This window comes from Colius striatus, chromosome 3 (genome assembly GCF_028858725.1).
Source record: "Colius striatus isolate bColStr4 chromosome 3, bColStr4.1.hap1, whole genome shotgun sequence".
NCBI classification, from domain to species: Eukaryota; Metazoa; Chordata; class Aves; order Coliiformes; family Coliidae; genus Colius; species Colius striatus.
The window spans coordinates 325,073-443,793 of NC_084761.1; the positions used below are offsets into that span (position 1 = coordinate 325,073).

The 118,721-nt window shown below is 47.2% G+C and overlaps 2 protein-coding genes across 6 annotated transcripts; both read left to right on the top strand.

Annotated features, from left to right (window-relative positions):
- The first annotated feature begins 1,023 nt into the window (after positions 1 to 1,023).
- CREBBP (CREB binding protein) lies at positions 1,024 to 93,010 on the top strand. Of its 5 annotated transcripts, XM_061993673.1 has the most exons (32): positions 1,024 to 1,890; positions 15,402 to 15,937; positions 16,064 to 16,114; positions 36,263 to 36,439; positions 46,152 to 46,401; positions 46,922 to 47,035; positions 53,934 to 54,176; positions 54,782 to 54,881; positions 55,327 to 55,473; positions 55,935 to 56,052; positions 58,531 to 58,723; positions 58,840 to 58,893; positions 60,127 to 60,251; positions 60,825 to 61,013; positions 62,212 to 62,631; positions 63,245 to 63,424; positions 63,654 to 63,840; positions 67,630 to 67,748; positions 67,875 to 68,114; positions 68,597 to 68,685; positions 73,952 to 74,032; positions 74,796 to 74,852; positions 76,085 to 76,162; positions 76,646 to 76,713; positions 80,402 to 80,552; positions 81,360 to 81,506; positions 81,899 to 82,012; positions 82,457 to 82,622; positions 83,893 to 84,060; positions 86,969 to 87,130; positions 87,383 to 87,664; positions 90,020 to 93,010. In XM_061993673.1, the coding sequence occupies exons 1-32, from the start codon at positions 1,806 to 1,808 to the stop codon at positions 92,192 to 92,194; spliced, it is 7,266 nt and encodes a 2,421-aa protein (XP_061849657.1). In that variant the 5' UTR covers positions 1,024 to 1,805; the 3' UTR covers positions 92,195 to 93,010. The 5 variants fall into 5 exon arrangements, with proteins under 5 accessions (XP_061849657.1, XP_061849654.1, XP_061849655.1 ...); XM_061993670.1 differs by having other exon boundaries at positions 15,402 to 16,114; XM_061993671.1 differs by having other exon boundaries at positions 15,402 to 16,114; positions 62,215 to 62,631.
- A 464-nt stretch (positions 93,011 to 93,474) lies between these two features.
- On the top strand, positions 93,475 to 116,576 carry TRAP1 (TNF receptor associated protein 1). Its single transcript, XM_061993675.1, has 18 exons — positions 93,475 to 94,694; positions 98,981 to 99,148; positions 100,404 to 100,486; positions 100,873 to 101,013; positions 105,519 to 105,590; positions 106,235 to 106,395; positions 107,319 to 107,428; positions 107,616 to 107,689; positions 110,207 to 110,362; positions 110,775 to 110,895; positions 111,020 to 111,089; positions 112,361 to 112,508; positions 113,005 to 113,190; positions 113,719 to 113,857; positions 114,352 to 114,437; positions 114,856 to 115,001; positions 115,380 to 115,452; positions 115,719 to 116,576. The coding sequence occupies exons 1-18, from the start codon at positions 94,628 to 94,630 to the stop codon at positions 115,818 to 115,820; spliced, it is 2,103 nt and encodes a 700-aa protein (XP_061849659.1). The 5' UTR covers positions 93,475 to 94,627; the 3' UTR covers positions 115,821 to 116,576.
- Positions 116,577 to 118,721: the final 2,145 nt, after the last annotated feature.

A 118,721-nucleotide genomic window follows, 5' to 3' on the forward strand; every position in this document is an offset into this window, starting at 1 on the left:
TTGTCCCACCGTGTAGGCTGGTGCAGCCTCACGTGAGGGTCAGTGGGCCTGCCAGAGCCATGCCCGTGGGCAGGAGGAGGCAGAGGACAAAGGCAGGCGAGGGCAAGCGCTGAGTGCAAGATAAGAGAACCCTGTGGCCACAGCGTTGCCACACAGCCCCTTGCTGAGCTCAACAGCTGCAGGAGCGGGAGGGCAGAGGACAGCATGGCCACCCTGGGCCGTGGCAGGAGAGTGAGGTCCTGCTGCTCCGCGGCTCTGAGAACCTGGGGCAACCGGAGGCACTGAGGGGACACCTTGGGAGGAGTTGCTGAGGGGAGACCTTGGCAGTGGAACTGAGACAGGAGGCTGTGAGGGGTCTGAGGGGAAACTTGGGGGCACTGAGGGGAGGGCAACGTGGGGAGCGACTGTGAGGGGAGATTGAGGGGAAGGCTGAGAGATGTCTGCGGTGGGATGGAGAGCTGGAGGCGTCGGGGGGTGACCGTCACCTGAGAGGAGGGTGACAGGGGGAGTGACTGTGAGGGGACTGAGAGCAGACTGTGAGGGGGCGGCTGCGGGGGAGCCCCGGCAGAAGCAAGGACGGGGCTGAGCAGAGCGACCCGGGGCGCTGAGGAAGGGACTGAGGCGGGACGCTGCGAGCGCTCCGAGCCGCCGCCGGGGCCCTGGAGGAGGGCGGGCGCCCAGGGGACCCCGTGGAGCCCCGCCGGGCCCGGCGCGCAGGACCTGTCCCCGCCCCGGCACTGCGCGGAGCAGCCGAGCACGACGCGGGCCCTTTCCGGCGCTGCTCGCGCCTTTCCGGCGCGGCGGGGCCGGGGCCGGGCCCGCGGCCGAGCCGGGGCGGGGGCGGGGGCGCGGGGCGGGCCGTGCGCGGTGACGCATGGCGCAGTGCCCGCCCCGGGCCCGCCCCCACGGGCTCTGGAAAAGAGAAGAGAAAAAAAAACTTTTTTTTTTAATTGAGGAATCAACAGCCGCCATCTTGTCGCGGAGCCGGAGCGCGGCGCGAGCGGAGCGGGGCCGGGCCGGGCCGGGCCGGGGCAGCGGGGCCGCCCGCCGGGACACGGGCAGCCGCGCGGAGCGCCGCCGACGGGCAGAGGGGCGAGAGGCGGAGGGGCAGAGCCCGCCGGAGCCGCAGCCGAGCGCCGCCGCCGGGACCGGGAGCCGCGGCCGCCGCCGCGCCGCGCTCATTGTTTTGGGGCGTTTTTTGGCTGTTTTCAGGGGTTTTTCCGTTTTTTGGTGGATTTTTCGAATTATCTTTTTTTTTTCCGCCTCCCTCCTCTTTCCCTTTCCCGCCCCCCCCCCCCCCGCCCCCCCCTACCCTACCTCGGCCGCGGTTCAGCCGCGGGCGGGGGCGGCGGGCGGGGGCCGCCGCGGGGCCGGGGCTGAACCCCCCGGCACGGAGGGGAGGGGACGGGGCGAGGTGGCGGGGAGCGTGTGCGGAGGAGGGGGGGGGCGCTATGCTCCCCGAGTGACTGCCTGAGCCGCCATCCGGGCACCTCCGCGGCGGCGGCGGCGGCCGGGCGGGGGGAAGAGGCCGGGAGGAGCGAGGCCGGCAGGGAGGGGGCGCTGGGCTCTTCCCCACCCCGCCCCGAACCCTCCTCCCCTGCGGCCTGCTGCGGCGGCGGCGGCCCGGCCCGGCGATGGGGGAGCGGGGGCCGCCGCCGGTCGGGCACTGAGCGGCGCTGTTGCTCGACGGTGGGTTCCCCTTCGGAGGAAGGGGGCAGAGAGAGAGCTTCGCCCCCCCTCGTGCTCCCCGCTTTCTAACGATTACCGGCTCGGCGGCCTCTCCTCGGACGGCCCAGCCGGCTACCATGGCGGAGAACTTACTCGACGGGCCGCCCAACCCTAAGCGAGCCAAGCTCAACTCGCCGGGCTTCTCCGCCAGCGATAGCACAGGTAAGGCCTGCGGGGCCGTGCGGTGCGGGGGCGGCCGGGCCTCAGCGGCGGTTCCACCCCTCCTCCGGCGGCCGCCGGGCCCGACCGCCCGCCGGAGGGGGGGTGGAGGGGGGGGAACCGCCCGCCCTGCCTCGGTTCCCGGCGGGGGTGGGAACCGGCTTGGCGAGGTGCCGGGAAAGAGGGGAAGAATTCTTCCCGGAGCGGTTGGGCCTCCTCTAGTCGAAGTTACCGGGCGGGACCCGTACGCCAAGTACCGTCCCGGCTATAAATAGCGGTTGAGAGAGACGCGTGAGGCCTTCTGAGTTGAATTTCCCTTTCGTCTGTCTTCCACCACCGTCTCGTTTTAATGGTGAAGGGATGGAGGGATCCGCCTCGGCTCGGATGCCGGGGTGCTCAGGTGAGCGGGCTGTGGGTAGGGAAGGAGGTAGCCCAGCCTTTGCAGAGACCCGACACACTGCTGCAAGGGGTGGTCGGGTTTTCTGTCTGGGCTCTATAAAACCCATCTGTCGCCCACAACTAAAACCTCTTCCACCGTGCCCTTAACGTGCAACACGCTACAGAATGAAAACTCCCTGATAGCCTGCCCAGATTTTGCACACTTCTGCCTCCCCAGCCGTGGCCCGGGTTTAAGGCACTTGACTTGAGAAAACGAGTAATTTGCAGGTAGTGATTGAAGTTGTGAGGTCGATTGCATGACGGCAGGCCGGCAGTCGCTGCCACTGGTCTCACCGGTGTTGCGTAGTGTCTTTGGTGTGCTTGGTTTTGTTTCCCATCTTAATGGGTTTGTCGAAAACAGAAGACACCAAAATTTCTTGTTTCTATGAGGCACGTGCCCGCTGTAAGTATGCACGAGTGTGCACAAGAGCATGTGTGTGTGCTCTAACATCTTTCAGTGTTCCCCGTCTCAGTCACTGCTTGAGACAGCGGGGTTTTTTTAGGAACACCGACTGTATTGGACTGGCGTTTCTGATTTCAGGCATTAATGGATCTCGTTGAAGGGACAGTGATAAGTTAATCGTGCTCTGCCTGCTATGCTTTGATAGGCTGAAAAAATTATTGCTATGGTTGAGCTGATAAATTCTGTGGGGTTTTTGGTTTGCTTAATCTGCGTTTGGTGGTAGCTTATAGATACTTCAGTCCTTTTGGGTTTTTTTCATGGAATCTTTTTCTTCTCAGCCTACAAACAAATGAAACATACCAAAACCAAACAATGTTGAGAGTAAGAATTGACAGAGGGTGTTATCTAGGTGAGGTCTGGCGATTGTACTGTGTTCATCTCTTTTTCTGGAAGCGTTGGAACATCGTAGGGAGGACTGATAACGTAAGTTGCTATGAAATGCACCACAGAAACTCGGGGAAAGTAGTTTGCTTTAATTCTTCAGTTCGACTAGATGTTTTAGGCTCTCCTGGTAGCCAGGAAAAGATGCTTGAAGCGGGGCCTTTCTTTTTCCTTTCTTTCTTGAAGTTCACTTGGTGTGTTCTGGAATGTTTCAGTCATAATTACAGCCTGTTCAGCCAGTTCTCATGCGTCTCAAGGAGCCCTGTGCAGCACTAGATATGTCAACTCCAGCATCTGCATGAAGTTTTGCATGACTGAGGAGGCCGTTGGTCGCCAGGGATGGCAAACCCCAGGTTGTGTTTTGAACGAGTAGGAGTGTGTGTCCGAGTAGGAGTGTGTGTCCGTAGCGTTCTGTCATCCCCCGCTGTTCTTCAGGCAGAAGTACCTCCCTGCTCGAGGGTGCACTTACTGCTTGTGCATTAGAAATGCTTTTTCTCACAAAAAGCAGCTTTCTAGGTCTGTTGCCAGCGGCTCACGCAGCTTGTTGAAAGATCACTGAATGTTTCTGTGCGTGGTAGCAGGCAACACGAATGCTTTGAGTAGCAGTTGCTCTTGAGTACCTGCTCCTGAATCTAAACCAGGCTTAAAAGAGAAAATTCTGTTGCAGCCTGGAAAGGCACCTTTGTGGCTGGTGGTGCTGGGGGACACGGGTTTGAGGCTTGCATCCTGAGCGAGCAATAAGTTGTGTATTGGCTGAAGTATGATCAGAGTCATAAACCCACTCTGTTTGGTGCTGCGACTTGCGTGATCGGGCTGTGCCTCGGGCGCAGCGTTAGGCCTGGTTGTGCAGCTCCGTCGCTGAGCAGTGAGGCTGTGAGCCTGCAGACGCCTGTAGCCGAGCGTAGCGGTGGCGAGGGGGCTGGTGGCAGGCCTGAACCTCCCTTCTGCAGAGAGCCACGGCTCGCCCTGTTTGTATTTCGCTCTGCGCTTTGATGCGGTGATGTTAAGCAACTCCTTTTGTCAGGGTAAATTTTAGGTGCCTTTAATCATTTCTGATAAAAATAGCTCCTTGGCTTACCAGAGCAAAGTTTGTTCAGTTAAAATTGGTCTGAAAATACTGCCTTTCCTGCGGAACTTCAACTGCGAACTCAAACGTCTGGTCTCAGAGGAGGGGGAAGAGAGGAAAGGATAACAGCAATGTGTGCTGTGACCATCGTTAGGTTTCAAGACAGTCCCGTTTTATAGTTACCCTGTTGTTGTTCTTGTCAGTAACGAAGGCCAGGACTCCTAGCTTGCTGTTGCTGTGCAGAATGGAACAAGCTGGCTCCTTTGGTAAAACATCTGTGGGAAAGGTTTTTTCCCGTGTAGCCAGGTAGGAGTAGTGCCTTTGTCTAATTACTGCTTTTAGATCCATGGTGTTTTTCATCCTCAACCATTTGTCTCCTCTACAACTGTTAGGAGGCATTTTTGTCTGCCGTGCTGCAGAATAAACAAGAGATTCGTTCGGAAAGTAGAATTACAGCAACTTTGGTTATGGCAGTGTTATTATAACAGCGAACATCGTGAGTACTTTGTGTGTTACTGGCATGGATCCTTCATCAGAATATACAGTGAACTGACAGCATTCTAGAGCTGGTCTTGGTCTGAACACTGCACACAGATTGTCAAGACTGAGCTGGAAGGGAGCAGCAGCGAGGCCAGTGCTCTCTGGTGCCCCTGTGCCACGGAGCTGCAGGGCCCTCGGTGGTGGGTTGCCTCTGGCTCCACGGGTTACGCTCCCTGTCACCTTCTGCTGTTGTGGAGCTGTGCTGTTTCCAGAAACAACAAATCCTAATTTGGGCCAAAGCAGGAGGTATCCTTAACTGAGTTATGAGTTAATGAATTCCTAAAGTAGGTGAAGTTGGAAAGAAAGTGAGATGAGCGGCTTCAGAAGTCCATTAGAGCTGCATTTTCACCTCGGGCTTCCTCGTGTGTGTTGTTTTTGTTTTGTTTTCCTCCACGAGTTCAGATCATAAACAGATGAAGAGTTATGGCCTCTGCAGAAGCTGCGGGCTGAGATCTCCGGTAATTCACGTTCTCTTTCGACCCAGTGTGTTGGCATCACAGTGCCTGTGTGTTAAAATCACGGACGACCTGGCCTTGTCGCACGTTCCTTTGCGCGTGCTGAGATAAGTAGATCTCTGGCTGACTCCCAACGAACCACAGAACTTCGCAGAAGGGACTTTGTGTCGATACGCAGCCTGACTTGATCTTACTCTTCTACCAAAAACCAGATAGGTGTGTTTCAGTGGATTTAGTTTTTAAAGAGGTGGGCTGCCTTTGACACAAAGTAGCTTAAGGAAAGACAAGGAGGCTTTGTGAGCACATCTTGCTGTGCTGAGGTGAGGCTTCAAATGGACTGACAAGCCAGGTTTGTGCCCATGAAGGTGTTTGTATGTATATTTTAGGCGACTTCATTCCTGCACAGTTGAAAAGTTTCATGGAACCCTCTTTTATTCTGTCTGCTCTCGTTTTCTATGATGTGCACAAAACTTTTGTGTCGTTCCTGTGCTGTGGCAGTAAGAATTGCTTTCATACGCGTGCTCTCTCCATCTCTCCCTGAAACAAGAGAAAGGGCAGTTCTATTAAGTGAACAGATTTGAATTTGTAAGCAAAAGATTGAGGGAAGAAATGCTTCTTCTGGAAAGATGCAGGTAAAGGAGTGTGCGTAGGTATTATTTCACGGGAATGTCCTTTTGTGGTGCTGGCACCATAGTTATCTGGCATGGGGAAAAATGCTGTGTGATATTCCATGGCTGTAAGGTTTCTTAAGACTTACTATAGATGTGTAATGATGGAGGTGGTGGATGGGAGATGATGATGACAAGCAGAAGTGTTTACTTTGAGGTAAGTTTCCTATAAGCTCTTTCTTTGTTATGCTGCATTGTAAGGGGCTGACCTGCATAACTTTATGCCTGCAGCTGTGATCTGGGACAGGAGAGTCATAAGATTAGAAGTTGGCTCATTTATTGAAAGTCAGGTTATTGTATTGTTGGGTTTTTTATAGATTTGTCCAAGGAGTTTGATGCTAACATCTGTGTGAGATGAAAAGCGGAGCAGATGATCTGCCAGCCTGGATTTTACGTGACAGTCTGCAGCCCTACAGTTGTGCCCATTCCTTTTTTGAAACCCATACTTTGAGTGATAATTGTGTGTGTACCAGGGAGTTTATCAAATAGATTCCTTCCCTCCTATGACTTAAAGTGAACACCGTAAACGCTGTCTTGTGCCGTGGCACAGAGCTGCTGTGGAAGCTTTGCCAACAGCAGGCAGAAAGAAAGGCTGTGCTGGAGTGGGAGGGTCAGTCTTTGTTGTACCCTCGAGATCTCTTGATAGCTTATGAAATGATTCCCAGTTTTCTATTGCAGATTATTCACTTTCTATTCTGGCTGAATGTTCATCGGAGTCATAGTCCAGCACCATTAATTATTTCCACAGCAGCATGCTGTGTTTTGTTGTTACATCTGCAACTTCACACTGAAAAAGTCCAACCTATTCTTGGTGTTTATTTTTATTAGAGAACATCCTCTCTGTTGGTACCTGCTAACAGAGAAGTACGTGAACAAAAACCTCACTCTGTTAGCAAAGTACTGCAGGTTAGTGTGAAATCAGGGTGAAGGGGGGAAGTTGAAAACCAGGATTTGAAAGATTCTGGGGTTTGTTCTTACACAATGAAAAAGCATGTGGGATAGCTTAGAAATCTGACACTTCCACCCTAATTTGGTTTACACTTTCAAGAATTCTGCTTTGTAAATCTTCCTTTTAACATATGTTATGTTTTCCATCTGTCTTCTCAGATGTCTTAAGATACAGAGAGAACCTAAATCTTTTATTCGGAGAACTCTCTAATAGAGATGCCTCAACAAATAGCACCAAGCATTGTGCAGGATCGTAGCGCGATTCAAAAGGAAGCTGAAACTTCTGTTACTGCTGGTAATTGGCAATCATAACTCAGAACCTAAATCTCTTCAGAAGCTTCACTTCATCTTGCCTTTCCTCTGGTGATGTTCACCACCATTGAGAAATGATGTTCTTTGCAACACTGGATCAACACAGTATCTTTGGTTCGCAGTTACATTGTATGTGTGTATAAATTTTTGTTTATACATATCTAAACCTGTAAAATAATCTCCCATGCCTCTGAGGGTCGTCTTCAATGCTGTGGGAGCTTCCCAAGACAGTGATATCAATGAGTTGCCCTTTCTAGGTGACGTGTCTCCCAGGCAGACATTGCTACGGAGGCAGACATCGGAGCAACTTTCTGTTGTGCAGTGAAAAGGAAAATGGAATGTTAGCTTCCAACCCCACACCATGTGTGTCACACCTGAGGAGCGTGAGCTTTTCTCTCGCTCTGCCCAGCTTCCCCACTGCTGGTGCTTTGGTGGTTGGTTTACTGATGATGACATAGCTTCTGTGTCATCTCCTGTGCAGTTTGATCTAATGGAGCAAAGAAATGTGGAAATTGCCAAGAGACTTGAATTCAGTAAGTACCGTATGTAAATCCATTTTGTAGTAGCTGTGAAGAATTTTCCTAAGGTTCATAAACTCCTTTAAGGAAAGTATTAATGAGAATGATTCAGAACAGCCTCGTCTCGCTCAAATTAATGCTTTAAAGTGAAATAGATTTGTTAGGGAATGAGATTTTCTTGTATTCAGTCAGTTAGGGTTGGAATGTTTTTTAGAGTGAGATATGTATAAAAACCAGGAGCTTCAAGCCTGTGTTTGCTGTTGCTTTCTGATGCACATTTGGTGTGTTCTGTGTTTTAGGTCCTTGCCCAGCTGAATCTTAGTGGCCATGCAAACTACCTGTCACTCATAATTCGGTGTCGGAAACAGGGAGGGGAAAGTGGCATGAAAGAGAACAGGAATACAGTTTTTACAGCTGTTACGCATCATAAAACAGACACCAAATTTGTCTGTTTCCTGGTAATCTTGCATAATACTTTTGTTTGTTTGTTTCACAATGTTACTTCAAGTCCCTATTAATCATTGGTATTTCAGTCTCCACAGAAACAGGCCTATCCTGTGCTGCTGTTACAGAAGGTGGGAGCATTGAGAGAAGGATTTGGGTAGCTGAGGGAGTGTTGGAATCAGCCTGGGCTAGAAAGTGATACTGAGTGAGGAGTTCTCACCACTGATACTGTCAGTTGTTGTGGAAAGGATGGAGGACTGAACAACTTGAAATCTGAAACACCTTGTGTTGACCTGTGAGTGTAATTAGAAGTCTGTGGCCAGAGAATGTCACGGTTAAAGCTTGTTTGTCAAGATAATTCACTTCTTTGTACATTATCTACTGATTTTGTTTTTCCCCAGCTGTGCTGTGAGGGTGGCACAGCCGTAAGGTGAAGCAGCAGACCTGTCAGTTGTGTGCGCTAGCTGAAGGCATTTGCACACAAACACCCTGTTTTGGTACAGACTGTGCATTTTATTCCTCGTGTGCCCACTGTTAATCAGTGGATTCTCAGATGATTCCTCTTTGAAGGACCATTCTGAACTTAAATATTTGTTTTATCAGCTGTTAAAATAGGGCAACAGATAGGATAAGAAGGAGATTCTGTTGATGTGCTTCAGGAACCCTGAAATATATAATTGTCAGGATTTCCCATGAATGAGAAGCTGGAGTTACTGCTCTGTAGGCAAATTTCTTAACACCTCCTCTTCCTTCTGTCCAGATTTCTGCTCTTACAACACAGAAAATTACTGAAGTGTTTTGGTCAGTAAGTGCAGTGTGACAATGGTCATGACCACATTGTTGATGCTGCCGGCTAGGATTTAAAGTTACTTGCAAGAGCAGACAGAGCAGTAGTGTCAAAATAGCAAAGACACCCTGAGAAACAGTGACAAGGAAGAAGGGTTATGGAGAGTCTCTGTGGGAGCAGAGGAAAACCAAGTCAGTCCCTCATGTGCCATCCAATGCTGGCTCTGGTCTGTTCTTGGAAGCACTGTTGTTGGGTGGGCTGCTTCTGCCACACGCACGCTTTGGGGGGTGTTTTGGTTTTGTCTCCCTCTGGCATCTGGGAAGAAATAAGAGATCATCTTCTTACCTAAATGTGATTTTTGTATTTGTTTCTGTATATTGACTTTAGTATCCACGGGATTTCATGTACCATTATGTTTTTATGGTGGAATGTTCAAGTAATCTGTGATTTAATTAATTTATTGTAATGTAAGTGTAGTAGAAGTAGATCTGGAAAAAGGGATCATTGCTGAAAGAATCTGAAGTTCTTAAGGACCTTCAACACAGATTTTGAGCACAGCAAAAGACACGCTGGGGGCAGTTTGGATACGTACATTCTGACACAGTGATACACAAGATGCAAGTGGAAAGAAAGACTAGGAACTAAACATGGTGTAATAAAGAATCTTGGTTTACACATCCTCTTTTCAAGGAGGTGAGAAAGGAGCTGGGGGCAGAACAGTTGGTCTTTCCTGTATTGGGGAGTTATCACACATGCTAGTGGTGTTGCAGGGGATGCTTCCCCATCCTGACTTGTGTGTCTGGTGTTTGGGCTGGTGTCTGGAGCACTTTTGAAACTGAATGAAGAATACAGGGACTACTGCAGCAGAGGTTAGAAAAGAACTGATTCTTTTTCATTAGTGTCTTGATTTGTTTGCTCTATATAATGAGCTTTGCTTTTGAAAAGTCACTTAGTTGCTGAAGTCTTACAAGAATGAATTGGGAGAGGTTTTAAGAGCTTGAAGCTACTTCAGCTTCAGAATTCTAAGCTGTTAAGGGTTTCTTCTGGTTATTAGGATGCACAAAAACAGACCTGATGTAATTGACTTTAGGAGCTGTGTTACTCCTTAGTTGCATGACTGTACCCCCAGTGGTATTTGTCTCACGGAGAATCTTGCTTTGCCAGAAGAGGAGCTGCAAAGGCAGTGTGGGAGGATGAATGCTTCCTCCTCAGTCCCCCACTCCCTAAACTCAGAGCCACAGGAAAGCAAGAGAAGCGTTACACACATTTTCAAGACGAGCTAAAAGGATGATACAGGCAGCTACAGACAGGTCAGTTTCCCTTCTGTCACCAGGAAGATCATGGAGGAGCTTGAGTGAACTTAGTGAAGGGCTACTGAGGTGGGGCAGTGCGGCTGGAGTACGTTTCTTTTGCGAAGAGGCTAGGGAGCTGGACTACAGACTTCTTGATGTCACTGCTAACCTTCATGACTGCGAGTCTGTGAGCAGGAGAGCACTGTGATAATTATTACAACCAGTTTCCTAGAGGCGAGTACCTGGAATGCTTAAAGGTGAGACTCACTGCCCAGTAGCCATCCGTTTGAATTTTGACCAGTCTGCTGACTTAGGAATGTGCAAACTAGACTGTATTTCTTTCTCATCCCAAATGCAAGTAGTTCAAAAGATCAGAGAGAAAGAAATTTAGTTAACTACCCAAATCTCTTGCTATGTGAGACATAACTTGTTAGGACTCATCCAGATTCCTCCTAGCAGATCTCTCATTTCCTCCTCACCTTCCTCCACCCAGCCATCAGGGTCTACTGGGCCCAGCCAGGTCCCTTATCACTGTCTTTCTCAACCTGGTTGTTAAACACCGTGTTCTGAGAAGGTGGTGCTGCTCTTCTGAGAGTCGAGGTCAGATGCATGTCAGTTTGCAAACTGTGTGACTCGTTAAGTTAAGATGCTAATGTAAAGTTTCCTCACTGGAAATGTTATTTTTGTGTGTGTGAATGCATTGTTTAGTTGCTCTAAAACATTAAATGCACCAATTGTGTGTTCTGAAACAATCAATTATAGAATCCTCAAACCTCGAAAGGAGGTTGGAATGGATGTGGTAATTGCTGACTGCACCAAACAGTATGGCTATTGAGTTGAGTTACCTGACATCGAATTTTAGGGACTGGCTGAAGCTCTGAACTGTTGAGGCTTTGTCTGCTGGGGTCTGGCATGGTTGAAAGAAGCCTTACAAAACAAAATTGGGCTCACTGAAATGTAACAACCATGTTGGCATGAAAGAAAGGCACGGTGAAAATACTACTTGTGTGCTGGGACTGCTGCAGTGTGACCTCAGTGTCTGCCCCATGGACAGGCAGCCGAAGTTTGTGACGGGAACACTCCCCGTTGCGTTTCAAGTGGAGATTACGCTGTACGAAAACGAAACTGAATTTGATAGCTCTCTTCCTGCTTCCTGTGGGATGTAGTTGAGACAGTAAATCATGTAGAGAAACATCTTAGAACGTTTGTCATCTCTCAAGGCTCAATTAAGGGTAGGGGGGGAAATGTTGACATTGAAACAAGTTAATTGATGGAATGTGTATATTAAGAAAGTCTCCTGATGACAGTTGCAAGTAGTCGTACAGACGAAAACGTTCTGCCTTGAGAACACAGCACAATTTTTTTCCTTCAGAGAAGACTTGGAAGGAAAGAGAACATCCTTTATTTTATTCTGGTTACTGAAAGTGTTGTCCAGGAAGGCAGAAAACTGTGACATGGAAGCTCATAAAACTGAAATAGAGAGAAATTGTGTCTCAAGTGTGATTATCTTCTGTGTGTGAAAATAGCTGCTCAAAGAATGCAGAATTCTCAGACTGGAAACGGAGCCCTTTGGAAAGAGTGGGGGTGGTGGTGTTGCCTAGTGCTTCTACATCCCTTTCAGAAGGCGTGTTATCTCTTGGCTTTGGTGCTCTTCTGTGAAGAGGATGTTTGGTTTTATGTAGCAGAGGTAAGGAAAGGTGTGAGGCTTAGGATCAGAAGTTCTGCGTTAGAGATGAGGCAGTACAAGGTGGGGTCACTGCGGCCCTAGTCAGCTTTCTGGCTTCTTGAGCACTGAAATTATGTGTAGGTGCCATAGGAATGGAGGGACTCCATCCTTCTCTAGAGTGAAGGCCACCTTTTCTGTTGTGTGGCAGGTTTAAGAGATGGAGCAGAAGCAAAGCTCAGTAGTTCGCATTGGACTGCTCAGTGTAGGTGTTTCTTGAGCATTGCTTCACATAACTGCATGTGAAGGCAAAGGCATCTCAGTTTAATTTAGACTCTTGGTAACTGCCATTGACTTTGAGAAGTAGTTGAAGCGTTGACAATGGGATCAATTACGTTCTTCTCATGAGGATGGAGAGGCTGAAGTTACTTTTCATTTTGCTACCAGCAGAAATGTGCTGCGTTCTTACAGCAGATTTTTATATATGTATAAATATATTTATTATTTTTATAACTGCCTAGGCAATCTCTTATCTTTATGGATTTGTTGCAGACATCCTCAAGTAGACTTTTGTTTTCTGTTATATTTTATAGCTGTTGTAAAATGTGCCTTGTGTTGGTGTTTTTAACGTACACGGCTGATTAAAATATGAAAACAGGAAGATTAATCATTGCCTGAACATTTGAATGCTCACTGAATCTTTACAAGGCCACTGTGCTAAGCTGTTTACTTGCTCTGTATTTTCCTGATGCAGAGCTGTAAACTTTCCATGCCTAACCTTAATGTATAGCTTTCTTAGAGGAGCTTAGGAGCGGTAGGTTGTTTTGGGGTTTCAGAGGCAGTATTCCCAAACACTTTCTTCCCTCTTTCTGTAAACTGCAAAACCGTTTCCAGTCCTTGGCTGGGGCAAGGCTGTTAAAGAGTCCAGCCAGGCAAACAACAAAAAATTGAGCACTTATGCTCCAGCATCCGACTTTGAAATACAACTGGGAAAAACTACTACTTCTTTTTTCAAGCCACAGCAACATCTCCCCCCTCCAGGTTTTGTCAGTTCTCTGCCCCTGGCCTTGCGTGCACACGCTCGCACGTTTTTGTTCATGGAACAGTAGCAATTTTGGTGCGGAAGCCTGGAAAAACACTGTGTCGTGGGGTTTACAAGAGTCGTCTGAACTTCGCAGCGAGCTGGGATGGCGAGAGCGGTTTAGCAAAGGCAAAGCTGCAGTGACGGATCCTGTGTCACCACCGTTTGTGATGTGCAGGCAGATGGCTTTGGTTGTGCTCCAGGCTGCAGCCGCCACTGCCGCCGTCTGTGGCAGAGGCCGCCGGCGCGTGAGCAGGGCCTGGAGACTCGCTGCTGGCCAGACACGGCTTGGCGCTGGAAAGGAGCCGTGCAGGCTGGAGGTGGATGGGAGGAAACAATGCAGTCTTGGGGGAAGAAAGTTAGAAGCAAAATATATGGGAGGAGGTGTAAATTGCAGCTCAGTGAGTGTCACAATGTTGTGTGGGGAAGAGAAGAGATGAAGCGGTTGTTGGAAGGAATGTAGTTGAAGGTACACCAGGAGTTTCTGTAAGAAGGCAAGCTGGAAAGGTGAACTAAAGAACTGAAGGGGAAGGCAGCAAGTAAGAGAGAAATGAAGAAAACTCTAATGAATCCAGCTAATGAAAATGTTAGTTTGTTACTTCCCTGCTTTGAAAGAGGATAAGAGTCTGTGTTGTGTTTGTCACAGCTGGTGTCGTAGAAGCCTGAAGGATTCTTCAGAGCTTATTGAGTAGAGAATGGTGGCACGATGTGGGCCCCTGAAGGACATGCTGCCTCAGAACAGGCAGAATGTAGCTTTTGTGTATGTGTTTACTGGGTCTGTTTCTGCAGTTGACGTTGCAACACATCTGGAAATTTTTATTCCTTTTTCTGCAGTGAGGTGGAATTGGGAGTTTGAACGTATCGTGTTTTAATGTGCTGAGACGCGTTGCTGACGCATCCTGGCTTTGTGATACAGCTTTTGTGGTGTTTGAGGGGTACTTGTTTCTTTGCAATGCAGGTAATGTGGTCCAGGCTGTCCATTACTGAATGATCTCAGGCTGCCTTTGTCACCTTGATTCTTGCACCAGCTTTTTGTGGTGGAAGTGTGAATGAAACGTTTGAACAATTATGCTTTTGGGCTGCTGTGCGTTAGAAAATAACCTGTGCTTCCTCTAAGCTGGAAAAAAATTGGTTTGTCTGTTGCTTACCGTGGCTTAGTAGGGTTTTTGAGCTCTGGCTTTAGAGGGGCAAAGGAAATTTTTCACACATTTCCGTGATGTTACAGTAGATGTTGGTCGGTTTACATCACATCTTTGGGCTGGTAAACTTTCCTGACGTGCTGCCTGTTCGAACAGCTCCTCTGGTGAATTGAGGCTAGTCTGCTTACATGATTATTAATGTTGCTGTATGCCCTTTTCTTTATGTCTTACAAATATATAACTGTAACTTTCACTGGGAAATACCTATAAACAGTCAAGTAACTTTCTGTTTTTAATTGCATACCAAAATAATGCTATATGGATGCTGCTTAGGATGTGCAATAAAACATGACAGTGAACCTGAGTGACTCCTTTTTAAAGAAAGAAAACAAACAAAACCCCACAACAAAATCCCTGCCACTTTTGATCAATTTGGATGTTCCAGCCAGGCAGAGCAGTTCCTTCAAGTGGCTTAATGAAGATCTGATTGATTTCTTTTGCTCATCTGGAGAGTGTGTGGATTACCTCTGTCAATATTGGTCATGATAAATGAGGGCTGGGCACTTAGAGAGCAATTTGGATTATTTGAGCTGTTCAGGGATCAAGAAGTGACTTGATTCAAGGCACATTATGAGGAGAACATGCCGAGTGCCTTTTGGGATCTTCTGAGGTAGTGGATTATGATACAAATCAATTAGAAACTGATATTAAACATGCTTAAATGTGGGATCAAACTACTGAAGAAGCAGTTGTTGTCTTCTTATCAAACTTTGAAGTCTGTCTGGAAGATGTTATTTGGCCATGAGCAACCATAAATTACCAGACTGAGGTAGGATTGTTGGGTTAAATACTGCAACTTGGGCTTGCATAGTAGGTCAGAGAAGGTGATGGAATTGCTCTTTGGGGAGAGGAAATGGGGAAAAAAACCCCCTAAATCTGCTGCTTTCTTTTAACCAAAACAAGAGATGTCTAGGAGTTAGGTTAGATCCTTGTAGTCATGTCAGCTTAGTTCCTTAAGCTGGGACCAATATTTTGTTGAAAGTCTTGCACAAAAATGACCCTGTGTGGTGACACGTGCCCAGGATGGACGAGCAACGGTGCTTTCTGAAAGGCCCCCGGGTTTGTGTCTTGCTGGCTACATTGAGTCTTAAGTGTAATGTTTTGCTATTTTGGATATATTCTCTATTTAATATAGAATTAAAATAATATTTACCTTCATGCATGCCATTGTTTAAGGCTAGTAAAAAGTAACATCGGTGAACATTTTAGTTACTTGTTTGTTATATTTTTCTCACCCGTGCTTCTGTTTTAACTTGCAGATTTTGGATCTTTGTTTGACTTGGAAAATGATCTTCCCGATGAGCTGATCCCCAATGGCGAGTTGGGCCTCTTAAACAGCAGTGGGAACCTTGTTCCAGATGCGGCTTCCAAACACAAACAGCTTTCTGAACTTCTAAGGGGAGGCAGCGGCTCTTCCTTAAACCCAGGAATTGGAAATGTGAACTCAAACAGCCCTGTCCAGCAAGGAGTTGGTAGTCAAGTTCAAGGGCAGCCGAACAGTGCTAATATTGGTAATCTGAGTGCTATGGGTAAGAGCCCTTTAAACCAGGGAGACTCTTCTGCTTCAGGCCTGGCAAAGCAAGCAGCCAGCACCTCTGGACCTACCACGCCTGCATCACAAACTCTGAACTCTCAAGCACAAAAACAAGTAGGGATGGTGACGAGCAGCCCTGCAACATCACAGACTGGACCTGGAATATGTATGAATACTAATTTCAGTCAGACGCACCAGAGCCTTCTCAACAGTAATTCTGGTCACAGTTTAATGAATCAGCCTCAGCAAGGACAAGGGCAGGTAATGAATGGATCTCTTGGGGCAGCTGGAAGAGGAAGGGGAGCAGGAATGCAATATTCTGCCCCTGCCATGCAGGGGAATGCAGGCAGTGTGCTGGCGGAGACTTTAACCCAAGTATCTCCACAGATGGCTGGGCACACCGGACTGAACACAGCACAGACAGGAGCAATGACTAAAGTATGTACATATCATTTCATATACTCTGTTCATTGTGCTTGTTCTTTCTCCATACAGGTGTTTAGAAAATGTGGTTGATTCTTTTCTGAATCAGAGCTAAATAATGCACTTTCTTGAGTCCGTAGTTACTTGTTTCATTTACCAGTGATACTGTGAGAGCGAGTTGATTGATGCAGTGTTTCTCATGTAACCGGAAATGAAAGCACTTGTTGAAAACACCTCCTTGAAGTTAAAGGTTGGGTAGTATCTTAGTAGGTTGAATTAGAAAAGAGTAACGGAATGCTGCAAAAAGAAAGCATGTGATTACTTCTGTGAGGCGTCTCAGTTCAGCTGTCAGACAACAGTGTCTTACAAAGCAACGTGGAAACTGTTAGAAAAATACTTGTGGGTTGAAGAGAATGTTGTAGCAATTGGTCTTCTTGTCAAGGACCACTGTTGACAGCTGTGCAATGAATATTTTTCACATCTATAGAGGAAGTGATCTGCAAACATCAAATTTCACACAGATTGCCAAGCTAATGCAAGCTCTCTGAAGGGAAAGGGCAGAGTATGGGCAAGAAGTCTAATTTGGTGGCCATTGCAGACCTGGGCAGGGAACATACACACCTGGAAGCACCTGCCTCTGTCTCAGGGCACAGCTCCTGACCCTTATTGATAGCATAATGGCTTTTTAGTTCTTCATTTTCCAGATGAGAGCTTAGAGAAGTGTTTTGATTGTTGCTCCTCCTGTCTTTCAGTTGGATAGCAGCGTGTCTTGTCTCTCATCTGTGTTGCTTTGTTGCAGTTCCTTCTCGGATCTCTGATGGCAAACCCAGCATGTTCTGATATGTGGAAAAATAATTTTTTATCTTTGGTGTTTTATCTATTCCTAAATCACTAGTTGTTGTTGTTGTAGTTTGTTAAGACATAAATGTTAATGCACGGATTTGTTAGGAATTGTGGAGAAACTTGCGTTGCCTGACATAAGAGTGTGTGTCGTGTTCTCTGAAGAAGTGCTGACATCATTGTAGCTAATCTTAGGGTTTTTAAGTTAAAAATAAAGATATGAAAAGCGTTTTCTCTGCAGTGAAGGGGGTCCCTTTGCTTAAGGAAGAGGTGCTTGTGATCTGAGTGAAGGTCATAGCATGTGGAAGTGACACACAGCTGATAGACAACGTGACAGCAGATAGAGCTGCCTGCAGCCTCCGAATCGGCTCAGTTTGTCATGTGGAGCAGATTGATCTGCACAGAAACACAATCAGTTTATCATTTATTTTTCTTTAAGATTAACAGGAAGAGTGACAAATTCTAATTACTCTGTTTATTTCTATGAACATATGTATATGTAAGTTCTTAGGAGTAGATCTTTCATAGCCACTATGCAGCAATGTGGTGAAACTGCTGATTTTCTGTGTGGACTAAGTCACGTAGAATTATACCAAAGCCAATGGCCTTGTATACTCCATCAGATGAAGACCTCAGACATGAATCTGGTGGGCAAGGTTCTATGATGATTTGGTTTATTTTGAATAAACTCACTCCTTGTAAGGAGCAAGCCAGCACTCAGACAAATTCCTTTTTCAAGGAATTCAATCTTAGCCTGATGTGAGCTGCAAATGGGATTCACCAGCTCAGGAAATTGACCTGGACTTTCTCAGTTAGAGTATGTTCAAGAAGTAAGTGAAAGTTAATTTGAAGACGTAATGCATTGGAAAAGAACAGCAGAAGTATCCCAGTTACATAAATCATTAGTTAGTCCTCACATGCAGTGCTGTGCTCAACGCTTTTACAAACTACTTGCGTTTACAAACTATTAGAGCAAAATTAGTGCTTTCAGAAGTCCTTACAGCCAAAGTTGTTTGGAGAAACTGAAGAAATAGCATCATTTAATGTCAGCAGAAGTGGTAAAATGGTGCTTCTGTGGAGGTGCTAGCACTTAACAGAAAATGGATTTTAAAACTTGGGCAACTTAGAAAAAAACAGTTTTGCAGGGCTCTGTCTGTTGGAGAAGATGGAGCTTCAAGAGCATTGTGGAGGTTTCAGGAAAGTTTTACTTTATATACATCTTAATTTTCTCTTAGTAGGAGAGCAAGTGAGCATAATGTTTTACACAAAAATTTGGTGTCCCCATTTTAGAACAAATTATTTGATCCTCGAATTTTCTTGTGAGAAGCAGAAGCATTCCTGAGTTTTACCATTTTCCTTAGTAGTCATCTGAGGACTGGCACCCTTACCAGTTTCTTCCCAGCCCCCAGTTTATTGTCCTAGTAGGATTATCAGCTGTGACACTGTGTTAGCGTTTTGGGTTTGATTTTATTTCTTACTGGTGCTTCAGCTGTGATGAAAGCTTTTAAGAAGCGAAGCACTTCAGTGAGTTTGTCTGTTCCTCTGAAACTGAAATTTCTGCTCAAGGAGAATGTGGGTTAGTTTGTGTTTTTTACCTCCTGCTCCCTGATGTTTACCACGTTGTGTATCCAGCTTAAAAGATTCTAAAGGCAGCAATAAAAGTGGTGAGGGAGCTGATCTGCCTCATAGTGAATGTTGCCTAACTTATCCAAAGGGCGTAAAATGTAGCTGCCATTGTGCTTGAAGAACTGTATGAAGGCTGAAAGCGAGTTGTGGTGACTGTAGCAATATAGCCTAAGGGAAAGAAAGAGTTGTGAAGCACAAAGGCAGAAAGACATCTAAAAGAACTTTTTAACGCAAGATTTTCTCATTATGTTTAAAATAAGTGATCTACATCACTGAGTTATCTCGGGGTGATTCAGAAGCCAGCTTTTCTCAATTCATTGTGTTGATGTAGCACTCGTGGCCATTTATGGTTTGAGACCAGTTTTGTTGGGCAAGACCTTGCTTCCATGATGGTTTGTTCTAATCAAGGAGAATGCATTGCTCTTTCTTTTTTCTTTCCTGTGGTGTATTTTTAAAAGTGTTCTTTCTAGTATGAGAATCACAGAATGGTGGGGTTTGGAAAAGACCTTTAGAGATCTAGTCCGACCACTCTGCAGAAGCAGGCCCACCCTTTCAGCTGCTCTCAGAAATAACGGGTACTCATTTGATCTGGAGCATCTTAAGCCAGTAGTGTTAGTTTTGAGTTGGACTTAACATTTGAAGGCAGCTCTTGAAAGAATGAAAAGCATGCCAGAAACAAGCGTGGTAACTCAGGCTGGTGGTGCAGGTGCTTGTGTAAGCTGAAGGTGGTGCATAGACCTTAGTCCTAACCAATTTAAAAGGGAAAGAAGAACTAATTGTCCCTGTCATAGGGCTATAAGGTGCTGACAGATATGTTTCCATTGGCAGGAAGAGATTAAAGCAAAATACTTCTGCCTACGGAGACATGAACAAAGGATGTCAGAGGTTTCATATGATCCTCTGGAAGAAGGAAGCTGTCAGTGCAAGTTAGACAATAGCTGTTAGAGTCATAGGCCTGTTTTATTGACAAGCCTAGAATAGTTTTGGGAATAAGGAGTAGTTCCTGAGAAGGTTTTGTGAATTAAAGGTATAGCAACTTACTATAGCAAGGATTTGTATTCTTCCTAGGCCGTGATCGTGCAGTTTGCATATTCAGGTTTGAGTGCCTACATTGTGATTTTTGACTTGTTGGGGATGATCCGAAAGCCTGTCTTCTGTGCTGTTGTATATATCTCTTTGTTCACTACCAGACTCCTTTCCTGTAACAGTTTTGCTTGAAACCGTGGAATTGTGGCCCTGTGTTCATGGACAACACTACAAGGATGGGTTTTCTTTGACTGGGCTGATGTTCTTCAAGAAATCTGCTTAAAAGAGCAGAACTCTTTGAACAATTATCCATTGGCGGGGGTGGAGGAACAGGTCATCTTGTCACAGTAATTTCCAGTAGTAGCAGGATTGTTCTTTTGTGTTCAAACTTTCTCGAAAAACTTTTACAATTAGAGATGTTTTTATAATACTGTTGGTTGTTGAACACATTAAGGAGTAGCAAAGCTAAGCAGGTGGCCTGGTGCTTCCATGGAAATGAGCACTTTGCTGCAAGCGTGCTCTGTGCCTGGTACTCTCCTGGTGCTGTGAGAAATCATCTTTTTCATATAAGGGAGGTGAAGCCTTCACATTCTTCTTTGTGGCTGGCAAGAGCTTGAGGTTGTGTTTAAGGCGACGTGTGACAGCCTCTTGCTGAGATGCATCTCCTTTGTCCCAAAACTGCTAGCAAAGCCTGTGGAAAATCAGAAGAAAATGTTGGGAAGTTCCCATTTGTTTTGTATGCTTTTCAGACTTCCTTTTTGCTCTCTGTTAAGAGTTTCGGACAGTGACTCACCTAAGAGGGATTTTCCCTTAAGAAGTAAAGTCCCACTGAGATGAGTAGGACTCTTGTCTCCTCTTTGACATGTTTCCATGCTGTAATGCTTTCTTTATGCCATTCTGTAGAAGAAATCACCTTTCCTTGGGACCTTCAGAGCCATAGCACTCCAATAAGAATGTGCAGGTGCCTAGCAGCAGAAACTTTGGAAACAGCCTTGGAGTTGTGTGTGGCTGCTAGAAGCCAGGGCTTTTAGGCTGCAGTCAAACTACAGCTTGCTCGGGATCCTTTCAAATTGTTTTTGTCTATAGAACTAGTAAACCCTACCTCAAGGTTAGTTTTCTTTCTGAAAAGTGCAGTTTGATTAAACGTGTTATTGATCTCTCTGAGCTCCAGAAAAGGATGTAATTGTTTCATCAGACCTTAGTCTGAATCTATAGGGAGATCAGGAGAAAATGGTAAAAATTCATGCCTAGTTTATGAGGATTACAACATTATTGGGATTTTATGAATTGCCTTTTCAAAATTGTAGGTTTTAAGTAACCTCATTCTACGGGAAAATGTTTGTATTGATAGAAACTAGCACTTGCCTGGCAGGGAAAACTGGTGATAGGAAAACTGGTCTGTCAGGCAGGTCTTGCTTCCCATATAGTATTTCAGGAGGTGATCTGGCAATAACGAGTTTAGATCCAGACTTCAGGTGCTGTCAGCAACTGATGAGTTTGCTTTACCTGCGTATATATGCATGTATTTAAGCCTCTGTAGAAGTTGATACCAGTAGTAGGATTGACATAAAAATCCTAGCAGTTCAAAATAATCACTGACAGATTTGTTAATGCTGGATTTTTCTTTCAGTTCAGCACAGTTCTTTTCCTCTTAACTGTATCAGCCTAATTTATTTGAATGGTGTGAGTTTCCAACTGTGTTGCAGTTAAAATAGCCACATGGCAATGCATACTGCAGTAGAAGTTTCAGATTAAAGAGGAGAAAAATCTTACCTTAGAAGAAATAAAGTCTTAAGTGAACTTCCGAAAACTCTAAAACCATTTTTGATGTTGACCAAGAGAATGACCAGTTCTCTCTTTTTTTTTTTCCCTTCTTTTTTTTTCTTTTAATATTGAGTAATAAAAGCAATGGATTCAGTTATTCTTTGTTTCTAGGCTGGTTGTATATATGATACACATGCTTTTGACAAGAACATTCAGAGTTTTGTGCCCTGTTGTTTCTTGATGGGTGGTGTTTTCGTGTTGGATATTAACCTTGAAGTAAATTTAATAAGATGACGAACTATGTTAAAGAACAAGGCTTCTGATAATGATTTGAGTTGTGTAGGGAGTTATGTTACTTGACTCCATGTTTTGAGGAGTCTGTAGTAAGGAAAACTTATGATGAAAAAAATAAAGCAAACTGTTTATTTAAAACAGATTACTCAGTTGACATCGCTGAGTACCAGATTTAGATGCAATTGCTGATTGTGAATTAAGTCAGATGAGGATGTCCTCCTTCCTTTGTAGTTCTTGTGTTTTAGCAAACTGCTGGTGCTGTTTCTTTCTCTGATGACTCAATCTGATTGAATCTGCCTGAGTTGCTTTAACATGACTTGCAATTAGTTTGGTTCTCATCCCCAGAGTTGTCCATCCCAGGCTGCCTGGCAAACAGAAGTAGCCGCTCCAAATCGTATTCCAAATGATGCCGTTTCTAGGTTTCAGGGCACTCTTAATAGTATTACAGATCTGACCATCATTGCTTGGTTCTCTGTTGAACAGCTACCAACAAAACCAGTGGTTTTTTACTGAGTAAAGGCACATGGGCTTTTGTAACAATACAAACAGAGAAATATATAGAAGCACTTAGCTCATAGTAAAATGGAAAGTGTCACACAGTTGTGGTTTGAAACGTGATGAGGCACAGTGGTACTCCACAGATGAGCTTGCTCTGGTGTATCAAAGAGTTTTGGTGACTTTAAAATCTCACCACAACTGTTAGTCCTGGCACCTGAAATTGAGTTCTTTCTCATTCCTAGTACATGAGTTAAATTTCATTTGCAGTTGTGCAGTGTTGTTGAAGATACCTGAAGCAATGGTTACTTGGCTCCTGTGTTCTGCATGTGCCTGAGCACAATTATCTGAGTTCAGTTTGGCACTAGTGCTGCAAAAAACTGAACAGTCAGCCTTCATGGGGTCAGACCACAAATTGGCTTCCCCTTGCTGTGCTTCCAAGTCAGGTGGTTAAAAAGCCTGTTTTTGTTAACTCATATTGGCTTATCATCCAGTGGACAAAAATGAAATGTTTATGGGATCATTTTGGAGTAGAATTGTGCCAGGATCTTCCAATGCAGTAGCACGACACAGACCTTGTTCGAGTGCTTCCAGTTCCTTATAGTTGGGACTGAAATGATTTCTTTCTAGTTTTTAGGCTTTCCCCCCATGTATACCTGCTGCTGTTTGTAGGGGGGTTTAAAATATACATGTGAAAACTGTTGAGAAAGAGGAAAACCTGCCATCTGAAATGCTGCTGTGCAGAAGTTACAAAGTGCCTGGTTACTTTGGTCAGAAGGAAATGTCTTTGTCATAGTAATTTTCTTAGTAGACTCAATCATGTACATGTGTACCATTTCACAGGAGCATTCCTGATGAAAAGACCTTTTAGCAGGTCTCAGAACTTCTCCTTACTTAAAAGAGTTTACTTAATATTTGTATGTGACAATGAGCTGTGATTGTATTGGGAATACTGTAATTGGAAGTAGGTACAGAAATGTGTCAAAGTAGCCAGTATCATGGTCTGAAAACTGAGTGCTCATGGTCAGTTTCATTAGAAAAAAGGCAATCCAGGGAACTTGGACAGTTACATGTAGTGTGATGCACTGTGTCACCCTACCTAGCAGTGGAGAAGCAGCAAGAGGAGTTGATTCTCCTGGGGCTTCCACAAGTGGAAAACACTCTGTTGAAGAACAAATGTGACCTTCTGCCACCAGACAGAAAGACCGTTCTGTTTCACAGTTGCGCTGTGGAATCCCAGAGTCCTCTCACTTAGCTAGAGGGTTGAATCATCAATACAAGAGGCTACATGGGGCATGCCTGAGCCTCCTTTACAGCAGGCAGCCTGATTTCCACTTTTATTTAAAGATTAACTTTTAAACTAGAAAAGATGTTTTGATACACAGTTTCCCCCTTACATCTGAAAAAGAAAAGAAGTCTTGGATTCCTTTTGGCACAATTGCTAGTTCACTTTGCAGGGCTGACTGAGGCATGGCTGAGTAGAATAGCATTGTCTGTTCTTGTGAATGTTCGGAGGAAGGCCCACTTGGGTTTTATTTGGAAGCCTTAAGTTCGTTTGTGTGTGGCCTAGAGTTTTGACTGCCTCAGCTTTGTCCATTGGCTTGGAATGGCACATGCTGCCTTTTCCCCATGCTTCTCCTCCTTGCCATCCCAGTAAAGACTGCTCTCAGTCACAGCCGTTTCTGAAGTAACAAGTAGTGTACTAAGCTTATTGTTTGTATGTGGAAATGTTAGTACTTACACATTCTGAAGATGCTCAAGCACCAAAGTGACAGTCATAGTCTCTGGTATGTGTATGTATGAATCTGCTTTAGCTTTGGCAGAGAAGAGGCATACTGTGCCATAAAAGGGATTCGGTGGTGCCTTCGGTTTAGAATGAATCATAATGAAAACACAGCACATTAAATATACGAACATCCTTGCCAAGAGGACCTGTCTATGAGAGAGCAGTGAATAAATAGGTCATTTAGCAGTATCTGAGAGATGCTGCTGTTGTGAAGCGGAAGGGTTTTATGTTTTCAGAGTGACTGCGGCACAATCTGCACCAACTGTACGGGCAGCTTTTTTGTGTTAAAGGGATTAAAAGAAACCTACCAAGCAAAAACAAATACCTTTTGAAACTCTTGGCAAATTGGCTAAATCGAAGAGCTACCTTTGCAATGGCAGGATCTTTGTATGCTGGAAATGAGAAAGTGTTGGAATACTGCAAGTTAAAGATGGGGTTTCACTCTTGGAACAAGCTGCATCTGCTTACTTCGTCTGATACTGGGCATCTTGGGTTCAAAACAGTTTCTGGGCAGTACTGTTTTCAGACTGCTTTCAGTGGGATATTAGTGGCCTAGTTGGGTCACACTGTTCAATTTTAAGCATATGTTTAAAGGTGACCGTCAGATCATTACCTCGTTTAGGACCCATTGAGAAGCCCCTTAATAGCTTCAAGTGATTTGTCAAATCTTCAAGGAGAATGTATTTCTACAGGAAGACTGGAGATTTCAAGGTAGCTCTTGAAGTCAGTGAGATGTTTCAAAATAAATATGTTTGTCTCTTATTTACAAATTATTTCAACAGTGTGAATTATTTATAGTTATGTTTCTCCTTAGTTAATGTCAGACTGTGATATTTATGCTGAGTGGTTTTTTTGAGTAAGCTGTGTTGCTTATTTCTTTTCTTTTAATGTAGCCTGTAGTAAAAATTTGTTTCTTGCTGATTTCATTTCTACACATGGAGTTCTGGATTGAAGTAGAACAATTCCTTCTTTTAGAATACAGTCTCTCCATTAGCATGTCCATTTTTCCTTTAGGAATCATAGCTGTCAAGGAGAATACCATGCAGAAAAGAACATCGTCTCTTTTCATTGTGTTTTTGAGGTACCTTTCCTGTTGCTGTTGCTCTGTAGAGCTGCTGTTGCCTTTTATCCCACCTCTGTAGAATATCATGTCTCACAGACTGCCTGACCATGTATGTTTGGCCACCTTCTGAGAGATAAATGGGAAAGAATCTCTTAAATAGTGCTACTGTTTTTCTTACTAGAGGAGTTTATTTTTTTTAACTCTGAATTTTTGAAGCATGACATGCTTTCCTTTTACTTGACTGTCTCCAGCCAAATACAGGAACTTCAGAACTGCTGAGGTGCCAGCAGACACATCTGTAAATTCTTTTGTGGCCTGTTGGGTGCATTTCGAAAGGTTAATATCCAAGATGCAGAAAAAAAGAGGAAAAAGCGTGGACTTTGTGTTGAGATTTGCTGTTTGGTTAGCAATGTGGTGTATCTTAATGACAATGAAGTATAGGACTTAGGAGAGGACAGAGATATTTGTGTCCTGTGTTAGAAGATTCTGGTTTGATGTGCCTGTAAATGTGTCTTAGGACACGCTGTTGCTGCTTCTGGAAGTAAGTCCTAAGCATTTTGGCCTGTCACTGTACTATCAGGTATCAGTAGAGGTGCATCTTAACTAAATGTTGTGTTTTCAGTATCCTCTTCTGAAGTGTTGTTGAATTACTGTTTGTGTCCAAACTAGATTTTCTTGATGAAATAAACCTTTGAAACATCTTTAGTTAATTGTGTGGTTCTGGTTAACTTTCTCTTCTTATATGGTAAAAATAAGTCTTGTTTATCTGAAGAAAGCCACATTTTCTGCCTGGCACTCATTAAAGCTCTTGAAGCAATTGGAGTACATTGATCAATTGTGGCTAATTATCCATTAGACTTTTGAAGTATTCATTTGCAGAGGTGACACTCCTTGCAAAGTAAGCCTTCTGAGCTTTAGCTTTGATTTGTAAGTACAAGAGCAATGCGCACTGTGGAAATTCCTTTGATTCTTTCTGTAGTATGTTTTGTTGTTTTAGCGCTCAGGCTCGTGCAGACTTTTGGAGATATTTTTCTTTAGGCATATATACAGTGCAAGCATGTGATTCTGGTTTTCTTCCTGGAAAATGGTAATTTCTAGTTAAATGTATTGATAGAGTTTGTCCCCCAGATAACCGGCCATTTGTACAGTGTTTTCCCATGAAATTCCATCTTTGGTGTTTAGGTGATTATGTGGAAACGTTTGCACGATTTTAAAGTGGTTTTGCTGCCTTGGAATATTAAATTTGTCTTTGACCTCTTGAAATTCTCTTCCAAGCATTTCACAATCTTATTACAAGCAGTAATAAAACACCTGCTTTCATCTTAATGGGATTTGAAAAGTTTTATTTCTACCTTTACCAAATCTCTCATCTTGTAATAAAGGATGAAATAAATTACAATTGTTCTGGGGCACTTGATTATTTTTCTTTGAGTTAGTTTACTGAAGAGCAAGACACTCTAAATGCTTCAGAAATCTGTTGCTGTAGACTTCCGTTACAGTGGTTAGCTTAAAGAGGTGGGAGACTGGAGACTTTCAGCACAAGATGGGCCTCCTCTGAAACACTGATAGCCAGATCGTGCTTTAATTCTCAGCACTAATTCTTGAAGTGTGACCTTTTTTAAGAGCTTGTTGTTACTCACTGACTTCAGAAAGGGAGTATTTTGAAATCAGTAGCTTTGTCAAGCTGCCAGATGCGCAGGTAAGTTTAGGTGTGGAGCTCTCACCTCAGCTGAGATAATCAACTTGCCTCTGGTTTTGCACTGAAACAGATTTTTTTTTGGTAACACCGCTGGCTTTCTGCCATTAAATGATTAATCTTTTCCTCCCTTCTCCATCTGTCCCTCTGGCATATACATTCCAAGCACCATGGTGACTTTCTTTTGGAACATGTTACTATAAGATGACATAGTAATTAGTAGAGACTTACTTTTTTTTGTCAGTAAACAGATACAAGATGATGCCAGCATAGTAAAGAAAGCTTGTCTTTCTCACCTCACAAGTGAGCGTGCATTCCAAATGGACTTGTCTTCTACACTTCACTGAGAGCCTTAATCAGTTAGGTGGACCTTGTATCATGTTAGAGATTTGTGTTTCATACCAGAGGGAGATAAGAGTCCCAAGTGCAAAGTCCTCAATGTGTGCCCATGTTCTTTCATAGTGAGTGTGTGAGCAAAGCGACTGATTGGAGCTGTGGCAGTCGCACCCCAGGGCCGAGGAGAGATTCACTCCAGGTGGTTGATGCCAGATCATGGTTCCTCTGGGATTTAGGTGTGTGAAACTCATCTGGGAATTGATGGTGAAGCATAGATCTCTGTCTGAGTTGTCACTCAGGAAAGCAGAAATAAGCCTCTTGAAACGGTTCCATCCTCTATTGCTTATTAACAGTATTAGAAGGGGTAATAGGAAGAAGCTGGAACGCAAAAAGTTGCATTTAAACATAAGGGAAAACTATTTAACTCTTGAGGTGAGGGAGCCCTGGCCCAGGCTGCCCAGGAAGGATGTGGAGGCTTCTTCTCTGGAGGTCTTCAAAAGCCACCTGGACACGTTCCTGTGTGACCTCATCTTACTGAGTTACTGTGTGACCTGATCTAGGTGGGACCTGCTTTGGCAGGGGGGCTGAACTAGATGATCTCTAAAGGTCCCTTCCAACCCCTACCATTCTATGATCCCTCTGCTGTAGTGATGTACAATACTATACTGTTGCAGTATACCAAATCATTCTGTTCCTGCAGAACCCAAAGGATCCCTCATGATCTGTGATCTGTGGGTCATAGTGGATAGTGAGAGTTTGCGTTTTGTGTTCTTACCCTATCAGTGATGTACAAGGGGATTTGGGATGAAGCATGTGAGATGCTGAGTAGCAACGGCTCTAGAAGGGTTGGATTATTTAAGCACAGTTGTCAAGCTAAGACTATTGATTATGGTAGAACCCTAAAGTTACATGCATTCAGAAAAGTGAATCGTAGTTTATAGGTAGCTTTTGAAGGGTGGAACTAGTTACTGTGTTTTGAGCACGTAGCATGTTATTTCACACTGTCCTGTTTCAGTGATACAACTGGAGGAAGTAGGGAGAGTGTCCTTCCTTGCAAATACAGGGGATTTAGAAGAAAGCAGTATTGAGTGACAAAGGGTTATTACTGAGCAATTCATACTGTTGAACACGAAAGCCCTCACATATGCAACTCCTCAACACTACTGTTAGTTTGTGAAGATCCAGCCTTTTTATGGAAACAGATCATACCTGAAATGCCTCTGCTCTCTCTCCTTCCCTTATGACATGCATGTCATGGGCTCTGAAATAAACTTTTCATCTGGGCCTTACAGTTAAATTTATTTTAGCTGTTACAGCACAGACTAAGTCCAGAATGACGTAAGGATATCAGGGCTCACTAAAAGGCTGTCTTTGTGTCTTCCTCCTGTGATTATTTTGTCAGATTCAGAACGTTTCAGTACAGCAAAAAAGCACTGACCTTCCTATTTTTCTATTGCCAGAACAATATGTGCCTGTGTATCCTCATGCTGCTACTATAGAAGCTGTAGTTCTTCACAGAACCCCTCCCCAAGGGTCTCCTAAACCATTTCCTATTGTGCTTTCAGCTCCCTCCCCTGTCCTCAAATAATCTTTCTGAGGTGCTGACAGGACAAAACTGGCAATAATGGTGGCTGATTCAGAACCCTGCATACACTGGCAGCTGCTGAACACAGTGGGTAATGGCAGAGGTCTTTGTGCCTTTTCTTCGTGGAGATGTTAATCTGAATGTCATAATGTGCCTGTCCATCTCTCTAGTCAGCAGTCTTGGGAACTTAATTATCTGTGAGACCTTTAACAAAAAAATGTGTCAAATTGACCAGTGATTTCCCAAGTGATTAGAGAAAAATTGATTTGAAGAAAGGGGAGGAGATGAGACACTGATTGTCACACGCTGTCACTTCAGCCTGGTTTCCTTAGGATACCTAGCTGGCAGCATAACCAGGTTTGTGAGCCTGCAGTCAGTATCAGTCTGAAGAGGCAGCTTAATTGCTGCTGGATTGAGTGAATTGATGAAATTTGTCTTGCAGTTGTGTCATTAGAAGAAGTTGCACTTAGCCATGCTCAGTCCTGTGGGGCAGAGGAGGGACGCAATAGCTTGATCCAGTTTTTGGCTTCTATTCTGCACGTGTGCTTTCCTGGACTTTGATACTTGTCTCTGGCTTTGGTTAATGAACTTGGCAGACTGGTCAAGGTATTTGGTCATTTTTGTTTCCTGAGATAGCTTTTTCTTCTCACCTTTCTGTGTTGTCTCTAGACAAGCAGAAGGGATCTTCCAATTCCCTTCCTATTATTAGGCTCCATTTTAAACAGAATGGAGCATATAAAAATGAGTGTAATGCAGTCAGACATGATACCTCTGATGATAGACCATGTGGCTTTTGTGAATTAATTCCTGCTGATGAGTAGAAGCACACAGTATTTAGATAAAAGACTAATATAATCTTAAGTATTTCATTGGTGTTTGGTCAGTTTCCTTTTTCCCCCATTGAAGCTGTAGAGCTTCAGCTCTTACCTGTTGGTAAGTCTTTGTTAAATAGAAAATAATTATATTACCACCTTTCTATTCCCAAAACCGGTGCTTTAGGATCACTTCAGTCCTTGTCTTAATAAGATAAGCAAATTAATAAGCTTAAATAGTAAGCTAAATAAATGAGGGTATTAGATTACAATTAGGCTGTCTGTTGTAGCCGTGCCTTTTAGTCTTTTGCATGGTTCTGGAGGCTTCTCTGAATCCTGTCATTTTCACATTCCATTTGTGAACTAATACAGCAAGATCATTGTCGTTACAACAGCATCCAAGACAAATGCATCAAGGTGTTGTTTTACACTTAGCAGTCTTCCCTTCCTACCCCTTGTCGTTGGTTGTTGGAGCAGTTTGTGGGTTCACAGCTCACAGAGTCCAGCCGAGCTTGTCCAGTTCACTTCCTATCTTTCTGTGACTCTTTTCTAGTTAAAAATCTAGTAGTTACTGAACAGAATATTAATGATAGCTATTTTTAGTTTATAGGATTGGATCATAATCAGATTACTTCATCCAGGCTTATTTTCCACTGAACCCGTGCTGCTTTGAGTTCTTTGATTCCTGTATCAACCTTTCAGCGTTTTTCCTTCTGACATCTGGTGGTACTGTTTTGGTTGGTTTGTTAAATATTTGGCCAGTATCACCTATGTCCATCTTTTTACAGAAGAATTGTCACTTCAAAACTTAAATCAACTTTTAACAAAGAGATAAGTTGGAGGTTTTTTCTGGACTAATATGTTTGGACCAACTCATACAAAAGGATACTCATAGCTTTACTTTTATGTAGGCAGTAGTGGTGCAAGACAGAAAACCAGGAGTGCTGTCAGAGGTAGATGCTGCTCCTTGGCATGTGCCTGCAACTGAGGGGACTTCCTGTCTTGCAGGAAAATTGATGGTGAGCTCAGTCTGTTTAGAAAGTTTAGAAACCATTGGAATGAAAGGTAGGTTGGAACAACAGAGGAGAGCAGAGTTTCCCAAAGGAAAATGGGTAGTAAGGAGCAGAACTGTGTACAGGTCTGTTGTTTATGACACCATTTTGGAAGGGAAGGCATTGTCAACGGGAAATCACGTGCGTGTAACAGTGAATGGGTTTTGCAGCATTTTGTATTGGTTGCATGTCTTGGGAGCCTCCCAGGAATATGTGGTAATGAAGTAGCTGTGCTTGAATGAGAGCACTGACTGTGGTGGTAAAGGTGAAGAGACAGTTAATCAAAATGTAGTAGGAGGAAGAGACAGGATTTATTTATGGTCTGGACACTTCATATCTAAAGAAGAGTAGTGCCCTGGTGCTGGGCTAGAGGAGGTAGTACTGTGGTGGGTCAGCAGTGATAGAGAGGGGAGGAAAAGGGTAAGCTTTAAAAAGAGAAGAAACGCCAGAGTGTCCAGTCTGGTTCAAAGGTGTCTTTTACATTAGATTGGTGAACTTCTCATTTCTTTCATATCAACTCAAAGTTGCACCATCAGATGAGGTATATACAAACTTGACCTCTAATATTTAGGAGGCTTGAGGAATTAAAGGAAACTGTGTTGGTCCTCTGCTCTGAAAATAACTCAAAAGCAAAACCAGGAGAAGCACCTCCCACACCTGCTGCTCCAAGTATTACAGCGTGAGATGTCTCGTGTAGCCCAAATCAGCTAAACAAAGCTTTTCTCTTTTTCAGCGTGGAAGTTTGTACATTTTTTGGCTGGTGAGAGCAGAGTGAAATACCCTCTTGCCTATCCATGCTCAGTAATAGATTGCAGTATCTTAGAGAGTTGCCATAGTGATGAAAAGGGAACAGAATCTGCTTGTCTTTCTGGGATAGCAGGACTATTAAATTAAACACATCTTTTCCATTAAAAGAGAGTGGTATTATCATATTTCTGAGAAGAGCTGGTTTAGAGTAGAAATAATGTGTTTAAGGTGGTGTCCTGCCTTAATCGTGTTACTTCCCAGGCAGTTCTAGGCTTGACTTATGCTTCTGTGCTGGGCTGGTTTAGAACACCCCTGCATCTCCCCCATTGCAATTGATGACGAGCTGTCTCAAAACCACCTTGCTTGGGAAAACAGTCTACTGTTTTTCCATTAGAAGTCATTGCAGTTGTGACCACAAAGAACCCGGCAAGATGCACGAGTTGCACAAAATCATGACACAAACACAAGGGTAAGATGTGAGTTTCCAGAGGATGAGGTGGGATGAGACGAGCCACCCTGGGATGTAGTGCAGAGAACGTGGCCGACAGCAAATGGTGGTTGCATCATGTAGAGAAAGAAGGTGAACTGATAGTTGAATGAACTGATAGAGAGTGGGGGAAGGCAACAGGGGAGGGAACATTCTTCAGCTTAGAACAAAATAGGGGTGAAGTGCAATATAACCCAGGTTTTCAGAGAGAAGCTTTCTGCTGTTGCAACAGAAATGCACTGTCTGCCATGCTGATGTGTTGAAGCTTGAGAAGCCCTGTGGTTCACTTCAATGCACATTCATTGCAGGTGGAAGAAGAAATAGCTGGCACTGGATTACTTTTTGCTTTCATTCCTTTCAGGAAAGTAACAAACTTGAAGCTCAGAGTCCTGCATGGGAAGGATGATTCTTATTCAGTTGCTAATTCCCATACTCTCGCTGGTTTATCTTCTTTGATGACTTGCAGTTACCTTGTGATCTTTCCCTGAACTACCTGATTTGGCATGAAGATTATATTTCTGTTTTAGAAATATGAAAACACAGATCTGAGTGTCTGCCTTCCCCCATTTGCCCCCTCATTTCACACAGGAGAAAAATCCCGGGGACAGAGACGGGAGCCACAGCGTTTCAGCCCTTTGGTTTGTTTGCTTCCGAGATACCGGTTTCAGTTTGCAAAATGAATCAGCAGTGTAAAATCTTTACTGCCAATAGACTCAGTCATCTGATTATATTTGCCAGTTAGTTTTTGAGATTTCAATTAGCAGTGGTTTAGATAAAGTTTTATGGAAAGTCACCTGATCTCAATAATGAGCCAGGAAATGCCAGTTCAGGCCTCACACACTCAGATCTGTTCCAGTGTTCGATATGCACGGGATCTACCTGATTTTTCCTGTTCTTCTACCACCTCCTCTTTGTTACCTTCCCACCAGTGAGGAGCTGACAGTGCTTCTGCTTTGCTGGAGACCCTGCCTGTCTATGTGTGCTGGAGGTGGTTGCTGCTAGATAAAACCACTGAGCTGTTCCTCGGGTTTGCAGTGACAGCTCCGAAACACCGGTTGATTATAACGCTGTTTGGCAGCAGGTTGTTCTGCCGCTAAAACTCCTCACTGATCCCAGCCTTGGTTGAAAACTGTTATAAATAGATAAGGGGTCATTAGAGCAGTTTTTGCACTGCATTGTGCACTTCTGCTCTCTGGAAGTCACAATCTTGTTAATAAATTTTAACTCTTCTGTGGCAAAAGTAAGTTTAGAAAACCCTGAAACTGTGAACATCGGTGAGCTTTGGTAAACTCACCTTGTGTGTGGTCCCTCCTGGATTTTGTCTTTGTATTTACTCCAGGGATTGGCACAAACGATAGACAGATCCTTCTGCCTTTTCAGATTTCTTAAAATTAATTTTTGTTTTTAGAAGATTGACTTCAAACAAAAGGAGGTCTTTGGCAGTTTGCTTTGGTGGCAGTAATTAACCTAACTGTAGGTTAAAGGGCATGTCTAATGCGTTACAGTGTTATCAAGCTATCTGCCTTTGGGGTTTTTCTTTAAGTTGTGAACTAGTGGAGCTCTTTAGCCCTAGTTTCCTTTCACTTATGGAAGCACAGCCTCAGACAGTGAAATACCATGTCGCAGAGAGCGGGTTTAAAACCAAGGTGGTTTCAAATGGAAGCTGCTCTGCTTGCAGCTTGGTTCCAAAGAACAGCAGGGCACTTAGTAAAATCTCAGTCGAGAGTATCTGTTATTTAATGACCACCTAGAAAAGAAAAAATTATCCTCATCATATTAAGCATTCAGTTTGCAGGACTTGAAAGGTTGCTTTGTTGGTGTGCTGAGTTGTGAGGTGTTTAATAACAAGATGTATTGAAAAGGAAGTACTAAAATACGGTAAGCCGAAGCATGTACCTGTTAGGATTGCAGTTACTCGGTGCTTCAGGGGTGCTGCAATGCTTTAGAGTTTTAATGATCTTAAAATAGAACTTTTCTGTTCTTTGTTTTTTAAGACTGAAATATTTAAAATATTTTTCCTAAAAATCTGTTTTGAAACTTTTTTCCTTTAAGTAAAAATAGTTATTCTTTCCTGGCAATGAAATGAGGTGAAGATTGCTTCTCTCTTCCTCTGGAGCACAAACTCAAATTTGGTGTAGAGCTTGCTTAGCATTTTCACTATCCAAGGAAAAATTGATCTTCTGCTTCTTGAAAATTCAGGAGTGTTTAAGATTCTGCCAGAGGCCTGTAACATCCCACTGTGTGAGCTCAGCTCTGCACGCCCATGTGAGGGCAAGTTCCTTGCGTGCACCAAGTCTCTCCGATCTCCCCGGTGGCATCTGCAGGCTGCCAGGTCTGAGGAGGACTTGGCTTGCACTGGCTCCTGTGTGTGGGTGGCCCAAGTAGGGCCACAGAAGCTCTGGAAATAGGTTCATGTGCAGCATTTCTCTCTACCAGTTCAGACTCACCACTGGCCTTTCACTGCTTTTACAGTAGTGGCCATGGCTGTAGGGGCCCATAGGAAGTTGTAGCATAGTAGTGGCTGCCAAAATAGTCAATATATTCTATTTTAGAAACTCCACCAAACCTGAAGCAAATTCAGAGAGGACTAGACAGGCCAGGTCCTTCTGCAGACAAAGGAAGTTTGTGGTTGGGGATTTAGATACAAGGAGAACCTGAATAACAGCCAGACAACTCCTGTTCCTATCGTTGACCTCTGAAAGGTTCAATTAGTTGGTCATACACTAGTCTCAGAATCCCACTTTCCGTTTCAGAAACGTTCTTCGCTGTTAATCTGATAGCCCATCATAGTATTAATGAGTAGCTGTAGATACCAGGTGATCGTTTCTCATACCTTGTCTGAAATAGGGGATTAAGATGAGGGGGTAAGTTTTTTAAATACTTTGCTATTAATTCTTCAGGGAAAAGCTGCCAAATCCACGCTGTAATAAACAATAGTTAAACCCTCTACTTTCCTTGAACATACAGCCCTACAAAACAAGCACAGAAATACAGGAAATAGGATCGTTGCTGTTTGTGCAGTGTGATAGTAGCCAGTTCTTTAAAAGCAGACTCTATTACTGAGCTTTTGATGCTGATAAGCAATTGGGGCTTTTCAGTCTTATATGTGATTTGAATTATTCAACTGTAATGCAGAACATGCATGACAGTCTTACATTGCCAAGTAACAGCTTAGAGTTTGGGGGGTTTTATATGTATATAGCAGGTCAGATTCTTCTGTGAAAATACAGTGTTTTGTACAGTGGAAAAAGGTCTGAATCTGGCAACAGTCACTCTGCAGGATGCGGGTTAAGGGAGTATTTCCTAATGTAAAGCTACTTGGAGTACAGCTGGGCCAGCTGTCTGAAACCCAAGTGGACAGAGTACACTGACAAAGGGGACAAGCAGTGTTTATTGGACTCTGCCCTGACATAATCTACTGCTCTGAACTAGTGCTTCATCAAGTGGTCATTCAGTCTGATTCCTGTAAGTACTGAAAAGCAACCACTGAGCAATTCCTTATTGTGAGGCTGTTATACTGACAAGCTGATGGGCAGACACAGGAACAGGCCTCCTGAATCCCTGCTGGTAAGGGAAGTGAAAAGACCAGCACCATGGAAAACCAGTGTGTTGTGTAAGGAAGGGCTGGAGAGGTCAAAAGGAGGAGGAAAATAGGATCTAATATTTCAAATAAAGACTCACTCAGGGATTGGATTTATATTTAAGACATTCTGACAGGTGATAAAGTCATCCAGAAATCCTCCCAGCATGGGGCAGAGTGGAGCACAAACATGATCCGTCAGCTTCTATTTGGAGAAGACGAGGAGGGTCCAAGTCTTAGGAGTCCTCTCTGAAAGAAGTAAATTTCTACTAAAACATCTTTTCAGGACCCTTTGTCCAGTGTAATAATAACTGACTTAAGTAATAGAGATTTCACCACTTCTCTTGGGAGGCTGCTGTTCAGGCAAAATGGCTCTTTGGATGGACAGTGTTCTCTTAACTCCTTCAGGGAGGTTGTATTTCCAGTTGCTATTCTTAAGGAGTTCGGAGGGTGTAATTTGTCAAGGATGTCAGCCTTCAGTAGACATCCTTTTGTTCAGATGTTTTTCCTCGAGTGCTAGGTACCAAATAGATACACAGACACATCTAGCAAATGCTTATTCTCCTCCCTTGCTATCTAGTCTGTGTACAGAGTCATGCTTCGTGCACAGAACACGCAGTGTTACAGGACTTGAGGTTTGCTTGGCTTTCAAACGTTTCTGCAGTGTTGGGAAAAGTAATTTCTGTCAGTGCAGGTTGGGAGGGATAATCTTGCTTTCTCCTTTGCACATGCTCAGCGATTTCCGTAAGTTGAGTGGCAAGACTTCAGACACACACAGCTGTGTACGTTTGTAAAGTGTCTTTTAAAACTTTACATCTGATTAAAGTTGTAAAATTGATGATTTAATCTTGAGCAACTTGAACTGGAGTTTGGTCTCTGTGAATGCAAAGATGGATATTTGACATATGCTTTCCCTTTTTTAATGTGTCTTGGGAATCAAGGAAATTATAGTAATTCCATTCATTCTTTTCCAGATGGGAATGACAGGTAACACTAGTCCCTTCGGGCAGCCTTTCAGTCAAACTGGAGGGCAGCAGATGGGAGCTACAGGAGTGAATCCCCAGTTACCAAACAAGCCGGGCATGGCGAATAGTTTGTCTCCCTTTCCTGCCGACATCAAGAGTACTCCCGTCACCAGTGTGCCAAATATGGTGAGTTATACCTGCCTGTTTCCCTTATTCACTGAATATGTCTTAATAGTGCATTCTAAACACTTGGGCGATGCAGCTTCAGCACACAGCTGGTCAGTTCAAGGTCCGGGCTGCCCCGCTCTGCAGTGTGCCTGGAAAGTTTGTCTGTGTTTTTATGCAGTAATTGAACTTCCTAAGCAATCACAGTGTCACAACAATTGTATTGCATCCTTTCATTTTATCTTGGTCCATTTAGTTCCAAACCAAATGAAAATGTCTTCTGTGTAGGAGCTGTTTGCAGGTTTAAATTCCTAAATCAATTAGAGCGTGCTGGATACATCATCAGCTTCCTGAAGCTAAATAGTACCTTTCACAGCCTTTGAATCTAATATGGTAAACACACCACATGCTTCTCAGCTTATATTGTGCATGACTTGCAGCTTGCAAGCTTATCATAATAGTTCTTATTAGGATACCTTGCTCAAGTTTGTAGTGTTCTGTTTACTAGAGTTTTCTTTATGGAGTGAAATTAAATATTCCCATTTGTCTCAGGATGTCTGCATATTAATCAAACTGCTTGTGTCGTTTCTATGGAGACGCCAGCTTGTTGCGGTTTATATCCTTATACATGATAGCAGTTTCTATAGTAACTTGTAAAACCTTCCATAAGATGCAAATTGCTTATTTTTTAATTTAACTAAAAAAAAAAAAGACCTATTTTTTGGCACAAGCACCGCTTATGATTCCATCAGTGAGTTTGCTACCTGTCATCACTAATAAGGGTATGTGTGAGGGGGAACAGGATGTAATAAACTTCCTCTTTTCCCCTGATCTGAGAGGACCACTTCCTAATATCCCTTTAGTTGCACTGTGAAACATTTGCTTCGTATCTGTCATTTATTGTTGTTATTATGGAAAGGAGCTGGTGACAAGGATTAAGACCATGTTCAGAATATCACTTGCACTCATGCAGAATGATTTTAAAAGACAATTTGCTGTGTGACTATGCTAGTTTTGTTTTTAAAATGCAGTAAGTTTGGATCAGGTATAAAGCGAATGAATTGTTTCCCTGATTCTGCAGAGAACCTGCAGATCTGGCCAGAATGCTGTGTTCGTTTCAAGGACTGGATGATTCTGAAGCCTAATATTGTGCTCAGTTAAATGTCATGTTTTGGGAAGCCTAAATCTTAGTGTACTTGCTTACTAGTATAATGTAATGGCAGATACGTGGAATAAAAATGGCATTTGCCATCAAGGCTTGTCTAGTGGTGGGAGAGAAAGTAAAGAACTTTCAGCTCCTGAAAGAGAAAGTAAGGGAAACTTATTTTCCCAGCATTCTCAATCCTAGTTTCTTTAAAATGTCCAAAATACCAACTGTCTTCAGAACTGTGCATCTTTTGTTTCTCAGATGGCAAAAGCTTCATGTATTCAGTACCTCTTTTTCTCCCTCAAGCCGATATGGAGAGTCATTGCCATTTCAGCTGATAGACCAGTACTGTTGAGACCAAAGGTGGTAGTTAGAGTTTGATTGTGGTCCTGATGGAACTGGAACTTTCATCTTCAGAAACTGAAGCTTCTAATATTGCAAAGCCAAGAATCTAAAAGGAAATGTCAGCTGTGCTAAATTGTAAGCTTTCCTTAGCAGCAGTGGGGAGGGCAGGTCGGTATTTGGTAGGAGTACATCCATGGCCAGATGCTAATCCTTCCACAGGGACTTGGCTTTATGCAGCGTACAGTGTAAATGGTGTCCTCTGAAAGAGCACAGAGCACTGCTGCTCAGTGTGTAGCTGTGGGCCTTGTTGACAGTATGTAGTAATGTATTAGGCTCAGCCAGTCTTTTCCAAATGATCTTTTCTGTGGCTGTCATCCCTGGAGCAGGTGTATACTTGGGGTTAGTTAGTTTTTACAGTGCCTTGCTGAGATAAAGATGTGTTGCCTCAGTTTTAAACATGAGGCTGAGAGGCACAAAGAGAGCAAGACTGGAACAATCTGCTGACTCTGACCTTGAGGTTTGTAGGGTCAAGCTTGGTAAAGCTTTCCTCATTTCGTATGTTAAGACGTAATCTACAGGTAACGTAACATTCACATTGGTTGGATGTAGGCTCCCATAACTCGTGGAAGTGATGTCCATCTCTCACATTGGGCAACTAAAACATGACCCAAGTGGCACTTCTGAAAAGCTGCTCGTGACAGAGACAGCTGCCCAGAGCGGTGTTGCAGTGTTTGAGCTCTGACGCCACGCTTTCTTGCTGCAGTCCCCTCACCATTTGCTATGTCCTGTGATGCTTTAGGACCCTAGAGATGGCAGTTTCATTTAATGTACCTGGCCGTGTGAGTGGTCTGTCCTGTTTCCTGAAGAAGTCAGGAATGAAGAGCAAAAGGGAGTAGCTTTGTGTTACTACTGAAAGTGAACCTGTGGAGGGTCAGTCCAGACTCCATCTACTCCGGCAAGTGAAGGACCAACTACAGCAGTTTAGAAAGACGGCTGTGGGCATTTTTGTGAAAGGATTAGAACTTGTCTTGCTGAGCCAGACCTTTGTACTATTCTGATATTAAAGGGACCCTAAAGTACTATATTCCATGTGAGAGACAAACCCATGTGAATGAAAACGTTGGTTACATGTGGCATATCTGAGGCAGGAAACAGGTTCCAGCCTGATGTTCAACACTTTGACTGCCACTATCTAAATAAGTGAAGAGGAAATAGAAAGATGCAACTGTTGTCTTAAGACCCCTTGGTCCCAAAAAGCAAGGCATTTTTAAATACTCCTTTGAATCTTTTGCCTTGCCCATAGCTGCAAAAGTAAAGCAAAGGATGGCTACGTTTCTTGACCCCACATGTTGACATCATCGTGAGTGACATCCCAGCCCCAAACACTAACCAGGAGCTTTCCCACTGTCAGGAATAACTCTTACACTGGCAGCCAGGGCAAAGCTCTGCTGCAGCAGTGGAATTGTTTTTAAATCCAGATTCAGGCTTCTGCTCCTAAGAACAACACGTTCCCCCCACCTCCCCCCATGAAGCAGTTCTTGGAAGTGTTAGTTCATTGCATCCTCCAGCTCTTGTTCCAAGCATGACCTTATACTAGACCCTGAAAAGCACATTGGCTTTAATCTCTTTAATTAGGAAAGAAGCAACAAACCTTATGGTATTAGAAGGTCAGCATTAAGGCGTTACTTTTCAGTGCCAGGTGGGTTTTGTGTTTTGTTTTCTTAACTGGATCCAAACAACTTATTAGCTATTGCTTTGTGTGGCTGCTACAGAATACAGCCAGTTCCCCTTACAGAATGGGCAGCTTGAAATCTTGTGTGAATTACTTGTTTCCAAAAGAAAGATGTTGCTTCTGCCACTGTCAGAAGTTTTGGTGATTCAGTGTCGCTGAGGTTGTTTGCAGGATTGGAAACACTCTGCTGGGGTGAGATCACGCAGAGTCTCTGGACTGTGGAAGCGAGCTGTGCCCTGCACTTTGGCACTCAGTTCAGTGTGCAGCCTGTATGGGAACCAGCAGCCTCTTGTTTTCAGAGCACCCAGGCTCCAGGATGTGTTGTCAGTGGGGGGAGAACTCTCTTGGACTTTACCATCAAAGCTGCTGAAGCTTTGTGCTCTCTGTGGTGCTGCATGTTCCAGGGCTGATGATGGATGGTATCTTTGTGGACATACCAGTAAATCTAGTATTTCTACATGGCTTAGGACTACAATGCGTGAAGTTTGGCTTCCAGACACCAGTTTGGTTTTACAGTTATCCACATGACCAGCAGATGGAGTTTATGATGTTGCTTTTTGGAAGCAAAGGGAATAATTTCTCCTTAGTTCTCTTGACTTACAATTGAAGTGGCACAGCTTCTTTTGTGGTTTTGGGGGTTATTTTTCCCTCCAATCTCTTACTAAACTACATCTGGAGTTTTCTGTTGCATTATTCCTTGTTTCTTTGGTTCCTTTTTATGTTCTTTGAGTTTGTTTTTGATCAGAAGAGAGGAGAACAGTGACCTGGGGTTGACGATATCTTAGGTGTGCCTTACTGTGGACCTCCTGGAGAGAGAAAAAAAGCTTTTAAACTGGGAGGCCAGGTTTAATCAGAACAAGTAGAACTGTAGCTACTTAAAATAGATTATTCTTATTTTATTTTAGAGACCAGAAGTAAAAAGCTTTATGAAAGCTCTCTTAACTGTTGTGTCCTTACAGTGAGTGCTTTCTTAACCTTTCAGTGATTTTTTTCCTCTCTTGCAATAACATCAGTGCTCTTTCACTGTGGGAAAGGTCTATGACTGTTGCCCCAGAGGCTTGCTGTGTGTCTGCTCAGCTGCTCTCCTCAGCAATCTCCCAGTCTCTGGTGGGTTTGCTGTGTTCACCATCCCTATGCCTGTCGTGATCTGCACTCTGAAAAGTTTCTCTTTCATAGATATGCTCACTCCTTCTCTGCCTCAAGAAGATCCCACTTTGTTTGCAGTGAGCAGCAGCCTCACAAACAGCTGTGAGAAGCTCTTGTCTGTGTTGTTTAACCATCGTCTTCTAAAGGAAGACCGTATTAGTAACCTGGAAACAAATCTAACAGATGGTGTTCAGTGGCAGAGAAACTGTGTTAATTTGTTGGGAGCAGAGCAGACATCTCCATTCTGTCTTGCTGTAGGAGTTCATCCTGGGAATGTGTATTGCTTTGAACTCAGAAACGTTTTAGGTTTTGCATCATCAGTAAATACAATGCCAGGCTGGCAAAAGCTGAAAGAGAGGATCCTCTGCGTGCAAATGTACATGGTGAAGAGTGTCCTTTGCCATTTCTTAGTCTCTTCCAGTGTTTGAGAGGAAGCACCTCATAGCCAGCACTCCAGTATGGCTTTCCTTCACTTACAGGCTTCTCATTTGTCTCTTACCCACAGATGTGCTGTTTGGGATTTTTCATGCTGATCGATCCTCAGTCTGTTTTATCCTACCGTGAATCCTGTATAACCCTCTCTTTAATATTTTGTGCAGGTAATTTCCTGTATGTGGAAGCTGGACTCTTGTCTACAGATAGCTGTGTCAACTTTCATCTCTCTTTGTTACTGTGAAATGCTTCTTCCCTGTATGTTTCTGGGCAGTTGCTCGTCCTTCAAAACAGAAACACAAGATAAAACTCCCAAAGTTTATCCTTAAGACAGAGACTGATCCAGACTTTGTTCCCAGCACAGTCAGCTGTGTAGTATTGAGGCCTTTACTGGTTTTAATTGAAAATTCCTGTAGCAATTAAAAGCCAGGTGCACTCAGAGTGGTCTCTAGGACCAGCTACTCAAGTTCCTTCTGTGATATGACCCTAGGAGCCTTCTCACTCACTGTGGTTGTCATGGACTTGCAAGGCTCACTCTCTAGTTCAGGTTCAGAGGTGGAAGTTACATTCCATAGCAGTAAGTGAGAACTGGAAGATGAAAACATTCCTATTCCCTCTTGACACGAAAACTTTGCCTGTAGCCATGACAATGACAAAGCTTTGAAAGAAATTGTGGGCTGTGAACACACTCTCCATGTTAAGATTGTGCATCATGTTGGCTTTGTATGCAGGAGCTGAGTATCACCATCCCAGTGTTCTGATGTACTAGTTGGTGCTAATCACAGGATAACTTGCCACTCAAGTCAGTCATGCTACAAGAGAGTATGACCACATTCTGAGGCTGTGTCTGGTTCAGGAAGCCATTTTCTCCATCACCACCACCCTTAAATCTTCTGGCCACCATACATACTGAGGTCCTGATTCTTCCTTGGATGAGAAAATTCATCCCTGCAGGGTTATTGGGCACAAAGGCAAGTGCCTGTGCTTGCAGTGCTTCCACTCATGCCAGCCCGTTCTGTGCATGAGGAGGCCTCCAACCTCTGGAGCTGAAGCAGACCTTTGGGTTCCTGGTGTCAGAAGAATCCTTCCTGTTTGGCTAGGATCAGGCTGCTCAGACCATACCTGTTCCAAATAACTGTCAGAACCAGAGAAACCAGCATCCAGGTGGAGAATATCAGAGTGAATTACAAGAAGTGTAAACTGGTTCTGGGTCTCTTCCACAGTGAAAGCCTGGTAACGGCTGGAGAAAGCCAGTGTTCATTAAGTGGGGAATGCCTCCTTCCTTGATGCCATCAGATGGCTGCTGCTTGAGTTTGCCTTGCAGTTAGTGCTTCCTAGGTTATTCAGAGCTGGTTCAACACTTGCTAGAGCATTCCTGCAATTCTTATTTGGCAGAAGAACTTCTTTCAATATTAATGTAAATGTGTGAGATGCACGATTGAGGTTGCTCAGACTGTGAGAATTTAATTCAAATAGAAGTGTTGCTAATTCAAGTGTTCTTCAAGACTTAGAACTCATATATATGCCCACTATCCCTTCTCTGAAAGGGACCCACAAGGTCACCCTTCAAGCCTGTGACTGAAGGAGGAACTGAAGAGGTTTGGGTGCATTTCACCTTATGTACTCATGCATGAGTGAAGGTGCAACCTTGCTCTCTGCAGATACTGCAAGAGTTGTTTCTTCTAAAGCGTTAATTTATAGGCTGGGTGTGCCTATAATGTAAATGCACATGTGGATAACATGTTTAAAATCTCTTGTCACTAGTGAATAACGTCCCTTTTCTCTAGTCCAAGATGTCAACAGACTGAGAGACTCCAAGTATAAAGTGGTACCTGCCTTCTGGTTAGGGTGAGAGAAGGTCTACAAAACAATTGTATGAAAACTGTACACCTTGGTGGCAGTGGATTCTTAATTATCGCACTGAGGTCTGCTGTTGGTTACAAACCTGTCGTAAAGAACTAAAGGGTATTTTTTAAATGCAGGATTTGTCCTAATACAGTGATTTGAGAGTGTTTATTCTCCTATCAGTGAGAAGGACGTGTATATCAGAGATGATGGAAGTGTATTTTAAAAACATAATGCTGTAGGGAAACGAGGCTGATACTGAGTTCTGTATCAAGTTGCTTACCTGTTGAAGGATCACCAGTGCTGCTGAAATTGGCGCCTACTCTTATAAGAAAAGACATAGTGTTTGATCAGTAGTGTCATGACAGACGATGTTGAGTGCTTTTGAATATAAACACATCAAAACATAGAGGATTACTGGTCATCTCAGTAAAGTAAAAGCCTCAGGCAGTTTTGTGTCAGTCCGAGTCCGTGAATAGGAGATACTTGTCCATCTGTGCTGCCCAGAAGCACAGGAGGTTTTTGTTCTTGAGACTAGGGACAAGGCAGAACTATCTTCCTGGATGAATATGTAGTTTCCTTAACTGTAAATGGGGCTAATAGCTGCTTTATACAAACGTTGTGTTACTGTGTTTCTAGAAAACTGGCTAATGAGGCTGCTATCTCTGATGGAGGTTTTAGCAGACTTCCAACTCCCTGATCTATTTGTGCAGTTTATAGTGGAGCTCAGCAAGAGAGCAAGATAAGCAAAACCTCTTTTTCCCCCGTATCTGACCATTGAAGCATTTATTTCAATGGTGGGAGCAGAAGTGTCTGAATTTCCTGTTTTGTCAAGAAAATTGTTAGTCTTTCAGGTGAAGCAACGTGACGCCTCTCGCTCGTTCGAGTGGAATGGTTTCTGTGGTTGATGGAGGTGGTGTGGCTGCAGCATGCAGGCTTATCTCCAGTTTGAGCTGGTCCTGCAGACCATGCTTTAAAAGACAAACAGGGAAGAGATCAACTTCCTCAAAGAGTCAGCAGTCCTGAAAGTGAGATAGAAAGTGAGAAAGAGTGTTCACTATATTTACAGGTTTAGGAGTTTCTAAGGTTGGAATAGTGACTGCCACAACTCTGCAGAGCTTAGGCAGGCAGTATCCCGAGTTCTTTTTTTGTGCCCAAATGCAGACACATCTAGACCAAGGCTGGTTGTTCTTTTACCTATTGATACTCCGTGATTCTGATCTTCTGTTACTTATTTTTTTGTGTAATCCCTTTGGGTCAGGGCATCTGTGCTGATACAGCTCTAGTCATGTCTGTTAACTGCTAGAGTAGTAACAAAAGGAGAACTTTGGCTTGGGAAACAATTCTTTGATTGGGATAAAAACATCACTTCCAACAAGATTTTCTTTGGCATGGTCTCTGTATTTTCCTGCAGATTGGCTGAGCTAATTGTTTCCTATTTGTGACCCAAGAATTGTTTCAGCAAAACCTGACTGCTCTTGTGGATTTGCTCACAGGAGAAATGGAAGATGGATGTTTCCAGTGCATGCAGTTGGAATTAGGTGAATGGGTTTCCCTCACCATATTTCCTTTAACTACTCTTTTTCTTGCAATAAAAATGGATGCAGCAATTCCTCTATAAGATTTTATAATCATATCAGTGGCAGAGTTCCCACTTTCTCCATCCAATAGCAAGTGTTGTGTTTTCTACTCGATCTTGTGTGTTTCACTCTCCAGAAGAACAGCTAACTCGGTAAAGCTTGGTGTGCAGATGGCAAAGCTGAGGACAGAATTTACTGCTGGAAATAACCTTTTGTTAACCTAAGAAAATGAGTTATGTTGCTGTTACATGCTCTGTTTTGTAGGCTGGAATTTTCTGGGGAGTTTAAAGCAGGCTGCAAATGATGTCGTCTGTCACTTAAGGGTGGTTTTCTTTAAATATAGTGAGCAGACTTTGGTCGGTAGTTGTGTAGATGGCACCAAACTATTTCCTCTGTTGCCCCATCCCATTATAATCCTGTTCTTCTTATATTCTATTTATAAGTGTTTTAAATGGCTGATTTTCCTTGGGTAGCTTGGAAGTTGGTGAGCTTTGCTGTGGTAACCTGTATTTACAGTGCATAGTCAGCGTGACTGTTGAGACAGTTTCATATTTGTCCATGGGATTAATTCAGGCTGCAAGTCACAGGGACTTCAGCACTTCTGCAGTCGCCTGTCTGCTCCTGCTGGCAGAGTCATTGCAGGCTGTGCATGTGTTTCATTTGCAAAATCAGGTCTCTACATTTGTTGTCCTTTGAAGGTCCAAGAAAGTGGTTGAGAAGTTTCTAAATCTGTGCTGAAGAAATGACACGTTGAGGAAGCTGTTTTTGTCTTGGGCACTGTTATGAGCTGTGTCTTAGACTAATGATCTCCGTGGGCATGCGGCTTCTGTCAGGCAGGGCTCAGGCGCTGGAGCAGAAGTGTGTCTGTAAAGAGTGAATGCTTGAAATAAGCCATCAGGTTTTTACAAACTGATACAGCCTAGTCTCACCTTGGTGTTTGCTCTAGTTCAGTAGACACAACGCACTCCAGGTTTAGGTGGCCCTTTCTCAAAGAAAACTACACATCTTACCGTGGAAATTTTCTCTTAAGAAGGGAATGTCAGCACTCACCTGTGAGAATAAAGGGTAATTTAGACTTTGGAAAATCAATTCTACCTTTTGCTGTAATGGAAACAGTCATAATTTTGCCCATCTTCTCCCACTGGACTTCTGTTTCTGTTGGGGACATGAAAGAAACTAAGATTCAAGTGCATAAAACCTACAATATGAAAACACAATACCAGACTAGAAATCCAGCTCCAAGTGGGGTAGGAGCTCATTCCTTTTGGAATTATGGTCCCATAGAAGATTTTAGGCGTCTTGTTATCAAAGTTACCGTTCATAAATGTCTTACCAGAGGCACCTCTCAATACGTTTTTGATGTTCCAAGGTTAGAATACAAATGCTGGAGTGGCATGGTAGGCGGTGTAGGCAGTCGTGGCAGAATGCTTGGCCAATAGTTGTGACACAAGATGGGTATCAGAATGGAGACTTGCAAACACGATGCTAACCTGTCTGTTCTCTCAGTCCCAGATGCAAACCCAGGTACAACAAGTGGGGATTGTACCGACGCAGGCGATGGCGACTGGACCAACAGCAGACCCGGAGAAGCGCAAACTGATCCAGCAGCAGCTCGTGTTGCTGCTTCACGCCCACAAGTGTCAGAGGCGCGAGCAAGCGAACGGAGAGGTGCGGGCCTGTGCTCTCCCGCACTGCCGGACCATGAAGAACGTCCTCAACCACATGACACACTGTCAAGCTGGGAAGGCCTGTCAAGGTGAGAGCACGCTGCCGAAGCTACTCTTGCAAACGGGCTGCAGGAGGTTTCTTGTCTGTCAGCAGTGTTTCTCTTCTTGTCAGGAAGATCCCTGTACCTGGCACAAGCAAGTGCCAAAACTGGTTTTGTTAATTAACCAGTTGCTCTCTTTGTCATTACCTTGCCCAGTTTCCATATCTGATCTCTGCAGTTGTCAGTTTAGAAAACAGAATGCAGTATTTTCCCTTAGAAGTCAGATACTACTAATGTCGCCTTGCAAGCGTCTTTTTCATCCCCTCTGTTGTATAAAGAGGGTGTGGTACCGTCATGTCTTTGTCTTAGATTCTAGTACCAATTTCCTTCATTTGTTATGGCATTAGTGGTAGGTCCAAAACAATTTCAGTTACATTCAGCTGTGTTCAGTTGTAGGTAGAGTATTGCTTGTAAAGGAAGAAGGGAGTTGCTCAAAAAATGAGATTAGCTAATTGAAAACCATTTAACCAAGGAGTGACCTTAATTCTATTGCTTTTCCATGTTGCAGTTGCTCATTGTGCATCTTCGAGACAAATCATCTCCCACTGGAAGAATTGTACTCGGCACGACTGTCCCGTGTGCCTTCCTTTGAAAAATGCCAGTGACAAAAGAAATCAACAACGTAAGTAGTTGTCCTGCAGCTGTCACAGTGGAATGATACTGTTGATGTTCATCAAATGTGTAGTGTAGGAATAAAGTTTGTCAGTGTCCCAACAAACTCAGTGACTGTTCAGTAATCTTTTGTAAGGATGCGTATGCTATTGAGTTCTTTTTGACTATTGAAGGGAATTTCACACTAAGTGAAAAGGGAAAGTCTCAAATCAAGCTCATCAACCACCTGGATGAGGGGACAGAGTGTACCCTCAGTGTGTTCACTGGTGACACCGAACTGGGAGGACTGCCTGATTCACCAGAGACTGTGCTACTATTCAGTGACATCTGGGCAGGCTGAGAATTGGGCAGAGAGGAACCTCCTGAGGTTCAACAAGGGCAAGGGCAGAGTGCCCTGCACCAGGAGCAGCTCCAGGAGAAGAGACCTGGGAGTGCTGGTTGATAACAAACCAACCATGAGCAGTAATGTGCCCTTGTGGACAAGAAGCCAATGGCAGCCTGGGGGCCTCAAGAAGAGTGTGGGCAGCAGATTGAGGGAGGTTCTGCTCCCCCCTCTACTCTGCCCTGCCGAGGCCTCATCTGGAGTCCTGTGTCCATTTCTGGGCTCCCCAGCTGCAGAGAGACAGGGAGCTGCTGCAGAGGCCAGTGCAGGGACACCAGGGTGCTGAGGGGATGGAACGTGTGTGTGAGGAGGAAAGGCTGCAGGCTCTGGGGCTGTTCAGCCTGGAGAAGAGAAGCCTGAAGGGGGTATCTCATTAATACTTACAAGTGTTTGAAAGGCATATGTTAAAGGAATGGGGCAACACTTTTTTCAGTATTATCCAGTGACAGGAAAAGGGGTAAAGAACATCAGCTGGAACACAAAACATTCCAGTTAAACTTAAGGAAAAACTTCTTTACTGTTAGAGGTGAGGGAGCCCTGGCCCAAGCTGCCCAGGGAGGGTGTGAAGGCTCCTTTTCAGGAGGTTTCCAAACCTACCTGGAGACGTTCCTGTGTGACCTGATCTAGGTGGGACCTGCGTGAGCAGGGAGTTTGGACTGGATGATCTCTAAAGGTCTCTTCCAACCCCCACCATTGTGTGGTTCTGTGATAATCCGAAATATTTGGGGAAAAAAAACCCAAAAAAGAATTCTTGTGCGTAGAAAGACCTCGTCCCAGTGTCTTATTGATTGAGTGTGTTTAAATCTGGTATAGACTAGCTGAAGCTCAGCACATCACAGTGGGGTTTGCCCATGCCTGGCTTTTTACAAAAGCTTAGCTGTTACTGACGCTTGGGTGCAGTGAATTTCTCAGGCATTTCTTCCCTCGTGTTCTGAAACAGAAAACACTGAACTGATGTTGGTAGGTTTGCTTCTCATCAAATCCTTTGAAAAGATGCCAAGGTAGAACATTTTACAGCATGGATGCAGCAGTTCTAGATGTCTAAGTAATGCTGTGCCTGAGTATATTTAAATAAAGGTTAAGAAGTGGAAAATAGCTGGAGGACTTGTGAAGCTTGTGCATTCAAATTGTGTTGGAAGCTTTCGGATAATTTCCATTTAGTCTGAGACTGCAGCAGTGAGCAACACAAATAAACCTCGGGTAGAGAAGAGCTCCGAGGTTAGGTGAGATTAAGGCACAGAGAAGAGTAGCTGCTATGACTGTCCACATTATCCAGTGAGCATACTGTCATTGTGGTTTTGGAAAGACTATTTTTCCCCTCCAAAACTAAAATCATAACATTTATAAGATGATAAATACAGAGCTACTGGAGGTAAGGGGTTTGTTTTCACGTTACTGACTTCTTGATGAACAAGATAACTCAATGTGCTGAAAGCAGTCGTTTGCTGCAAGTGATGAGTTATGTTTGGCCTTCAAAAAATGTGTTGGAGACTTTGTTTTTAATATGACATGGTCCATTTGTGCACAACATCCTTATTACACAGTTGTTATCAAAATGCTAACAGCATCTAGCACAACAGAATGGTTTTTTCAATACAAGCTGCTGTAGAAAAATAGCTTGTGCAGTATTTGTTGTTGTCATTGCTGCAGCTTGTCGAAAGAGAAGGCACTTAAAGAAAAACAATCCTTGAAAATAACTTTGTGATGGGATCAAATAGGATGCTGTTTGAATGCAACACGATTGTGATGGAGAGTGTTGAGTTTGGCTCTCTTGTACTCAGTTAATCAATAATCCAGTGGTAGTAGCCGTGAACATTTTCAGATCGGTGTGGTGAAGTGCAGGGTCCTTTGTTCTGGTTCGTGTCTGTGAGTCACACACATAACACCTCGTGGTTTGTTCGAAGGTAAAGAGGAACACTAAAAATACGTGTCTGGGTGTATTATAAAGGCTACCCTTCTGAGGCATTCAGAATCATTTGAGAAAGGGTTTGTATCAGTATGTGCATTTGAAAACTGCCTCATCAGGCAAAAACTAACTCAAGCTAGGTTAGTTCAAGACTTGAAGAAAATTGGCTGTCTTGGGAACGAATGATCACAGCATCTACTAAATTGGGGGCAGGAAGGGGCCTGCATACGGCACAATGTACTGAGGGCATTTAGGAAAGGAAAGAAATGAGAGGAATAGCAACCCTCGTTCCTTTTGTCAGACTGTGCCCTCACAGAATCGATGACCACATGATTGTCACTGAAGACTTTGACTCCAGGTATCCCCCTGCCTATGCTTTTGCTTGTTTTACCATTGTTATTCCAAGTCCTGCAGGATCTGTGCTGGGCTTTCAAGTGGCTCTTATAAAGCATGCCAATTTAGTCTAAAAAGGTGAATTTAAAGAAAATTGGGCCAGAAATTCTGCGGTATGTGGGCTCAGAGATGAAAGGTGGGGATCTGATAAGGGAAACAGAGTAGCAGCTACTGGCTGAGGGAATAGGTTATTGAGTATGGGCAGAAAAATAAGAGGAGCTGAGTGTAGAGCATCTGGGACTTGACCAGTTGTAGAGAAGGAAGGAGAGCATTAGTGCACAAGGAAGTGTGTTCATAAAGAACAGGCAACAGCTTCTTCACTAGAGCCTGTTTCCTGTGAAAACTGGAAATGAAATCCAGTTTGCTCAAGCCTTATTTTCAGTAACTGTCTGTAAAATCTACAAACAAAATGTGTCACTTGATACAAACAAGTGCTGGAAATCGTTCCTGATGGTGACCTACCAGCTATCAGATATTCCTGTCAGAATCAGTTATTCCACTGGGCCATGTGGTAGAGTAAGAAGTTCCATTCATCAACTAAGTAAAATTCAAAATGGCATTGGTGGGGAAGTTTAATACTCACACTTCCAACCTTTAAGTTGCTCATAAAATCTTTACATACCTCACAGTTTGATTCAGGATACAGCCTTTCATTAAGTGAGTGTGTGCTCTTACCTTTTGTATACCTGCCTGTTTCTGGATGCAAGACAGGCCTGAGCTGAGGTGAGTCAAGGTTACCAGCAGAATTTTAGCTCCTGCCACCTTGAAGGAGAATGAATGTAACAAGCAGCACAAGGAGCTGCAGGACAGAGCATTTGAACGCTGCTGAATGAGTCTCAATTCCAGAATTTGGAAGCAAGATGAAAAATTGAAATTGAGCTTCTTAAAAATAGATTACCATGCTGCTTTTGCTGGGGTGGTCAGGTGAGAGCCGTGCTGGGCATCCACACTTAAAATAACATTAGGAACCTGTGTTTACAATAAATTCTGAGCAGCTGGAGGGGCAGAGGGGCTCCCCTGTGGAAGACACACATACAGTTCTGTTAAGGCAGAGTTATCTACTTGGCACACTGAAACAGGAATCCTGTAGGTGAGATAATGTTCAATCCTTTAGATTATATCCTAATGCACGTGTCCAAGAGTGTCTACTCAGAGCTGTTCAGGAAGTTCTGGGACTGCATGACTTCTGCTTGTTTGAACTTTCCCTCTGAAGATACATAAACACATGTGACTTTGCAACAGTGGGACATACAGAGCTCAGTTGTCTTCAGAGCATTTAGAACGTGAACAATCATTTACGGAGTTGTTTTCATGCTTGTAGCTTCTGTCATGAGCATATCAATATCTCAAGTATCAGTTAGTAAAAAATCACAAGAGTTGTTGCTCCTTGTAGCAGTGGCCTAATGTGATAGCTCCTGTTTCAGTGCTGTGTCTATTTTGACTCAGTTTGCTCTGGTGTCTGGCACAGAAGGGACTGCCTTTGCACCTGATCTGTCCAGTATAGAAGTTTAGTATTCTCTCATCTTCGTGTTTTACAGATTGAGATAATGTCATGTGTTTGTATAAAGCTAATAAAGAGGCAAAACAAACTCTGAAAATGAGGTTTTAGATGTTGTGAACATGCTCAGTGCAATTTGCTGTTGAGTTGCAAAGTACAGGAAAGTTGAGATCAGTAGTCAGAGCCGCTCATTTCCACATTGTAAGTGTGCCACGGGTTGTGAGAATGTAGTCTGTCCCCTTGAAATAATACTTCAAATGGAAATGTTGAAGCAACGTTTGGCTGTTTACCAGCTTTTGTAAGTTCTGCCTCCTTGAATAGGTATGTGCACACATGTGGAACTTCTTACAGATCATTAGTCTTTTCAAACTAAAAGTCAAAATAGTGATCTTCAGACCTCACCCCCTGCAACAAAGTTAGTGGTTTAAAGAAGAAACAGTGGGGCTTTCTTCTGTTTAGAACAGACTCCCTCTCCATGCTGTCACCGTAAAAATGACATTCAGGCTATCAACTCTGACAAATACCCACACTGAGGTTTTATAAGTAGCTTTTGATCTAGGGCAGAAATAGAGATCTGGAAACAGGCGCTTGTTGAAGCAGACTTCTCTACATCGGCTGGATTGTGGTTCCTCAAGCTGCTCTTGTGCTTCATAGTGAGTGATACCAGTGCCAAAGCTCAGCCCAGAGCAGTGGGCAGGAGGTGGTTGACTTCCCCAGGCTCTGCCTTAGCTTCAGTGCAAGCTTTAAGCCAAGCTTGCAGTCCTTAGATGAGTGCCAGCTTTTTTCCCCCGAGAAGATCATAAGGAGTGATCCTCAGTGGGATGGCTAGAAGCCTTTTTCCTGTTCCCATTCTTCATCACCACCTGTAGTCATTGTGCCATCTCCAGAGATTTACACCCATCGCTGAAAATCTGTGGGCAGGGTTTTCTGTTGGAACTTTTCTGGAGAAATATCATCCTCTTTCTCTAACAAGCTGGAATTTTTATTAGCTCCTGAGCAGCTCTTTTGCAGCCTCTGAAGCCTTTTGAACTCCAGAGTGCCGCAAGTTTTGTGCTGTTTAACCTTGCTAGACACTTCTTGTTTCTTGGCTTGCATTTAGTGAAAAGGCATCTTTCTCATACGCTGTGTGATCCCAGAGTGCTCTGTGCAAGTCCAACGAGGAATTCATACAGTTAATATGATTGGTTTGGGTTTTATTTCTAATGAAACTAATAGGATGTCAGTCAGCTTCTGTCATTGTTTTAAAACTGGCTTGGAAATAATCAGTGAATTCAGAAGTTACCATGAGTGTGTCCGCAGAGTGTGAGCACACGTAAGCCTAATTCCCGTGGTAATCCCAGTGTGGAAAATACTGTGGATTGTTCTTGGGGGCTAAAAAAGGATATTTTCTGTGGCGCTGCTGCTTCTGGACAAGGGGGATCTCTGGCTATATTTATTGGTAGGTTTTTGGCAAATGTATTTATTTGTAGTCCTTTGGCACATGAGCTCAGATTGAATCCTCTGCCAGAGAGGGAAAAGTCTGGACTCTGTGATGTGTGTGTTTTCTCTTGGATGGAAGCTGAAAGCATGTGAATCTTTTTCAGTGATTTTCTCAGTTTCCACGGTAGATGAGGGTTTCAGAAAGCCCAGATAATGCTGTTGATGTCTCACAAGCCTTGTCTTCCTGATTTGTTTTTTTCCCTAACCATGTGCCTCTCCTAATATCTCAATAAAACAACTACTGTTCCTTATATTAAATGCTATTATTGTTGCTGTGTTTAGCTCACAAATTTGTAATGCGCGTTAGTAATTTAATTGCTTGAGGAGGAAAACATAAAGTAAGCATTACTGCTACCAGAGTCTCAGCTGTTGAAATGCAGTGTCTCTGTGGTGAAAGAATATACTCCATGTGGCATTCACGGTGGGACGTGTTACTGCGTAGAATGGCAGCTAAAATGGGGACCAGAAAGCCAATTTTTATTCATTTCTGGGTTTAGCAAAAGCTGCTTTTCCCCATTGTTTCCATTTCCTGCCCACAGGAAATGGCTCTTCCGTGCCTCTGTGTGATCAGAAGGTTGTGGCAGTTGTACAGGTTAAAAACATAAGTGTTGTATAAACCATTTACCAAACCCTGTGCCAGACTCATCCCCTTTCTAACTCTTACAGTTATTTTAGGGTTCGTCAGTACACTCCGAAACCCATCAGGGCGTTTCGTATGTCTGAGTAACTTGAGGTTTAGGGTGATTTGGCCTTCTGAGGATTCATCTAGTGACTGCTGGGAATGAAAAATTTCTGCCAACAGGTCTTCAGTGTTACCTTTGTGTCCAAGGACACAGTATTTCGTCCAAACTCAGAATCTCTATACTGGAGCCAAATATTTTGACCTAAAATGGAACTGATGGGAAAGAGAAGTAGAGGAAGTAATTCCACCCCACCCCCCCCAGTCTACTGTCCCAGGCATGAAAATCCTATTTAGCCTGATACATAAAGTATAGGCTCCAGTATATTGCAGTAATTGTGGGCTTATCTGCCCACATTTTACAGCACTTCTCGTCAGACTGCATGTATTCATTGCTAGGGTGATTTCTGTCTGGTAGGATCAAAGGCTGAGTTTCCTCACTTGGCGTCTCGGCTGTGGCTCTGTCCTTTGGCAGAAGAGTACACACCATGTGACTATATGCATGTTCTGTTGACATGGTTTGCTTTATTGTTTGCCCTCATCGATTTTCAATTCTCTCCTTTTTTTACAGCCCTTTTAGGATCTCCAGCTGGTGGGATCCAGAATTCCATCGGTTCTGTTGGCACAGGCCAGCAGAATACTCCGTCGCTCAGTAATACTAATCCGATTGACCCCAGCTCCATGCAACGAGCCTACGCTGCTCTCGGCCTGCCCTATGGCAACCAGCCTCAAACGCAGCTGCAGCCCCAGGTACAAGGCCAACAGCCGGCACAGCCTCAGGCTCACCAGCAGATGAGGACCATTAATGCATTGGGTAGGTGGACAAGATCCCAAAGCTAAGCTGTCGAAGTATACTGAGCTGTTGCATTTTTAGGATAGTCAAGTATTTCCCTTGGTGTGAGTAGTGACTTTCTGGTCATGTCCATTAGTAACTTAAAATTACACTATTTATAGACAGTAGCAGTCACTCACAGTTGAATATTAGAAGGCTTTGAATATATTGCCTCTGCCAAACAGCACTAGTTGCAGTTTCTTTTAAGGTACAGTCCATAGCTTATTGTTGTGTGAGGTGGTCAGACAGAACTGCTGAAGGATTTTAGCTTAACGAGTATTTCATCTGTCGTAGACAATTGTTTCAAATGCTGATTTCTTTCTGGAACTTAATTGTTTAATGTTGTCTTATTTTTAGCTTATTGAACTAATCTTAAGAGCTTGTGAATTTTAAGTTTCATAGACTAGTTTTATTAAGTTGAATCTGTCAATTGTTCCATATGTGCATCACAGCAGATACTGCCATAAAAATACTCACCTGGTAGGTTGTTTCTTGCATTGACCAGAGGGGTCAGTAAAGTGTGGCTTTGCCATGTTACTGTCTAAATTGTGAACTGGGTGCCAATGATGTTTCATTTTGTCCCCAAGGAGCCAACCAGATGAACCTTCCCGCAGGAGGAATAACAACAGACCAGCAAGCTAGTCTAATTTCTGAAACTGCTCTTCCAACATCCCTTGGGACAAATAAGTAATGCACACATTTTCATTCTTGCTCAATTAAACATTTATTTACATGCTTATGAATGTAAATAAAGAGCATGCTTTACAAACTAATTGTGTTGGCATGGTGATGATCAGTCACATCTACAGCTATGCTCCTCTTTGCTATTTCAATTCTATATCTACCACTTTTTCCCCCAGAATATTTACTAGTTTTAAATGATTTCCCAAAGGAAGAATATTTTGTATTTTTAGGCTGTGATTCTTTATTGTTCTTACTGTGTCTTGCAAACTGTTTTGCTGCTGGAGGTATCACAGTTTGCTGATACCAGCATTTCACTTAGAATCACAGAAACGTTTGATGCAGTAGCTCGAAGTGCTGAAAGAATTACTTAGAAATTACTCCGGGCATCAAACAAGCCACAAAAACTCTGCATTCTGCACTGTGACCATCCCTTTTCTTTTTATTATAGCCCACTAATGAATGATGGCACAAATTCTGGCAATGTTGGAAACCTCAGCTCAATGCCAACGGCTGCACCTCCTTCTAGTACCGGGGTAAGGAAAGCATGGCATGAACATGTCACTCAGGACCTGCGCAATCATTTAGTGCACAAACTGTAAGTATTCACCAAGACCTGGTGCTTTTCCTGAATGGTTTTGAGGAATTTCAGTACTGTATTTCTACTATTGAGCTGGAAAACTGCCGATGGGAAAGTTACCAGTAGTGTCTCTGTGACAGTGGGGCATGGAGGATGAGCTGTTACCTATAGCACTCCTCTTCAGTTTGTCCTTTGTGCTCGTTAAGGAATGGGCATTAAATTAGTTTACATTGCTAGTAAATATGCTCTGCTGTAGTAGACAAGTATTTAGACCAGACTGTCAGACCCCACATGGTTTCCATGCTTGGGTTTGCATTAATCTTGTGGGTAGTAGTGCAATCTAGACTCTTGTAAAACCATACAGAAATTGTTTTTAAGTCTCTGATGTGTGAAGGAATGTCCAGGTTGAATGTTATCAAGCTGTATCAAATCACACTTTTTCTCCTCTGGAGGATTTTATTCTTTATCCTTTCTTGTAGTGTCCAAGCCATCTTCCCCACTCCTGACCCAGCAGCACTGAAGGATCGCCGCATGGAGAACTTGGTGGCTTATGCCAGAAAAGTGGAAGGAGATATGTACGAGTCTGCTAACAGTAGGGTATGTTGCTTCAGTCCAGATATTCAGTGTTGTATGCTCAAGAAGAGTGGTATCACAAACCTTATAATGAAAACCATAGAAAAGCATTTCACTGCTCTCTTGATAAGGAAAACTGTGCTTTCCCTCTGTGACAGTATTTGTATAGTCCCAAGGCGTCTGATTAATGTCACTCCAAGCTAATTCATCTCCCCCTGCTCCATGAAATCTAGACAACGTTGTCCCAGCCTTATTTGCATTCCTCCTGAAAGTGTGATTGTTGTGCATGAGGACTGGAGCACAGCTTGCAGTTCTTGATCTTTGCCTTGCTGACTTTCTGCTTTCTGGAAGTCTGTGCAAATACTTATAAAACATTCTTAATGCCTTTTTACCTTTGGAGGTTCTCTCCGAATGCCATCCTCTTATATACTGCTTAACTTTTACCCACACTGTTGGAATTACTCCTCCTGTACTCAGCAGCACTGAGTGATTTGTCCGAGACACATACCTTTTCCACACGTTAACACAGTAGAAAGTCGATTGGCCTGCGTTTGTCCTTGCGCATGGGAAACAAGACACGACTCCTGTTCTTCTTCATGATTTTTGCTCTGTCTGCGAAGAGGTGTCAGGTCAAATCGCTGTTATTCAGAGGGAGCAACCTCTGTTGACTGACATGCTGAGGATATCATTTCAGGATGACACTGGTAGTTCTACCCTAAAAGAACTCCTCCCTAAAAGGTTTCATCAGGTGAAGACAGTGTTGGTAACACGAGTAATAATTGCTGGTGAGATCTTGCCTGATGGGAACCTTGAGGTCCATTCTAAAGTAAGGTGAAGGGTACCTAAAGGCGGTAGTTAGTGGTGTTTCAGGTGGTAATCATCCAGTAAGACAGTAACACTTAGTCTTGACCCTCTCAGACCATCTCTTAGAAGAGATGGAATGCAGGTTTTACTTCCTAGAGGCAGGTGGGCAGTGGCCATACTTGTGATGCTGCTGTGCTGCCAGGTTGGTCAGTGACAATATCATGTTCTCCTTGTGGCTACCAAGAGGTTGTTCAGCAAGGAGGACTTGGGTGTGATCACCTTTGAACACCTTGGCAGCTTTAGACAACAGCATTAGAGAGGATGAAACCCTTTAAAACGGCTGTCAGAGCCTCATTACTTGAGGTCTCTTTTACAGGAATTCATGTAACATGCTTGGCTGCGAGCAGCAAACTTGGAAGAAGGGAGTAGTTCAGAATGCATTAACAATGCCACGTGGAATTGCATCTCTCCTTTTGAGGAGCATCTGTTCTACTTTGACATTGAGGAACAGATTAGTGTGAGGCACCGTTGTGAGCAGCGTGACACTGGTTTGTTTTGCTGCTTGTGAACACATCCTTTTTCAGGAACCTTTGCAGTGTGAAAGGAGCACCAAGTTAAACTTACAAGTAGAAGCTTAGAGGTGCAGTGTCTTGAGCAGGGAAGGGGCTGTGGTGGCTTTAAAATGGACAGCAAAAAGTGTCTGCGCTGATGGATTTTTCAGACGTTTGAAGGAAACAAAGCTTCCTGTTGCAGCACTGGGCTCCCTTACTGAGGCAGGGGAGGAATACCTGTCTCCCATTAGTGTTCTGAAGTTAATTCAGTCCTACTCTAATCACAAATCCTAGTTTTGATGAAAATTGGACAAAGACAAAACGGTAGTGGGACAAGCACCACTCAACCTTTGCTCCGTGTAACACTGAGTTTCAAGGGCATAGGTGACCTCACAAAAGAAACATGGTCTTGAGGGTTAGTGTTTGGTATTTTAACAGGTGGATAATCTTATGCACTTGGCAAATGTGTGTCCAGCAGCTCCTGACAAGCAAAATTGTCTACCTTGCCGTGCACTGCAGCTGTCTTTATTTGATCTCCTGTGAGTGTGGATTGAGTAAAATGGATTTTTCATCTTGTACAGATGTAGTGTTTAGTTGTCTGTGCCTCTGGACTATTTGTCACCAATTTCCTCCTTTCCTTTGGGGTTTTGTCTGTTTTTGTTTATCCCCTGCAATGGCTGTTGACAGTCAGGCTGTTTAGGAGGAGACCTTTTCCTTCTTTATGTGAAAACTGATCTGTCTTTAACATCTGTCTCCTGACATTTATTCAGTTAGTGAAAATGCTTGTTATGAAAATAACACTTAAAAGTCATTAACACTGATGAATTAAATCATAGCTTCCTGTTGGTTTGTGTCTGAGCAGCAGAGAACCTTGTCTTCTCCTTTGTCAGCTTATCTATTCAGAGTAGATACGATGGGTAGCCATAAAGCCAAGTCTCACCTGTGTTTTCTGGAAGCTTTGTTTTTCCTTTCTGCACCAAAGCACTGACAGACTTTCTGAATTCTGTTAAATGGAGACTGTTGATAAAGATTTCTGGTTTAAATAGGCAGGAGAGTACTTGCAAAACCCCAGGCCACAGGTGGCTGCAGAAGTTTTGTTGCTGCTTTTGTGTACTGGACACTGATGTATTTTCACTTGTTTTTTCAGGATGAATACTATCATTTATTAGCAGAGAAAATCTACAAGATACAAAAGGAGCTAGAAGAGAAGCGGAGGTCTCGTCTACATAAACAAGGGATGTTGGGGAATCAGCCAGCCTTACAGACCCCTGGGCCACAGCCCCCTGGTATCCCACAGGTGGCTGCTGCCATGGGCCAGGCACAGCCCGTCAGGCCACCCAGTAAGTGCTGCTGGAGGAGATCCTTCCACGTTCCAGCTGTAGCTCTGCTCCCTTTGTGTGCCTTGGAGTTCATTTGTTAGCTGGCTTTTGCTGACCGTTCCTCTGTTGTGTTGCAGATGGGCCTATGTCCATGCCAACCGTGCCTATCAGCCGTATGCAGGTTTCTCAAGGTATCTGTTTTCCTCTCTACTTGCAATTTGTGGGAGCAAAATAATTGTTAGGGGGTAAAAGCTAATCTGCTCTTTTTCTTTTGGGAGTTGGAGCGGGGGGAAGCTACCGGGTCTCCCTTTTTTCAGCATCATTTGTTGTTGTTGCTCTGCAGCAAGAGTTGTCTTAGTGTGATGTTGTCATAAGAACTGGCAACGTGTGCTCAGCACTTGGCTAGCAAACGGGAGGTAATTCAGTCCTTTCAGAAAGAGGAGAAGCACAGGCAGGAATACTGGGGATATGGTATTAACACGCTGTAATGATGGGGCAGGGGGAGGATGTTAGCACGTTGTCATCGGTTAGCTAGCCAAAAATACACCTGTAGCTGAAACTGCAGCACATTAATCCTAGGGTCTGTATAATGGATGATACATCCTTTCTTGGTTTCTGATGTAAAGTGCATCTCAAGAAGTCTTGCAGCTTGTTTGTAGCGCTGATGGTTTGCCGTCACTGATCCAGGCTGCTGTGGGCTCGTGGGTGTTGGGGGTCCTTTTCCTGAAAGACGCAAACCCATGGTTTTTAGGTGCTTCAGCTTCCTCCAAAAAAAGAGCCCCCAGTGATTTCATTTCTCAATTGAATGTTAGAAGTCAGTTGACTCTTGTCTTGAAATGTCCTTGAGAAGCTGCATCCTTTTAAAATTCATTACAGTAGGAGAAAAAGTTGAACACAGCAGAGTTCCAGAGTGCTTTATTTACACATTTATTCCTGTTAGAAAAGTTTTGGGTGTGTTGGAGGAATCAAATGTTTTATATGAAAGACACAGCAGCTTCTCTAGGCATATAGTTAGCTTTTGTCCTAGTTTGAGGCTGGGAATTGCTCTCACATACACAATATGGTTTTTTATCTTACTTGAAACATTTCAATGAGGCCTGAATTCAGACGTTGCTGCTTCAAAGCAAACGCCTGGTTGTAAGAAACTATCTCAAGGTATTAGTCACCTTCTTTGCACATCATCCACACTCTTCATCTTCTACAATTGTTTTAGACACCAGAAGTTACATTTTACCCTAACTGCTGTTCTTCAGAGTGTTCCTTGCATCACAATTTGTCTCTTAAGCCAAGTGATTTGAGTGAAGTTCAAGCAAAAGTTGATGTGGAGGGCGGTCACACTTCAGGCGTAATAAATGTGAATGTGATAGTGTACATGCCTAATGATGACTTGTTCCTAATGAGCTGTTTTGGGGGTGCATTTGCAGGAATGAATCAGTTTAACCCCATGTCCATAGGGAATGTACAGATGCCACAAGCACCCATGGGACCCCGTGCGGCTTCTCCGATGAACCACCCTGTACAGATGAACAACATGGGTGCCGTTCCTGCGGTTCGTACTGCTTGTTACCAACTCCTTCTCAGAATTGGGTGCACTTTGCAGTGTTAAAATGCTGTTCTGAAAAGGCCATGTCAGAGAGTAGTGCTGTAAATTACAGGATAATTTCATGGAAGCATGCTGCATCTGTCAGACCTTTATTGAGACGTTTGTTTTCAGTGTTTATGTGGCTTTTACAAAGAAAATAATCCTTAGGGGTAGATGCCAGAGATGCAGTGATCTCTGTTTCCTTCAGAAACTGCCTTTGCAGTATGTACACCTTCTTTATTCCTCCATGAAAATCTGTTTTTATTCTTTAGAGGAACAGAAAGCATTTTTGGTTTCGCTGGGTTGCCTCTGAGCTCACAGAACCAAGCAGGAGGTGTAAGAGCCTCAGCAGAGTTTGAATCCTACCTGTTTAAAAACAAGTTTCTCTTGAGTGCTGTGGAACAAATGCTGAAGCATGTGCCCACTTCCTTGGGAGATTTTTTTGGCCTATGTTTTGGCCAGTGACATTGAGATTATTTTCCTTTCTTTTGCTCAATAATACTAAATGGTCGTATCTTTCATTTGGGTGTTAATTTGTAGATGGCAATGTCTCCTTCCCGAATGCCTCAGCCACAGAACATGATGGGAGCTCATTCCAACAACATGATGGGTCAGGCTCCTACCCAGAACCAATTCCTGCCCCAGAATCAGTTTCCAGCCTCCAGTGGGGCGATGAATGTGAACAACGTCGGCATGGGTCAGTCGACAGCCCAGGCCGGGGTGGCACAGGTGGGAGCTGTTTCTGATAGTTATTTGCTCTTTGTGATTTTCTTTGCATTTATTTATTTATATTCATATGCCTGTTGTTAACTGTGGCCACTCCTGACTTTGGGGAATGCTGGGTTAGATCTGCCTTCATGAGCTCTTACATGGCCTACCTGCACATGCTGGCTGGAGGGCAGCACCCTATTACAGTGGTGGTCAGTGAAGTAGCAACTGTGCTTGCAATGCCCAAGTATGTGCTTGTCCACGGGGAGAGGCTTGGTTTTTAACTCAAGAGTCCAAGTAATGTAGATTAGTTGAGACCTCCAGAGTTCTCCGGTCCAGCACCATCCTCAAACAAGAGACAACTTAGATCAGATTACAAAGAGCTCTATCCAGCCAAGTTTAGAATATGTTCAGGATAGAGCATCTACAGTTTCTTGGGCTCTGGCTCAGTTGTTTGACCACTTTTGTGGTGAACACTTTTTCCCTAATGCACTTGCTTGAATAAAACTGCCCCAGTGCAGTGAATATACAAACATGTTTAAATTTGAGACCTCATCTGCAGGAAGCTGTGAATTGATTTGGATTTCTAAGAGTAGGGGTAGATCTGAGGATAGAGTGTTCTTTTCTGTCACTGGTTATGTGGTGCAATGTGTAGCAGAATGTACAATTTAGAAGCCTGTGCACACTGTTGCTGCTCTGAAGAAGTGAACCACGATCTCCTCACACATCTGGAGCACTGTGATTAGAATTGAAAACCAAAGCAAACCCTCTGAAGCCCTGCATTGTGCAACGGGACAGGCATGAAATGTGTTCAACTGTGTATAAAGCAGGGCTGCTCTAGAGACCTGGCCAAAAATGTGTATTTGCTCAAAACCATTTTGTATGCCAGGTCTGACCTTTGCCCAGCTCATGGCATGACTTAGAGGTTGTCTGCCTGTGGGTTGCTGTCAAGAGATGGGGAGGATTCCCTCTCTGTGCCAGCTGTATTAACACAGAGACATGCGTGGCCCATCTGGGTCTAGGAGCCAGGTCTCTGACTAAGGACTGACAAAAACAAGGAGATAAACTGGGTTTGCAGTCTCAGCGTTTGTTTGTAGCTGATCTCTCCGTCAGAATTCCAGGATGCTTTTAAGGAAGGCTCAGTGCTGTGATTTAACAGATAAGTGTGGTTCCCAGCGTTCTGGGAGTCGTGTCTGTAAGAGACTCTCTTTCTGTCTAGCAGGGGCAGGTTCCCAGTGCTGCTCTTCCCAACTCCATGAACATGCTGGGACCACAGAGTGGGCAGTTACCGTGTCCGCCCGTGACCCAGCCGCCTCTACATCAGACTACGCCTCCTGTGTCCACTGCTGCTGGGATGCCACCTATTCAGCACCCAACGCCAACTGGAATGACTCCTCCTCAGCCAGCAGCACCCACCCAGCCATCGACACCGGTCTCGTCTTCGGGACAAACCCCGACGCCGACCCCGGGCTCCGTTCCGAACGCGACGCAGACACAAAGCACACCGACGGGCCAGACGGCGGCACAGGCTCAAGTCACGCCGCAGCCCCAGACCCCCGTGCAGCCGCAGTCGGTGCCAACCCCGCAGCCACCTCAGCAGCAGCCAACGTCCGTGCAGGCACAGCCACCCGGCACTCCAGTAAGTACCAGCTAGCTGCGTTTTCCATGCACAGTGACATTCCAACAGAGATCTCCCCATGTGTAGCACCATGTCGTTGAACGTGTAGAGCTTGTAGCTGTCCACAGTAGCTTCTCCTTTAGACCGAAGGACTTGTTGTGGAGATGTGTGAAAATGTCTGTGTTTGGATGTCGTCAGCATTGCTTGAAGGAGGGGGGCACACTGGACGACTTCAAACTGCTGCGAGTTAAAACGGCAGCAGCGTGCAGAAAGAGGAGGCATACCGGGCCTGGTACCGGGATCAGTCTTTGCTGATCATGAGAGTTGTGTTTATTTCTTTCCTTGTAAGACACAGTCAGGACGAATGCACGTCTCAAGGGATGTACAGTGTTTCACTGGGCAGGTGTTTTCTCTGCAAGAGGAGCCTCTTTGGGGCAGAATCCTTCCTCGGCTTCTCCTCTGTAAAGCAGTTATTAAATGTGTGGTACCGAAGCTTGGCTGCAGTGAGCTCCTGTATCCATGTTCTGCACTGTTTTAGAATATCATCTCATGTCTTTTTTGTGCTGTTCATTTTTAGTAAAGGAAAATATTTCTATATATGCAGTGTCTTTCTTTTGTACTGTTTTTACAACAGCTATCCCAGGCAGCAGCTAGTATTGATAACAGGGTCCCCACCCCTGCCTCAGTTGCTAGTGCTGATACGAATTCCCAGCAACTAGGACCAGATGCACCAATGCTAGAAATCAAATCAGAAGTTAAAACTGAAGAAACTGAGCCAGAGACTAGTGAGACACAAGTGGAAGCTAAGACTGAGGTAAATGAGATTCTATACAGCTTAACTGAAAGCAGTGATAGATATAAAAGCACTTAATGATGTGTCTGAATTGGTGAGCTAAGGGGTGAGAGGAGGGTAGTTACTGGAAAGTAACTGTCCTGAGGAAAGCCATGGACGGAGAGTGCTTTAACAGTCTCAAACTAATACTTTGGTGACTGAAGTGTGGGCCATAGATGTAATAGTACATCTCGTTGCATCCTTTCTTAAGGTGGAGGAGGATTTACAAGGATCTGCACAAATAAAAGAAGAACCAGTTGAAACAGAACAGAAACAGGAGCCAATGGAAATAGAAGAAAAAAAGCCTGAAGTAAAAGTAGAAGTTAAAGAGGAAGAGGAGAGCAGCACTAATGGAACCACTTCACAGTCCACGTCACCATCTCAGCCCCGCAAAAAAAGTACGTGTATGGAAACCGAGGTGTTCCTGTGTCCTTCGTTTTCACTGGAGTTTGTTTGCTGCAGTCTCAGCTCCTGCTGGGAGGTCTGTTTGCACGTGTGATCCAGCACACGGAGCTCTAGGAGATCAGTAGGATACATTTGAAAGTAGGATTCCTTTAATGTTACCTGGCTCATAGGGGAGAAAAGCATGTCGTTGTGATGTCCATCCCAGCAGTCTTCTTGCATGTTCCAGTTTCTGCCCAGAGGGACCAGGCAATAAAGCAGGGGTTGGTGGTGAAACTGTATATACATCTCTCTCCCCATATATTTTGGGCAGTGCACTTTCAGGGGATCTCAGTGTAGGTAAGAGTGCTCTCAGCAGCCAAGAGTATTTGTTGCTTTGCTTTTCCATTAGAGGCTGCACCACCTTCATACTGAGATTTAGCATTAGATTCTGACAGTTAAGTGCTTGATCTCCCCAGATCTCCGAGGCTGGACTGCTGCAATAGCCTTAAACTTTTGTGAAGTCTCATGTGCTTTTCAGTATAGTCATTATCTGAAAGCTTCCTCCTCAGAAACAGTTCGGTCAGTAGTCTCTGAAGTTTTATTTACAGCATTAGTGTAGATTTAGGTGTGACTGTATCTGTACTGTGTAAGTTTCCTAAAGGAAACTTGATGGCATTACAGGTCTCAAATGAACTTACATAAATGATTGCATGCCTTGGATTAGTGAGGAACAAGTCAGTAAGATTCTTAGACAAAACCAAATCACTCCAGTTGTAGCTGAGGCTTTGTGGGAGCCTGCAAGATCAGTTTTTGGACTCAAAAACCTGAGCTGTTTAGAGCACTGTCTTTTAGCATCTCTACTTTTCAGATGATGTTTCCTATGGTTAGTTTTTGACCGAAGGTAAGTTTTCAAACCATCTCAAATGTCAAAAAGGTTAAAGAGGTGGTCATTTTAATTACTTTTTTGTGTTCTTCCCTTGCAAAGGAAACTGCATATAACTGTATCAGGAGGATGTGTGTGTGTGCTTTCCAGAGTGTGACCGAGGAGTCATAAAGTTTCAAAGTTTATGCAGCTTAACTCTTGATCTCCTGTTCGGGCTTCAGGTTGCATTTAATTACTAACCATAATCTTTTTGTAAGAAAGCACGTTTTGCTGTAGATGGTGTTTACAGTTTGTAGCACAGTGGGCCAGCCAAGTGAGTGTGTTCTGCAGAACGAACTGGCAGAGCCTGTTTCAAACAAAATGCAACACAGGGAGTGGAAAGCTTATTAGCATTTATAAACCAGTTATATTCCCAGCAGAAAGAGTTGCTGCTGCATGTTATAAGGATACTTGCTGTACCTGCAAGTAAATTGAGGCAAGAGGAAGGCTTTTGTAGAACCAGTCTGTGGAAGCTGCACCATGTCCTGCTGTTTCAGTCTGGATTGGTGTGTGTTCAAATACCTCTTTTAATACCACAGTTTTATCTTGGAAGTATTGTCCCTAGTAACCACGTGGTGTAACGTGTGCAGTGTGGGCAGATACAGCCATATACAGTGACATTTGCTCACCAAGTAATTCGTCCAGCTTCAGTAGACCATTTGTATTAAAATGCTAAATACACCAAGAGGTATTTGAGAGCAAATACTGCGAAGTGTGCTTAAGGGTTATATGATATTTTAAAACCCCTTGTAAGACTGATCTGGAGTGTCTCATGGATTACAGAAGTACTGGAAACTCTTCTTCCTTCCTTTGTGACCAGATTCCTGAGGTGCACCCTGCAGTAGCGTGGGATGTAGCAGATACATCCTGCACCTGAGGGGAAGGCTCACAGCTGGGAGCACCATGGGGTGTAGGCTCTAAGATGACTTAGCAAGCTGTAGCCTGGTACCTTAATGTTTGAAAAGATTCATCTGAACCCCAAAGCATTGGTTTTTTTCTGGGTACAGATGGCTTATGTTGTGGAATTGGAATATCATCTGTTTGTATCACCCCTCCAGGTGTACTGAGCACCATGGACCTGGCTGTGCTCACTTAGACTAACACAGCTGTAACGTGCTTTAAGTGATGGGAAACACTACAGACCAGGATGATACTGCTGAGATACTGGTTTGCTCAATTCCCTCCCGAGTTTCTCTCGTTGAGCTCTTTCTTTGAGAGTTGCAGCCACCCTTTCAGCACAGTTTCTTCCTCATCAAGGTTTTTCCTCATAAACTCAGGCAGCTGAATCTTTCCAAGTTCAGGCTTTGATTTGGTTTTACTTCTTTTCTACAAATTTAGTGTAAGCAAGAAAGGAAAGTATTTGGTTCCTTGCCTCTTCTCAAAAGAAACAGTGTAATACCAATTTGGGTACCTCCTGTCTCGTCATTGTAGATGACTCCTTTACTTTGGTGACCTCCAGGATTAATTTTACTGGTTTTTTTCCCTACTTTATAAGACACAATAGTGCAAAACCTGCAAGGGCTTGGAGGGAGAAGGAGTGTGTGTATTCAGGTATATTTTCCCTTCTGTTGTGAAGAGGTCTTTGTTTATGAATTTACTCCTTAGTAGACATAAGCAGGGTTTTATCTTTGGAATACAAGATATACAAGGTATAAAAGGTAGCATTATGCTTTCCTCCGGCAGATAATGCATTGTCATGATTCAGGCAGAGACCCTGTTTTCTTTTTGCCACTCATACATCCAAGACAAAGTAGGACGACTGGATGGCAGCTCCTGACAAGGATCATGTAGCTGTTGGAGGAGAGCTGGGAGCATTCAGTTTTGCAAAAGGGATAGAGAGGAAAACAGAAGCTTCCTTGTAAAATGAATATATATATAGGGAGATGCTCTGGTCAAATGTTCTGTTATTGGTCACACACGTTTGAGGCACAACCCCACGTCCCAAAAAGCGATTTATATCTTAGCAAAATACCATCTGAGTGACAAGAGCAGTGGTTGGCCTCGAAGGGGTCACTGCAGCCATGTTGATGTAAGTACTTTTATCAGAACTCCGAATTGCTCCCTTTTTTGGGGCCATTCTCATTCCAGCCAGGTAGATAAATATTAGATGCCATCCTCTTTTCCAGAGTTGTCTTTTTTCCTCAGTGACAGGCATTCTTCCCTGTTTAAAGACGCTATTCCTAAGGAAGTAAATGTAATTACACCACTGAGACTTTCAGAGAGCTCTCTGAGTTGCCATTCTTTTTCAGCAAGTGCCCTGCCTTTCCTGTCCTTGTCATTGAAGGGGACGTGGCCGTTGCCATGCCACTGTTGCCAAGCGGCCGTAATGATGCGTGTAAATCTGGAAGTATTAACGCTTTCAAAAATCAATTAACAGTCCATCAGACCAGGACTTGTTTGTACACTGTGGCCAGAAAATCCCTGTGCCAGCTATCAAGACATCTGGTTACTCTCTGTAGGGTTGGCTCTTGGGCCTTGTCCACTACGGTGGCTTTTGCTAGAGGAGTCTCGGCTTGGAAATAGCAAACAAGGTTAGAGGAAGGGAGGGAAAATACACTTAGTGTCTTCTCTGAAGAGCTACGGTTCATCCTTGTTGGAGCAATTGAATTATTTTGGTTCTGGGTAAGTTTTGGGGGGGTTCAAGCTCTGGAGTGTGTATCATTATGGGCTACTGTTGTTCCCATCCCAGCTCATTCTGGCAGTATCACCTGCTGTCATTTGAGTAAACATAAAAGCTGTGCAGTAGCCTCCCAACTGTAGGTTTTGCTTCTAATCAGCTATGCAGGTCAGGGAATTCCTCTCAAGATTGGGATTTTTGAGGAGTCGAGACATTAGGAGACATGGAAGCAAGTTTTCTAACCTCTCTGACTTTCCTTCACAGTTTTCAAACCCGAGGAGCTGCGCCAGGCTCTCATGCCCACCCTGGAAGCTTTGTACCGGCAGGACCCAGAGTCTCTGCCTTTCAGACAGCCTGTGGATCCCCAGCTGTTAGGGATTCCGGTGAGTTGGCATTAAAAAATAGACAAAATATTGTTGTGTTTTGTCTTTGCTTGTGTAAACACTTTCTGTTCAACATACTGTGAAAGCTGACATCTTAAACATGAAGGGTTTTGTGTGTGTTTGAAGGACTACTTCGACATTGTCAAGAATCCTATGGATCTTTCCACCATTAAACGTAAACTGGATACTGGGCAGTACCAGGAGCCCTGGCAGTATGTGGATGATGTCTGGCTAATGTTTAACAATGCCTGGCTGTACAATCGTAAGACTTCCAGGGTCTACAAGTTTTGCACTAAACTGGCGGAGGTGTTTGAACAAGAAATTGATCCCGTTATGCAATCACTTGGCTACTGCTGTGGGCGCAAGGTATGTGTTCCAGGGATGGAGCTGGAGTCTTGCAAAGAGCTCGATGAATCAGATAAAACATTGGCTTTGTGTACTGGGTTGGGGTTTTAATTTAAATACTGAATGGAAGGGCTGCTGAAAGTTTGGCTTTGTTGTAAGTGTGCTGAGACCTAACAAAGGTAGATGACGTGCTTCTTGCTGTGTTCTCTTGTTATTCTCATGGTTTTCCTTCCTCAGAGAACACTTTTCTGGTCATAAGCAAAGAATTTCAATATGACTTGTTTCTCATACCAGTTGCAGTAAAGTAGACTGTTAGAGGGTCAGCTATTTAGCTTCTGTAGTTAGTAATTGGAGTTAAATTAAGAGCTGTGCTAATGTATTTCTAGTAGCTTGGGAGACTGATAACCACATATTATGACATCTGTAAGCATCAGGCTTGCCTGATATAGTTATTTAACATGAGATTCCATTTTAAAGCCTCTTTTCTCACTATTGTTTTGCAGTATGAGTTCTCTCCACAGACCTTGTGCTGCTATGGCAAGCAGTTGTGTACTATTCCTCGTGATGCTGCCTACTACAGTTACCAGAACAGGTAAGTCCTTCACTTTGGGTCTTTTTCCTTATTCAGGCAGTGAGATTCCTCTCAGTCCTGTGCACATACAAAGTGGGGGGAGGATTATTAACTTTTTCTTTCCTTTGTCAGCCAAGTCAGGAAAAAGATCTGTCTTGGCTTGCTGTCCTTTTGCAGGTGACCTTTTAATTCCTTGTACTGCAGCTTGATACACCCTGTACTTGAGTGCTTGCTATTAGCTAGGCTACCCCATGCACCACTGAAGTGGGAACGAAGTTGTTCATGTTTTTCACAAAAGGAGTAGCAGGGCTTGCAGGAGGGAGAAGGGCAGAACTGCAAGAAGGCACTGAGAAATCATGTTAACTTTGTTCTGTGAGAATGGTAGAGAAATGCAGCTTTGTTTTCAAATGAGTGTCAGAAATTGCAAGGGGAAAGGTAGAGTGGTTGATTGCAGGACTTATTTTCTCTCGTCCTAGTTGGTACTTAATTCTATTTAAATTATCTTTTAATTAGCGTTGGAAATTACCCAGACTCCATGAGAAGCTTTGAAAACAATAGTTTCTGGGGGGTTTTAATTAATGTGAGGATTTGTTTTTGTGTGATTATTAAATAATTGTTATAATACTAATTTTCCATTTACTCTTTAAAGCAACAGTGCTACAATAACAAAGCAAATTCAGAACTTGGGTTTGGGTTTGATTTCTTAGATCCTTCCCCCTCCCCAGAAAAGGGGCTAAGACACAAACTTCCTTTTCCCTGTTTAAAATGAAGTAATGAGTTGCTTTCCCAAGGCTGGGCAACTTTGAAGTGCACAGCGGGCTGTTGTTTAATTGCAGTTACAGAACTAACTCAGGCAGCCAGTGCTTGCACTTCATCTCAGGGAGATCCCTGCATCACCAAACATGCTGTAAGGTGGTGCAGGGCTGTTGTGTATCACCTTGCTGAGGCAGCACAGCGTGGGAGATGAACGTGTGTTGTCTTACAATCGTGTTGGCTCTTAGGTGGCCTTTATGAGGCAGGTGATACTGACCCAGAGGAATGTAAATTCTCTCATAAAAGGTTTCATACAGCTGCTGTGAACTCCAAAAGAAAGTCCATCTGAGGAGGAATAAAGCAATTAAAATGCATTTGAAGAGAGTACATCAGTACGGAAAGTAAGGAAAAAATAAGCCTTGAACACCAAGTCTGTAGGTTAGAATTCCAGATACTCACCACGTGATGCATCCCAGCAGTATTGTGCTTGAAAAGAATCGTAGCTTCAAAAGTCCTTCATGAAGGGGTCATTTTTCTTTCAGTTACACCTCTCCCATTTAAGTTAATCTTAAATCATTCGGGTTACTTGGGGAAGGCAGTGTTGGTCACTAGCAAGGAGTGCTGGGTTGTTGGGCAGTGGGTTCCTCTGGACTCAGGGATGCAATGTTTACATTTTCTCCCTCTTATAAATGTGATAGTCCTTTTGCATTGAGCTTCCCCTAAAAAGGGTAGTAATAAAAGGGAGGTGATGTGTCTGAGTGTCAGAGCACAAGCAGGTGTAGGTTGCAGTGGTTTTGTTTGGAGGGAGGAGGTTTTCTGTTTCAACTGAATCAGATTTTTAAACAAAATATTTCTGTAGATGAGTCCCCATATTTGTCAGTGTGCATCTGGACTGTCAGATCATGGAAAGCCCTTATTCATCACCTGTGTTGCCTTAAAACAGGCAGATTGACTATTGCAGATGACTGAGCTTTTTCTTAACCAAGTATCAAGTTAGTGAAAAATTCTGTGGTTCCAGCAGATCTTTAATTGGTCAAATGGTCTTGACTTCTTCCATTTGCAGAACAGGCAGATTAGGATGCACCAGAGTCCAGGGTGTCACACAGCTGAGCTGCAGCTAAGAACAGTCAGACACCATTGCATCTGTGAACTCTGGCACCACACGTAATTTTTGGGTGTAAAAGTTATGTATTTTATATAAAAGTTAATTGTTTGGTATAGAACTGCTTGGCTTCTGTGATAAGGCAGAAGTTTAGGTTAAAGTAAGTGTCCAGAGGATACACTTGGTGTGTGAATATCCATTTGAGAAAGCTGGTGTTTCATATCAGTGCTAGCATCCAGTTGCTAATTTAGAGCTTCCTTTGAATGCACAAAATTGCAGTTGGAAGGGCTGCTGTCAATGCAGAGGCTGCGTGCTTTCTGGACTTTGGTACTGCAGCGCTGTGTTACTCTTTGATAAGCAGGAATCGGTCACCTGAGCAGTCTGTGTCTGAAAAGCTTTCCATCTGTGATGTGTTGCAATAAGCACGTTCTTTGGGTGTTCCATGAGTGCTAGAAGCAGAGTACTGTGTGCTTTCTGTGGGGTTTGTTGAGTGTTTGCAGGGACACACCAAAGTCAGTGGGTTAGAGCAAGTCTGTTTCTGAGAGTCCACATCCATGGTGAGTCACGGCTGGTGTTTCACCTTGGGTATTTCAGGACGAATGTTCGTGACCTCTGTGATTCATTTTCACTGTATTTCAGATTTTATTTCCTCACTTAATATCATGGATTAAGCTTTTGGCTCTTGCTAGTGTCAGGCTTTGGTTCTGCAGCGGGTGAAGCCCGGTGCTCCCCTCGGAGCGGGTGCTGCACACGAGGGGCTGGTCCCTGCGAGCCCCAGCTGCAGCACGTGGCACAGAGGGGACCATGTCTGTGCTGTACATGTCCACACTGTAACTGAAATCCAGTATCAAGGGCAGCCTTGTTGCTCAGTTTCATGAGGTCTTTGAAAATGGATCAGAATTAACCTTTTCTGGGTTGTTTAAATGTAGCAAAGTATTAATGGGAGCCTTGACCCTGGGTTTTTCTGGCTGCACACTCCTGTGTCTGGGTCCTCCTGTGTGTCAGTCCTTCCCAATCCAGCTCTTCAAATGAGAAGCCTTGTTGGTAAAGAGAATAATTAGTGGGGTTTTTTTTAATAGAAGAAGAATGTAAAGAAACATGTTGTAGAGAAAAAGGACAAGGACAGTGTGTAAAAGGATACCAAAATCTGAGCCTGGTACCTTGGGGGTTTTAAATAGAAGTAGATGGTACTGTATCAACTCAGGGGAATGAGACAAGGGACAAGTGAAGTTGTAAATGAGATGTGTAGTGCCAGCATCCACTCCTGACATTCTCTTGTAATATGCTCCACAATATATTTGTCATACCAAATGATTATGAACTAATAGAGTCCTTTGTTTTCCTCCTGGCCTTGTTCTGCTGTGTAATGAGCTCCAAGAACTTCCATTTTCCTTTGGAGGGTGGTGTGTTTAATCCTAGCTGAGCTGAGCCAGAAGTCACTCGCGGTGCAGCTTTGGTAGGCTGGCAAGCAGCCCTCCAGGCAGGGAGCAGAGCCTTTTGGGTCACTTGGTTGCTATCAAAGTCCCAGCTGCCTGGCTGGTAAGATGCTCACGTGGGTGTGGCAGCGTGGGCTGTGTTAGCTACAATAAAATACACCTTTTTCCTCTTTGTGTCAGCCCCATGGTGGAGGGGAGTCTTCAGAGTGCTGCTGCATTTAAGTGGTTCTTGGCCAGCAGAGCAGCTCTTGAAGCCTGAGCCAACTGGCAGAGTTTGCAGAAGTTTTCAGGCTCTTGTGAATTACACTCTGGTGAGGTGGAGCTGGCTCCAGCCTGGGAGGAGGCAGATTGCTCTGCACAACGTCCTTCCCGGGCTGTCCGAGGGACCTGCTGCTGGTGCCGTGTCACAAGCCCTTGGGCAGCGTGGAGCGGGGCCACGATGGCCAGTGCCTGTCCCAGGAGGCAGTTCTGATCCACCCCTTCCAGCAGGGGCCTGTCAATGGCTTTTGTGGTCTCCAGGAAAGCACAGCCTTGGAGATCTGTCATCTGGATCGCAGTAGTTTAAGTGTACGAGCCTGTGTTTTGAAGGGGCAGGCTGCTGTACTGATTAACGTCCGTCCCTGAAGTTGTTGGTTCATTGTGACACCGAGTCTCGTTTGATGCCTATCGTGCTCGCCATCCTTGCGGTTCTGGTGTTGGAGTACTAAAACTGCGTTTCACTGTGCTGCCATTGCTGCTTATACTCTCTCACTCCTGATCCTCCATAAAGCTCCTTTATTTTGATGATCCTTTGTGGCCTTCCTGCATTTTACGGCTGTGGCCTCTCTTTGTTACCTTTGTTCATGTGTGAATTCATATCCTGTCCAAACATTTAGTTTCCTTTTTGTTTTATTCAGTGACCCCCCACAACTTTGGTTCCAGTTCATCTGAAACAAACAAACAAAAACAGCCCACAAAAAACCAACCTGAACAAAAATCCCTGTAACTCTGATTTCATTTGTCTCTTTCCAATGCAGATTGTATTTCCATAGAGTTGTGTTCCAGTTTACTCAGCTTGGTTTTGCTGAGTATAACTTGGATTGGCTCTTGGTCCAGTGACCAAAAATTGTACCTAGCCTCGTCCTCAATTTGTTCAGCTTAATTCCACATCCTTGATGTACCTAATAAATATATTGTATGTATGAACAATACTTAATGTTGTTCACATATATACATATATTACTGCACTTATAGAGATAAATGGCTGGAAACTCTGACCCATAATTGCATTTCTGTTAAATGTTTGTCTAGAGTATGGATTTGGTTTCATTTGTATTAAATAATATTAGCTGAGCAATTGGTCACATTTAATCTTACACTCAAACTTCTGAATTTAATATTTTCATAGATTTTTTTTCTCCATACCAAGTGTTTCTGCTTTTACAGCTTTTACTGGCAAACAGTAAATGCTTTCAGCTTATTCTCTGATTACTTACCTCTGTAAGAAGTGTGTTCCTGAAGCTTTTTGACAGGCTGTTGGTGGTTTTTTCCCCCAAAGGAAACTCAAATCAGACACAAGCCTGGATTCAAAGAGCACTTTCTCCCTGAATAATGCAAATCAAATCCAAATTCTTAAATCTGCAGTGTGTACAAATGTAGCCCTTGGTAGCTACTCCATTCAGCCTCCCCAAATTCTTGATTTGACGCCCGACGACTTGTTAGCGATGTCTGAAATGCGACCGAATGCTAATCTGTGCTTTGCCTTGGCTTTCTGCTCTGTGTTGTCTTGGTGTTTTGCGTCTTACCTCTTACGTCTGTGCTGTTTGTTCCCTCCCCTGTTCTCTAACCCTGCCCTCCCCTCTGTTCCTCCTCATTGTCCACACTGACCCATCAATCAACCAACAACGCCCCCCCTTTCGTCGTGGTGATCTGCCCTGCTCTGGTTGGTGGCTCCGTGCTTGGGTGGCTGTGTGTTGTGCTGGACCAGTTCACCCAAATATGGCCTTCTTGCTGACAGGTATCACTTCTGTGAGAAGTGTTTCACTGAAATCCAGGGGGAGAATGTCACCCTGGGTGATGACCCTTCCCAGCCTCAAACGTAAGTCTCTTCCTTTCTTCTGCACGCTGCCTTTTGAAGTAGGAAGGGTGATGTGTAGTCATGATTTGATAGTAAGAGCCCGTGGCTGGTGGTGGTGTTTGTGGGGAAATGCCTACTTCCTTGCTAATAGGGGTTTTTTACAGTAACAGATGATTATCACTTGTTACTGTGTTGGGTCTGTTAGTCTGCCCAACAATGGCACTTGTGTCTGGTTGTGCTACTCGAGAGCTGCCAGTAGACTGGTTGCAGGGGGTGGCAGACACTAGACAGCGTGGTTGGAGAGGAGTGGAATGGGAACTGTGTCAACAAATGTCACTAATCCATTATCTTTTCAAATGAAAGACTTTGGCTAACCCTGCCATCTCACCATTTGAACTACAGCTCTTGTTTATGAAACCAATGGTTGTCTTTTAACCTGACCAGAAAACAAGATGCTCTAAGATTTGGGGAATACAAACTCTTTTGGAAGGTGGCTGCTTTACTGATGATAGCTTCCCTTCTTTATGATTTTAAATTCATGTGTATACTTGGGAATCTCTTATTTTGCTTTTAACTTGCACAGAATGTGAAATGGAGGGAAAATATATTCTCTGTAGCTTAAAATAAAATGACCTGAATTGCTTTGTATGAGTAGGAAATAAATAGGAGTGTGCTTGCTTCTGACTTGGGGCTTGCTCATTTGCTGCAATTCAGAAAAGCATGAATTGTCTCAGCTCCAGTGCAAAGATACTACTGAGTTTTCATGTTAACTCTTTGTCTCTAGAACCATCTCTAAGGATCAGTTCGAAAAGAAGAAAAATGATACACTAGATCCAGAGCCGTAAGTACCAGCCTGGCTTTTTTCTTGAGACAATCTCGTCACTTCCACCTGTCCTGCAGCCAGCACTTCAGAGGTTAGGCAGCAAATAAAGAAGTCTTCCTTTTCCCCCACCTCTGCCCAAACAGGCTGCAGAATCTTCCTCTAGAGTTCGTAGCACAAAATACAGACCTGATGTCCTCTGTGATATCCAAGAGGAAAATGTGAGCCTGTTCGAGTGGCAGTTTTCAGTTCTGTTTATCTGAGTAGTTCCTAAGGTGTGTTCTGCAAGGCACAAGGGGCTGAAAATGACCCTCCAACGTGCAGAGCCCCTCACACCAAGCCCTCAGTATCCATGGGGAAGAGCAGCACTTTCCTCTCCTGGTTCAGCTAGACTTCCAAACATGTCTTTCCCATCACCTGACTGCTTTGCCTACTCAGAGCCATCCTCTTCCTTGCCTTTATTACCTTTGGGAAGTTCAGTAAAAGCCAAGTTGAACAATTCTTTACTAGCACTGTGCTGCATTTCCAACTGTCCTTAACTAACTGAAGCAAGACTTTACCTTCCTGGGGCTTTGTTCTCTGGCAGCTTGATACATAACACATTTTGATTCTCCTTGTCACCTTTGCAAAATACTAAATAGAGCTCCTCCCCTGGACCTGAAAAGGTAGATTTTTGGGGTATACCCCAGTGCATTTGGCTTCATCACCAGTCTTGCAGGTTGATATCTTAAAAAAAAAAGAATTATCACATATCATTTTGACCAAAATAAACAAAAACCCTCCAGCAGAGCCGTGCAGGCAAAGACAAGCCAATACATGTTTCCTTGGCACAGGGATCCATCAATGACTGTTCTTCACATCAGTAAGCTGAGCAACCATTTAGTCAGCTTGCAGTCACTGCAGCGATCTGAAATTGAATCTGTGGGGTACTGTTGGGCAGAAGTCTTTGAAGCTGCTCTAGAAGAAGGATTTAAAAGATCCAGAAAAAGGGTTTAAAAGATGCAGGGAAAAAAGAAAAGTGCTTGAAAGCCCGTCTCACAGTTTCATTCTGGCACACTTTACAGTTTATATCCATCTCTCTTTGCACGTGAGGCTGGTAGTTGTACATCTAAAGCTATCCTCACGAGCGTGTGTTTAAACTGACACACAAATTGGACCTGCTGCAGTTGGTTCAGCTCTTAGCAGAGGATGGGGATTTCTGGAGGATTGCTTGGCTAACAGCAACAGTGATTTCTGCTGTTCTTTCTCCTCAGGTTTGTTGACTGCAAAGAGTGTGGTCGGAAGATGCACCAGATTTGTGTATTACATTATGACATTATTTGGCCATCGGGGTAAGATATTTGTGGTTTCTTTAGCCCATACACAGTGGGGACAACGTGACATCATTAACAGTGGGGACAACGTGACTTTCTGCCTTTGCTCTGCAGTGTGCAGTCACTGCCTTTTAAGAACTGAGTGTAAAAGGACAAAGCCTTTCTAAGTAAAATACCTGGGTTTGGTGTTGAGGTCTCATTTTGGTATGTTCAGATGAGAATGTGCATGAAACCAACTGGTTCATATGCACAGATTTCTGTGCTTTCTTTCTAACGACTAAAGAATACGGCTGCAGTTAAGTTTGTGTACTACAGAACACAAGGGCAGGTGTAACTGCTGGACAGAGTTAAACCAGCTAACAAAGGCCTTCAATCCCTTCAAAACTGAGAGATACAAGCTGTTCAAATCCAGCTGTACTCTGACATCTAAGTTGTGGGCTCAGACACTGAGCCAGTGATGTGCCTGTGCTAAGTTCTGGGCAATGTTTTTCTTCTCAATAGGTTTGTCTGTGATAATTGTCTGAAGAAAACCGGTCGAACACGCAAAGAAAACAAATTCAGTGCTAAAAGTGAGTTTGATGTTTCTGTTTTATCTTCAGCTCTCAACCCTAGCAGCTTGTTGATTGTGACTTTCAGTTGTCGTGATACAGTACAGGAACACTTGTAAAATGAGCAGTAGCTGTCAGAAACCAGATCAACCCTTTAAGGACATGTTCTTTATGTATCTGTGGTTAAGTCTTAATGCTGCTGGAGATATGTGACATCCATGCCCGTGTTTTTCTCTAAAACAAAAGAGGGGCAAACAGAACAGGAGCAGCACAAGGCTGCATGCACTTTACTGGCTATATTTAGTCATGTTTCCATGTAGTGTTGAAACTGAATTACTGTCACCTCCGTGCCCTTCAAATAACGTGTAGTAACAAGTTGTGCTGCGTTTCAGGTGTGCTCCGCTAGTGGCAAGTCCAGTGCATTCAAAGACCTTTTCTTGTTAATAGAGTGGACTGTGGTGCAATAACCGTATGCTGGAATAAGTAATCAATTGTACTACATGCCTTAGAAGTAACTATTGTCAGACTCTTGTTGAAGTGTTCAGTACAGGGCCAAAATCTGCCAGTTCAAGTTGTCTCAGTCTCCTCAGGAACCCTTAGGCATCCATTTAACATCACAAAACACGATTTGATAGCTTTTGCTCATATCAGGGGAGAGGAGCAGTAGGGGCCATCATTGGAAATGCAACATCAAGGGCATAATGTAGAAAAATAAAGTGAGTGTAGAAACCAAGAGTGTGATTTGGGCACTGGCGCAGCTGGAACTTGCAGGTACAGCTGATTCCTCCCTTCTTTGGTCCTTGGAAGTTCTGGGCATTGCCTTGTTATACCCTGGCTTTGCAAACCTGAATCTTCCAAATTGTGATGAAGGAGTTGTTTTGCATTAAATGTAACTTCCTGACGACTTTGTGTGTGGTTGATTGCATAATAAGAGATCTGAAGGGGGATGATTTGGAGGTGATAGTGCTGGATGAGACGTACTAGGTTACAGTAATCAAACGGGTCTCTGGAGAAACCTGACACACAGTAGTGTTGTTAGAAAGATTAATTTTAATCTCATTAAAGACAGATTAAGGTTGTAAGAGAACATTAATAAAATGATGAAATGAAAATACAGGTTTAGTCAAGCATTTTAAATAGATGCCTCTTCTGTTACGCACTGACTGTGCAGCATGTCTTGAGGTACGTGAGCTTAAATAAGCCTGCGATGACTGCAGTTGTTCTGTGACGTTGCTTAAAGTTTGAGTCACCAGCCATTTAGCTGAAGGAAATCGTTCTGTTCATTGGGGATCTGGACAGGGGAATAATGCTGCTTTCTTCCTTCTCCTGCTGCTTGGCTATCTTGTTTTCTTTTTCCCGTGATGAGTTGAGTCCTGCTGCCAGCTGTGATACACTATTGGGCTCAGCTCTTGAGATCGGTCTTTGACAGTGCTCTAGGGGAAACACAAGAACGGGGAAGGAAATCTGTTCTTGTTGTCAAAACCGGATCATACCACTGACCTAAAACCAAACGTGAGCAATGAAAGTTTGAAACGTTGACGTATTTCTCCTCCTCTCTCCGTCCCCTCTGATAAAAGCCTTTCCTTAGTGAATTACCATCAGTGTTTCCACACTCTCTCAGGCACCCTGACACAACTGCTAATAACCAAGGTAGCATTCCTCTGCTCCATGCTGCTGCTCAGCTGTTATGGCGACCTTCATGTTTCTGATGCAGATTAAGTAAAATGGGTTATCTTCACCACATCGTGAGTTGCATAAAGCTGACTGATAGAGTGCCAAACATAACCTATAAACCAGTGCACAGCTGGATTGTGCAGGGAAGTTACTAACTTTTGAAGCAGTTTTTGTACTAAGAAAATGTACAAATGTTTCTTAACCGGTAGCTAATGCAGAGCCACTCAAACACAAAAGATATCCTGACACAGAAGTCACCCAAGGTAGTTTCCTGACCAAATCTCAATGAGGCAGAAGTCTGACTTTCTTCCTATCTGTCTGCTTGCTCGTAACAAACATCTGGCCATTGCTGCTGCGACACAACTTCTGCACTCAAGTGGCCTGAAAGCCTGATGCTTTTTTTCCCCAAGTTTGCAGTGCAGTTTTCTGTGAGCCCTGAGCTTTTGTTGGAAGTCCATCTGTCAGAGGGGTCCCAGAAACAAAACCCACTTGCTTTCTGATAGAATTTACATATCCTAATACATAAAAAAATCTGTGGCTTTGAGAGCCTTTGTTACAGTGCACGCAATCTCAGTGCTGCCCATTTCTTTTATCTTCTTATCTGGCCTCTTTTTTTTGTTTGGTTTTTCAAGTCCTAATGCACTGCAGCGTGAGGAAGGAAGCAGATACCCTTTGGTTGGGAAGATGATAAAAAGCAAACACAACAAACAGAGTTAACAGAAATGGCTTTGTGAAAGGGTACTAATGTGTTAACTGCAGTGGAGCAGATTTGGGTGGGGTTTGGGGTTTTTTCCAGTTTGTCTTTGGAGACATCAGCAAGATGCTGTAATTTCTTCAGAAACTGTTTGTGACTTTCCTTTAATTTGTTTTAATTCCCTTTAAGTCACTCCCTCTCGTATTACATGTGGAAAGCCCAATATATTGCACTGGGCTGGAAAACACTGGGAAGTGCCAGAGTATTGGAACTGATAAAAGGCACTGTGTATTTTCACTTGTACCTGCCTTTGAGCTGTTTAAAGTGCGTTGGTTAGAGCCCCAGAATCTCACTGGACCAGGGACAGATGAAAAGATGCACAAAAGATTGCTGCTTTGGGCAGTTGGTATAAACTGATTGTAGTATAACATTTTAAGCACATAAACCCCTTAAAGTGAAGTCTCCCTTGGAGCTTGTGTGGCTTTTTCCCCCAAAATTGGGCCCTACAGTGATTTTTACCATAGATACTTCACTGCAGCGTTCTGTATGAGAGCTCAGGAGTCAGGAAGAACCAACAGCTTTGTGCCAGTAGTCAGACAGTAGTCAACAACCGCAAAATGAAGCAATGGAGAGCTGAAAATTAAATGCACTTCAGTAAAATGAACTCTCTGTAGTACTACAAAAACCAGGTATCCCCCCAACAGCTGACTGTAAATGTGAAGACTGAGAGAGGGGACCTGGAGAGTCTGTGGACTTGAACTTCTAAAGACCTCTATCACTGTGCAAGAACTATTTAAGCTTTATGTGCAGATTACTGTAACTGTTCAGTCTAAAAGCTCTCTTGAAAAGAAAAAGCAATGAAATCTCCATTGAAGTCAAAAGGCTTTTCATTTCTGTTGATTTGCTTTGCTTCGCTTGAAAAGGTGTGGCACCGAGCCAGATCTGTAAAGTGATGTAATCTCTGTCAAATGGCCAGAGACTGGTTTTGTGAGGAGAAAACGTTTGCAGTCTTCATAAAATCAGCCTGCAAATTTAAAAATGCTACGTAAAGCCTTTGTGAGTTCACTTACTGAGTTCCCCACTGTAGTGGGCTTAGCTTCCACGATAGGGTACGAACACTTCAGGCTTGGCTACAAACACGGATGATTTTGCTTGTTTAGTTTTGGCTGCATAAATAAAAACATCAGACATTCATATGGATGTAAAAGGAATGGGAAAAACCTGCTTCTGTGCAGAGAAACATGATGGAAGACCTTCCAGGCGTGGTAACACCCTGAACCTAGCAGTGATTTCTCCAGTGTTAACGCTCCCGTTTGCGCTGCTCTCCCCCTCCCCTTGCAGGGCTGCAGACAACGCGGCTGGGAAACCATTTGGAAGACAGAGTCAACAAGTTTTTGCGGCGACAGAATCATCCTGAAGCTGGAGAGGTCTTTGTCAGAGTGGTGGCGAGTTCAGATAAGACAGTAGAAGTTAAACCAGGAATGAAATCCAGGTTGGTTGTGTGAATTAAGATGAACACAGGTTTGAGTGTTGGTTGTTTTTCAGTCAACCTGCATAAATACTGCAAGCCTCTGCCAATTTGCAGCTTGACTCCTTTGCTCATCTTTGAACCTTGGGCGTGAGTCAGAGAGGTTGAAAGAGCAGTGTGTGCAGTAGACGGCCTCCGAGGTGACAAGTGTGTCTTGACTGTTTAAGGTGGTGGCTGGGACATCTTGGTTATAATACCATGACTTTGTATTACCAGATCTTGAGAGAGACTCTGGCCATGTTTGGTTGGCGTTACAGAGTTCATGGTGGAGCTCGGAGCAGTGTGCTGAGGTTCCATCCTTGCTGTTCCTTCACTTTGTTGTGTTTTAAAACACTTCAGCTTTCAGAAGCTATTTTCTAATTTGCTTCTTTGTAAATGAAAAGCTTGAAGGCTTTATTCTGTGTAGTATTTTGGCTTTAATTCGTAAAGGTGGTGTTTGCATGGCCTCACTTCATCATAACGTGTCAGGTTTTCTGTGTTGCAATGTGTTTAAAGGCCTGTGGTCTCTGAGGATGCTCTTGTACTCGGTGCTTGCCTGCTCAGTTGTATGTTAACTGTATGGAAATGCTCTTTCCATGAGTTTTATAGTAACAAGACTTGCTGGTTTAGTACATCTCTGATCTGACCCCTTTTAACTCCTGCACAAATGCTTCTCCTGAGTTAAAAATAAGGCTGAAATGAGTTTCCTCATTCTGGTAGGGCCCTGCTTTAATAACTGTCTTTTTGGTTGTGTATTGATTTCTTCTTCCTTCCTACCACCCTTTCTTTCAGATTCGTGGATTCTGGTGAGATGTCAGAATCTTTCCCTTACCGTACCAAAGCTCTGTTTGCATTTGAGGAGATAGATGGGGTGGATGTGTGCTTCTTTGGCATGCACGTGCAGGAGTACGGCTCGGACTGCCCCCCGCCAAACACAAGGTACCCTCTGACTCCTGCCCCAGTGCTGCACGGGCAGGGAACCTCTTGCTGCATTCACTGGACAGTGGCTCTCAAATAAAGGAGGCTGGGACACATGTTTCAGTTCTGTGGCACAAACAAGTCCCGCTGTATGACTGCAGATGACTTTGAGGGGAAAACAAACAGCACAACAAAATTGTGACAGCCTCTCGGTGTTCATTCTTGCTGTCTAAGCAAACCCTGCCCATCCTTTGCTTGTGAGAACTATTTACACCATGTCAGGACACTTACATATGCGTTGCAATAGCATCACCATTAATGTTTCTTGGGGTGTGTGTGGTATCAAAGGCAGTTCTCAGCAGGCCAGCGGGCGCTGGGCCGTCCCTGATGTGCTGCCCTCCCTCTCTCTGCAGGCGTGTGTACATATCCTACCTAGACAGCATCCATTTCTTCCGCCCCCGCTGCCTCCGAACTGCGGTTTACCACGAAATTCTCATTGGGTATTTGGAGTATGTGAAGAAACTTGGGTGAGTGAGATCTTTCTGAAGAGAGAAATCGGTTTTCTTAGCATTTCCTTTGTTTATCCAGGGTGTCGAGTAGCTTTTCACTTGGGACGGTCTCTCTTTCTTCCACCTTCTCTGAGCTATGTGGGACACCTGCCTCTTCTGCAGGGGAAAGAGACATTTGGTCACTGAGGTGGTTTTTCCCTTGTTAGTGTTCTTTTGTTGACAACACATTCTTTTTATCAGGACTTGATGCTTAAGCTCCATTATTGTATCCCAGAGCTTCTCTCATATCTTGTATAAGTAGTTTATTGCCCCAACATCTTTGTTATAAATGAAAAAAGAAGGCAAAAAGGGGGGAAATAAATTACAAAGCCAGAGGTCTGAGTTTACAGCTCAGTGTGTCTGGGTTATTCTAAGGCACCAGTTAAAATGGTTAAGATTTCCTTTCTTGTGTGTGAAACGCAGGTATGTGACAGGACACATCTGGGCCTGTCCCCCCAGCGAAGGAGATGACTACATTTTCCACTGCCACCCGCCAGATCAGAAGATACCCAAACCCAAACGTCTGCAGGAGTGGTATAAGAAGATGCTGGACAAGGCATTTGCTGAGAGAATCATTCATGACTACAAGGTTTGCTGCTGTTTACTTCCTGAGTTAATCTTACGGGCTGCTCGTTTGAAGGTAGCTAATGTTGTCTCATAGTGCACAAAGCACTGGTAGTAAAGTACAAGGGCTTTTATTCTCAGCTCCTGTCTTCATTTCCTTAGATTTTCTGGAGGTTCTGCCTTGCAGACTGAAGGTTCTTTAGGTTTGGTTTCTGCCTTGAGAGGAACGTGAGAGAGTCTCCCTTCACGCACTCTCACTGCAGTCTTGCAGGGAAGGAAGCACAGAGCTTGTCAGCTTCTGGGATTCTGTAGGATCAGGTGAAATGCTGGACCCCACTAGTGCAACGTCAAAAAAGCTGCTTATGAACCAGCTTCTTCACTTGAAGAGAAAAAGGGCAATTTCTGTAATTGGAGAATATTGCACGTGTACCCAAGGAAATAAAGATGGCAAAGGCAGCATTTGCCCCTGGTCACATGCTAAAATTTACCAGAATTTCTTAATGGTAGTGACAGTGCTGGGAAAAAACAATGATTTGACTTCAAGTGACAGTTACTAAATGTGTGGAATAGAACAGCATAGGACAGGCCTTGTCATCTGCTCCGGCATAGCAAAGAGCTAGCAAACCTGTCTCCTAATAAGGTGGCCTTGAAGTGAACCTGAAGGAAAGAATTGGCTAAAATGCAACATGCTTCACCCTCCAGAACAACTGTAGGACGTGCCTGTTGCTGTCTGAGTGCCTGATCCTCTGCGGTCCCCAGGCTTTCCCTCAGCCAGCAGTGAGCGAGGGGCCAGGCTCCACACAGTCCCCTGTCCCAGCCAGGCTGTGCTGCTCCTCTGGGTCGTGGCTGGCCAGTGCATTCAGAGATTCTTCCTGCACACATGTGTTGAAGTGCTTATATGCTTTCAAATTTGTAGGGGAAAGGGCTGGATGAGACACACTTACTGTCACTAGAACAGTTCCTGCTCTTGTCCCGGGGCTGCACAGGAAAAGCTGAGTGGTGTAGGCTTCATTTTTAATTGGCACAGTTACCATCAGGTCAAGAACACAAACCAGGTGCATGCCAGAGGTTCAGGAGAGTCTCAGCAGCTGTCTGTCAGAGATGAAGCAGGGAGTGGGCAGTTATCAGTGTTGCCAGGCTGGTTTTTTGAGCTGCACCCAGAGAAGGAGGCCTGCCAGGAGCAGGCCAGGGCTTGTGAGTGAGGCACAGCTGAATTGTGTCCCTGATGATCCTTAGTCTCTCTTCTAAGTGGTCTTCATGTATTTATTCTTGGTGTCGTGTGATAAACTTAACAGGACATCTTCAAGCAAGCAACTGAGGACAGGCTGACGAGTGCCAAGGAGCTGCCTTACTTTGAAGGCGATTTCTGGCCCAACGTGCTGGAAGAAAGCATCAAAGAGTTGGAGCAGGAGGAGGAGGAAAGGAAAAAGGAAGAAAGTACTGCAGCTAGTGAAACAACAGAGGTGAGTTAACTTTATGTGCCATGTCTGGTTCTGTCTCACAAAGCTGGCAATTAACACTTTAACAAATTGGTGAGTTCACATCCAATGAATTAGAGAAGAAGGTGATCCACGTGAGACGTGAAATCAGGCTTGCCTTAAACTGCATTTGTGGTTTTCTTCTTGGATAACAGTGTACTGGTGGCTTGTTAGTTGTCCTTTGTTAGCAGAATCAGAGGTCAGTTATGTCAGTTCAGCACCTCTGCTCTCAGAAGAACGTGTTAAGCTGCTTTTGGGCTGTGGCGTGGCTGCTACGTTCGCTGGCAGGCGCTTGGCTGAGCTGCTGGGCTGTACTCTGCAGACCACTGTTGGTATTTGCCTTTTGAAAGATGCTGTTTTCCAAAGCTGAGTTAAACTTTGCTGGTGTTTAAGCCAAGGTCCTTGTGAGTGACAGTAGGGGGAACAAAAGCACCCCAACAGCTCAGGGTCCTGGTCAGAATTTCATTATTGATTTTTATTTCTGTCCTGATTGTAACCAGATGCTCTTGGCACTTTTATATTGTCCCTTGTGATTTGCAGCAAGGTGTTTTTAAAACAGATATAGTAGGGAAACCTGGAGTCTGGCAGATTGAACCAAAAGCTTTAACTGGGGAGAGCTGCATTGGGCTTGTGTGCCATGACAATGTGTGTGTACAGAATGTGTGGAGTGAGAGACCTTAATCCAGCAGCTCCTTCAGAGCCAATGTAGCTTGTTGCTGTGTTTTTTTTGTGGAATCATAAAGTTGATAGTTTTCACCTTCTTCCTTCTGAGTCTAACATGTAATATTGAAGTATTTCAACAAACACAGCAGCATAAAAATAACTGAAAGACAAGGCTTGGAATTTAAGTTGCAGTCCTCCTTTGCTGACAGTATCACTAAATCACAGCGTGCCCTTCCACTGGAAACACCAGTCTAAGCCTCTACGTCTGAGAGGAGGGAAAAAGGTGTTTTAAAAAGCCTAGAACAGCCAACTGCCAAACTCACACAAGTGGTCTGTCTAAAGGGAGGAAACGCAGCCCTGACTGTTAACATCCAGACGTTCCCACCTAATGCCATTGCAGTCACTTGGGGTAGCAGAGGAGCAAAATCTACATCCAGGTTGCTGAAGGAGACACCCAAGAATGCAACAAAAACCATAACAGATCGGTCTTTGCCACTGGGAACAGACAAAAGGGGTGAAATTAAAAGCATGAACACTTCTCCAGTGCAGTCACCTGAACTTGGGTGACCGGTTTCTGTTGTAACAGGGATGTCCACGTGTAGAAGCACTTGATGAGTCTTCACTATTTGCCTTGTATTGAAATGGCCCAGAATCTGTCTGTCCTTAAATGCTTGGTCCTGAACCTTGTGTATGCAGAGAGAAAGCTGCTTAAACATCAGCAGGGGCTGTCAGCTAAAGAGGTGGTACATCCTCAGAAGTTCTTGCAGAAGGTTTTGAAGGGGCAAGGCTCTCGAGCCACCTCACCCTCAGCACCTCTGTCAAACCTGGCTGAAGGTGTGAAGTGCTGTCAAAATGTAGTACAAAGTCAGACTTACACCTTCTGAAAGCATTTTGGAACAGCTTTGTACAATCCACCAAATATGAAGTTGCTAAAGGTGGAGCAGAAGGAAAACTTGGACTTTTAGCAGGGTTTCTATCTGTTCTTCCTTTTGGGGTTTAAATGGTGAAGTCTGTGTCAGTGCTGTAGAATGCACAGGCAGAGGAGGCCGTGCCCTCACCTCATCAGGGAGGTAGAGAATTTAGGCAAAAAGAAGTCAAGGTGGGAACACACAATAGCTTATCTCTGAATACCTTCGGGTCACTCAGTTTCCCATTAAACAGTGTAATTACCAAACAGGTTTGGTCAACGAGTCAAGAAAGTGAGTGATGGAAAGGCCAAGACTGGACAGGGAATTCCTGTCTAAGGCTGATGAAGGGAATGGGAGGATGGCAACAAACTACAGAGAGTTGCTTTCTTCAGTTGGAATGTTTTTGTTTGCTTTGAATAAAAAGGCTTGTGGATAAGCCCCACGCTTGCTTGTACGTGGTGTTCATGGAGCCTGCTTGTGTGTGTTGAGAGGAGAACATGAAGCCTGCTTGTGTGTGTTGAGAGGAGAGCTGCAGTAGCTTGTTTTTAATGTTATGATAACTTGTGTTCTAGCAGTTGAGAGGGGAGTTTTACTGAGTGGCAAGCTCCCTGCTGAGGCCTTGGGTTTTTGTTTTTCAAGGCCATGAGAAGTCTGAAAGTTATTTCTGTTTTCACAGGTCATCTCAGTAGCATCATCTGCTGTTTTTTACTCTCTTTACTTCCACCTGCTCTTCGGTCGATGGTCACTGCAGGCTGTGGCGTTGTGACTGAGACACGAGTGAAGGGTTTTGGGGATGTTTCTTTCCTTTTGCAGTTTTATGTGCAGCCATAAGTCTTCAGGATGGCAAATACTGTATTTTGTTAGTTCCAAATCCTGCATGTTGTTGTCTGTGTAAATGCAATGAAAGCAAAGGTTAAATCAGCTCAAGCAGGCGTGCGAAGCCCCAGATGCACAACAAAGCCAAGTGCTTCACTTGGGAAGTTTTTAAAGTGAATTCTATCTGCAGCTCATTTTATCATCAGAGAGCTACAGGGTCCTGCAAGGCAAGCAGTGGAAGCTGAACTACAGTGTCTGAGAAGGACAAACATTAGTGTAAGATAGGAATTCTTTAACACATCTGCACGCTTGAAACATCTCTTTTGAAACACTGTTTGCATTTGTCTGCCAGTTGGGCTTTTGGTTATTTTTTCTGGAAGACAGGGTGTGTTTCCACAGCGTGGCTGGTTGGCAGGCATTGGGACAAAGGTCTTCTATTGACAGCAGAGGTGTTTCAGTGAATGAGAGCGAGCTGCAGTGTAACATCTTCCCCGTGTTCGTTGCAGGGAAGCCAGGGCGACAGCAAAAACGCCAAGAAAAAGAACAACAAAAAAACCAACAAGAATAAGAGCAGCATCAGCAGAGCTAACAAGAAGAAACCCAGCATGCCAAACGTGTCCAATGATCTGTCTCAGAAGCTGTATGCCACTATGGAGAAGCATAAAGAGGTACTGTCAAAACACACCATGTAAAGAGATTTTGTTCCTGTAAATCCAGGCACGGCGATACTGAGAACTGAAACATCAGCAGGAGTGAGGCTCGTGATTGCACCAGGATTGTTTCTGTTGTGTAACATCATCTTAGAAGAGATTAGCCTGAACCCAGTTAATTAGATAACATCTGTGGCGTGCCGTTACTGCAGCGAACGTGAGCTTTTCCCTGACAGGTGACCTGAGCTCACCGGTTGTCTTTATCCGCAGGTCTTCTTTGTGATCCATTTACACGCGGGGCCTGTGATTAACACCCTGCCTCCCATCGTGGACCCTGACCCGCTGCTGAGCTGTGACCTGATGGACGGGCGCGACGCGTTCCTCACCTTAGCCCGAGACAAGCACTGGGAGTTCTCCTCGCTGCGCCGCTCCAAGTGGTCCACGCTCTGCATGCTGGTGGAGCTGCACACGCAGGGCCAGGACCGCTTCGTCTACACGTGCAATGAGTGCAAGCATCACGTGGAAACCAGGTGGCACTGCACTGTCTGTGAGGTAGGTGCACGTCACCAGAGCCTTCTCTCTCTCGCCCTACAGCCAGGCTTGTTTCCTGTGAGCAACGCAAGGTTCCTCCAAGTTAAGCCTATCCTGGTAACAGAGCTGTCAAGCCTTAAAGGAGGGTGATGACCACAGCGGGATTCCTCCTAGAATAAGTGCCTTTAGTTCCTCAGTGTGGAAAACACCAGTACTCTAGAACGGCTGCTGCTGCCTCAGTTCCTCTGCAAAGCCAAGTTTTTAACTTACTTTAAAGAGCTGTAGGACTGGGTGGGGGGGTGTGACTGTGTCAGACTGGTCTGCGTCTGTGAGACACGAGCTCATCTGCATCAGATCAACAGCCACAAGAGAAGCTGTTGGACCTCTCTGCGAGGTGACTCCCGTCCTGCTTTACCTGTGGCCCGTGGTGTTGCAGGGAATGCAGTGGGGCAGGTGTCCAGGCGGCTGCTGCTGGGTCAGGAGGCTGACACAACTCCCCATCACCGTCTCTTCAGCTCAGCATTAGTGGCCACTCGCCTTTCTGATCAGACCAAATCATTACTTCCTAACCTGGTTCAGTGCTTTTAATGATCAGTCCTTTTACGGCATAGATCACTTCCACTGAACTGCGCTGGAGAGCAGTTAGCTGTGGAATTACACCAGTGGTCTTGAGGAGGAGGTGGCCTCTGGAGGGCTTGTGGTGACCTGGCTGTAGCTGAACACACAAAAAAAGATTTCAATAAGCACAGCCTGGTTTTCACACTGCAAGTTATTGTCAGGTTTGTAGTAGAAGAGTCTTAATTAATCCCTCTGAGGAAAGCATTGAACTGGGCTTCTTGAGGCAAGACTACAGGAAATAGATCATACACATTAGAGGAATTAAACAGTGGAAGGAAGTGCAGCCTTTGGGGTTCTGGGTGTTTGTGTGAGGGAGTGCCCTTCCTCCAGCACAAAAGGGACAGGGCAGTGAAAATGGGAGGGTGGGCGGATTTCAGACCAGCGTCTCAGCGTGAAACTTGTACATGATTGCAGATATTAAAAAACAAAGCTTTCAGAGCAAGAATTATCAGTTAATAATTACACTTAGAAATAGCTAAATGGGGAACCAAACCCTGGTGTTTTTAGGCAGTGGCAGTAGGTTTGCCATCCAAGCTGGTGGTTTTGCCCTCCCTATGTAGGTACCCCCGTAGTCATCACAGACAAGTAACCAGCTCCTGTCATCACCAGGCAAAAAGGAAAGAAAAACCCAGTTCCCACCAGACTTTTGCATGTAATGAAATGAGGACACAGCTACAGCCCCAGTTTGCGTTGTTGCCCTCCCTGGGAGCTGCAGTTGCAGGCTGGCAGTGCTGCAGCAGTGACCCGGTGCTGCCCCGAAGGTTGGCTCCTGCCTCGCCAGGTCCTGCAGCCACCTCTGCTGCGGTGTGCGGGTGTCGGCTGGAACCGGGGGACTGGTGTGTGTCTGTGTGTGTGTCTGTGTGTGTGTGTGTATCTGTGTGTGTGTGTGTCTGTGTGTGTGTGTGTGTGTGTCTGTGTGTGTGTCTGTCTGTGTGTGTGTGTCTGTGTGTGTGTGTCTGTGTGTGTGTGTCTGTGTGTGTGTGTCTGTGTGTGTGTGTGTCTGTGTGTGTCTGTGTGTGTGTGTGTCTGTGTGTGTGTGTGTCTGTGTGTGTGTGTGTCTGTGTGTCTGTGTGTCTGTGTGTCTGTGTGTCTGTGTGTCTGTGTGTGTGTCTGTGTGTGTGTCTGTGTGTGTGTGTGTGTGTGTGTCTGTGTGTGTGTGTGTCTGTGTGTGTGTGTGTCTGTGTGTGTGTGTGTCTGTGTGTGTGTGTGTCTGTGTGTCTGTGTGTGTGTGTCTGTGTGTGTGTGTCTGTGTGTGTGTGTCTGTGTGTGTGTGTCTGTGTGTGTGTGTGTCTGTGTGTGTGTGTGTCTGTGTGTGTGTGTGTCTCTGTGTGTGTGTCTCTGTGTGTGTCTCTGTGTGTGTGTCTCTGTGTGTGTCTCTGTGTGTGTCTCTGTGTGTGTGTCTCTGCGTGTGTGTCTCTGCGTGTGTGTCTCTGCGTGTGTGTCTCTGCGTGTGTGTCTCTGCGTGTGTGTCTGTGCGTGTGTGTGTCTGTGCGTGTGTGTGTCTGTGCGTGTGTGTCTCTGTGCGTGTGTGTCTCTGTGCGTGTGTGTCTGTCTGTGCGTGTCTCTGTGCGTGCGTGTCTCTGTGCGTGCGTGTCTCTGTGCGTGTGTCTGTCTGTGCGTGTGTGTGCCTGCTGAAGCCCCCACTGTGCCCCTACACTTCGCTCCTGCTCGCTTGGCACCGCTCCCGCTGCGCCGCCCTTCCGCTGCCACGGCCGGTGCTCTGTGCAGAACTGACCTCGGGGTTTTCTTTGCTTTCAGGACTACGACCTCTGCATTAACTGCTACAACACTAAGAGCCATGACCACAAGATGGTTAAGTGGGGCCTGGGTCTGGATGATGAGAGCAACAGCCAAGGAGAGCAACAGTCCAAGAGCCCCCAGGAGTCGCGGCGGCTGAGCATCCAGCGCTGCATCCAGTCCCTGGTCCACGCCTGTCAGTGCCGCAACGCAAACTGCTCGTTGCCATCCTGCCAGAAGATGAAACGGGTCGTGCAGCACACCAAGGGCTGCAAGCGCAAGACCAATGGCGGCTGCCCGGTGTGCAAACAGCTCATCGCTCTTTGCTGCTACCACGCCAAACACTGCCAAGAGAACAAATGCCCCGTGCCATTCTGTCTCAACATCAAACACAAGCTCCGACAGCAGCAGATCCAGCACCGCCTGCAGCAGGCTCAGCTCATGCGCAGAAGGATGGCGACCATGAACACCCGCAATGTGCCTCAGCAAAGTTTGCCTTCTCCTACCTCAGCAACGCCTGGTACCCCCACGCAGCAGCCAAGTACACCGCAGACGCCGCAGCCCCCTCCCCAGCCCCAGCCCTCCCCTGTAAGTATGTCGCCGGCTGGCTTCCCCAGCGTGGCCAGAACTCAGCCCCCCACCACCGTTTCGACGGGAAAACCCGCCAACCCGGTGTCTGCGCCTCCGCCCCCGGCTCAGCCTCCGCCGGCCGCCGTGGAAGCGGCTCGGCAGATCGAGAGAGAAGCTGCCCAGCAGCAGCAGCAGCTCTACAGGGTCAACAACATGAACAATGGTTTGCCTCCCGGCCGCCCGGGACTGGTAAATCCGGCGGTGGGCTCGGTGAACCAGATGCAGCAAGTCGGCATGAATGTCCCCCGGCCCAACCCCGTGGGCGGCGCGGTGATGTCCAACATGCAGCCCGGGCAGTGGCAGTCGCCGCCAATGCCGCAGCAGCAGCCCATGCAGCCGGGCATGGCGAGGCCGGTGATGCCCATGGCCACGCCGCAGGCCGTGGCGGGGCCGCGGATGCCGGGCGTGCAGCAGCCGCCGCGCAGCATCCCCCCGAACGCGCTGCAGGACTTGCTGAGGACCTTGAAATCGCCGAGCTCTCCGCAGCAGCAACAGCAGGTTCTTAACATCCTTAAATCCAACCCTCAGCTTATGGCAGCTTTTATAAAGCAAAGAACGGCCAAGTACGTGGCCAACCAGCCCGGGATGCAGCCGCAGGCAGGCATCCAGCCCCAGCCCGGGCTGCAGCAGCCGCAGACGGGCATGCAGCAGCCGGGCATGCACGCTCAAGCGGGGCTGCAGAACATGAACGCGATGCAAGCAGGAGTGCAGAGACCCAGCGTTCCTCCCCAGCAGCAAGGGATAGGAGCCATGAACCCCCAGGGACAAGCGATCAACATCATGAACCCCGGCCACAACCCCAGCATGGCCAACATGAGCCCGCAGTACCGAGAGATCCTGAGGCGGCAGTTACTGCAGCAGCAGCAACAGCAGCAGCAGCAGCAGCAGCAAGGAGGGGCCGGCATGGCAGGAGGGATGGCAGGACACAACCAGTTCCAGCAGCCTCAAGGACCAGGAGGTTACCCTCAAGCCATGCAGCAGCAGCGGATGCAGCAGCACATCTCCATACAGGGGGGTTCCATGGGACAGATGGCTCAGATGGGGCAGCTGAACCAGATGGGGCAGCCGGGCCTGGGCGCGGACGGCACCCCCAACATCCAGCAAGCGCTGCAGCAGCGGATCCTGCAACAGCAGCAGATGAAACAGCAGATAGGGTCCCCCGGGCAGCCCAACCCCATGAGCCCGCAGCAGCACATGCTCTCAGGACAGCCGCAGGCGTCTCATCTCCCTGGGCAGCAGATCGCCACCTCCCTCAGCAACCAGGTGCGGTCCCCGGCACCCGTGCAGTCTCCCCGTCCCCAGTCCCAGCCGCCACATTCCAGCCCGTCGCCCCGGATACAGCCCCAACCCTCGCCTCACCACGTGTCTCCCCAGACTGGTTCCCCCCACCCAGGACTCGCAGTTACTATGGCTAGCTCCATGGATCAGGGACACTTGGGCAACCCCGAACAGAGTGCAATGCTTCCACAACTAAACACCCCCAGCAGGAGTGCGTTGTCTAACGAATTGTCTCTGGTCGGTGACACCACCGGGGACACGCTAGAAAAGTTTGTGGAGGGTTTGTAGCATTATGGGAGCATCACCTTTGGTTGGCTTTGGTTTTTGGGTTTGGTTTTATTATTTTTTTTGGGTTTGTTTTTTTTTGTTGGGTTTTTTTTTTCCTTTCCTTTCGTGTTCTTGGACATTTTGTACTGAAAATTCAGACATCTGGGTTGTTTTGAATCCTGGATGGAACTGCTGCTTCCTACACATGGAAGAATGAATTGCTGTTTAAAAAAAAGAAAAAGAAAAAAAAAACAGAGACAAAATAACAATACAAAGAATATATTTTTTTGTTAAAGCCAGGCGGTTAAAATATCTGGTCTCTTTGGCGGGTTTCTTTGGGTTTCGTTGTTTTTGTTGCTGTTGACTCATTACCTTTTTTTTAACGGGGGAGGGGGGGGAAAAACAAAAATCAAGTTCATTATATTCATATTTTTTATTTGTATTTTCAAGACTTTAAAACATTTGCGTTTAAAAGAAGAAAAAAAAACCAACACACACACGACAAGGTAACATTCAGAAACTGTTTCCTGAGCTAACGCAACAGTGTGAGTGTCCCGGTCATGGCACGCTGCGGGGAGAGGGCTTTTTGTTTTCCATGGTGAACTCTGCAGGCGTTTGAAGTATTACCCCTGGGAGGATAGGAACTGACTCTTGCACACACAAACCACACATTGGCCAGCGCCAAAACCCTCGTCTTGCAGATGTAGAAGTCGTTGCTTTGTTTCTCTGATAAAACTGGTTTTAGATGAAAAAAAAAATAGGGATGATCACTCTTAGGCCGTGCTGATTTGAATAGAGAAGAAGCATTTTCTTTTCTTTCTTTTCTTCTGTGTGAAACTTGAAATGAGGAAAAGCAATTCTAGTGTAAATCATGCAAGCGCTATAATTACTATAAATAAGGAAATCCAAGAAGATTCAATCACTGTATAGAATGGTAAAAAACAGACAGACAAACTCATTTCTTACTTATAATATCATATTGTTAAATAAACTGTGTGCAACAGACAAAAAGGGTGGTCCTTCTTGAATCCATGTACATGGTATTAACACTTAGTGTTTGGGGTTTTTGTTATGAAGATGCTGTTTTCAACATTGTATTTGGACTATGCATGTCTTTTTTCCATTGTATATAAAGTATTGCTTAAAATTGATATAAATTACTGAAGTTTTTAACATGTATTCTGTTCTTTAAAATCCATGTAAGAATGTTTAAGGTTTTTATTTATTTATATATTTTTGGATCATGTTCTTTGTAGAGCTCTTGAGTCTTCGCCTGTCCCCGGGAGCAGCCCCGGGGGCAGCGCCAGGAGCCGAGCCGGTGCCAGCCCGGCCCCAGGGCCCTTCAGCCCCCCCCTGCCCGCGTCCCCTCGGGCAGGAGCGGTGCCCGGCCGTGGGCGAGTCGCAGGGGTTCATCCCGAAGGGTTAACTGGAATAAATTATTAATAGCCGTCGCTTTTTAAACAAAACTGCGTTAATTTAGAGAAGGATCACCAACGAGAGGCAAATAGAGAGTATGGAGTTAATTCGAGGCTAATTTATTTAGTCTACAGTAAAATATGAACCTATTGACTTTAACACTATTTTTCTGCTGTTAACTCTGAGTCTAGATTTGAGGGTTTTCTGTGGAATAAAAAATAAGAAATCATGTACATGTTCCCTTTAATATCCTGTCCCCATGCCCTCCTCTGCCTGGGCCACTCGCCCCTCCTCCCCCCAGGGACTGCCTTTGGGCGACTTTAAAAGCCCAGGGGCCCTTCTCCCAGCGTAGGTGTGAGCTTTAACCCCCCAGGACTAGCCCTGAACGCCACCCCTCGCACCTCTGCAGCGCCTGCGCCCGGCCCGGGGCTCCCCCAGCCTGCCCTGCCCCAGGGACGTGCCGGGGGCGGACGGGGGGAGAGGAGTCAACACTTTCTCTCAGCTTTCATCCCCGTGCTGTGCTTCCTTCCCCCTGCCGAGGGTCTCTGCTGCAGCTTGTCGCTTTCACCAGCACTGGATTCATCTGCCCACACAATGGTCTTCAGCAAGTCGAGATGTCAAAGTCTGGTGAGGTCAATGAACACTGACCCAATGCTTGTCTGAAAGAAGGTGCTGTAAAACAAGCAGAAAGCCAGCTGGAAAGCCCTCGTGCTGTGTCCTGGTACGGGAGGGGAAGAAAATAGTGCATTTGTGATCAAAAAGAGGCAACTTGAACTGTGCTGGTGTTCCTAGTAAACGCTGGTGGAAGTGCTGGGATGGGAGGCTGGGCGCAGCCACAGAGCTCTGCCCACAGCCCCAGCGTGAGCGCTGCCCGGACGCCTTAGAGGGAAGGACTGAGCAGGAGCAGCCCTCCTGTGCCAGACACCGGGTGCAGTAGCCCGGCCAGTCGCTCTGAAGCCAGAGGCAGCACATGTCGGCAGCCAGAGCACACGGGCTGCTGTGCAGAGGCCGCCTGTCCCCCCCGCCTGGGAAGTGCAGATGCAGAGCAGGGCGCGCTCTGCCACCCTCAGCCCAGGCGGCGACTGGAGACAGCGACAACCACCAGGTACCACAGCCCCGGCGGGAGGGTCCGTACCAGACCCCCGCACCCCAACGCCCTCCGAGCAGGGACACGCTTCAGGGTGCGTGGACAGGTGACACGGCACAGGGCCGGGCAGGATTTACCGCTGCGAACCCGCAGGAGCGCTTCTAGCGCAAACTCCAGGACACGCGGATCGGCCTGGTGCCGGGATCAGCCGCAGGGAGCTGCACGTGGAGCTTTTCCAGCCGCCCCCGAGGCACCGGCAGCCACGAGGCTGCCTCGGCGAAGCGGCCACAGGCGTCCCTGGAGGCGGGCGGCCAGTGCTCACTGACACGGCGCCGGACGGGCCCCGCTCCCACACCCGGCGTCGCGGAGCGGCCGATCCGACCCCCCGCCCCGGGGCCGATCCCGCTCCCGGCCTGTCCGGCGGGCGGAGGGGCGCGCGCCCCGCCCGGTGACGCCATCGGCGGGCGCCGTCGGGAGCGCGCGCGGGCATGGCGGCGGCGCGGCGCGTGGCGCTCCTGCTGCGCAGCGGGGCCGGGGCCGGGCCGCGGGGCCCCGCAGGTGAGCAGGAGCGGTCCCGCCGCCGCAGCCGCAGCCGCCCTGCCCGGGCAGCCGCCGGCCTCCGCGGAGCGCCGGGGGGGCGCGGGCCCGGCGGGGGGCGTGCGGGACGGGGCGGGGCGGACGGGCCCTCGGCCCGGCCCCGCCTCCGGCGCCTGCCCGGGCACGCCGGGACCCCGCGGCGGGGCTGCGTGTAGGCGGGCAGCGTTCCGCGGGGCGCAGCCGCTCCCCAGCGCCCCCGGGGCCGGAGCGGGGCACGGCCGGGCTCGGGGGTGTGCGGCACGGCCGGGTCTGCCTGCGGCTCACACCGAGTCTGCGTGTCCTGCCCCGTGCAGTGGGCTGGAGCGTGGGCTGGAGCACAGTCCGGTTCGTTTGCTGGCTCACGCGAGGTGTCCAGCGTCTCTGGGTTCGCCTCCAGGCTGATAGGGGATGTCTCTGGGTTCATCTCCAGGCTGTTAGGGGACGTGCAGCATGTCCAGGTTCCTCTGTTTCTCACCCAGGGTCCGTGGGTCCCGGCTCGCACCCGGGGTGAGGCTCACCCGGCTCAGCTGGGCGCTGGGACAGCAGCAGCGTGCTCCTGTTCTCTGGCTGTTTTGGCACGAGGTGGCCCAACCACGAGCCCGAGGGGTGTGTGTTCCCCAGGGCTGCTCTTGAGGCTTCAGCCGAGGCAGCTGGATCGAGGGCTGAGAGAATCCCGCTCTGAGGGCTCGGCTCCGGGTGCCCTGTCGCAGGGAGGCTGTGGGGTGCAGCTCAGGGGACGTGCCCGTGGGTTGTGAGCAGCCCGTGCGTGCTGGTGCTGCCTCAGCCGCTGCCCGGCCTCTCAGCCACAGCCCTGCAGGCTCCCGCTGTGGTCTGTGGTTTCCCGGGGGGTTATGAAGAGAAAATGTGACAGAGGAAATGGGGTGACAAGTCAGGCGACTGTGGGGAGTGGATTGTTGGATTTATTGTGCTGTCAGATGTTTCTGGGCAATTCGGTTCTTCCCCCCTGGAAATCCCCAGGGGCTTGTTAGCTGAGTCTGAGAAAGCAGCCCTGTACCTCCCCTGGGTTACAGGTGCTGCAGCAGAGACGGGTCTATTCCTTCATTCTTGTCCTTCAGGGACAAAAGTAGTGAGCAGAAGCAGCGTGGGGTGAGAACAGAGAGGGAGGAGCAGGAGGGGTTGTCCTTTTGCTTGGAGGGAGTGGAGATGCTTCCCTTCAGCCCAGCGACACTGGCAGCATTTTCTCTGAGCTCTTGCAGGGCTGAAGGCTGAAGCTGGGGCAGAGCTTTTTGGGAGGTGCATTGGCACAGGCAGAGCAGGGGCTCTCCTCTGCCTGAGTGCCCACAGGTCTGGTGCCCAGCAGGAGAGCCTTTCCCTCTAACGAGGTGTGAGCTGAAGCCCCTGCTCTTCCCTGCAAGAGCATCCTCAGGCTGGGACTGCACAGCAACCAAGCTGTTATGGTAATTTCTGCTGACCCAAATTCTCCTCTTTGTTTTGAGCCATGTACTGCTTTGTGCTCGCTTCCCCACCCTCAGTGTCTCACTGACATTCCTCTCAGCCCTTTTTCCCAGGAGGCTGCGTGTCCCAGGGGGTTGGGGTATCAGTGAGTGAAAGAAGCTGTGAGATCGAGGGCCTTTCCCTCTCCTGGGGTGTGTTCCCCAGGCACAGGATCACTGGGGTTCGCAGAGGACTGGGAGCTGCAGAGTAGTGTGTGTGCCTGCAGCCTTCTGGGGTGCAGGTGGGGCAGGATGCAGGCTGGGAGGTGTGTGGGCTGTGAGGAAGCTCAGCCTTTGGTTCACTGCACCTATGAAGAGCTGATTTGTCTGCAGCAGCTGCAGCTCAGCCAGGGCAGGAGCCAGCCCTGCTTTCCCTCTTCATCTTAGGGGTTTGTTTCTCAGACTCCTTTTGAGTGTCACTTCGCCTGTTACCTCAGACACCTTCTTGGTAGCTGTTGTGTGCCCATAATTGTGGCTTTATGTCCAGAATTGCCGGGAGCATGTCCCCTGCTGCCTGGGCAAGGGCTCTGCCAGAGACAGGCAGCGTGAAGCCTTGTCCTGCCTGGCCTGAGACAGGCTGCTGCTTCAGGAGCAAAGAGCAAACATTGCACAAATCCAAAAGTCACCCCTGAGCTGATGAGTGGTGAGTTTGTTGTTGTGCTTTAGAGAAGGGGAGACAAGAAGGCAAACGTGAATACATCACCAGTGAGAAGCAGCTGCAGTTTCCAGAGTCAGAGGGTGTTTGTGGGCTGGGGGTGACTGTTGCTTGGCTCTGGGGCTCTGATGACCTGAAGGTTTGCAGTGAGCTGCTGCTGATCTGCTTCTCTTGTGGCTCTTGGAGCCAGGGGAGGAGCAACGTTCCCTCTTTTGTTTCTGCTGGCTGGGAAACGTGTGTGCAAGGACAGGCTTTCCAGTCTCCTACACCATCCAGCACAAAGTGAGCATAGCACACGTAAGCCCTGGCTGAAGGGAATGTGCGAGTGAAGGCCTGACTCAGCCCCTTCCTCTGCCAAGCTCCACGGGCTGGACAGGCACACGGTGAGCTCTCTGCTCTTCTCCTTGTTGCTTTCTCACAAGCCCAACAAAGGCAGAAGGATGAAGAACGTGTCCTGTGATAATGCGGCAGAGCCGTGTGTGACGCAGAGAGGGAGCAGTTATGTGTGTGGGAGGTGTTCAGATGCAATAGGAACTATTTGTGGGCTCTTTGCTTTAAGGGCAAAATGACTGGGGAGTAATTCAAGCTACTGACTCGATTCAAAGCTTTCTGTGGAAGGGGAGGAAGAATGAGGACTGACAGCCTCCTCAGTCAGCTCTTGGGGATGAGGTGCAGGAGCCAGGAGCACTGTCAGGGCTCAGGGGTTTGGGTTGGTCAGAGCTGTGGTGAGTGAGAGCCCAGCCTGGAGGTCTGGAGCAGCAAGAGCTGTTCTTGCTGACCATGCTGGCTCTCCTACCTGCTCAGGTGGGCAGGAGGTTTGCAGAGGCTCGCGAGGGGCGCCAGACACCTCCCAAGAGGAGCTGGAAGGAAAGGAAGGGTGTCAGTGAAAGGGCTGGGATGGTGGGTTCAGCCCAGGGCTGTGTCAGGGGAAGGAGGGCTGAGGAGGGAGCTGGGCTCTCCCAGCAGCTCCCATGCACTGAGGGGCTGTGGTCAGCCAAGGAAGCTGTTTCCAGGGCAGTCGGGGCACTGCAGGGACTCTCACAGGCCAGTGCTGCTCAGTTCAGTCCTTGGGTGGTTTTGTACCCACTGATCTGAAGAAAGGGCACTTTGAACATGTGCCTCTCGCAGGCCTGGGGTGTTGGCTTTGCCTCCTTTCCTTGCCTGACAAAACAAGCAAGGATGAAAGTGACGAGGACAGAGATTTCGGAGGCTGGGTTGGGAGTGAGCACGGCACCCAGAGCAGCTGTGTGTGGGGCTGCAGGGTCATAGCTTCTCGCTGGCAGCACTGTGGGAGTTGAGGTGTTCCCCGTTGTCTGCAGCTTGGCCGGGCAGCAGCAGGGAAAGCTGCAGAGTGCCTCTTCACTGGGTGATCTCTTGTTAAAGCTACTAATTGTTGTCTTCTGGCTAGAACTTTAATTCAGAAGAGACTGGCTAAAGTAGCAACTTGCCCTTCTTAGGCAGCGAGGGCAGTGCTGGAGGGAAGTGGTTGGGATTGTGAGGGGACTTCAGTCCTGCTCAGATGGTGTAGCCCCCCACGGGGTTGCTGAAGTGCGGCCTTTAAAGAGTGTTCCTGTTGCTGCCTGTGATTGATACTGAGATCCCTTCAACTGTGTCTGTAGCAAACGCAGCAGCATGTCTCCAGAGACGAGTACTCCCTCGCCAGAGCCTCAGGCACCAGGTTCCTGCCATCAGCCTGGCTGCTGCCCGGGCCTACAGCACACAGGCAGCCCAGGACAAGGAGGAGGAGCCCCTGCACAGCATCATCAGCAACACGGAGAACGTCAAAGGTGGGCGCCGCCTCGGGGGTCTGGGGCGTGGCAGGGGCAGAGCTCCCCAAAACAACCTGCCAACCAGACTGGCCTTTACTGAGCCGTGCAGCCACCAGCGCTGTGACACAGCTGAGGGCTGTGGGTCAGTGCTGGGCTGGGCAGGGTGAGGGCAGGGCTGGGACTGCAGCAGCCTCAGGGGCTTCAACACAAAGGATCAAACAAGAAAACGAGGTAAGTTGCATCTCGGTTTAGCCAAGGAACTGGTGGTCATGCATGTGTGCAGAGGCTCCACAGGCACCAGAGTTTGCCTAAAAAAGATACTTTTTGTCCCAGAAGCAAGCTGTGCCTGCCCAGGTCATTGCTGTGGATTGTGGAGGTCTCATGAGAGTCCTGCTGTCAGCCTTTTAGTTATAACAAATTGCTCTGCACACCTCCAGGGAGAGGTGCAGTGAAGCAAAGTCACGTGAGTGCCTCGAGCACGGGAGCAGCCTCTTGCCCCTGAGCTGCTGGGTGCTCTGTCAGGTTCCTGTGAGCCTGCCAGGCCCTGGAGCCCTTTGGGGCTGCTGCTCTGCTCCCGCTGCTCTCCACAGCTTGGCTCAGTAGGTCCTCACCAGCAGAGCCAGAGGCCAGTCCCCATGTTGCTGTAGGGTTCTCCAGTGCCTCTAGCAGGAGAAAGGCTGTTGTAAGGAGACCAAGGATGGCCTTTCAGCTGAGGTGCTTTGCAATGTTAATCTTTCTGAGGAGGGCTCTCTCCTGGGCAGGGCACTGGTGTGTGTTCACCTGCACTCTCTTGCCTGCTCCACATCACTGGAGAATCTGCCTGTTTCTGCTTAAGGCTCTGAGTGTTGTCTGGGCCTGAGAAGTGCTACTCAAGCATAGGAGCTCTTAAGAGGGCACATGTAGGTGGTTCCCTTGACAGTGGAGTCCAGGAGGCCTGTGGAAAGCAGACTGGAAACCACAGGAGGCACTAGGGAGAGGGACTGGGACTGCATGGAGAAAGGACAATCACCTTGCACAGTGCTTTGCTGCTTGCCCTGAGGATTGGCTGCCAGGTGCAGGGGCCAGACATCTGCTGGGCAGGGTGTGCTGCTTCTGAGGGGGTGTGAACACCTTTGGTGGCACCTTGTTGGAGGCTGCAGCTGCCTTCATCCCATCCTGCTTCAGGCTTTTGCTCCTGGGAAGCTGAGGCGTGTGGCAAGAGTGCAGTTTTGCTCTCCTTCCCGAGAGGACCCTGGTGAAGTGCCTTAAAGGTGTGTTTGTGATTGTTTTCTAGGTGCAGCCTCTAAACATGAGTTTCAGGCTGAGACAAAGAAGCTGCTGGACATTGTTGCCCGTTCCTTGTACTCAGAGAAGGAGGTGAGGCCCCAGGACCTGCCAGGAGATGCTCTGTGGGCAGAGCCCTGTCTGTCAAGGGGTACCTGCGAAAGGGGTGAGCTGGGGGATACCTGCTCCCTTTCCCAGCAAGTCCTGTGCTGCTCCCCTGTCCCGTTTGCTTGAATGACCTTTTCTTAAGACATCTCGAAAACGGGTTTTCCAAACAGTTTGTTGGTGTGAGCAGGTGACTGTGAATCTCGGGATCTCTGCACTTTAATACCAAGTCCAGACAAACTGTTGTGCTGGCAGGTAATGGGGAAAGGCAGGTTCTTTTCTAGTGAGCTGGGAGGAGGTGAGTTCCCAGGGCTTTGGAGATGCCATGCAGCAGCTGGGCCAGGGCTGCAGTGTCAGGCTGTGTCTCATCCCAGGTGTTCATCCGGGAGCTGATCTCCAACGGCAGCGACGCGCTGGAGAAGCTGCGGCACCGGCTGGTGGCAGAGGGAAAGGCCTTGCCAGAGATGGAGATCCACCTGCAGACAGACAGTGGGAAGGGAACCATCACTATCCAGGTACCTCCCTTGGGCACTGCAGAGCTTTGTTCCAGCCTTTGTCCCGTGAAGGGCCAGTGAAGCTGAGTGGCAGCACGTTCCTGTGGGTTCCCAAGCCTGCCTCAGGAAGTGTTTCTATCCTCAGCTGGACTCTGGTCCTGAAACCTCAGGATGTGATGAGAAACCACCAATTCTGTTCCTCAGTTTGCTGCTCCTTCTGTCCCTGTTGGGACCTACCAGTAGGTTTCCTCACAGTCCCTTACCTGGTGCACTTGCCTGGTGTGTATGCCTTACCAGCACAAAGGGTTTCATCCTGACCTTTGGGAGGATTTGCCTCACCTCCTGAAGTGTGAGGTGTTACGTGGCAGCTCACAGACCTCCCCTCTCACCCTGGTCACTGGCAGATGCTGGGAAGAACATCCCATTGCTGATGGTCTCTGTCTCCTGCTCCAGGAGAGGCCAAGCCCAAGTGATGCTGAGGCTCTGCCCTGACGTGCAGATGGGGCTGTGGATTGCAGCAGTGCCATCACACCTACCTGCCCTCCTTCCCACAGCCCTGGTTTTGGGTGTTCCCTGCTGGTGACAGAATGCTTGGCAGGAGGGGGACAGTCACACTCAGCTGTGGGCTCCTGTGGTGCAGGAAGGACAGCTGCTCCTTCCCCCTGTGCTGTGGTTGCTCTTGTTTGTGGCTGTTGTCCAGCCTGGAAGCCTGAGGCTCAGTCTCAATGTTTTTCTTGTTGAAGTCTTTGATGCAAAGAAGGCAATTCTGTAACTTTCCTCGTGGACCAGTGTCAGCCATGAGTGTAGCTGCAACTGCTCCCAGGAGAGCAGAGCCTGGTGAGAGCAGAGGGAAGGCTGACCGTGGCAGGGCTGGGGGAGCTGTGGCACAGACAAAGCAAACAGTGGGATGTTTTGCACGTGGGACCGAAGCCCTGGCTGCTGGAGGCCGCTCAGTGGGTCTGTACTCGTGTTTCTGTGCAGGACAAGCAGCTGTGGTTGCCATGGGGAAGTTACTGATCGTCAGTGGGCAACAGAATCATCAGCCCAAAGACTGTCAAACTGTAATGCAGAGGCTTTGCCATTCCTGTCACACCTGGCTGCCGCAGCTCCCTGCCTGTGGCCTGACACTGGGAGCTCTCCTCATGTAGCCCTGGGCAGAGCCCCCTCCTCAGTCCCTTCAGACACCCCAGGGGATGCGCAGCCTCTGAACACATCCAGACACGCTGCTGTGCCCTGTACCTGTGGAAGCTGTCCCCTTCTTTGGCAGCCTGGTTCAGAGACCCCTTTGCCCCCCTTGGCTGGATTTGATGTCGTACCCAATCAATCCTGCTGGGGATTTATCTCCCTGTAACCCCCCCACCTGCTGCCTCTGCGTCTCTAATGCGACTCAACGAGCCCTAACAGGCAGCTTTGAGCTGCAGCAGCGCTGCTCTCTGAGCAGGGAGAGGCAACAGCGCTGCCCCAATCTCTCTTAATAGGTTTGCCTTCTCAGTAGTGCCTAAAGCTCCTTAGCTGCAGTGAGGGGTTTATTTATAACCTCTTGCAGAAACGCTGCCCGTAGCCGTCGCTCTGAACCAGCCTCACTCTCAAAAAGGTGCAGAAAACCCCCACCTTGCCTGCAGTGATTGAGGCAGAGGTGAAGCCGTCCCTTAGTCACTGTTTGGTGTTTTTTACTTGCTAGGCCCCACCATAAAAGAAGCAGCAGGTCCCTCCTGTATCATCTGCAGCAGTGGTTGCCCCAGATTCTTTCTGGAAAGATCCCTTTGTCTGTCTCTGGCCCCTGTGTCTGTGTCCTGGGATCTTCATGCTGCTTGGCCCCTGGATCTGCTGGGTCTCTCCCCTTTCCCTTCCAAACCCCACAGGATCTCCTTGTGTCTCACCAGTTGAGAAGAGGCAGGTCTGTTAGGTATGATGGCCTCGGTTCCAGGCGTGTTCCTGGGGGGATGATCCAGCTCCGGGAAGGGCTGGGTTCACCTCTGCCAGGTGTCTGCAGCTCTGCTCACTCCTCTGCCAGGGCTGAGCCATCAGCAGGACTCAGATTTTCCATACAAGGCCCTCAGTCAGGGATATCCCAGCTGAAGGATGCCAGGTGGTGTACCTGCCAGCAGGGAAATGCTCATTGTCCAGCCCACCAGGTTACACCACCCCAGTTCTTTCACCAGGATCCTGTTGTTTTAGCCAATTCCATGGTTTCCTCCACCCCTTTGGAACCTGCTTCACCCTGTTTCCAGAGCAGCTCCTTCTGGCCCCAGCCACAGCCTGCATGGCTGTGTTTTCAGTGAGGACAGATCTGCAGAGCTCTGCAGATCTGCATGCTCAGGGTTTACAGAGGTGGGTTTGGACCCTCAGAGGGTGACCCTGAGGTGACCAGAGAGCTCTCAGGCTCCGGGGCCGCGTTGCTGTTGGCAGCCCGGCTGTGCCACTGTCAGTCCCTCAGGAGCCTGTAGCCTGTTGTGTTGTCTTGCAGAGGGACAGGGCTGCAGAGGGGATGGTTCTGGGGGAGGCTGTGTACTCTGCACCCTCAGAAAGATAAAGCAGCATTCAACCAGGTGAGTAGATTGTTGTTCTGCTGAGTAACAGAAAGGCTTCTGTAATTAACCTTCAGCTAATGCAGTGTCAGTGCACTCAGCTCTGTCTCAGGGGGTACAGTGGTGACTTTCTCCAGGCTACGGAGGAGCATTTGTCACTTGGACCATCACCCTCACAGCTCGTTATTTTTGAAGCCCTTCGTACAACTTGCTTTGTCCTTTTACACATTAACTCTGCTGGGGCTGTTTTCTGCCTGATAAAACTTTTGCAGACAGAAGGGAGGATTTGAAACCCTCTGCAGGGGAGGGCAAGCTGTGGTGGTGGAGCAACAGCAGTGCTTGCAGTGACATGGCTGCTGGCAACCAGAAAGTGTTTGCAGAGGAGTGTGTGGAGCGATGAGGGAAGGGCAGTGGAAGCCCCTCCAGCTCTTCCCTTGGGTTTCATGGAGCTGGTGCTGCCTCAGCCCAGCCCAAGATGGGTTGTTCGTGGTCAAGTTCACAGAATCCCAGAGTGTGGGGCTGGCAGGGCCCTGCAGAGCTGCCCCAGCCCCAGCCCCTGCTCCAGCAGCTTCCCCTGGCTCAGGGGGCACAGGAACGTGTCCAGCTGGGGTTGGAAACCTCCCGAGCAGGAGCCTCCACACCCTCCCTGGGCAGCCTGGGCCAGGGCTCCCTCACCTCAGCACCAAAGGAGCTTCTCCTCCTGGCCCAGGGGCACTGCCTGTGTGCCAGCTGATGTCTGTTACCTCTTATTCTGTTAATGGACACTACAGAAGAAAAGTGTCTCCCATCCTGCTGACACCCACCCTTCAGGGACTGAGCAGCGTTGCTGAGGTGCCCCTGAGCTCAGGCTTCTCTTCCCCAGGCTGAACAGCCCCAGAGCTGCAGCCTTTCCTCCTCACACACATGTTCCATCCCCTCAGCACCTTGGTGTCCCTGCACTGGCCTCTCTGCAGCAGCTCCCTGTCTCCTGAGCTGGACGGACACAGTTGGTTTGTGTCCCGTCTCTGCAGAGGACCCGCGCGGCAGAGGCTGAGCTGTCCCTTCGCCGCTGTGTCCCGTTCCCTGGCGCAGCTCCATCTGCCGCAGGAGCCGGGGAGCGCAGCGCTGCTGGGCTGATGCCGGGGCCCAGCTCGGTGCTGCCGGCGGCAGCCGCTCTCGGCCGGGCTGTCGTGGCTCTGCGGTTCAGCCCCGGAGCTGTGCCGAGGCGTTCTGCAGCCAGCTTGGCAGGGCCTTGGGAATTCAGTAGGCAAATGCACTCACGGGGCAGGGAGGTACGTGTTTGTAACAGCCTGGAATCTGGGACTGCCAGGCTGCTCTATAAATAGGGGCAGATCAGAGGAGCTGCGAGTGCTGCTCAGGGTCTGGCACGAGCAAAACCAGAACCAGATGCTGAGGACTTTTCTTTCTGGCTTTTTCTTCCCTGGGGGAAGGGACCATGTCAGATTCCTCAGCTTTTGCCACACCCTGTTCTTTTTCCCTGGCTTTCCATCTCCCACTCTGAGATCTTGCTGGGCATCATCCCTCTTCTCAGCCGAGTCCACTGACCAGCCTCACCGTATGCAATCGAAGGAAAGGTGCTGCTGAATGTGGTGCTTGTAGGCTAATGTCTGTGTTTCCTGAGAGTTAAGGTGTTCAGTGCTGATTCCTGATGGGACTGCACCAGTTCCCCATCTGTGGGTTGGGAATAAGCTGCTTCTCCTCACAGCTCTTCCCTCCCTGGGCCTGCTCAGGATGGGAGCTGTTGCTGTATGTGCACAGACCCTGACACAGCGAGGCCACGGATGGCTCGAGGGCTCTTTCCAGCACTGTCAGCCTGTGTGGTTGTAGAGGGGTGCAGAAACCAGCCTGTCCTGACGCGTTTGTCTTCCTTCAAGAAACAGCCTGAGTCTCTGAGTGTTTGCAGCCAGAGAGAGCAGGAGGCAGAAGTTGCTGGGGTGCTGTCTGCTGAAGCAGTGCTTCTGTGCTGGTATCTCAGACACCGTTGCTGTTTCTTTTCAGGACACAGGTATTGGGATGACCCAGGAGGAGCTGGTCTCAAACCTCGGTACCATTGCTCGCTCAGGCTCGAAGGTAACTTGGGAAGAGGCACCCTTCTCCCTCCCTCTTCTCCAGTTATGGCCACTTCAGTCCTCCCAGTAATTCGTTTTGTTTTGTCCCGTGGCCAGCACCCAGCTGTGAAATGTCACCTCTCGTGGCAGCTGAGGCCTGCCCATGGAGTCCTCAGGCTCTTAGTGGTCTCTGCTGGGTGGCCCAAGCAGCGCTGCTGGGCCCTGGGTGTAGCACATCCTCCTGCCCTCGCTCCCAAACACCTTCCCCCCTGTCCCTGCACAAGGGCACAGGCTCACTCAGCATTCCTCCCGTGTGCAGGAGGGCAGAGGCTGTGTCCTCAGCTGACAAGTTGTTAGATAAATGTACCTGGGGGGGTTTCATCTCTGGAGTCACCACTTTCGTGCTCATGATTGAGAGTTCTCACTTGTTGCCCTCCCACTGCTCGTGGCAGCGAGTGTTGCCTTGAGCACTGATCCCCCTTCCCAGCAGTGCCATTCCTGTGGGAGGAACCCTTGGGCACCATCCTGGGGACCCTGATGCAGAGGCATGTTGGGGGGTGCTGGGCTGCAGGGCAGGAGGGGGATCCTGGCCAGAGGGTGGTCTGCACCCTCTCCGGGGCACCTGAAGTCCCTGTGTGCTGTTTGATGCCTCCTTTGTTCCTCCAGGCTTTTCTAGATGCTCTGCAGAGCCAAGCTGAAGCCAGCAGTAAGATCATTGGCCAGTTTGGAGTGGGTTTCTACTCGGCCTTCATGGTGGCTGATAAAGTGGAGGTGTTCTCCCAGTCTGCAGAGCCAGGCAGCCCAGGCTACCACTGGTCCTCGGATGGGTAAGGCAGCAGAACAGGATGGAAGCCTGGGGGGCTCTGTGCAGAGCAGGCATGGGCTGGAAGCTGTGCAAAGCAAGACTTTGGGGTGCTCTGTCATGGCTTGATGGCTTAGATGCTGCTCAGATCATACACTGCAAGCGAGAGCAGCTGAGCAAGCCAGGGTGACACCACAGAGACAGATGTGCATAGTGAGAGGAGGCGTGGTGTGCACAGAGCACCTGCCTCTCCTTTCCCTGCCTGCTGGCAGGCAGTCCTCCAGGCAGTGCCCACACCACACAGACACGCTGTCTCTCTGGTGTAGCTGTGGCTGGGGGCAGATGGCACTGTGCAGAGCCATGCCTCCACAGGCACCTGCAGCTCAGCTCTGCCTGCTCAGCCCTGGCCTGTGCTGGAAGCTGCACACAGCTGCAGTGGCAGTGCTGCTGAGGGAGGGGCTTTGGGGGTGACAGGCTCTGCATCTCCTCAGAATGAAGAATTTCCTGAGTTACTGAAATTCTTGAGAAGTGTCTGGTAACTCAGGCACTGGGCTGCTGCAGGCTGGGACCTGTGCCCCTGCACACCCCTGCCTGTCCCACTGCACCCCACAAGCTAACACAGCTCCCAGACCCTCACTTGCCTTGGGGCAGGAAGGGGCAGCAGCCTCGTGGCTGTGGGAAGCGTGGGAGGGGGTGAAGGCCGAGCTCACACAACCTGGAGGTCATTTCCTTTTCAGCAGAGGCTGCTGGTGTGTGCAGAGCAGCGTGTCCTGGGCAGGGACAGGTGCCTGTGGGGGCTTCTCAGAGGCACACAGAGCGCTCAGGATTCTGTTGCCTTTTCCTCTTGGTGCTGAAGTGTTGTGTGTGCTCTTACAATAACAGTTTTTAATGTCCCATCGTGGATGAATCTGAGGCAGCATCTGACACGAGCTCTGTTTGTAATCCCAGTTCAGGAATGTTTGAGATTGCAGAGGCATCTGGTGTCAGAACTGGGACTAAGATTATTATACATCTCAAAGAAGAGTGCAAGGAGTTTGCAAATGAAGACCGAGTCAAGGGTGAGAGGAGGAGGGCAATGCTGTTACCTGCTGAGGGGCTGGGTGGGCTCTGGTGGGGCCCCAGGCATGGGAGGGGAATTTACAGCATCTCTCCTCTCCTGCAGCACCTTTCCCCTGCTGTTCCTGAGGAGATTCTTACTGCATTGTTTCACAAATGTAACCCTTCTGTGTCTTCTTTCCATTCCAGAGGTGGTGACAAAATACAGCAACTTCATCAGCTTCCCACTGTACCTCAATGGGAGGAGAATCAACACACTGCAGGTGAGCAGGAGGGACAGGGGCAGAATCAACACACTGCAGGTGAGCAGGAGGGACAGGGGCAGAATCAACACACTGCAGGTGAGCAGGAGGGACAGGGGCAGAATCAACACACTGCAGGTGAGCAGGAGGGACAGGGGCAGAATCAACACACTGCAGGTGAGCAGGAGGACAGGGGCAGAATCAACACACTGCAGGTGAGCAGGAGGGACAGGGGCAGAATCAACACACTGCAGGTGAGCAGGAGGACAGGGGCAGGTTGCTCATGGAGATGAGTCCTTGCAGTCCTGCACTGGAGACAGGAACCAGCAGAAAGTTGCTGCTGTCCCTGGGGATCAGGGGAGGATTGTCCAGGACATCACAGACCCTGGGGCAATGGGTTAACTGGAGCAAAAGGACACAAGGCAGCAGAAGCTGTGCCTGGAACTACCTGTTTGTGTTTGTTGGAGACAATTCTGGCAGATTAGCAAAGCAGTTTTTCTTCACAGCTATCTTCCAGAGCTTGCCTCAGTCAGCATTATTGTTTCAGTGCTTCACAGTACTTACTCTGTGTGTTTAAGCCAGGTGCCATGTTAGTGGTGCAGGGACTGCTCAGTCCCTGGGTGCTGACAGCAGCTCTCTGTCCTCCAGCATGGGATAGCCAGGGCCAGTGAAGGGATGGTTTGCTTAATGGCTCAGCCTGATTTTCTTCAGAGCTCTTAGCTGAGCACTCCTTGAGACTGGCATTTCCTCACCACCTAAAATTATAGTGCAGCCACATCCATTTTAGTCAGAAGTTCTTGGCCCAGCTGCAGGAATCACCAAGGTAAAATTCATTCTCTTTAAAACAAAAGTCTGTGAATCCTTTTCCTCCAGCACCTTCCTTTCTGCTTAGTTAGAGCTTCCTCAGCTAAGAGAGCAGGAGAGGTGTGTGGGGTTGTGTCCTGGAATGTGGCACTGAATGCTCAGGCTTTGGAGACTGTGCTTCAATGTTTTGCTGTGTTGGTTTGTCTGAGGCTCTGTAATTGGTGTTATTAGTCGCTGATACTTGTTTGCATTCGCACATAATGGTGTTTCTGTTCCAAAGGCTTTCTAGCTACTTCCTTTCAATTACAAATCCAGACGTAGATGTAGGCACCTGTTTGTCTTTTGCACCTGACAGTCAATAGCACAGACTCCCTGGAGAAGAGTAGTGCCAGGGCAAGGGGTGGGTGCCCTTGGTAGTCAGGTACTTCTGCTTACCAGGCAGTGTGTTTCCCCTGGGGTGCAGCAGCAGCTTTATCCTCATTGTGCTCCCATTTCAGGCCATTTATTTTAATCTGTGATCTTGTCCTCATGTGTTTCCACACACCAACTGCAAACAGAGCCACAGCTACTTCCCTCGTGTGGCTTTTCCTAGATAAGCTCTTGACTGCTTGCTGTGTGGCTGGCAGTGTGGAGTCAGAGGCTTTTCTGGCCTGTCTGGTAACTGCAGCTGCCAGGAAGGCTCTGGGAAAGCAGCACTTCACCTCACAGCTGCTGTAAAGCACCTCAGTACCCAGCTGAGTCCATAATCCTACCTGTGCTCTGTTAGCCCTCCAGGACACTTTTGTGTGCTGGGAGTTATGAAGCCACTTTGTGGAGTAAGGCTTTGAGGCAGAAGAAGCTTTAAGGAGTAGTTGGCAAGGCTGCCAGAGCCCTTGGACTCTGGTAGGTGGAGGGTGGGCTGGATGTTGGTGTTGCCCCCAACGACCCCTGTCACTCCTCAGGGCTTGAGTGACAAAGAGTGGCAGTGAGTGTGGTGGGCTTCACCTGGCTGGAAACAAGAGATTCCGGACTGGGTCCCAGTGCTTGTGAAGTGGGCACAACCTCCCATGTCTTTGCTAGATGCTGGTCTGCTGATGTCAGCATGGGCTGAGTGCTCCAGAGGTGGTGTGGGGCTTAGAGGAGCTGCAGGTATAAAGCATGGCCAGGGGAAAGGACCTGGGCTGGAGCTCACACCTGCAGTTCAGGTGTGGATGTGTGAAGTGGCACTGCTGGAGCACTCTGAGCCTGCAGCCGGGACAGACAAGAGGGTCCCAGAGCATGTCCCAAAGCAAATGGGCATAAAACAGGCAATCTGGGGCTCCCCCACCCTCAGCAACCCCTGTGGTGGGACAGGGGCCTCAGGTAGGGAGATGAGGCTGCTGCAACACACACACACCCCCCTTCACTTTGCTTTTGCTTGCCACTCAGGTCTTGAGGTACGTGAGCAGTGCTGCCACCAGCTGAGCTGCCACAGCTGTGCAGGGTGCTCCTGGCCAGTAGCAAGTGTGAGGCAATGGAGGCTGGCCAAATCCCGTTTCTTTTGGCCTAAACAAAGCTGCCTTGTGTGTGTTGCAGGGCAAGCATACCTCCATGAGGGGCAGTCACTGGTCAGTTTGTGGTGACGTGCCTGAACCAAAACACATCCCAGTGCCCTCAGGAGAAAGATCCCTTTGCTTCAGCATCCTGAGGGAAAGACTCTGAGAGAAGAGCCCCGTGCTCTGAGGCATCAGGGCTCCTCTCCCTGCTCCCCCACAGGCCCTCTGGATGCTGGACCCCAAGGACATCGGCGAGTGGCAGCACGAGGAGTTCTACCGCTTCGTGGCCCAGGCCCACGACAGGCCCCGCTACGTCCTGCACTACAGGGCTGACGCTCCCCTCAACATCCGCAGCATCTTCTATGTGCCTGAGCAGGTACTGCCCAGAAGGGAGCAGGGGCTGGCTGTCTGTCCCCAGCCAGGGAGCAGGGGCTGTCTGTCCCCAGCCAGGGAGCAGGGGCTGGCTGCCTGTCCCCAGGGGAGAGGAGGGAGCTGCTGAGGGAAAGGAGGCAGCTAAAGCTGCAGTACCAGGGGGACTGTCCCTTGTGGCATCCCTGCAGTGGGCTGGGGGTGGCTGTGGGGATGCTGAGCTGCCCAGGAGCAGGGATGTGGCTCAGGTGGCTGCTGGGGGAAGACAGCCAAGATTTTGGCTCTCTGGTCCGGTGCTGGGAGGGATGACCACGGTGTGCCCTGGACAGCTGGTGCAGCCACAGAGATGCTGCAGCACAGCCTGCAGCTAGGCACCCTGCAGGGAACTGCTGTTACCTTTCTGCCCCCTGTTGCTGCAGAAACCATCCGTGTTTGACATCAGCAGGGAGCTGGGCTCCAGCGTCGCCCTCTACAGCCGCAAAATCCTCATCCAGACCAAAGCTGCAGACATCCTGCCCAAGTGGCTGCGTTTCCTGAGAGGTGTGTGCTCTGCAAGCTGCAGTGGTGGGCTGGGGACTGGCTTCCACGGGAGTGAGGCCAGAGGCTGCCTGCCTGAGCCTGGACTCAGGTTTGCCTCAGGTTCACACATTGCTCTGTGTTCCAGGCGTTGTGGATAGTGAGGACATACCCCTGAACCTCAGCAGGGAGCTGCTGCAGGAGAGTGCCCTTATCAGGTAAGAGTTAGAGCCTGTGTACTGCTGAGGCTCTTCTGGCTTCTTGCTGATTGAGGAGAGGACGTTGTGAGATAGAGAGGCTTGGAGGGATCTGGCATGTAACCTGCAGCAAATCCTGCAGACTTTCTGTAGTCTGTAAAGTGAGTTGTTGCTCAGCTGTGCTGGTCACTTTTCAAGATGTGGGAGCAGCATCCTGAGTCACACAGTCTTCTGCTGCCTCCTTAGGCTGCCTTTGATTTCCCTGCTGTACAGCAGTGACAGGGCACTTGACATTTAAAATGTCTGTTCTGCACACCACATGGTTTGGAAAACAAACAGTAAGTCACAGAATCCCAGAAAGGACCATGCAGAGCTCCCCCAGCCCAACCCCTGCTCAGGCAGCTTCCCCTGGCTCAGGGGGCACAGGAACGTGTCCAGCTGGGGTTGGAAACCTCCTGAGAAGGAGCCTCCACATCCTCCCTGGGCAGCCTGGGCCAGGGCTCCCTCCCCTCAGCACCAAAGGACTTTCTCCTCCTGTGCCAGGGGAACTGTTTGTGTCCTAGCTGATGTCCATCACCCCTTGTCCTGTCCCTGAGCACCACAGAACAAAGAGTCCCCCCATCCTCACACCCACCCTTTAGGGACTGAGCAGCATTGCTGAGGTGCCCCTGAGCTCAGGCTTCTCTTCCCCAGGCTGAACAGCCCCAGGGCTGCAGCCTTTCCTCCTCACACACATGTTCCATCCCCTCAGCACCCTGGTGTCCCTGCACTGGCCTCTCTGCAGCAGTTCCCTGTCTCTCTGCAGCTGGGGAGCCCAGAGCTGGACACAGGACTCCAGATGAGGCCTCAGCAGGGCAGAGCAGAGGGGCAGCAGAACCTCCCTCCCCCTGCTGCCCACACTCTGCTTGATGCCACCAGGATGCCACTGGCCTCTTGCCCACGAGGGCATATTGCTGGCTCATGTTTAGTTTGCTGCACACCAGCACTCCCAGGTCCTTCTCCAGGAGCTGCTCTCCAGCAGCTCAGCTGTCAGTAGCAGGAAACTGAGCCATACTCAGGATTCCCCCAAGTGTGACCCATTTATAGCTGCTCCTACCCCTGTTTAAGGGCAGCTGTGGGAGGCAGGTGCCCTGTGCACAGTTGGTTATTCCCAGCAGCATCCCTGAGTTGTGAATCTCTAAAGGTTTGACCTTCAGCAGTAACTGAAGCACTGTACAGGGGGAGAGATGTTCATCTGAAATCTCTTGCCTTGGTCTAGCAGCTGTCTTGAAAAGGGTTTGTTCCTGCTGCAGGAAGCTCCGAGATGTTTTGCAGAAGAGGTTAATCAAGTTCTTCATTGACCAGAGCAAGAAGGACCCCGAGAAATACGCCAAATTCTTTGAGGACTACGGGGTGTTCGTGAGAGAGGGGATCGTCACAGCAGCAGAGCAGGACGTCAAGGTACTCGGAGGCTTGAAGCACTGCAGCGGCTGGGAGGGATTACTGGCTGCTGGGATAAGCTGGCATGAGGGAGATTGCTCCTTCTCTGTGAACCTTGCCCATGACTTGTGTTCCTGGGTCTGATGAGACCTGTGAGTTCTCTAGTGCCCAAACTCTCACTCTTTCTGACTGGGTGCCACTTCCCACTTAATTCAAGACATTGCAGGGTTTTTGTACCCAGATGGTATCAGCCCCCCCTGATGCAACCTGAGCTACAACAGGCAGCACAGCAGGGCTTTCCCTGCTGTCTCCCTCTGCCTGGATTCCCGTTCCCAGGACAGCTTGAGCTGCAGCCTGTCTAGGTCACTTTTCTGCTTCCTCAATATCTGGAGCGGGAAAGGAGGGACTCAGAATGCCCCTGCACCCTTCTACAGGGCTGCACACGGGGCTGTGTGCTGCAGAGGGCATTGGTGGGGCTGGGAGCAGTCCCAGAGCCCCAGGAGCACGTTTGTTGCAGGAGGACATTGCGAAGCTGCTGCTGTACGAGTCGTCGGCGCTGCCGGCGGGGCAGCTGACCAGCCTGGCTGCCTACGCGTCCCGCATGCGCCCCGGCACCAGGAACATCTACTACCTGTGTGCGCCCAGCCGCCACCTGGCTCAGCACTCCCCCTACTTCGAGGCCATGAAGAAGAAGGACATGGAGGTGGGTGAGCAGGGGAACCCCCTGAGCCGTTGCCTTGGGGCTCAGGGCTTGCCCGGCTCTCCGAGCCGCGCAGGGCCCGTGACGGACGCCCACCAGTGTGGGGGCTCTGCCCTGGCTGCCCCTGTCCCAGCAGGGCAGCTGAGGCTGTGTGGGGCTGGGAGGGGTGAGGCCTTGTGCAGACACCCGGGCCCGACATCTGCTTAACACCTTTGTGGGAGCCCAGGAGCTGCCGTGCGGGGCTGGCACTGCTGTTACAGGCGACCAAGTGGCCCTTTCAGGACAGGAGTCAGTGCTGGTTCCCCCATCCCATGGGGCAGCAGGACTTGTTCAGCTGTAGACCTGCCACCCCCATGGTAACAAAGCCCTCCGAGGCTCTGGTTTCATCTGGGGCCCCAAGCGATGGTCACCACTGGGCTGAACCCTCTGGTTTCCCCTGTGATGCTCTGGCTGTCTGGTGCAGAGTTGCCCTGGGAAGGAGGAAATGCTGTCACAGCCCCAGCAACGTGTTACTGTCCTTTTTTGGCACAGGTCCTGTTCTGCTATGAGCAGTTTGATGAGCTGACACTCTTGCACCTTCGGGAGTTCGACAAGAAGAAGCTGATCTCGGTGGAGACGGATATTGTTGTTGACCACTATAAGGAAGAGAAGTTTGAGGAGGGCAGCACAGGTATGGTGGGGCTCCCTCAGGCCTCCCTGCTGCAGGCAGTGCTGCTGCCCCTGCCAGCCTGGCAGGGCACACCCCCACTGCAGCTCCTGAGCCTGGGAGCAAGAGCACTGCTTTACAGCCTGCCCTTCTCGTGCTCTGAGGCAACCTGCAGTTCTTGCAGATCCTTCCGTCCCACGTGAGCAAAGTTTAAGCAATTTGCTCATTTAAATGTGAGGTGTTGCATGTGGAGTTCCCCTGGTTTGGGTTTTAGCTGCAGGCATCCATCCAGGGCCCTGGCAGAGGCAGGCAGGCTTTGGCAAGACACGAGGCTGCCCTCTCCAGGGAGGCCAATGTCCAGGACAAGGCCATGTCTGTGTGGTCTGGGCCGTGCTGCCTTCCCACTGACACAGACAGCAGACAAATGGGAGTGAGCAGAGGCTGAGCTCGGGAGCGACACTCGCTGGCTGTCGGCACACACAGACGCACACTCAGATGTGCTCCCTTTCCCCTACCAGCTGCAGAATGTCTGACAGAGAAGGAGGCTGAGGATCTGATGGCCTGGATGAGGAATGCCTTAGGCTCTCGAGTCACTGGTGTTAAGGTGGGTGCTCCGTGTCTGGATGACTGAGTACAGGAGACTCACAGAGGTAACAGTCCAGGGACAAATGATGGTGGGTGGTTGGGGATCTGTTTGGACCCTGAGAGAAATCATCCTTCTCCCTCCCCCTTTCTGTAAAGGTGTGAGTGCCTGTGTTTCTCATTTGGATGATGATCATATCTTCCTCTGTCATGAGCAAAGCCCACTTCCCTAGTTCGTGGCAGGGTTACCAGAGGACAGGCTGGTGGCTGCCTTCCTGGGGACTGGAGAGGCTGATTGGCAAGGAGTGCTTTGGGTCCTGCTGCTGCCTGTGTGCCAGTGTGGCCGTGGGGCCCAGCTTTCCTGCTGGGTTAGGCAGCTCCTGTGGGGCAGGGCCGGGTGGTGGCGAGGCTTGGTGTGGATCTTTGCTCTGTGTGTGCAGGTGACGAGGCGGCTGGACACGCACCCTGCCATGATCACTGTGCTGGAGATGGGGGCTGCCAGGCACTTCCTGCGCATGCAGCAGCTGGCCAAGACTCAAGAGGAGCGAGCCCAGCTCCTGCAGCCCACCCTGGAGATCAACACAGGGTAAGGGGAGCAGCACCCAGGGCACTGCAGTCGTTCTGGGGTGGAGGCAAAGAGGAGGCTCCCAGCTATTAGCAGAGCCCTCCCCAGTAAGTGCAGCGTGTGCTACGGTGCTGTAATGTGCGAGGCTGCACAGCACAGTCGGCAGGAACCACCCCCAGACACCGTGTCCAGCCCTCTGAGGACATAGGTGGAGGGGACAGGGGACAGGGTGGGAGAGAAGAGAGAAGTCTCAGAGCAGGAGCAATGAGGCTGGAGCTATTTTGGCCTTAAGTCAGAGCCTTTCCTGTCCCTCCTTGGCTTAGCTGCTCATTCTGGAAATACATTTCTCATTGTGTCCAAAAATACCAAGCCCCAGTGTTGATCTCTCTCACTCTTCAGGCACACTCTGATTAAGAAGCTTAACGAGCTGAAGGACAGTCAGCCTGATCTGGCCCAGCTGTTGCTTGATCAGGTGAGAGCCAGCCCTCCCCTGGAAGCAGCACCATCCTGCCCAGAGCCAGTGGGGCAGGGGGAGGCCATGCAGGAGGCCATGCACATCCCTCTGTGGTCCCACTCTGGATATTTCTGGTACTTGTGCTCCATGTATTTTCCTACCAGATGGCCCAGAAGACATGCTTGGTCTCAGCATGTGGGTCCTGGAGAGTGGCATTCACCTCCTCCCCAGCTCTCATCCAGCTCACTCTTGCTGCTTGGTTAATGCTTCCTTCTCCTTTTCAGATCTATGAGAATGCCATGATAGCAGCAGGGCTGAATGAGGATCCCAGGCCAATGGTGGGACGGCTGAATGAGCTCCTCACCAGGATCCTGGAGAAGAACTGAGCCCCAGAAGACTGAAGAGTGAACTCTGCTTGGCTCTCTTTCCTCTAGTGCAGTCACAGAATCACACAGAATCCCAGAGGTGGGGGTTGGAAGGGCCCTTCCTGAGCAGCCTGTGCTGGGGGTCCCTCACCTGAACACTAGTGTTTCTCCTCATGTGCCAGTGGCATTCCCTGTGCCTCTGCCAGCTGCTGCAGCACCTGCTCACAGGCCTGTGCAGAGGGAGGCTCCACACAGGAGGGAGGCAGGGAGAACACAGAGGACTTCAGCCCCTCGCTGCACAGGGAGGAGCCAGTGGCAATCATTAGATCATGTCTCATCAGCCTGTTCAAAGGGCAGTGTTCTCAGTGGGAACAAAACCCAGAGCTTGCTACTACAACAATATGCCCAAATTTCTGACCTGAGCCTGCAGAGCCTCATTTCATCCTGGTCCTAGAAGTGGTCTTTCCCAGAGCAGCTTAAGAGCCCTCCACCTCTGAGCAAGCAGGAGGAGTTTGTTGGCACAGACACAGATCAGTGCCATCAGCAAACGTGTTCTGTTGGTGGAATGTGTTGGTACAATCCCATGGCAGAAAAGAGGCCTGAGCTGCTGGGCAATGGAGTTCATCCTGGCCTTGCTGTGGAGAAAGGGAAGTAACTGGGGAAACGGGTTTCCAGTGTGTGGCTTTCTGGAGAGCCTGCAGGGTTCTTGCCTCTTCTGTGGGACAAGCTGCATGTCTAGCTGATCTGTATTTGTGATAAATAAACTCCTTTTCCAAAGCCCCACCACCCTTTTGGTCTTCTCCTTGCTTTGTTGGTCCTTGTGTCTTCCAGCTGGTGATGTGTTGACTCTTCCCTCTTCAGATACTGCTTGGTTCTCAGGGCACTGGGCGGTGGGGGGCAGGCAGGGCTGTGAAAACAGTAGGTTGTAGGAGAGAGAGTGGAGGGGAAATGGGAGAATCTGTAGCTATGGACCCTGTCAGCCTTGTCTCTGAAAATGGAGTTCAGCCTTTGAATCCTTTCTTGGGAGCAGTGGCCGTGCAGCAGGAGGCCTTTGTAAGAGAAAAGGCCAAAGCTCCCTCTGGTTTATGCCACGCAAACTCCTTTACGAGAGTCCTTTTTCCTGCTCAGGGAGGGCTCTGAGGCAGCTGTGGTATTTGTTTAGCTTATCTTTAAATTGCCAGATTAAGACTGCAGGACTGAATTTGGCTGTTTAGATGTCTGCTGGACAGGACGACCTCCAGCGCTCAGAGCTAAAGGAAGCCTGGCTGTGCAAAGAGGAATGGGAAGGCTCTGCTGTTTGGGCTCTCCTCCCGAGTTAGGAGTGACAGGACAAGAGGAAACGGCCTCAAGTTGTGTCAGAGGAGCTTTAGGTTGGATATTGGGAGCCATTACCTGAGGCTCTCCACCCAGAAGCTCACGGAGCGTGTTTGGTTTCCTGGCTGTAAGTGATGCTGAACCCTGCTTTGTGCACAAGGTTCATCTATTGGGTTTAATTTCTCCCGAGACCTTATTCATTGCTGCCTCTCTCTTTTCCCTCTGGGTTTATTTACTGGAGGGGATGTGTGCTAGTGTTCCTACAAGTTAAACTTTGTGTGCTGACAAACTGTTGGTGATAAGCAGCGTGGCCTTCTCTGCAGCTCTGCCCAGATGCACCAGCTGTGCAGTCAAACCTACGTCCCCAGGGCAGGGGATGGAAAATGTTTATAGGCAGTGAAACTGGGTTTGAAAGGACATTCCTGAGACCTCGTGCTTTTACATTTGGACAGAATCCCTCTCACGTCTGCCTCAGGACCTTGACACTGGACTGGCCCATAAAGTGGTTCCCTGGGCCAGATTGAGAACAGAGTTTTCTCTTGTCCAGGCTTCCTGCTGAGACTATCAAGAGTGTCTTGGGTTGGCTCCAGGTCTGTGATTTATGGGTGAACCGCAGGCCAGGAATCTGCAATCCAAGCTCCTTGAGCAGCAACTGTTAAAAACATTATGGGAAGAAATGGCCACTGTTTCCAAAAGAAGAAAGCTTGGGAGCCATTAATAATGTTCAGCGCTTCTGTAGTGCCTCGCAGTTGTTAATGAATCCTCCCACTCTCCTTGTGAAGGAAGTCAGAATCATTCCAACTGCACAAATAAGGTCTGCATGGAGCTCAAATAAATTTCCCTAAGAAAATCAGAGTGAGTAGGAGTTAGGGACACAGCCCAGGTCTCAAGGATCCCAGCACAGAGTGAAATGAACCTGCTCTGACATCCAGAGGCACTGACACGTCCCTGCTGGGTTTGGTTGGGGTGATCAGTGCAAATGTGACAAGAGCATCTCTGCCCAACACCCTGTTCACTGGGAAAGTCTTCCCAGGGCAGTTCTGGGTCTGCCCATGCCTCTTCCTTCTAGCAAGAATCACAAGCCCCTTCCCATCACACCCTCCCTGGAAAAGGTCTGGAGTTGGAACAGGGAAGGGGTGAAAGTCTGCCACTGAGTCCTGGCGGCAAGGGAATGGTTGGCAGGAGATTGATAATTCACAGCAGCAGGAAGGATGAAAAACTGGTGAAAGCAGCAGTTTCCTCTTATTAAATCCATATGGCAACAGGTATTGTCATGAATTGTCTGTTGAACAGATCTGCCCAAGACAAGGGCTGCAGGATTCTGGGCTCTGGCAACAGCAGGTGACAAAGCAGCAGGAGGTGAGTCAAGCCAAGCTTGTTTTGCAACTCAAGCAAACACAGGGTAATTGGAGTTAAAACCTGATCCAGAAGTGAGTCACAAACTAAATCTTTCACAGACTGTCCCAAACTCAACTCTTGGAAGCTCTGGGAACCAGTCAGAGCTGTGCTGGGAGGTGGAGAGAGATTCAGGTTGAGTTTTGCCTCACTGTTGTGTCTCCATCACTGGACTTGTTCTGCCTCCAGTGCTCTGGCAGGTAGTTTGAGAAA

Bases quoted from the DNA above. Each gene is read 5' to 3' on its own strand.
- CREBBP (XM_061993670.1), top strand. From the start codon at position 1,806: ATGGCGGAGAACTTACTCGACGGGCCGCCCAACCCTAAGCGAGCCAAG. The intron at 55,474-55,934 runs GTAAGTATTCAC...CCTTTCTTGTAG, and splicing joins AATCATTTAGTGCACAAACT to TGTCCAAGCCATCTTCCCCA. The intron at 76,163-76,645 runs GTAAGATATTTG...TCTTCTCAATAG, and splicing joins GACATTATTTGGCCATCGGG to GTTTGTCTGTGATAATTGTC.
- TRAP1 (XM_061993675.1), top strand. From the start codon at position 94,628: ATGCAGAGCAGGGCGCGCTCTGCCACCCTCAGCCCAGGCGGCGACTGG. The intron at 111,090-112,360 runs GTAAGAGTTAGA...TTCCTGCTGCAG, and splicing joins CAGGAGAGTGCCCTTATCAG to GAAGCTCCGAGATGTTTTGC. The intron at 113,858-114,351 runs GTATGGTGGGGC...TTCCCCTACCAG, and splicing joins GTTTGAGGAGGGCAGCACAG to CTGCAGAATGTCTGACAGAG.